Genomic DNA, 118,842 nt, shown 5'->3' on the forward strand with positions numbered 1-118,842 from the left:
TCCCATCTACCTGAAACTCCATTAGACACCCCAGTCAGTGCCATCCATCTATCAACAGCAGACAGGAGGTGCCAGCTAGCATATCTCTTAAACTTCCCATCCCGTTTCGTATCCCTATACGTAGCCATCTTGTTTGCACTTCGTGCTTTTGCATTCAAATTGCGTTTATTCAAATAGAACCAGAGCCGCAGTACATATTTTCAATTATTTTATGCTGATTTGCAGGCATCGCAGATGCTCTAGAAGAAGAAGCTCTAAAAAACTTTCACAAAATTTAATTATGCTAAATTTCTTTCTTTTGATTGTATTTGATTGAATTCGCTGGGACTCTACACATTTATCTGTCATCCTCATAAAAAAAGCAGGGCGTTCGACTATGCTGACACTTGAATGTCACATGTGAGAAAGGACGCCTTCCCCACTGAGCTTCTCGGTCTCGCACTCAGACACGTCAAAAAGTTTGACATTTAGTGGTTGGCGAAAACGAAAACTGTCACGACGTATGTGCTGAACTTGATAATGATTGCTCGGTTAGGGCTCGGCTCAAAAAAGTTTCAAGCTGTAACTACAGTTGCGATGGGTAAGACAACGAATCAATCTTTTAAGACCTTAAAAATTACGTTTTGCAAATGATGATCGAGCTAATCTTCATTTTTCATGGTATTCTAGTCATAATGATTTAATGATGAAAGACGCATATCTTTGATAATTACTAGTTTCTGATTGACTTACCCCTGAATGTAAATTAAGTATGTAAATAAAATGAATAAAGATGACAAAATTTGACTAAATTTCTATTATTTTTGATGTGCGATACATGGCATTGCGATGTGGATAGGGTATTTCCACAACAGGGAACATCTTTTTATACCCGTACTCGAAGAGTAAAGTGGTATATTAGATTTGTGGTCGAAGTGAATCATTATTTGAGACAGAATGAAAAAATGAATTGCAGTGGTAAGAAGAGAGATGTAGAAGACAGATTTACCAAAAAATGTAAGCAGGTAAAATAAAAAAAAGCTCATAAATCGCACTCAGTTAGCTGCAGTGGCCGCAGCGTTTATTTTTAAATGTTCTGTTCGGCTAAGCGCCGGCCCATGGCAGCACAATGAGCAATGAGACCATATGTAACATCTCTTAAATTTAACGTCTCTCTTTATTACCGGTTTGTTTGCTTTGCTTATGCTCTATCTGGTGCTTTGCTCTCTGTCGGCGTCCGACAGCCGCTGTGGGGGAGGCTCGTCAGAGAAAGCAGAACACACTTCAGATTCGATCATCACCGTAGTTAAACGTTTTGCTGTCTGGCACAGTGACCTGCCTGCCACAGAGTTCTAAACTAAACCTTACATAAACCTAACAACTTCAACAGTCTTGAACCGGCCCCCGCGTCTTCAATCGACCCATCGTTAGCTCTCGTTATCAAAGCCGAACCCCTTTCGCTAGTTTTGGATAAAACATATATATTAACTTAAGTACAATAAACTGTGAATATATTAACTGAACAATCATCGTCTCTTAAATAATCTTGCAAAACAACGCTACTGAAGAAGCTCAGTAGCTTTCACTAAATTTTGGATACAATTTTTTCTCTAGCTTTTATTTGGTACACATATCTATAACATGCATTTGGTCAATTTGGTTAGTTATGAGGTAAAAACAATACTACACATATAGCAAAAAAAAACCCTGAAATTTTAATATGGTTCAACACTTTACGCAGTGACAATATTGCACCTATTTTTAGAGAAAACTAGAATAGTACAGTATAGGACTTTTCAGAGAATAATAGAAATAGCTTAACAAGAAACTGAAACCTTTCCATTCTTTGAGATTGGTTTTTCCTGAGATGCACCACCGCAAGACGTCGCGATGAGACGTTATCGAGTCTTTGCCTTTTCTTTGTTGTGTCCACGTTTTGTTGTCACTAGACAGAAAAAGTGGACGTGAGCATAACCACATGTGAATGCGTGAGAACTTTTCTCAAATAAATTTATGAGTTTTAAAATATTTACGGCCGTGGTATCCTTTGGTGTATTTAATGTCTGTCTTTTGTGGAAAAAATAATATGGCAAGCAAAATACCAGACAATTGTCTTTCCGATTGTGTGTTGTCCTGGCGCCAGGAAAAACCAACCCTCTTTGGCCTTATATAATTTATAACATAAATGAAAATAAAGTTAGTTTTAAATATAGCCGACGCTTTCACCCACTTTTCCAGGAGACTGACTTCTCATGTATTTTTAAGTACACTTATTCTACATACCCAAAAGGCTACCTCAGCCACAGCAAGGAGCCTGAGCTGCATCTCTGGAATCATAACAAAGGCGAGTTTCTCTGCTAAATTTGTATACCCTGGAAGAAAGCATTATGATTTTGGGCAAAGTCCAGTTTTAAAGATACGTATCTGACCGTTTATTTTTAGAGATCCTTTACGGGCTGCAGATAGGTATTTGCTTGACAGTAGTTGACAGTAGAAGGGAAAAAATAACTAATTCCTTAAAACTTTAGTTTCGCCTACAAGCTCAGCCAAATGAAAACAAAATCTGAGCAAATTCATTTTTGTATATCATATAGAGCGATCGATATTCAGGGTATTAAGTTTTTTCCACCACGAAACCTGGCATTCCTTTCTTGTTGTTAGGTAACTCTATCAAATATTAATTTTTATATGCTTGACTGCAAATCAGGCAGTTTTTGTAGTAGTGGAGTCTTCTTGTTCTGAAAATTGAAATGTGGAAGCTGCGCTTAATGCTCGTATGAAAAATGGAAAGAGGAAATTGCATTTTCTTGTTGAAGTGGAGTAGGTCAGAGTCAAGCCAGATCAGACGAGGTTATGCTCAAAAATAAATGAGTGCATTCAACTTTGAGGGACTTGTCCCAAAAGCAGAAAAACAGAATTGTCAAAACTCTCAACCAGAACTAAACCAAAAATATTTGACAAAGATGTAAATGTCCGGTCAGTAATTGTATAAAGTTCTAAGTCAAAGAAAATAATTTTCTAAATGCTTTGCAGAAGTACAGTAATTTCATCAAAAATAAATTTGTTCTTGTCGCACTTTGCTCTCAATCGGTGAAATGCAAATGGCAACTTAGACTTTTATTCACAGAATACCTTGCCATGTAAATGCAAAAGCTTATTTTTAAACGACTTTGGATTTCTATAATTTTCACAACTTCATTTAAACATACAAGCAATAGCTATGAAAAGTTTTGGTCTCTGTTTTCGTGCAAAGTTCCTGTCATACAAACGGCAATAGCTTTATGCTAATCTAATTGATAGCTAGGCGCCTCTTGGTGTCACCTCCAACCAACCTAAACGCCTCTTCTTACACCTTTAAACGGGTTGGGCGTGTTTGCACGCAAGTGTGCACTTAGTGCGGCAGCCACGGGAAAAACACACCTAAAACGAAACATAGAAACCAACATGAGCTAACAGTCCAGGCCAGTATCCAGCCAACAGCTGAAATGGGCTTAACAATAAGTTGGCGGTTTGTTGAAATCCTCTATTTACTCAAAAAAGAGTAAAGGAGGGGTATATTAGTTTTGTGGTAAAAGTGGATGAGTGCAACGCAGGGAAGGAAACGTTTCCGACCCCATAAAGTATATATATTCTTGATCAGCATCAATAGCCGAGTCGATAGAGCCATGTATGTCTGTCCGTCTGTCTGTCTGTCCGTCTTGTTGAGCGCCTAGATCTCAGAGACTATAAGAGCTAGGGAAACCAATTTTGGTTTCCAGACTCATGTGATATCACACTGCTACAAGTGTATTTCAAAATTTCGCCCCGCCCCCTTCCGCCCACGCAAAGAACGAAAATCTGTGGCAGGCACATTTTTCAAGATACGCAGCATCGTAGAGAATGTCCATATCTACCAGATTGCCGAATCTGAATCAGATCGGATCATAATTATAGCCAGAATGAAGAAATTCTTTTTCAGTTGATTTCCCCGCCTCACCAGCCCGAGACACGCTATTCATTCTCTTTCTCGCTCGCTCACTCTGCCTCGTTCAGTGCGCGAACAACCCCTAGCGGAGGAGATTTAGAATCTAAATGGTACATGTACAATCTACATGTTAGATGTAGAATGTATATTGTAGATGTAGATAACAGATGTAGCAAAAAAATGTAAAATGTAAATTTTTTTTTTAATTCTAAAATTCTAAAAAATCATAAGCTCAAAAATGTATATACTGACTGAGTACGGGTATAAGTAGAGTCGCGTCCCCAGAAGCGACTCACACGTTCCTTCTCGTTCTGACATATGATTGATATTTTTTTTCCAGCAGCTGCGAAAGTGCAACAGTAGGTATTCGTGCCAGCTATCAATGTTAATTTATAACTTCTAGCTTTTTTAGTTAATGCATTACTATGCGACGGACCTATCTGATAACCCTGCATGAGCTGTCACCGTAAAATGGTATAATATATAGGGTATAAAAAGAATAAAAACATACAAATAGTTATTTATATCAAATTCAAAAAACTAAAAAAATTTAAGAAAATACAAAAATATTTTTATTATTTTTTTCCGATTGAGAGCAAAGTGCGACAAGAACAAATTTATTTTTGATGAAATTACTGTACTTCTGCAAGCATTTAGAAAATTATTTTCTTCGATTTAGAACTTTATACAATTACTGACCGGACATTTACTTCTTTGTCAAATATTTTAGTTTTTTTAGTTCTGGTTGAGAGTTTTGACAATTCCGTTTTTCTGCTTTAATACCAGGGACCATAACTGCTATCATTTTTAAAATACAAATTGCAATCTAAGAACTATTTAAAAATGTATTATATAAAAGTTACGATAACACTTATTTCTAATTTTTTCAAGGAAAAGGAGAAGTAACGGTTATTATACCCGTACTCGAAGAGTTAAGGGGTATATATATTTTTTTTATTTATATATTTAAAATTACAAATAATAGTTTTTTTAAGGTTATTTTTAATCTATACTATAAATTTTGTAGAACAAAATCTGTGTGTAAGCGGCTATCTCCGCAACGCGTGCACCAAATTGCATGCTGTTTTTTTTTTTAATGATAGCCAGAGAATGGGTTGATCACAAGCAAATTTGTACCTTTTTATTATTTTTAAATAGGTTCCTTGCATTTAGCAAGCATTTGTTATTTTTTTTTTTTTTTTTTTTTTTTATTTTAAAAGTTTAAATGAGAGTTATTCTGTAACTTTTAGTTAAAAAATCTAAAATACAAGTTAAATTTATCATTCTTTGAACTAAGTGGTGTATTATCATACATTTATTCATATTCATGATCTATGACTTAATACCTTTCATGTGATACATGGCGATTTTCTCAGTTTCCATTTTCGTAAACCCTGGAATATTCTATATCAGATGCGTATATTTTAAAATTATTCAATGCGAATATTCAGAAAATTACCTCCGACTTGTCGGCTCAGGTCCCACTGTGCGTCGGCATAAAAAGTATGTCTTCTGGCTCGCCTCTAATGGACTCTGATACGGTGGTAGAAGGTGAAACCTGCACCACAAGGCAAAGAGTATGCAAATCCGGCTTTGACCTAAATTAGCACGAAAATTTGTTAGATTAGGGGCTTTTTGTTTCCCTCTTGAAACCGCCCTAAAAAATGTACAGCTAAAACTGTTCCCCTCAACCAATCCAATTTCGAATGGCGAAATGAGAACCATAAAAATTGCATGTCCTTTCTGTCGTATGCATGTTCAGAGCATGTTGCTGGACATAAATGGGAAATGGAACGTAACTGGGCTCTTTTCTAGTGCAACTCTTAGTATAGTATACAACTTCCGTTTGGCGTGTAGCGACTCTCAAAGAAATTCAAATTTCTGCACATATTTATATTCTCCGTAAGGATAAGACTTTGGAATTGTAGTCGAGACGCACGCATTCCATTCCATTAACTTTATCAATGTAAATCCCCGAAATGTGCTGGCTCTGGTTGGAAGTTTGAATTTCTATTCTTTTAGTGGCTTTTGTGGCTAAGCTCCATACATACATATGTATGTATATTATATAAAAAAGCAAAATGGAATGAGGCAGCCGTACAAAAAACACGTCTTGACGCAAACTTAATGATTTTGAAAACTCAGCTATACTCGGAAAACTTCTTGAGACGGTGGTAATCTATTCTGTGTTCTGGTTTAACTATTGGAGTATATATGAAGTTTAGATATACTCATCATCATGTTTATCCAATCGTTTATTCAAACGATTAGCCACAATACCAATGGCCTCCATCGCCGCTCTGCTACCATAGAATCTTCGCGGCATGATCTTTGCTAACCAGCAGCTGGATTATAATCAGTCCGATGTCTTCTTTTTCCTACGATAAAAGTCTCTATGATAATATAATAGGTATTCCCAATATAAATTTCCCTACAATGTCATAAGTAATGATATTAATAGATCTTAACAACCAAATAGCGCCCTTTTAAAATACACACAACAAGCTCACTCTCGACCAAATCATGTTTTTATTACTCTATTATTTCATTTCATTATCTCAATCAATTTCCAGCTTGAAAGCAGCTGAATATTCTTTTTATACCCGTACTCAAAAAAGAGTTAAGGGGTATATTAGATTTGTGGTAAAAGTGGATGTGTGTAACGCAGAGAAGGAAAAGTATATAAAGTATATATATTCTTGATCAGCATCAATAGCCGAGTCGATAGAGCCATGTCTGTCTGTCCGTCTGTCCGTCTTGTTTGACGCCTGGATCTCAGAGACTATAAAAGCTAGAGGAACCAAATTTTGTTTCCAGACTCATGTGATATCACACACTACAAGTGTATTTCAAAATTTCGCCCCGCCCCCTTCCGCCACGACAAAGGACGAACATCTGTGGCATGCACAATTTTAAAGATACGATAAAACTAAAAACGCAGTATCGTAGAGAATGCCCATATCTACCAGATTGCCGAATCTGAATCAGATCGGATTTTAATTATAGCTAGAATGAAGAAATTAATTTTCTGTTGCGTGCCCCTCCCCCTGCAGCAAGAAACCAACCACTCATTCTTTTTCTCGTTCGCACACTCTGCCGCGTTCAATGCGCGAACAACCCCTAGCGAAGGAGATGTAGAATATAAATGGTACATGTGCAATCTACATGTTAGATGTAAATAGACATTGTATATGTAGATGTAGATAACAGATGTAGCAAAAAAATTTAAAAATGTAAAATTTTTTTTTTAATTCTAAATTTCTAAAAAATCATATGCTCATAAATGTATATACTGACTGAGTACGGGTATAAGTAGAGTCGCGTCCCCAGAAGCGACTCACACGTTCCTTCTCGTTTTTTTTTTTGCTTATTAACAAAGTCCATATTACCATCCATTAATTACCAACAAAAAATGGAAATGTCATAATAAATCTTTTTCAAAAGAAACCGTCAAGGAAAAATGACAAATTATAAGCTGCTAGGCTTAGGGCGCAATAAATCATCAAATCATTCGTTTGATAGCGAGAGTTTTTCTGTCAGCAATTAGAAATCATTTAATTTTGGAAGTAATGTCATTAAAACTCATAATGTCTGGGTGAAATGGGGAGTTTACAAATAATCATAATACTCAAGTTAGATGCCCAGATAAATTTACATGACTTCCACATAAATTAATGAAGAATGAAGGAAGTCCGTGCATATAAGAGTAGAGCATTTATAGGTTAGTACATTTAATTTTAGAAATTGAGGAAAATGAATAAACAATAGTAGTTGCGAGATATCAGAATGTCATTTTCTAGATACATCAAAAAAGCTTTTTAGCTGATTTTTGACTGTGTCCTTTTTTTTTAACCTTCGTCCCTTTTATTTTTTTGCACATAGAGCCATATATCATTCGCTGTCTGTCAAATCGGAAAAGCTAGCAGACAGATCATACCAACAGTGGAACGGCCAAGAAGGGAAGGTAAATGCATTGGCACCCGTTCCACCATCCCAATTCAAACCACTTCTGTGTTCCTTCACAGCAAAAGTAATTTAACTCCGCATCAAAAATCCCAGGCAGTCACAGGAGGAATACGATGTGGAGGCAGGCGCTCGGTTGCTGTCACTGATTTTCCGCTTCACATTTTTATATCAACGAATGCCTCCAGAGAGACAAAAACAGCGGCAGATGGAGATGAAGTAGTGCGACGAAAAACTGTGGTTATTTTTATATGTATGTAGAATATATGAAAGTACATACAACTCATGTTATTTTTGCTCTTCCTTAGAATCTCAATCTTGTGTATGGCTGTCGTAGGGGGAAATTTTTTAAATAGACGAAAAATATCGAACAAGTCTCTTAAACTATTTGTTTTGTCTCAGGCAATATTTCTCACGCTTTCGCAGGCACTTTCAGGTGGAGTCCCATACTTAGTACAGACCATAAATAATCACTTTTTTAATTTGAATCATGTTTAGAATAATAACCATCCATTTATGGTTGTTAGAAAATTTGCCTGACTGAAATTTCTTATACCTTCTTGTGGACATAATAACGACAGATAGATAACAAAAAATTTGTACGTTTGGGTAATGTTATTACCTAACTACGATTAAGGAGAAAAAATTCACGTATGTACATTGAACACATAACAACAATATTGAGTTGGTTAGGTCGCTTGCGTCGTGACTGATTGTCTAACTTTCAAAGTTAGTTTTACTCTAAAATCTTTAAAATGGGTCATTTATTAAATATAACTCAAACTTATATTCTAAAATAAATATAAAATAACGCTAAATTACCAAGGAAATCATTAAATCTCGAAAAATTAAACCGCATATTTTGTTTCTAAAAATACTAATAGTAATACTTTTAGAATACGGCATATTCATTTATACATATTTTCTTTACGGAGAAACATTGAGGAGCCTCGTACTTATGTTAGATACGTTTTTGAAACAGACCTAAGGTCTGTACTCAAAAAATTAAGTCCGCGTTTTGTCCCCAGCAATTATTGATTGCGTACAGCTAGTCTCTCCTCGATTCTGACTCCCAGGTCATTAACACCAAAGTGCTAATCTCAAGTATTGTCAACTTGTTAATCAGTCGAGTTTTCTATTTCTACTGTCTATGCAAATCGCAATTTCCTTAGGAAATTGTTTGAAATAACGTTTGATTTTGTGCCAGAGAAGATAGAAATTGTTGGGTCAATTTCGTTGTTGGGTAATAAGAAGGGAGGGTAAGAATTTCGTATTTCCTCGTCTCGTCAATGGACAGCGGTCAGTTCTTATGAGCGGAACTCTGTGCTATCTCGGTCTCATTGGGATGTGCGGGTCCGGGTGCGGGTCCGGGTCCGGGCCAGTTGACCATCATAAAAACTGACCATCATTTGTGTTTTGTCATTAAGTGCGGACAAGGGGACGGGAGTGATTTTTCCTTGGGAATTAATGGCAATATTCGGCTGAAGCTCTCTTTAAACAGACCCTCTCCTAATTGGTTTTCAATTTGGTACTAATTTCTTAATTTTATGAAGTAAACCCATAAGTATGCTTTTCTATGTTGCTGCTTTAAGGGTCAGTTCTCACATGAATGCTGGTTACCACTGATTAAGTGATATTGTGGAGTGTGTATCTGAAAGTAGCTCGGAAGTTGCTAATAAAAGTTGCATTATGTTTTAACTTTAAATGGTTTGAGTACTGAGAGAGATTACAAATTAATTTAGATTCGTTTTTCCAATTACTTAAACTAATATGGTACCATGAACCAGTTGGACTGCGGAGAGGGTTTCCTACGATGAGCATGATGATTGTTGATGATGATTGATGATTGCGATGGTAGGTGAGTGACAGGCAATAATGGTACTGTTTCTGATACTGACTGATAAGCTATTAAGCCTTTTTAATAGCTGTTGAATGTTAAAGGCTGGTGTAAATAAACGGCCGAGATGATTCGATTTTAAATACACAATTTATTGATGGAAAGCAAAAGTAGGCGTATTTATGTAGGTAATTATGTTATGTAGATGACGATGAGCGCGAGACTAACTGAAACAACAAAGCGAAGACGGCGGTATAGACAGACGAAAGAACGGCAGCTGCCGTGCGACATCATATGCGAGAACAATGTTTATGTACTAATGCGAAATTAATATGCTATTACTCTGAGAAGTAATCGCATCGATAGCAGAAATCCCTGCAGTAGCGGTTATTGTTGGCTCAGCTCCAGTGCCTTGTCGCGTAGTATGATGTCTCCCGTTACGTGGGTCAACTTTATTTATTTGATAAGTGTATATTATGTTATATATATATAATTTCTGAATCTGAGCAAAAATATTGGTATATTGGCCAACTGACGAAATACATAATACTTAGTTTAATTACTTAGTTTGTATTAATTTGTATAAATACCAATAAAAACGGTATTCGGCGTGCGGGCAGATCATTAATAAAGAGTGTGAAAAGTAGGGGCCTAGACGGCTGTGGTACTCCAGAAGTAACCTTAAAAGGTGAAGAGAGGACCCTTTGAGACCTAGAACATAGAAGGGATTGGTTTACAGAGTCGAATGCTTTACTGAAATCAGTGTAAATAACATCCGTCTGCAAGTTACCTTGGAAGCCTTTAATGATAAAGGAGGTGAACTGTAATAAGTTTCAAATTGTTTTTAAGAAAAGAAATATAACACTTAAAAAAAGTATGTGAGCTATTTTTCCACAAAAACCATTAAATGTACTTCCCAAAATTCAAAAAAAAGAGTTAAGGGGTATATTAGATTTTTGGTAAAAGTGTATGTGTGTAACGCAGAGAAGGAAACGTTTCCGACACCATAAAGTATTTATATTCTTGATCAGCATCAATAGCCGAGCCGATAGAGCCATTTCTTTCTGCCCGTCTGCCCGTCTGCCCGTCTGTCCGTCTGACCGTCTGTCCGTCTTGTTTGTCGCCTGAATCTCAGAGACTATAAGAGCTAGGGTTTTGGTTTCCAGACTCATGTGATATCACACTGCTACAAGTGTATTTCAAAGTTTCCCCCCGCCCCCACAAAGGACGAAAATCTGTGGCAGCCACAACATACAAGATACGAAAAAACTGAAAACGCAGTATCGTAGAGAATCACCATATCTACCAGATTGCCGGATCTGAATCAGATCGGATCATAATTATAGCCAGAATGAAGAAATAATGAATGAAATGAAATAATTTTCAGTTGCTTCCCCGCCACCGCCTGCGCAAGAGACCCGATACTCATTCTCTTTCTCGCTCGCACACTCTGCCTCGTTATGTACGCGAGCGCCCTCTAGCAGAGGAGATGTAGAATCTAAATGGTAGATCTATCATCTACATGTTAGATGTAGAATATACATAGTAGATGTAGTATATAACAGATGTAGTAAATAACAGATGTAGCAAAAAAATGTCAAATTTTTTTTTTTTTTTAATTTTAAAATTCTAAAAAATCATAAGTAGAGTCGCGTTCCCAGAAGCGACTCACACGTTCCTTCTCGTTTATAGTAATTTCAGCGCTACTTCCGTATTGAACAACTTTCAGGATCTTTACATTTACTACGAGTATTGTACAAATCAGATATGCAACATATTTAATTAAAAGTCACAGACACACTTACGCTAAAGCCCAGTCTTTCCGAATCCGCAGCCATACCTCGATAAATTGGGACACATTGTCTGCACACGAATGCCAGGAGGCGAACAATACCAATCAAATGTAAAAATGGAAGTTACCGGACAATGAAACTAACGTGTGAAAGAATTAAGACTTTGATTTCGGGAACATTTCATAATTCTCTTAATATCTATCAGTCGTGTCGTATCTGTCATTCAAATGACTGAATTTAGTTTTTCCTTTTTATTTGTTACTTTGGGCTGTTGGCTGCCAACAGCTACAGTGATGGATGCTAACTGTGGCTCTACCTTTTTACTTCAACGAAAACTCTACTTTACTGCTTTTTTGTTTTTTTTTTTTTTTTTATTCGTTGTTGCAAATGCAATTCAATACAAAACAACCTTTGAAACTATAGAAAAGCAGAAGGTAATTGCTTTATAACAGTATTTCATTCATCTATCATGCTTAACGTTTGAATTAAGCGTGTGCAAAACATTTAAAAAAACAATGGAACGAGATTTCATTTGTTGGTGGCTTGGCTTGCATCGAAACAACAGCTATCAGCTATCACTTTGATTTTTTACGTGACACCAACGTTAAAAAAGGAACTACACAAAATCCAAAAGCGGGGCCGAAGAGAGGGCGCCAAAAAGTTTCAGCGCCAGTCCAAAATCAAAGTGCCAGTGCCAGAGAAAAATTTAAGTAAAATCACGGCTACCAAGCGATTGTGGAATCGTCTTTGTGTGTAATTGAATGGGCGTGGGTGGCGTGGCTAGCAACGAAACGTGCAGATTGTAAGAAATTCTATGACATAGAGGGTCGGTACTAAGGTGGTAAGAAAATTTACAAAAGATTCGATTGGGATAGGATAGAAAGAAATTCTAATAATTCATATAACAATAGTTAAATTAGATTTTCTGAACAATAATCTATCAAGAAATATTGTCTTTGAGTAAACTTAGCTCCTTGAAATTGTAACAACTTTGAAAGCATTAATTTCTTCGAAAATAATTTCAAGGTGAACCGAATTTTTTAATTCAAATTACGAGTAGTTATTATACCCGTACTCAAAAAAGAGTTAAGGGGTATATTAGATTTGTGGTAAAAGTGGATGTGTGTAAGGCAGAGAAGGAAACGTTTCCGACCCCATAAAGTATATATTCTTGATCAGCATCAATAGCCGAGTCGATGGAGCCATGTCTGTCTGTCCGTCTGTCCGTCTTGTTTGTCGGCTGGATCTCAGAGACTATAAGAGCTAGGGCAACCAAATTTAGTTTCCAGACTCATGTGATATCCCACTGCTACAAGTGTGTTTCAAAATTTCGCCCCGCCCCCTTTTACCCACACAAAGGACAAAAATCTGTGGAAGGCACATTTTTAAAGATGCGATAAAACTAAAAACGCAGTATCGTACAGAATGCCCATATCTACCAGACTGCCGAATCTAAATCAGATCGGATCATAATTATAGCCAGAGTGAACAAATTAATTTTCAGTTGCTTCCCCCGCCTCCTTCAGATAGAGACCCGCTAGCTATCTATTTCTCACTCGCACACTCTGCCTCGTTCAGTGCGCGAGCAAACCTTAGCGGAGGAGATGTAGAGTCTACATGTTAGATGTATAATATACATAGTAGATGTAGATGTAAATAACATATGTAGCAAAAAAATGTAATTCTAAAATTCAAACAAATTATAAGTTTAAAAATGTAAATACTGACTGAGTACGGGTATAAGTAGAGTCGCGTCCCCAGAAGCGACTCACACGTTCCTTCTCGTTGTAATTGATAATCTGTACTCAGAGGTTTGATTTTTTTATAAAGCTACCCTCGCTGGAAGAAAGTCACGCTTTTGCCAAATGTCCATCCTAGAACTACTATCCCATTTTGCTTTTTTTTGGTTCTCTTTTCCGCTCTGTCTGTCAGACCATTTCCTGCCGCCAATAATTAAAGTAATTGCTACACTTTCCTCTGCAGAAGGAAAAGATCCACTCTACACGTTTTCTTTTGCCAAAAAGGAAACTATTTTAAAAAAGAAAAACTACTTTTGCTTTAATTGCAACCAGGACGAACTCTCTCCATTCCTTTCCAATTGTCTAAATGTCTGACAACATTGGAGTTCTTACATCTTGGAATGGGTTAGATCCTGCACATAATGTTCTGGCTCGTTCCTGAAGGGCCAGAGCCTGCTACTGTTTGTATCCAATTTCGCTACTTAAATTCTTCCCCCAAGAAGGTGGAAATTTCCTAGAGCTCAGGCAATTTCAACTTAGCTCTGTGCGTGTTAATGATGGCTTTAGCGGCTATTTGTGGCCGGCTCTGCGTTGGCTTGGACACACAGGGGAAAATGTAAAAATCAATGTCACAGCGATGTTTGCTGTCTGTTTTCGGTTAACATTCTTTTGTTCCGATCCCATTTCGCTTTCTGGGAGCAGGTCTTTCCCCCCAAACGGTGTCTGTGGTTTCCCTGGTTGTAGATATGGCAGCCGCTGCAGTTTTCCTCTGCTATGCAGAAAAGTTTCGAGGAAAAACAAAAAACTTTTTCACTTAAACTTCGCCGCAATGCAACAGAGAAGAGTTTCACAAGCTCCTGTACAGTGAGTCTAGTGTAATGGGAATTATTACCTCTAAATTGTGTTGGTGGCGCACTGAGAAAGTAGAAAGAAATTTTGCTTTTGATGCGGTCTGCAATTACCTATGGAATTTTTTAATTGTAACTTGAAAGTCGTACAAACGTTTATGTGGAGTATAATCTAAAGATTATAGCGATTCTAAAAATATAAAAAAAATTGAAATTACTTTAATCCTATGATGAAACGAGACGGAACGTGTGAGTCGCTTCTGGGGTCGCGACTCTACTTATACCCGTACTCAGTCAGTATATACATTTTTGAGCTTATGATTTTTTAGAATTTTAGAAATTAAAAAAAATTTTAAATTTTGCAGGCTTCTTCATTCTGGCTATAATTATGATCCGATCTGATTTAGATTCGGCAGTCTGGTAGATATGGGCATTCTCTACGATACTGCGTTTTAAGTTTTAGCGTATCTTTAAAATTGTGGCTGCCACAGATTCGTCCTTTGTGGGGGCGGAAGGGGGCGGGGCGAATTTTTGAAATACACTTGTAGCAGTGTGATATCACATGAGTCTGGAAACCAAATTTGGTTACCCTAGCTCTTATAGTCTCTGAGATCTAGGCGCTCAACAAGACGGACAGACAGTCAGACGGACAGACAGACATGGCTATATCGACTCGGCTATTGATGCTGATCAAGAATATATATACTTTATGGGGTCGGAAACGTTCCCTTCTCTGCGTTACACACATCCACTTTTACCACAAATCTAATATACCCCTTAACTCTTTTTTGAGTACGGGTATAATAAGTCGATGGACGGACATCTCAATATGTAAAGCATCTGGTAATAATTGTCATAAACTCTGCTGTTGATTCAAAAATGACTAATATGTATCAGTATAGGCTAATACATTAAAATTTAATTTCAAGATTGTGGAATAAAATTGTTTTATAATGCTTTCACAAGTAGATACGAGGTTCACAGAAAGTAGTTTTATTTTATTATATTCACCATTTTCTCCCCCAAAATATATGATATAATTTTTGGGCATTGGTCTTACCAGCTGCTAATACTGCTCTGTTAAAGTGGGGTCAGTACCTAAAAGTGATTTAAACATAAGTGACTAATAATATTGAATGTGTGCGTGCCAACGGAAACTGAAATAGCAGATCCGAACAAAATTCACCTCACGCTCAACATTTGATAGATGAGTGGGAGCGTGCACCCCTATAATTAGTCTTTATAATTTTTTTCTATTTAATATCACTGCGCTTTAGAGAGCTGTCTGTCTCATGTTACCGTCTAATTTGAAATATGTCATGCCTCAGTCTCAGCCCCAGACCTCTGCCCGCATTAAAAGTTTGCTTTATAATTTTAAAAATTAAAGCAATAAGCTTAACGCTGATAATTATCATTATAATGTACGTTTCTCCTGTATGGCCCGATACTCTATTTCCAGCCGTTTCGGTCTGACCAGTGTTTTCCTAAATCAAATGTTTTAATGTTACGCAAGTTTAACTTACTTGTTATCGCTGCTTTTGCTTAATTTTATGACAACTTGACGGACACTGAATGATGCACTACAATGTTTTCGGCTTAAGCATAATGACAAGGCTGTGCCCCAAAACATAACGTCCCTAATGGACCACCATCTGACCATGGACGGGACTTGGAATTGTGCATAGGGAAACCATTTCAGGAAGGAATTTCTCTGGATGAAAATTCTTTGTTCTGGCAGAGCTTGGACGTTTTTGGTACTGCTCTAACCACACAGATCAAAATAAATTTAAGGTTAAAATCTAAAATCCTGAATAACTGGAGACTAAGCAGTCCTTTAGAACTAGCTGTCTAGCTCTATTAAAACACCACAGGCCAACATGAATGGCTACATGACTTACAAAAAGGGTGGCTGAAACCACAATTTAGATATGCCAATGCAGGCGTAGATCTGGTACAATATATATACATATATACTGATTTGAAGTGTATGTTCCCCTCTAAGGCTTAAGTAATTATTTTGAAGAAGAAATTAAGCTGTAATTTGTTTGTATTTAATCGAAAGCTTTGTATTATCTATGTAACCTCTGTATCTATATATTCCATTATTGTTATTCTTCTCTCACTCAATTAAAATTATGACTTATTATTCATGAATATGTCCGCCTAAGGTAATAATTATCTCCGTCAGTCGAGTACTTATGCTTAAAGACTAGGGACGATTACCACCACTGTTCTCTTATCAGAGAGTTAAGGGGTATATTAGATTTGTGGTAAAAGTGGATGTGTGTAACGCAGAGAAGGAAACGTTTCCGACCCCATAAAGTGTATATATTCTTGATCAGCATCAATAGCCGAGTCGATATAGCCATGTCTGTCTGTCCGTCTTGTTGAGCGCCTGGATCTCAGAGACTATAAGAGTTAGGGTAACCAAATTTGGTTTCCAGACTCATGTGATATCACACTGCACAAGTGTATTTCAAAATTTCGACCCGCCCGCTTCCGCCCCCACAAAAAACGAAAGTCTGTGGCAGGCACAATTTTAAAGATACGATAAAACTAAAAACGCAGTACCGTAGAGAATGCCCATATCTACCAGACTGCCAAATCTGAATCAGATCGGATCATAATTATAGCCAGAATGAAGAAATTAGTTTTCTGTTGCTTCCGCCGACCCCTCCTGCAAGAAATTCATTCTCTTTTTCATTCTCTTTCTCGCTCGCACACTCTGCTGCGTTCAGTGCCCGAGCAACCCCTAGCGGAGGAGATGTAGAATCTAAATGGAACATGTACAATCTACATGTTAGATGTAGAATATACGTATATATATATATGTAGATAACAGATTTAGCAAAAAAATGTAAAATTAAAATATTTTTTTTTAATTTTAAAATTCTAAAAAATTATAAGCTTAAAAATGTATATACTGACTGAGTACGGGTAATAGTAGAGTCGCGTCCTCAGAAGCGACTCACACGTTCCTTCTCGTTTTTTATTGTTATTAACGTATAGATTCCGTGTATGATTCTCGAAGCGCATTATATTGATTTGTGTCAGTAAAACTGTGTAGCTAGGGGAGAAAGAACCCCGACCAATCCGACGAGCTGGACCCGAGCACAGCAAGAATGCACGCCTTCGAACCTAGCTTCCTATTAGCATGGAGTCAGAAATACCATCCATGGCAATGGCTAGCTGACTAGACTCTGACTTTCAGTCATGGCCCAAACCTGAACACTACAATATATAATATGTTAATAATATAAAGAATAACATACATGTATAATACAATATCTGCTTTTAAGAGTATACATTTGCAGGCCCAATGAAGAGGAAGGAATTTGGTCATCAACAACGTGAAGTACCGACCCCCAGAGCATTACGAAGAAGCAGACTCCACGAATATGTACATATAATCAGAGAAACTAAAGCGAGGTCGTCTAACAAATAACCAAAAAAAAAAAAACAACACAAATAATAAGACGGAGGCAAAGAAGTTGCGTGTCTTAAATTTGCCATTAAAATGTCACACAAGTGAAGGGGAAACGTTGGGACCGAGGCCGAGACTGACGGACAGAGTGACAGAGCAGGACATGCGTGTCTTTTGTTTTTATGCTATATGGCCCACGCGCTGCCAAACCGCAGCTATTAATGGTGTACTGGGAACGCTTGAGGTTGGGTTCATTTACTCTAAATCTTTTAAATCCCTTTATTTAGACTAAAAGCGTTGGAGCAGACGTGCCACGATATGCCGCCATTGTTGAACACGTAGAACTCCTGCCAGAACGAAGCTTTGTCTGTTTCAGTTGAATATAAGATACGTTTATGTTTCCAGTAGGGACCAGGAACTCTTCTTCTTTCTGTTACGTTCCGTTTTTTCATTGAAGCTTTAATGTCTTATTCGCATGTCCTGATCTGGCGGAGGGTACGCCAGTTTTGTCCTTGCGTGTTGCCTTGGTGCGTGTAAATATTTTACTTTAGGGCTTCTAGAACTGCCGCCTTCGGCCAACAGAAATAGACTTGCCCGTTTGTATCTCTATTTTCTAAATAGTCGGGTCTTTCTACATACCAGCGGGCGTAAAGTAAACAGAATAAGACACAAATACACACGCCAAAGGACTTCCAATTTCCAAATCAATGCAGTCACCACCCATGTTTAAAGCATTTTTCTTATTTGCTGAGGACTTAAATTGACATTTTTTTGGGTGGTGCATTTTAAGTTACTATGACAAACCCAGTGTCGGAGACGGCTTGATGTTCTTTCGTTAATATATGGCCCTTTCAGCCAGTTCCTTACTTGTTATTAAGCAATAAAAGAGTTTTTTTAGGAGCTGCCATGGCTGCGGACTGGTGCGGTTACCTGAGGAAAACATAAGCCATTTTCAGTTTTTCATTTCATTTTCATTTCCAACAAACTTATGTGTCAGCTACAAACTCACTTAATACATCCTACTCTTGTTGCGCTCCATACACTAGACTGGAGTTCTCGTGCTCATTATTCACTTGCCGGGCGGGAAAAACATATGCAACCAACCTAACCATTCTGACCAAAATAATGCACATCTGCGTCCTTGTCCGAAAATTTTGCAATTACAGTTTACAAATTCTCCACACAACTCAGGGCACTCGGAACACCATCAATAAAATTATAACAGAATACTATTTCCAGCCACAAGGAAATTCTCGATTTACGAACAAGTCATTTATTAAAAATTCTTAACGTAAATCCCTCTTGTCTCTTACATTGATACAACATAATTTTGATTGAAAGTTCCACAAACATATCCATATCACTGCCGTATCACTGGACCGCAAAACATATGCTACTTCGACTGTGTCTACCTAAATAATTATTTTGTTTTATTACACAAAAGAAAACTGAACAATGTACGCAGTTCCAAAGTTGAGACTGATGCGTGGAAAAATCAAGTTAATTTTGTTCTATATTACGAAATGAAGGCGATTTTCGCTGAATTGACCATCGTCGAAGAAACCGCAGACGAATCCAAAGGTGAATCTTAGCCTCAGTTTAAGATTATGTCTCCCCACCGAAACCAACAAATTGATTAAATTTTACGCTTCATTTAAATTGAATTTATTACTCGAGCTACCGGGGCTTGAAGTAGCTCTTAGTTTCTCAGGTGGGCTCCATTAGGACCCTCTCCTCTGGCAGGCATAAAAATCATAATTAATAGACTTGAATTTATTTTAAAAGACGGAAACAAAAATTTACTAAAACAAACTTCCAGCTAAGAGCTTTTCTCTCCCACTCCCACGCCTTACAAATTTCCATGCTTATTTCACTTACCTCTCAGGGTGAACCTCCAGCATTTCTTTACACTTTATCATAGCCTGGCATTCTTTTGGATTATGTCAGTGGCAGAAGATATGTATGTGCTTCCATTTATCTAAACTTTACTACGTTCTTTCTGCGTTCCCATGCGTTTTCCAGACATCAACCTAAGGCTGGCCCTTTTTATATTTCATATTTTGTGAAGTTTTTACCAATATCTTTTAGGTGCTTCGTTTGTTTCACGATTTACCTTAGTAAAAAAAATTCCTGTGCTTTTGTTGTATTTTATTTCTGTTGTCAGAAGTTGGCGTTACAATGAGAAGAAAAGAAAATTTTTCGTTGTCGGATTTTACTTTTTGTGTGGGTTAATAGGTTGCAAGTGCAAAATAATGGTTTGGTCCTATAGTCCCCACTCTTCCGGCTGATCTAATGAGAACTGATTAAGTAATTATTATATAAAGAACATCAACACGCATCGAAGGCCATCGTCAATCAGAATATTACTCAGAATATTACTTGAATTGGCAATGGGGACTAAGACCAAGACTAAGACACCAACCACCAGTAAAATGGTAATGTATCAGCTAAAGAGAAGTCTTGGGCTTTTCGCAATTAATGTAAGTCAATGGCGTGAATAAATATATTTGTACATATACATACATATATGTATGTAAGTTATATTAAGTATATTATTAAGTATATGTCTCTATGTGTATAAGTTAACACTAAGCTTTTAAAATTACCTTATTTTTCTTTTTTTAGCACCAAAAACTTCTCACTTGGGACATCAACTTTATTCTATGTGCGGTTTGGCCTAATAGAAAAAATCAAATTATATTACGAGTCCCAAAACTAATTTGAAACTTAATCTCTTCATTGGCAGCCGACGAAAGCTCGAATTGCACCAGACAAAATAAATTCTGTATTGCGTGTTCAAATGTTATTTGTTCTGTTTCCTGTTTCCCTGCAACGCCAGTCATTCAGTCGGACAGACGATTCGGTAAAAGGTCCCCATGTCAGTCTGCGACTTATTCAGGGACACGTTTCTATGCGTCTCTAACTAAATACATTGACTACTTTCCCTTTGTTGTGTATTCCTTTTTCTACCTTTTTCTACTGAGTAGCTGGCTCTCAAGTTTCCTCTCACCAAGAATATAGGCCAAAGAGCCTATGTATAGTTAAAATGTTAATGTGACCTATTGTTGGATACGTGCCGCAGTATAATTACCTGATTCTGACCATACTTTGGGAACTATTATGGTATTATAATTATACAATTATAAAGGTAAGGATATATTCTGATTATTGCAATTTTGTATCTACAAGTAGGTCCTTTAAAAAAATGTTCACTCATGATTTTTAAAATGTTCAGCAAAAGCCAGAACATTGTTGACTGGTTTTTAACCCCTATCAAATTGTGTCGATTGGCTTAACTTTGCATCGTAAATTCTTTGTTACTTCGCCACCGTTATTGTGAATTGCTTTATGTCGTAAAAATCAATTTGAAGAGAAACACAATTGCTTTTTTACGATTTTTCAAATTAAACGAATTACACAAATAGCTGTTGGACTGTAAAATGCAAAGCAAAAATGATTATTTAAAATGATTGGCAGGAAAGTGGCACGCGTAAGTCGGATTTGAATTCAATTTAAGGCCCGCATGGCTCTGAATAGATTCATGTTGAGACCCATCATCTTTAATTTAGAAAAATTCCAATCGTTTGGCGTCGTTGATTTAAATGGTTTCAAAATATTAAGCATGATTTGTTGTCGGCTTGTAATACAGATCGCCCACTCTTCAACTGTCTCCTTGGTGCTCTTGATAAGCAAGAAAACGCAACTTACTGCAAAAAAATTAAACTAAATTACTTGCTGCATTTTTCTTAACAATTTTCGGTGACAAAAACTCTGCGCTCAATTTTTCAACTTTTCAGCGCCACATGTCGGCGATTCCACCGGACTTTGAACCAGACCTCACACGCCGACACGACCCAGCGGACTCGGTCTGGTTGACCTGAACTAACTGCCGCAGGGCATTTGAGTCTCGTTTGTTTGCCGTGTCAACCAAACTGTTATTAATGGCTTGTTTTTACTAAATTTATTGCTTGATATTTATTAATTTATTGACTTTTAATGCAATTAGATAAGAGAAAAGTGCACTTCGGTGACCATCTCAGTCGTTTATTGTTTCGTTAAGTTAATTTTGCTTGCTATATGACTTTCATTTGAAATATGCACAGCAATAACTCTATAAACAATTTTTGATATCCAATGTTTCGACAGCTCCAAGCTGTTTTCCCTAGTATTTCTATATTTATTCATTTTTTTGTTTATCAGCCAATTTGATAATATACATATCAGCCAATTTAATAATATACGTAAGTTCATTTATGAAATGTGGGATTTGTTTCGTTCTGATTCAGTTTGGTTTGTTCCTTTCCTGTTCTGCCTTTTCAATCAATAAAAATTTAGAAGCTGTTTCGACAACATGTGTTCCCTTGTCCAATTCCCCTCTCTTACTTCTCTTTTTTCCAAGCCGACCCCCACAGACATATCACAGCAATTACACTGCCATACAACAGCAACAAAAGCAAAAAATAACCAACTCCACATTTTGGGTGTTCGGGAAAGAATTGGGTTTAGGGATGGCGAAAGATGGCGAAACCCAACCCAACCCCCGCCCCAAATCGAACATTTTATGTCACATTTGTGTCGGAACACCCGAAAAATGCCAACGAAATAAGCTCAAAAAGCTAAGAGACAAAATATAAATAGCAGACAAAGTGAGATGCGACAAAACACCATAAAAATAAGACAGTAATTTTGAAATAGACGGCAGCAGCATATGTGGTTGGTTTGGGGGGTTGGGAAAAATCGTTACTTAAAAAAAAAATATTTATTCGGAGTAATAAATAGAGAAAGAGCGGAAAGGTTCATGAGCGAAAACCGAAAAACGGACTCAGGCCTAAAAAGGTTAAATGGGTGCCTAAAATATTTGTCAGGGAAGCCACCCTCTTAGCCATTTTACTTTAGGATCAGACATTCGTTTCCCGATAATGTGTTTTGAAATTAAAAATTTCTTGTTTCTCTTTGCTAACGATTTCTGTGGTTTCAACTGCAACTGACAGCTGCGGTCACCCAATGAATTTGTTCACAGAGGTTTTTATATAGATATGTATATATAGTAACATATACGGACATACATATGTAAATAAGCTTGTATACTATGTATATTTGCAAGCTTTATCGTTAAGCTTATTTCTGAATCAAGCTCCAAAAAATATGTAAAGCTAGTTACGAACGGCTGTACTTGCACGAGATAAAAATTAGATTGTAGTCCTTTATGAGTAGATCCATCCGTAGGTCCGTCTTGTTTGACGACCAGTTCTTACAGACTCTGTGAGTTGGTGTGAAAAGAGACAGAGAGACAGGTGTAGCAAAAAAATGGAAGAAGATAAAATATGGTATAAATGTGCATACATAAATATGTATTGTAAATTTCTGAGCTGGCTCACATTTATACTGACTGATTACCGGGTAAATAACGCGGCGGTCTCAGCGACTAAAAACATTCCCACTCGTATTTTATATGGATATGGAAATGTTTCCTTATACATATACACTATTACTTTAGCATGATATGATTGATTAAGAGTTACTATTTTGAATTAAAAAAAACGCTATTTGACTTTGTGCACTTTCATAATTATAAATAGGTAATTAACTAATAAAATATAAATGAGATAAATTATATAATTGGTTATTTTAGATGCTTAAGTACATAAAGGCCGTCCCTCTCTGGCCATAGTTAAGTTTATTATAAATAACCCATAAATATTTTGACTCTAATTACATAGAGTATTTGATTTTTAGGGGCTGAAGCTCTCTTAAAGAGAGCCAGGCACCCCATTAAGAAGAGGAACTTTGCTCGCTAATCATTTTATTGAATTGTTTCATCTCTAGTACTTTGTAGTGCACTGCTCTTCAGTACTCTGGCGCACGAGCAAACCGAGTGCGTAGGGGCTTTTCCCGTAGTATTTACATATAGTATGTATTAATATGTAAATAAATGTACTTTATATGTTGGGAATTGACCCTCTGCGTTGCAAACATCAGCTCAAAATCTTAATACTCTTCGCCAAGGTAGGCATTAGCCCCTAAATGAGACTTAAATGATTAAAGATTTGAAACGTAAACTTGGAGTAGAATTAACCCGCTGGTTTTTAATAGAGATGTATGCATATACAATTGTATATATATGCATATATATTTATATGTATAAATAAGGAAGGCTTTGATTTTGTTGTTATAATTTATCTCATTTCGACAGAGTAATTTGGAATGAAACATTTTGTATCAATTTTTAAATGTAAAGAGAAACGAGAAGGAACGTGTGAGTCGCTTCTGGGGACGCGACTCTACTTATACCCGTACTCAGTCAGTATATACATTTTTGAGCTTATGATTTTTTAGAATATTAGAAAAAAAAAAAATTTTACATTTTACATTTTTTTGCTACATTTGTTATCTACATCTCATCTACAATGTCTATTCTACATCTAACATGTAGATTGTACATGTACCATTTAGATTATACATCTCCTCCGCTAGGGGTTGCTTGCGCACTGAACGCGGCAGAGTGTGCGAGCGAGAAGGAAAATGATTTGCGTTGTCGTTGGCGGGAGGGGGAGGGGAAGCAACTGGAAATTAATTTCTTCATTCTGGCTATAATTATGATCCGATCTGATTCAGATTCGGCAATCTGGTAGATATGGGCATTTTCTACGATACGATGCGTTTTTAGTTTTATCGTATCTTTAAAAATGTGCCTGCCACAGATTTTCGTCCTTTGTGGGAGGGGAAGGGGGCGGGGCGAAATTTTGAAATACACTTGTAGCAGTGTGATATCACATGAGTCTGGAAACAAAATTTGGTTCCTCTAGCTTTTATAGTCTCTGAGATCCAGGCGTCAAACAAGACGGACAGACGGACAGACGGACAGACAGACATGGCTCTATCGACTCGGCTATTGATGCTGATCAAGAATATATATACTTTATGGGGTCGGAAAATTTTCCTTCTCTGCGTTACACACATCCACTTTTACCACAAATCTAATATACCCCTTAACTCTTTTTTGAGTACGGGTATAAAAATAGAAATGTTTATGTCTTTTTTTAATGGGATTTCATTCATTTCCCCAATCTCCAGCTATTCATCATGGTAGAGCCATTTTAACAAGCACGCCCTGTATATACTGACTATAAACAAACAATTAAAAAAGCATGAAAAACTAAAACTGAACACTTTCATTAAACACAGAATTGGGCAACAATAAAATATCTTATATGGCCACGAAAAGCTGTCATATCCAAGACATACCTCAAGATAGGGGAGATGAGATGGAATCAAAAATAAACAAAAACCCAAAAAGAAGAGTTGGCTGAGGCTTTTCCTACTCTTTCAAGTCAAAAATTATTTGTAGCCATGAAAGCATCCTAAGTTCTCTATTGTATAAACTAATTTTGTGTCGTAGCCCGATTTTTTTCTCATACATATAGAAGTGTAATTGTATTAGAAGAAGCTAGCACTACAGCAGTGACATTTGAGTAATGGCGCACGAGCAAACCGAGTGCGTAGGGGCTTGCCCCCTAGTATTTACATATTTTATGTATTAATAAGTAAATAAATGTACTTTATAGGGTGGGAATTGACCCTCTGCGTTGCAAACATCTGCTCAAAATCATAATACTCTTCGCCAAGGTAGGCATTAGCCCCTAAATGAGATTTAAATGATTAAAGCGTCCCAATACTGTCAAAATTATGTCGACGAGGGCGACGAATGATGATAAAGAGCTGTGAATAGCGGCTCGTCTTCGATGCTCTTATACTGAGCGAAGACATAAGTCCCACTGGTCTGAAAAAAAAACTGAAATAATTAAACGCATGAGACAGACAGATTTCAATGGCAGCCCTTTGTTTTAGATCCGCCTCTGCCTTACTGGCTATCGTTTGCAGTCTCGTAGTTTCACCATCTTTACATCAACGCCGCCGGGTGTGTCCGCAGGATCTCAGAGACTACTGTTTTTTAAACGTCCTTTTTTTTTTCAATTTAAAAAAAAAACCTGGTTTTTTTTACAGGTGTGATGGCTTTTATTGGCACAACTTTAGTGTACCAAACCGTTTTTTATACCCGTACTCAAAAAGAGTTAAGGGGTATATTGTATTTGTGGTAAAAGTAGATGTGTGTAACGCAGAGAAGGAAACGTTCCCGACCCCATAAAGTATATATATTCTTGATCAGCATCAATAGCCGAGTCGATATAGTCATGTCCGTCTTGTTTGACGCCTGGATCTCAGAGACTATAAAAGCTAGAGGAACCAAAGGAACCCCTTAACTCTTTTTTGAGTACGGGTATAAAAATTAATTTGTAAAATTTGAAATTCTACACAAATCATAAGTTCATAAATTTATATACTGACTGACTACGGGTATAAAAGTAGAGTTGAGTCCACAGAAGCGAATCACACGTTCCTTCTCGGTTTTATGTAAAGACACATTTAAAGGCCCTTTAATAAAAAGCCCAAGCACTGGGTTTCTTTCGCTTAGTTCTTTTTATTTTTGATGGAAATTAAATCACCTGAGGCGTTTTGTTCTTGTGGGCTGCACTTTAGTTTATTTGGTCACTGTTAGATTTTTTATGGAATGTGTTTCATCTTTAACAAATTTCAAGTAAAAGGAGGGTAAAAGTTGCTGCGGCAAACAAGGTTGAAATTTACTTAAGGCTAATGCGAGTAAATGAAGCCGCTTCAGTATAAAAATCGGTGTAAATTCCGGTTCCCGGTTGGAGTTCTGCCAGCAAATTATAGCGGGCTTTTAGTTGCCTCCTAATTAACAGAGCTCTACATCGTGTTCAGAGCCATTGTTTGGACTTTCCGGAGCCTGACCTCTGCGCCAGCAGTGACCAACTGAAGGTAGAGATGGAGGCGTGAGCGAGATTCCCTCACACAATAGCCACCAACCCATTGAGCTACTTCGGCTGTTTTCTTTTAGTTTTCCCGAGGGCATGAGCACTTAAATCGGATATGACCATACAAAGATCTTAACAGCGTCGAAAGTGAGATCCTGGACACATGCCTGTAGGGTGAGAGCAAACCAAAATATTTTCTAGTGTATAAAGAAATGTTAATTTTTCTGAGTACCGTAGAAAAAGAGGTTAAGCTATAGACAGTTATTGAGAGAATCCATTAAGATAAGTTAGCGGAAAATAACTTTAGGAAATTTGGAGATTGGATATTAAAAAATGGATTTATAGAACGGATTTAGATACTTTAATTGGGGATGGTATCATATTTTATTCAGTTGGTACTATTTATTTGCACTAAATCAAATATTTTCGGAATCTGGATAATACTATTGTTTGGTTACGCAGCCAAATAGTGGAAAAATGCATAGAGTATAGCCAGTGGTGCAACAGTAGAGTAAATCCTTATTATTGTTCGTTGTTTGCACTGCCCACTGTACTAAATTGTCATCTACCTACAAACTCATGCACGCATTCATGCTCCTCCCGCACGGCAGCAGCCTATGCAGCCGTTCTCTTTCGCCTCTTCATCTCGCGCCTTTCTTTCTTTCCTTTGCTTTGCTATCACTCTCTCGATCTGTCGCTCTCTCGCTCGCATTAGGGCACGGGCAATTCGGCCGCCTGCCCTTTGATTCAGTCTGGACCTAGCAACTACTGCACATCGTCTTGGAATCGAGCTATTCAATCCGACACCGTCTTGTACCGACCCCCGCGTCTACAATCTGACCCCGTCTTGAATCCAGCTAACTCTCCAACCGACTCGTCATCAACCTAACTCGAACCTTTCGCTATCCCTTTGACTCTGTATCGCCTTCTATACTGTTTACAACAATAAACCATATTTAAGCTGAACAACCATCATCTCGTTAATAAACATATCGCAAACCTACGCTATTGAAAAAGCTCAGTAGCTCAACAACTATTTTATTGTTTCTTCAAAATGTTTAATTATTTAATTATTTTTTTGTGTTTACACCCTCTGCCGCTTATCATATGGTCTACCAGATCCCTAGGCACATTTATCAACAAGATGAAATGCCTACCCTAATGATTCGGATTTCATAACAGAAAAATATCGTTTGTATCATGACTATTTGGAGTGCTGACAGCTCTGAAGCGATCTGCATCTATTTATATTCCACAGATGAAACTGCCAAAACCGCTGGTTGTTTACCCTCCCACGACCAGTCAAATAAAAATAAAGGGAAATATAGAAACGCATTATGTGCATGATTTATAATTTTGTAAGCGCTGGAACCTGCGATATCTGATGTTGCTCTGTTTACAAAGCCCACTAAAAGTGGCTGCCGTATGTATTTTTGTGTTGAGGTCGGTTTACTTAGAACGATTTGTACGTGCTAAAAAGTAAATATTTACTGTAGTTCGTTTTTCCTGGAGCAATTCACCCACCAACAACTAAAAACTCGAAAGGAAAATCAAACAGAGAGATGCAAAAGTTTTCTCGTCACTTCTCGTCAGCTAAGCACCGTCATATTGTTTTCTATGTTCGATGAAACCTTTTAAAGGGGGCAAAAGTATCTAAAGCCGGTTGTTTATTATGCTGTATGCATTTTATTGGAAAAATTCAGAAACCTCTAACATATTGTTATCTAGCTTATGACAGGCTGTGTAAAATTCTGCGCGCCAAAGGTGCTTACTTACTGTTATGCTGTGTATTCGGTACTGTGAGTGTTGGTTGTTGTTCAAGAGATTTCTTAATGCTTGTTTCTATAACAAATGTTTTTTTCGCTTCGAAATTACTAGCGAAGGTGGAAACAATTTTTTGATGTCAAACATAACATTCTCATTTCTGGAGTTCTACAATATTTGGTTTTTGAGAAAACTATCTAAAATTGAAAAGTCTGTCCAAGCTAATACATGGAAATTTCTGTATAAATTGTTTTCGATACAAGTCATACCCTCAAACAGGGTATACAAAAAGTATTAAGATGTTTCTAACTCACAGGAGAAAGCATCTCCGTCTCAATAAAGTATATGTATTGCTAACATAGTAAATGCACGCAGACTAATCGGCTCTTTGAAAGATTTATTGGAAGTCCAAACTCAAGGGTACGTACACTTCAGTGCTCCGGTGCTTAGCTTACTTGCTGGTTGGTTCCATTAAAATATTTGTGATTCTGAATGAAGTTTCTGAGAAGAACATTATACTTCTCTTGTGAAAACCAAAACAATACAATAGCCTGAGAAATCAACCCTATTTTCCATTCACTATCAAAATAGATGACTAATTACGTGATGGCCAGTTAGTTGTATTGGGGTCAGAAGTGATACGAGGCGGTCAAGGACACACAGTTAGAGGTGTGACAGTGCTTTATGAGGTGCGTCCATATAGATGTGAAAATTAATATGCACCTCACATTGAGGGAAATTGGACTGCCTGAACCTGGTATTCGAGTAAATACATGGGCTAAGTAGTCTCAAAGGGTTTAGGGGTTGCGGTACCATAGGAATAGAGACTCATGTTTGTTGTAATTGTTTCTATTGACATTTACGAAACGTAAATTAATATTTACATATGCTCGGGTCGTCGATGGTCCCATTCCCGCTACAGTCATTATTTGATTCGTTTATTTCCTCCTATCTATCCCGAAATGCATACAAAATTCGTTCTTTTGAGCTTTTTCGGCAAGCCCGTAGACGAAGCGGCATAAATAGAGAATTGTAGGGCAAAGGTCTAAAAACTCTCAATGTTCCCGTTGTTTGCCTTTATCCGGTGAGTTGTCAGTCGGGTTTACCCCTGGCTCGTGTAGTTGTCCTCCGCAATGCAGCTGTTTCATGCCCATTTAACACCATCAATCTGTTTTGGGTCTCGCTTGGACAGAACTGATTGGAACTAGAGAGGATGTCGTGATCATAACTTCGTGATTCTTCACAATTGGCTACTTACAGATGAACAAATTTAAATTGCATGAATCGTGAGATATATGTACATTTATGAATAAATTGGATATATGTATATAGAAGCTTTCTTGTTATTACATTGTTCCAACAATAGACAAGGATGATAACAAGGATGATCTAGTAGTAGGCTAGTACTAATTGAACTAAATTATCTCACTACTTTTCCTTTCATTTTCTCACCTCTTACAGCAACACACAACAAAAAATATTTAAAATTATATGTATGTAGTAGACATCGACATTTGGAAACATATTATCACCTGGAATACTCTTTGTGTCAGCGTGGCTCGGCATGTTTGCACGTCCTCCGCATACTCCCATACCCCTTCACAAGCATGGAAAGATTTATACACACATCGCATCTAACGAATGCAAAGGGCAATTGGTTTATTTTCCAATACGGTAGCCGTTCAAATGTACATATAACAGAGGGGGCTGGGACAGAGATTCGTAATTTGTGTAAACATTTTCAATGCTCTTCAAATGCTTTTTCGGCTTGTCTGGTTTTGCTTGTTGCTCGTTGCTTCTCCTTTGAATTTTATGATAAACAGCAAGAGTCGAAAGAATCTGTACACTGAGTTTAAAAGTTTTAAAGTTGAAATTTAAATTTAGTTTCTCTTTGTTACCCACTTCGTTGCTTTCGATTAATCCTGACTGCCCAAATTATTAAGCTGTAAATATGTTGCGCGATATGTTTTAAATTCATCAGGATGTTCCGTCTTACTATAATTTGGGTTAAACCGAAATCCCACAATTCAATTTAAAGTTTTTTTTGTTTTCTGTTTGGTTTTTGTTTTTGAAAAATCTTTCATTTATTTTTAATTTTTTGTTGTTTATTTTATTTTGAAACAAGACAGGTTTTTTCCCCAATAAAGAGCTTAATAATCAGCTTTATGGTATAGTTTTCCGATCTTGACCGTTTCGATATGCATGGAGCACGTTGCGGCCAGATAGCTTCATAAGACAGAACGCGACGGGAAAGGGAATTTGCATTTGTATGGCTATCTAAAACAGAAATTTGTTGGTCCTATTGACATATGACTGCGCTTTTATTATGATAGTCGTGGATAATATGTTAGAGTAATAACACACTGAAGAGCTAGTCAGATATCTAATTCCCCAGATTTGAAGGAGTTGTCGTTACGTGAGAACAACTGTACCAATTTGCGTTTCGGCAATAGATAGATCAGTTCAACCCTAATGGATGTTGCATTCCCTTGTATCTTACAAAGTTACCCTTATAATATTCTTTAATCAGTTGCTAGTCATGTAGAAGTAGAAAACGGGCATTTCCGTCACGCCTAATGAAATGTAGAGGCAGGTAAGCCTAACTAACCAAGCCGAATTTACAATTCATTTAATTCGAGCTATTATTATTTTTGTTAAGCTTGTACTGTTCTATCTATTATGGTCTATGGTTGCCCCAGAGTGGAAATCTATCTAAGGTTGACAACAGCGATAGCTACAGAGAAGCATGGTCCCTCTTGGTCTAACCATACATCAAAATTTACAGAAATGTCAGCTGCAGTTACAACTAGTAACTATTTTGAACAACGTGAAGGGCTCTCCTTGTTGTTTTCATACTTTCCTCTCCCTTTTATGTTTTTATAATTCGTGCTCATTCATCTTGCTCTGAGTTCACTGCTCGGACTGCGTCTGGCATATTTGGTATTAACTGTTGAGACCAGCTAGAGTAACGCTCCCTACAGATAATTATATTTGTGTCATATTTTTCTCATTAACGCTCTGTCCGACTTTCTATGTACATTCATGCTTCCGACATGTCGTCTGGCCCTCCTCTCCCATGCTGTGTCTGTGCCACGCCCGCTCTGGTGGCTGTATTTAAACACTCACCTCACCTACGGGTGCTCAGATCTGGTGTGGCTGCTTTTGTTAATTGGCTTTGCTTGACTACTTCTAAAGATGAACAACGTATTATTTACGACACAAATTGTTTTCCGTTCCATTTTTATTTTTTTTTGGTTCGGTTTCATATCATTTGGTGCCCCAATAAGAGTCTTAAATTTGGGGAGGAGCAGATGTGTTGTATCCGAGCTGAATTAGTAGAAGGCTTTTGGGGGAGAGAAAGATGGTACCTAATGAAATATTTTTGAATTAAAGATATAAATATGACATCTTAAGTACTTAAGATAACCATTTAACAATACAAATCGTGCTCTCATTTGTCCCCTGACAATTTTATGTTGAGTCATCCATTTAAGTTATAAAAAAAAACATTTTGGGCTGTCATCAAAATCATTTGAATGTTGTACCCCAAGGATGTACATATATTATTCTGATTGCTAACAATGGAAAGTCCATCGACAGCAGTTTGTAAAATTCAGTAAATAGTTAGAATCTTAATGATATTATTTTTACGGAAAAATACGCACAGTATCATCATTACTTATCTGTTTTAATTTAATTTAAATCGTGCAGTTATAACAAATTTCGAATCTCAGGACAACATTAGCAGTGTTTATTTGGGTTATACGGAGAACATGTCACACAGCTCTTCGCAAAAATGGATAAAGTTGTATCATTGGGCTCTTGATAGCTTAGATGTACGCAGGGCGTACTACGCAATAAGCAACATTAAAGTAAACAAAAAATGGAAGACATCTATTTCTATCCGATGTTCCAGCTCCATCTCCTTCTTTTGACAGTCTGTCACTGACAGACCACACTCAGTGTTGGCATTGTTGCCGCCTTGGTCGTTGTTGTCGTCGTCGGTATGCCACATGTGCAGAAGGCACCGGAACAAAAAAAAAACTTTACAATTTTATTGCTTTCTTGCATGTCAAGAACTACGAAGCTTAATGCCGTGTAGTCCAGGTTCCTGAAAATGCTACCGATGTAGCTATAGAAGATGCAGCAGCACCAGTGGCAGTGGCAGTGAAAGGAAGAATCAAGTCTTGAGCATAAGGCGGGTAAGAAGCGTTTCTAATGCAAACAAAAGTGTTGCAAGACCCTTAAAAATGAGCAATTACTTTGCAAAAATGTTGCAGAACTCACGTGAAGTGAACTGACGTTCACATTTGGCCTAGCCAAAAAACAGATCCGATCCACAGGACTACACGCACTCTGCAAAGGTCGTTTGTCTTGGAGTTAAAGTTGTTTGAATAAAAAGCTTACCTTAAAGTTTTCGCATATTATAATAGAATGCATATAAGATAGTCCGCTTAAAATCGTTGGAAGAGCTGAATCATCTGGAGGATTTTCAGCAAGTGACTGTCAAAATCGCTTATCGTCTACCATTGTCTGCTTATTAATGTTAATTAATTTTAATTTTCTGCTTAGTAGTTTTCACTTAAAAGAATAAGGCAGAAAAACTCGTAGATACATGTGTAAATTCATACATATCTCACCAAAACTAAAATAAAATGGGAAAGTTTCACAACGAAGTCTAAAAGTTTTATTCTTGAATGGTATTAGCTATTTCTGGCATTGTTAACAAACATTACTTACAGTAATGGCTGGACTTAAAGTTCAGCCCAAGGCTGTGTAGCGTAGGCCACTCATATGTTTTCGTTTACCTCAAACTTATCTATAGAACAGCTCTTGATTTTCATAGACATAATGTACAAATACATGTGTACGCTTTTCCCGTTTTCTCGCCCGTCGACTTCAGCCCCCACATGGCAATACACACATATGTACACAGATCCACGTGAAATATGTCGTCGACGTTTCCGAGACTAGCTCCCTCCTCCATCTTCGCCCGTAACTCATCTGGTCCCGACATGACGAGGAGATGATTTTGCCTATAGCTGCTGGTGGAGAGAATTTGTATAGTATGTGTCTGTGGCGGGTGTCAAATTTTGTTGCCACTGCTTCTAGCTTAGCACTTCTGCTTTTTCAGGCTTCTGGGGATCCAACTTTTGCTGTCCATTTAATGGCTTCATTTTGCTTTGACATTCTTCTTTGTGCCAAAGCTAGTTGTCTCTCTTTTTCTTTCTCTTTGACATGTTTGTTGGGATGTCAGTCTGTTCTGTCAGGGCTGCCTCTTTTTATAGCCTGTTCTTTTCGGCCTTTTAAACTAACTGCATTTCAGTGTGCGTCAGGAGCTGGAAAAGTGCAATAACTATTTAAATTATTACTTCTATGGACACATGTGGAGTGACGACTCACTATTCCCACGTTCGATGAATGCTTTTTAACTACTGTGGGAAATGCTACAAATTAGAGACATGAGATTTTGGTGGCAACAACATAACGATGGTGCTTAACATGAAAAGGGTATTTTTATCACCACAATTTCTTGTCTTCCCTAAACATGCACTAATATTTTTAATCAATCCTTAACTAACGAGAATAGTTTTCCATTTCCCATACTACACATACACTTGTCAACACTCCAATTAGACTGTGGCCCAAAATTTAGATTCTTATAGATTTCGCGGCTTACATTTTTTTAACGAATTATGGTTGTTTAGGCCTACAAGTAGGCAGCGAACAAGGAGCGCAAATTCACCACTCTTTGGCAACATCTTAGTTAAGGTTCTTTTGTAATAGTTGTAAGGAACATGAATTCAGTTGGAAAATATAAGTGAAGAAAGGAAGACGCCCCCGAGTTTTTATTCTACCCCTACGACTGGTGTTATTGCGGAACACCATAGCTTCAATCAGGAAAGCCAACCCACTACAAAACATTGGTCCTTCGAGTCGGATCTGCTCTCAACCAGATTACCAAGCTCGCCCCAGCACGCATCGTTGGATTTGCTAAACCAAAAGACCAGATAAGTTATATTGTTCCATACACATATTCATGCACATTGCCAAGTGGCAACTCCTGTGCAAATATATACTTACCGTACTGGTGCTTACCCCTCCGAACACTCCGTTCGATTATTAATGCCCACATCAGAGGCAAGTCCACCACTTATATTGCCATATAATCCCTTTTTTTCTACTGCGTCCGATCGGTATCCAGCCGCCATATCTGCACATTTGCATATAGATATATACGGGTCCGTATATAGCCTTGTACATAAGGCGCCATATTGGTGAAAATTTATACCTGAAAGACAAATATTTTCACAGGTCCCCACATAAAAGAAAATCAAGTTTATTGTTGTTCCTGAGGAAGCTTAATAATTTATTTATTGAATATATGTTCTCGCATATGTGTACTTTATGTGTACATGCATATGTGTGCCGGCAGTTTTTTTTCCCTTAACGCGATTTATGACCACTACATATCTACAAGCATATGCTGGCACTTGAGCGATGCTCGAGTGTACATACATACATACATAGATTCAATCAGGAAAGCCAACCCACTACAAAACAATGGTTTTTTTTATGGTGTAGTTTTTTTTAAAGAATTTTTTAAAATTTGGTATTTTTTTTGTTTTTTTTTCAGAGGTAGTGCTTCTTTTTTCACATAACTTAAGTAGCTAATATCTGCTAGCATAGAACTTTACAGTTCCGAAAAGCTGCAGTTATAAATCGTACCCAGACGTTTTGTATCTGCAGCTTACCGCCTGAAAGATATTAAGCTTTCAAATTCAAATTTCATAATTTTCTTCGGTATTTTTTTTTTTCAAAATTTTGACTTTAAAAACTCGGGAAAAGTCGAAAAAAAAAATAGTTCTTGGCCAACATTTTTGGTTTTAGATAGACGCATTAATAAGGCGTCGTTTCAGTTTCGTTAACCAAACCTCAAAAGTGAAAAAATAGACAAAAAATACTTGTTGGAAGGTTGCGGGCCCAACTGCCATTGGAAACAAAGCAAACAAAAAGGGGTTGAATTTTTGGTAAAATGTATTTTTACCATTTACATTTTACCAAAAATTCAACCCCTTTTCGGGTTTGGTTAACGAATTTTAGATCCACCGTTTCTCCATAGATTTTAATAAACAATACCTTAAACGACGCCTAATTAATGCTTCTATCTCAAACTAAAAATGCATGCCAAGAAATATTTTTTTTTCGACTTGTCCCGAGTTTTTAAATCTAAAATTTTGGGAAAAATACTGCAAAAAAATGATGAAATTTGAATTTGAAAGCTTAATATCTTCCAGACGCTAAGCTGCAGATACAAAGTGTCTGGGTATGATTTATAGTTGCATTGGGCACCTTTTCAGAACTGCAAAGTTATATGCAACCAGATGTAAGATACTTAAGTTATGTGAAAAAAAAAAGCATTTATTTCAGGTAAAATTATTTTTGAGTTATTTTGGTCAAACGGCTGCAAATTATCCATAGATTCTGATGAGATATAACTGAAACAACGCCTTATTACTGCATCTATCTAAAACTAAAAATGTTGGCCAAGAATTATTTTTTTTTCGACTTTTCCCGAGTTGTTAAAATCAAAATTTCGAAAAAAAATTCCGAAAAAAATTATGAAATTTGTCTGGGTACGATTTATAGCTGCATTTATCAGCTTTTCAGAACTACACATTTCTATGCAACCAGATATAAGATACTTAAGTTATGTGAAAAATAGAATCACTACCTCTGCAAAAAACCAAGAAAAAAAATAACTGATTTTAAAAATTCTTAAAAAAAAAATTACACCATAAAAAAAATAATTAAGTACTACAAAAATTTTTAAATCCCAAAATCTATCAGAAAAAGTAATTTTGGTTGACAGCCTAAATCAAAAGTTCAATATTGTCGAGTAGTGATATTATTGGCTGAGCCAAAATCCTACCTAGGTGAACTGTTTGTCATCAGTGTATACGAATCAAATAATATGTATGTACATACATATATATGAATGCTTTCAGTGGAAAGCGTGAAAAGTTTTCCAATCTTGGGGGGAGCATAGACATTGACCCAACGTCAATGAACTCCAAATTGCAGGGGCGTGACAGAAGCCACCCACTACTCGTCTTCCGCACTCCCAAGAAGCGTTCAGATAAGGCGGCCACAATACTTGGCAATCAATTAATCATAATCCATATAGCAAAAACATGTAACAACCGCAAACAAGGAGTCGGAATGGTAAGCCGATCGATAGCACAAAATATCCAAGCAAGAAAATTCTGCGTCACTTCTCCATGAACTGAGAGTGTGAAAAACCATAACATGTGCTTATCACATGCACAACCACGCACACAGTGACAGAGAGCAAATACAAATACGAGTACCAAGTCACATGTGCATCTGAAAAGCATGACAAATGTAAGCAACCCCTCCTGGAGAGCCACCCATCCACCTCGTCAATACTGAAAGTGCCGTATTGCGGAACAAACGATAATTACATTAAGCTAAAGCCAGCACGCAGGCCATCTCTATTTGTTGTTAATTGCGCGACTCTGGACATATGTAGATTTAAATTTTTCCCATGGATCCTAAAGAAACATGGCTTAAATGCAGTCGTAGCGGATATACTCTTGGCAATTGGAAATTTTTTTTTAAAAATGAATGAAAAATGGATTGCAAAATCTACAGAATTCTCAAGATCTGCGTGAGTTATATGTATCACAACGGAAAATGATTTAGTATTTTTGCAATTCGGCACATTTATCGCACATGTCGTAAGTCTCACATGATGTGCAAGATTCTTTTCTAATGGTCTGCTTACTACGCAGGTTATGTAGAACTAGAGCCCCAGCTAGGACTTTTTTACTTGTAATATAACTTTTCTTTCGCATCCGTAGCGATAAATGTGATAAATGAATGCGAAGGCTGACTATGTCTATATGATGGCTGGTCTGGCCGGGCTCCATCCAAAAGGGGGCAAAAAAAAGAGACGAGATAAATGGATTATGCAGATGAATGGCCAAAAGAATTATATCCATAGTTTTTGTCTTGGTAATAGTTGAAGACTAGAACGGTTATAAAATAAACTAGTGCCTCGACTTTCGGCATATAAAAATGGTGTAATCCATTTCCTGCAGTATATTTTCCATTGTAATTTCCAGTTCGCTCCTTATCAATTGATATCGCTTATCAATGGCAGTTGTACAATAAATTCCAACAGCAAGCAGTTGTCATAAATGTTTTGCTCTGTATTTATTTAAAAAGCATCGCTTGTTTTATTATATTTATTTTAATATTAAAATGCAAGCAAATGATAACAGCCACAGCAGCAGTGGTTGACAAATACTGCCACTGATGTATCGCACACAACATCGAATCATAGCGTTTAACCGAGTACTATATATGTATGTATGAGAATCATAAAGGAAAATATTTATAATGCCTGACACGTGCACAGAATTTTAAACTGAAGTATATGTAAATGTATGTAAACACAAGCCAGAAGATGGGCAGAAGGAGGGATGAAAAAACAGCACTTTAAAAGATTAACCACGGGCACGAAACTTCCAGGTACATTATATGTAAACATATGTATGTATATATATACATACATATATGTACATACATATACTGATACATATATACATTACATAAACAAAATTAGCAACAAATGGGAAGGGTGTATTTATATTTGAACATATGTATATAAATACATATGTATGTACATACATATACATACATATGTTCAAATTTAAATATATCCTGCCCATTTTTTGCTAATTTTGTTAATACTTATACATATATATATTTAGGCCCCGCAAAACCAACAACAACAACAAGATAACTCATTTATAATAGGTACTTCCGCTGCATTTATGTTTATTTTTTACAAATTTCTCTTAAAATGAGTCTGTACTTCTGATACATTTTTGTATTGGAACCATTTTCCAATTACCTCCTATTACTGAAATTCATACAAACATTTTAATAAATACTTGCAGAGTTTTAAAGAACCGGTAACCGTTTGACTTTTTTAATTCCTAATATCTTTTGTTTCTATATTTAAGCGATTTTTTGTTGCTACTTTAAGATATTTCCATCATTTGGTGAACTGTAAGTCTCCTATTATTTACATAGCGTAGCGGTAAATTGTTTGTTTTTTTTTTCTCAATATACACTTGAACTTCTTTTCGGTTAGATACTCGTAACTCAGAGTCAGAGTCTGAAACTTAGTGTCTTTCACCTTACGGTTTCTAATTATAAACTGCTCTGTCAGGAGTGCGCAGTGAAGTCGATCCGATCAGACCGAAAACCTTTACGAATTAATGCAAGTTCATGAACTTGTGTGTTGAACTTCTTAATTTATTCAAGCGGCAAACCAACTAGAACTTTACGATTGTGTCTTTTCAGTTCTTGGCGAGAATAAGAATTAATTGTGGTGCTGTTAATTGTTGTTAGCGCTTGTTATACCCGTACTCAAAAAGAGTTAAGGGCTATATTAGATTTGTGGTAAAAGTGGATGCGTGTAACGCAGAGAAGGAAACGTTTCCGACCCCATAAAGTATATATATTCTTGATCAGCATCAATAGCCGAGTCGATAGAGCCATGTCAGTCTGTCCATCTGACCGTCTGTCCGTCTTGTTTGTCGCCTAGATCTCAGAGACTATAAGAGCTAGAGAAACCAAATTTGGTTTTCAGACTCATGTGATATTACACTGCTACAAGTGTATTTCAAAATTTCGCCCCCCCTCTTCCACCTCCACAAAGGACGAAAATCTGTGGCAGGCACAATTTTAAAGATACGCAGTATCGTAGAGAATGACCATATCTACGAATCTGACGAATCTGAATCAGATCGGATCATAATTATAGCCAGAATGAAGAAATTAGTTTTCAGTTGCTTCCCCCGCCTCCTACAGCAAGAAACCTGCAACTCATTCTCTTTCTCGCTCGCACACTATGCCTCGTTATGTACGCGAGCGCCCTCTAGCGGAGGAGATGTAGAATCTGAATGGTACATGCATAATCTACATGTTAGATTTGGAATATACATATTAGATGTATATGTAGATAACAGATGTACCAACAAAATTTAATATGTAAATTTTTTTTTTTAATTCTAAAAAATCATAAGCCCAAAAATTTATATACTGACTGAGTACGGGTATAAGTAGGGTCGCGTCCCCAGAAGCGACTCACACGTTCCTTCTCGTTTTCATTACGGTGCAGTAGCCATATGTTTCTGCTTTTGCTACTGCAGAAGATTTTTAATTCTGTGTGCATTTTTCGTTTCTGATAAAGTCGAGTCCACGAGGTTCAGTTTCAGTTAACTTGGCCCAAGGGGTCGGGATCGAGGATGAGGTTCCACTGCAGTGCCACGTAATGTAGAGTGGAAGTTGTAACTTAGTTGCTTCAAACGACTTCTCGGCACAACATTATCATTATATGCTTTTAATTGGTGTTTTTTTTTGTTGCTTTCAATTTGACTTCAACCTTAATAACTATTTGATTTTCGTTTCCTTGAATTGTCTATCGTAAACGGGGCATTTTACTTAATGGTGGGTTGAAGTTCAAATGAGATAATGGTAATGGCATGCGTACATATGAATGCTGGGATCAGGAATAAGTGTTTAAACTTTATTTTGAACTATTATGGGTCAGAGAAGGGATGCATTAGAAGGGAAGTGATATAGAGGTCAAAAACAATAAAAGTAAAATAAATCTTTAAAATATGATTAAACAAAGAGTTGGCTTGAATGTAATAATTTATAGTATATTATTTTCAATATATTTGCCTATCACCATGTCAGCCTTTATATTGTATAAAATGGCTGACATGAACGTGAATAGCTCCCCACTGTCAACGTATTGCAAGGGTCCATCATGTGACCAAACCTCACTGTACCACAATCAGTTGGACACAACACACAGGAAGACCGAAAGTTGTCCGCAAACACAAAACACATCAGCACCAACAAAAGCTACAGTAAAAGTTGAAATTAATGAGAAAATTCTCGACTTGTTATTCAAAACCGCAAGATAGCACGACGAGACAGGACAGCAGAGGATAGAACAGGACGTAGACTGAGACAGAATATGCAAGAATGTAATCCAGAACGAGGTAGAGGCAGAAAACGGAGGGATGCGAAATCCTTTCAGAGAAGATAAAAATTACATTGCATCTAACAGCATTAAAAAAAAAACGAACAACGTGCCAAACAAAACGAGTAAAAGATTTAAAAAAACCTAATAACAAGATCTAACTTTTGCGGACCGAATGTGTTCTACCCTTGGTAACTACCACTATTAAAAGCCATTTGAAAGCCATAATTGTTTGCATTAGCTCATGGATAATGGCAAAATAATTCAAGCCTTCTGCACTCCCTTCAGGATTGAATACGTTCAGTATATACATTCTCTTAACGTTCCTTTTAGACATTCAGTCTTTTGATTTTTACCATATGATTGATTGATACCTAATGAAATTGTATAAGAAGTTGAAAAATAATACCAAGGTAGGGATGCACCCGGACTTCAGTGGGAAATGGGCTAGATCTTTATAGAGCACCGTAATGATAGAAGGTATGATAAAAGGTATGCTTAAGCAGAGTCATAGTGGCAGTCGGGAATCAAGTGGAACATATGCTGACAAGTGCATGGGACACGTGCCAGTGGCTAAAGGCCAGGCGGAAGTAGAGTAGAAGGGCAAACGTTTTTTGGACACGTGCGCCAACTTCTGTTTACAGCCATTTTCCGGGAAGTGGTGGACTGGCGGAGTCAAAGGGATGCCCTTTTCAATATTACTTTTGTCTTGGCATTGCTTATGGACCGTTCGCACCGGGGATACTAGCCATAGTTCGATATCTTGATAGTATTCTGAAACAAATTTAAAATGCTGTACAAAAATCAAGCCATAGTTAGGGGTGACTCAAATGCTTGTTAATTATTTTTTAAGTTCTTAGATAAATTCGAACTGAAAAGGATCGTTAAAGAACCGACTTATGTATAACTATCATAGTCGTATTTCTAATATAGAAAAAACCCATAAACGCCAAGGTTAAATGTATTCTGAGAGTCAAAGTGAGTAAACCAATGCATTTTATATAAAAATACGTATCTCTTGTTAGCTTTCCCAAAGCATGCCTTTCATCTTTCTTTGGGTCCCACTTCAACTGCCTATTGTTCTCGCACTAATACACGGCCTTTTTAATTAAAGCTTCGTCTGGGTCTGGCCTGGCCTGCCCCACAATCGGTCATAATTATGGAACAGCTTTTCTCTTTGAAGCGGTTATCGATTTATTGATGTGTTAACCAGCGTTACGGCAAGCTGTTGATATGCCTCGAAAATATATTTCCATCAAGCCCTCACTGCCCAGACACAGACCATATACACAGGCCTAGGCTCTTGCTACCCACCCAAGCCGTGCATATTCGTATTTATTGATTGACATCATGCGGTTTTTTTTTTCGTTGAACCACCCCCTTCACCGTTTGTTGATCTGGTGGGGCAACGTAACGCCCATACCATTCACTAATAATACGCTTCAACGCGCTTTGCATTGATTTTGCCTCGTTTGCATGTTATTTATTGCTGTATAGCCCACTGTTTTACTAAAAGTAAAGTCACCCATTCAACCATATTGATTTGGTAAAATGCACTTTCATGAAAACTTCGACTTCGTTTAAGAATATTATTTAATGGCGAATCTGCTTTGGGCTGTAAGAATTTATAATGTAAATTAATTAATATAATTCGGAAGACTACCATAAGAGCCTGCTACCGAAAAACCTTTTTCGAAAATTAAGTTAACAAAGAGAAAATAAATTTAAACGAAAAAAATGGCATTTCCCTTGACATTAATTAAGACAACAGAACCGACACCCAGCCCTGTTTTTCCGAGAGACCATTAGGTCTGAGGCATTCTAAGCACTTGCAAAACAATTAAAATAATTTGCCACATACTCCCGCCGTCCCTCGACGCAATGCTGTTTGGAGCAGGGGCAAAACAACCACATCCAACAACGACAAAGTTCTTTACAAAAGAGACCAAATTGCTAGCACTATACTTTCGTTTCCAGAGTCCAACTATACTTGTATGAAAGGAAATGGCAAAATTCGACAAATATTCCACAAACAGTTGAAAAATTAGCACTTTAATTTCACTTTAAGCGTATTTAATCGTAATGGTAAAGAGCTCATTTCAATGACAGAATGGAATTATTAATTTCTCTCAAGTTCAATTCAAAAAACATCATGCGCGCATTAATTACGTCGAACTGTTAGAGTTAACTCTAATTTTTGGGGATCGATTCCGAGAGAATTTCAAGCGACGCTTCGGTTTAACAATATGTTACAGCCATTTGTAGCATTTATCTTATCGCTTTTGCAGTGTTTAACAATAGTTACTTTACATACATTGCGAAACGATAGAACACTTCGTGGTCGAAACTTCCACAAAACGCTTAATATTACAAAATAAGATATTACAAAGTTTATTACAACAAGATTATGTGACACACCGCATTCTGCGCAATTTTTTGTTGGGTTTATATTTTCAAAGACAATATTAAAAACTAAAAATAAAATGCTTTAGAAATATTTAAAAATTTTAAAGTGGTTATGCAAGACTAAAATCAAGTACTGACCAAAAAATACCAAAGGAATACAGATAGCTTAATTTAATACAATAGTCGTGCTCCAACTATTTATTGTTGACTTAAATATTAGCAAATCGAGCTAAAATTTTCGGAGAGGGGATTCTTATTCTTATATTCTAAAACATAAACGAGAAGGAACATGTGAGTCGCTTTTGGGGACGCGACTCTACATATACCCGTACTCAGTCAAAATTAAAAAAAAAATTTACATTGTAAATTTTTTGCTACATTTGTTATCTACACCTACAATGTATATTCTACATATAACGTGTAGATTATACATGTACCATTTAGATTCTACATCTTCTCCGCTAGCGGGCACTCGCGCACGGAACGAGGAAGAGTGTGCGAGCGAGAAAGTGAATTAGTAACGGGTCTCTATCTGAAGGAGGCGGGGGAAGCAACTGAAAATTAATTTGTTCATTCTGGCTATAATTATGATCCGATCTGATTCAGATTCGGCAATCTTGTAGATATGGCCATTCTCCACGATACTGCGTTTTTAGTTTGTGCCTGCCACAGATTTTCGTCCTTTGTGGTTGATCTAGATTTTATAGTCTCTGAGATCTAGGCGCTCATCGAGATGGACAGACGGACATGGCCATATCGACTCGGCTATTGATGCTGATCAAGAATATATATGCTTTATGGGGTCGGAAACGTTTCCTTCCCTACGTTGCACACATCCACTTTTACCACAAAAACAATATACCCCTTAACTTTTTTTTGAGTATGGGTATAAAAAAACTCAATCCGATCACAGCGATATAAAGTATAGCGTCATGGTCCAAACATCGTATTTTTGAACTTAGGGCACCTCTAAACGTATTCCAATCGGGCTTAAACTTATTTCATTATTTTTATAATTTTTTGTTTCTATTATTTATTAATACTTTTTTTATTTATTTAATTTAATGAGTGCTCCTCTATGCAAACCATTTCTCTTTACTCTCGTTGCCCACTCTCCCATCTAGTTGTTAAAGGCGCAGTAGCTCGTGCAGCTATGACAGGAGGCGAGTGTTTTGGAATACAGCACAAGAGAGCTCCATTCTTGATTGGGGGGATGGTGATGTCTAGGCGGCCATCAATTGACATTTTGCATTTGACGAGAGCCAGAGATCCAATAATAGCCCATGCAACGAAACCTCAACCAGCTGTGAGCAATGCCTAGGCAAAAGAATAATGCTGAGGCAAAAAACACGTGTTTAACGCATAAGTGCGAACGTGCCGCTCAACTCATTTAAAGGATTACATTCAGCACACTGTTAGGTGTTGATGAGAGTGTGTGTCAAAGAGTGTGTGTGTGTATAAAAAAGATTAAGTTTAGTTGCAAGCATTGCGACGACAACGAACAAAAATAAAAGTAAACATGGTAAACCTGTTTTATACCCTTGAACTATACTGAAATTGCTTAATGAAATTAGTTGATAATGTAACGCACTGGCCTCAAATATTACTAATCAGGGTTACAGATGTAGATCTATACAGATCAATATCAGATTTATAGATAAACTATAAAGTGTAATTTTACAATTTTTACATGAGTTTTTTAGGTGGTTTCTTAAAGGTTAGGTCCTTTAGTCTATACATTTTTCCACCATCATTTAGCTTGCTGCTTTACACACCCACTTTGGTAACGCCACGTCATAAGGAGTTAGAGTCTATTTACACATACACTCATACGTACATTTTTTGTATTCCGGTTCTGTGTACTTGAAAAAAAGTAGGTTAAAAGCACTTTTGGACTTCAGAAAACCCTGCCATGCCCATCGGGTTTTTGGGGTGAATCGTTTTAGCTTCTAGTTGTTGGGCCTTTGTATTTGTTAATCCTTTTCGGGCGTTGTCTACTATCCTTAAATTAAAATTTGATTAACTGAAATCTAACGTTTTTCTATTATACTCTGGCGAGCTAGAGCATTTTATTTTTTTAGTAACTGTTAAAAAATTAACGATTGGTGAAAATTAAGAGGTTCAGCTGAGGTTGATATATTTAGTTAATTTAGTTAGTTATTTAGTTAGTTCGCAAATACTTGTGCATGTTTTTTACTGCCAATAACTGATTAATGACGATATGAATGTTATCAATATATATGCAACAGATTTCTCCAATTACACTACTCGACACGAGTTTTCCTCAAGGAACAAAACCAACTGTTTCTTAAAGACTTAGGGCTTAGAAATGGTTTAATGATATTTTTTTTTTTTCTCTGACACAAGTCTGGTATTTTTGTTAAAGCTATTTTCAGAGGTAGCGCTTCTTTTTTTCACGATACTCATCTTACGTCTGGTTGTAAAGAACTCTGATATTTTGAAAAGATAATTAAAACAGCTAGAAATTAAGCCCAAACACTTTGTGATTTCAGCTTACCGTCTGGGAAATATAAAGCATTGAAATGCAAAAATGATGATTTTTTTGCGGTATTTTTTACGAAATTTTGAATTTAAAAAGTCAGGAAAAGTAGAAAAAAATTATATTCTTTGTTCTCTATTTTTTTGTGTATAGGTGCATTAATTAGGCGTCGTTTTAGGTATTGCTCATTAAAATTTATGGGGACACTTTGGAGCTAAAATTCGTTAGCCAAACATAAAAAAAATGAACAAAAAATACCTTTTGAAAGGTCTTGAAAGGCCCAACTGCCAATTGGGAACAAAGCAACTCATTCAGCAACAATTTTTTTTTTTAAATTTTCTTGATTACAATTTTTTGTAGCAACCTCTAAAAAATAAAAATAAAAACATTTAAATTACTATTAAATCCAAGGTAACGAATCTAGGGGGTGTCCCGTTTGAATTTCGAAAAAAAAAGTTTGTTGGCCCAGCCTAATCTACATTGTAGATGTAGACGTAGATGACAGATGTAAAAAATGTAAATTTTAAAATATTTTAAAATTCTACATAAATCATAAGTTTACAAGTTTATATTCTGACTGAGTACGGTTATAAAATTAGAGTTGCGTCCACAGAAGCGACTCACACGTTCCTTCTCGTTCGGATTGTTGTTTTATACAATTAAATATCAAGTGTTTATCAAATTTTCTTCTGTGACTATTAGTCTCAAGTCAAGTCTTTTTGGCATTTCCATTTTATGGGAGCAAAGATTATGCTTATATTTTTGATAGATGTTAGAAAAATAAAATATATATATATTACTTATGCTGCTATACGAGTACAGGAATATTCTTTTTACTTATTTCCCTGATGACAGATTTTCCTCTAGCCAGTAAGGTATTGATGACCAATAATTATATTATAGCATATTCCTCCGCACGCAACACACATAAACATATATTATTTGGTTTTTTGGCAACTATATGATATAGTAAATCGTGGTAGTGTCTTTAACAAATCGTTAGTTATGTCGAATATTACATAGTTTTGTAGAAATAATTTGTGATAGTGATCGATTAGTTTTTACAAAAATCATCGCCCAAATTTACCTTCTTCAAGGGCATAACAATAACTACAAGGAAACTGACAGCACGTTTTAACAATTATGATCATTTTAATAATTACTGATGATCATTTTCATAATTACTAGCCACCACCCTGCGCAACCCTAAATTAAACATCTTCGATCCCTAAACAATTAATTAATAAACTCCAAAAACGAAAAGTTGTAGTCTTTATTTTTACCAAGTCTAATCCAACAGCAGCTAATGATAACACTGAAACTGCGGTTTGTCTAAACTTAATTTAATTATGCTAATTTTCATTTAAAGCGATCAATTTGGAGTGCACTGTCAACTCCTGGACCCTTCAGTCTCTTGTCTGGAGGAGTCTCTCTCGCTGGTGGCCAACTGAGCGTGAATAATGATTGGAAAGGGCGTGATAGATGAATAGAGTATCAGAAAAAGGGATCTATAAGGGTATGAAGTGACTGTCCACGGGAATTAACGGACGGTCGGACAGGAATTTTGAACAGGTGTGTGTGTGCAGCCTTGAATTCCCTTGCCAGGTTGTGCCATCGTCGTCTTTTGTTCACTGTTTAGAGAATCAAGATAAGCTTTTAATTTCTGACCAGCTCATAAAAATGTCCCATGTGGGAAGTAGCGGTTCTCGATCTCTTTAGCTACAGTCAGTTTTGTACAATTTATTTAAATTTAAACAGATCCAGTAACTGACGAGCGACTGCATGTAAGACTCCAACTGGCAGAAGGACCATAAGCCTCGAATTTTACGAGCGCCGTTTTTACTGTTTAATCGTGCTGTAGGTCTGAGTTTTAGCTGGATGTTGCTGATTCTACAAAAAGGGTTAATTTGCAAACCCAAGCCAGACCATATGCTCGTCGTGGGTCCTGCCGCTGAGTGAGTCCTTCGGCCCTTTTTTATTCACTTAGTCTGACCATCTGATAATTAGAAATTTATTAGGCTTAATTATGTGTTGGTTGAAGTACGCACATGGAATATTTCTTCTCCGAGTAGCTTGATTAAATGCAGACCCAGTCAGAAAAAAATGGTTCCTACATTTTTGGGGTGTTTGTTTTCGGCTTTAGGGTCTCTGAGTTCTCTGTGTGCCAAACGTTATACAAAGTTTCCTCGCTGCGGTCGCCTTTTATGAGTCATAATAAAAATAGTATTCATTTGATGTCTTTTCAAACGAACAATATGAAATATATATCTGAGCATTCCTTTTAGTGTTTGGTCAAAAATGAAATATTAAATATTTTGATTTTATAAATCCCAAGAAAGAATATTTTAATAATTTGCTGTTTCAAAGTTTCTTCATTCTAGTTTTTCTTTCTTTGAAGAACTTTACATATTTATATTTCAAACATACCAACATATTTTAAAATACATTTCAGGAAACTCCCAAAAATACTTTAATCCATTCACAAATATTTTCAAAAACATAAGCGTGTGTGTATTTTAAAATATGTTGGTATGGTTGATATTCTCCAATATGTACAAATAAATTTTAAACGGCCAATCTAAATACCATAAAAACAAACCAAAGCGGAAAGCTTACGCTTGGAAAAAATTTGTATTGGGGTCTCCCCTAGTGGCCGCTGATCGATGATTCGGTGCTCAGTGAAACTGTCAGACTTTGGCCTCGTTAAGAATCAAGAAAAGTCATACAAATATTAACCGAAATATATTTAGCGTGGTGCGGTATACGACGGCCGGGAAAAGCACAATGGAAAATTGGACTGACCGAGATCTGGTTGGAGAGACGAAATACAGACGAAACATATGTTGACGACGTCATCGCTACGTGAACAATGTACAATCCGTTGACTTATTTAAAGAAAACTTAAGGGGTTTTTGGCAGGAAATCCACTGATGTTAAATGAAGATAGACACGTCCAGACAGCCGCAGTTCGAATAAGGGACGCAGCTGGTAACTGGAGTCCGTCAAACGACTGACAGACTATACTTTTGAGGTTGAAATTATTTGCACGACAGAATTCACATCAGTCTCTGCAATTAAGAGCTGACACCTTAATTAATCCATTTTTACAAATTTTTATTAATAAATTTTAAATATTTAAAGAAAGTTCGAATGAAATTTTGATTCAATAAAAAAAGGAAAACATACTTAAATCCACTTAATTATTATTTTTCAAACTAGCTTAATTATGAAAATTTATATTGTAATCTATAATCACTGGGAGGTTTAGTAATATTTCAGCATTACTTAATTACTCGAATTACTGAAGAACGACCTTCAATTTTCAGCGAACAGTTTTAAAATTTAAATGTCATTCTTAATGTCACTAATAGTTTCTAAGTTGGTTCTTTCTTCTTTTATATACATAAATTTATTTTGCCGCGATTTAATTGACATCAAGCGGCGGTTATAGATGCACAGACCGAAGACTGGTCAATTGAATTGAGGTATAGATTGAGTTTGGATAACAAGAAAGCGGTATTCGTTGGCTTTTGCGATTTAATCGTTTTTATGGAATTTTAACACCTCCAACAAAGGAGTTGGGCAGACAAAAAGTTTCTTCTGGATGTCTTGGTATGTCCTGCTTTCTCTGGCTGTCTGTACCACACCACACATGCACCTGTCAATTTGGCTGTAATAAGATGCATACCTCGCACAAGGGATAGGGATAACACACAGATGGACAATGCACAGAAAATCTGCAATAATCTTTATATTCTTCTAAATAAAGTAACTCAACCAGAACACACCAACGGCTTAATATCAAATTTATGTAAACAGAGAAGAAACGAGCCTTCAGTCCGAGCAGTTTTAGTATTCCCTCTGGTGAAGGGTACAAAAGAAATGCAGTGACCAATAAAACTGCAAATAGGTGAATTTATAAAAATGTTAACTTTATTATACCAGTACTCAAAAAGAGTTAGGGGTATATTGTATTTGTGGTAAAAGTGGATGTGTGCAACGCAGAGAAGGAAACGATTCCAACCCCATAAAGTATATATATTCTTGATCAGCATCAATAGCCGAGTCGATATAACCATGTCCGTCCGTCTGTCCGTCTTGATGAGCGCCTAGATCTCAGAGACTATAAGAGCTAGGGCAACCAAATTTGGTTTCCAGACTCATGTGATATCCCACTGCTACAAGTGTATTTCAAAATTTCGAAAGAACGAAAATCTGTGGCAGGCACGTTTTTAAATATACGATAAAACTAAGAACGCATTATCGTAGAGATTGACCATGTCTACCAGATTGCCGAATCTGAATCAGATCGGATTATAATTATAGCCAAAATAAAGAAAATAATTTTTATTTTCTTCCCCCAGTGCTTCAGTCCTTTAAAACAACGTCATCGTCAGTTTGGACACTACTGAATATGTGGAAGGTGCAATATTTTAATCCAGTTTTCATTTAATTATCTATTTAAAAATAGCTGCAAACATGTTCCTTTCCCTCCTCTAAAGCTGTACACTTCTTTCTTCTTCTTTATTTACCAACTATTTAAAGCAACATTTTTATATTTTCAATAAGACAAAACCAAATACAGGCTGAGAAAAAAATTGCAACATACTTAGAGTCAGCAGTGTCGCACTAAACACACTTTTTCAACAAATTTTTTGTGTTTTTCTGGGTCAGCATTTTGTCAGCAAAAACCGTTAATCATAATATTCTATTTGCTGGGATGACAATTTTTAATTAAAAGCGTGAGCCAAATAAACACAAACTTCTGTATGCCAAGCTACCTCCCTAGTTTTCGAAGAAGATCTGGGGCTTAACATATAAATTTCGATGCTAATAACATCATTATCAACTGTTCCCCCTCTGGGAACCTCTTCCGTAAACGTCGTTGACAAAGATTCCTCGTCTCAGCTTTTAACGCCTTCTTGTGTCCTTGCCGTTGGCTGTTTGCCTGTTCTTCTTAGCCTTATGGGTTTGTGCTTTTTGCGTGGCATGCCTAATGTACAGGCGTCTTATCCTTATTACCATCTCATCTTAATTTTTGCTTGCTCAGCCAAGGCAGGAGCGGTCCTGCAAGTCCTGGTATCAAATTTATACTAAGCCACGAACAGAGTAGGTCGATCCCTTTGTGTTTTTTGAGGCACTGGCCATTTTGGCTATGGTTGATGTTGTAGTTTTTGTTGTTGTACTTATTGTGGGCTTTTCATATTACCGGAAATTGCAGTCACAGGAAGTGGGTATATTTTTTATGTTTTCAAGTTTGCAACAGAACTTTGGCACCTAACGGCTAGCAGCTATTGCTGCAACTTGAAACCGTTATAGAGTTCATTTTCTGTCGGTAATGTGGTAATCATTTGCTACAATTTTAAACAGTTAGTTTAAATATATCATTGTTATTATTTTTTGTATTACACGATTGGTTACATAACTAGACCAATAAAAACTGTTGCTGATCCGCTTAGATTAGCAAAGAAGAAGTCTAACGAATGTTAGTTAATTGTGTTTCTGAATACACAAGTACAACTATAATTATTTGCATGCTCTCTTCGAAAATTTCATTATTTCCACCCCAAATTCAAGCAGTCGCTTACGAGTTCTTATGCGATTTGGATAGTTACATTTTATTGGCTGTTGGTTGGTTGTTGGTTCCAGTTGCCAGTTGTGAAATTAAGGGCCAGAAGGCCGTCATTGGCATTGTCGACAAACTTGGTCGTCGTCATTTGGTGCACTTCAAGTGATTAAGCGAATTATTTGAAAAGTCGCAAAGTTTTCTAATTATATAAAACCAATTCGCTTAATAGTATTCCCTGGAGAGTTAGTTCTTGCTCAATATACATATTCGCCGATCAAGGCAAGGCTTGTGTCTTTCCGCTTATCTTTTTTATTAGAACGTTATTTTTACAGCCTTTACAATTTGTTATTTTAAATTTTCGTTTTATACCCTTACATTTGCGAAATGTTTGAAGTACAATAACCTGACAATATATTGATAAGGACGACAATCTGAGTGGACATAGCCATGTCAATTTTTATTTCATTTTATTTTTATTTTATTTATGTAGAGTAATATGGTATATATATAAGTAAGTAAGTATGTATAAATAAAAAATATAATTTACTTACTTAATATTTAATAATCAATTTTGTATGCAATCATAAGTTCGCATTTTATTAGTCACATAGTTTCCCTAAACATTTACACATATACAAGTATGCAACACTCTATATCAAAAAGAATTAAACTCGCGCCTTTTGAAATCTTAACTATACAGTTGTAAGTTTGCGGTGCCAATTGGGTCAATTATATTTCTTTTGACCCTTATATGCCAGTAACTATACGGGTGCGCATCCGTATGTCAACTAATCGAACAGGATAATACACAACCACCGCCCCTCACCTTGTCGGGTCTTAATGAAGCAACGCACGTAAACAATAAGCAAACTTTGAAGCGAAAATTTTGCGCAAATAACGGAAAACCACGATAGTGGGAAGGGCGAGGGTGTGAGAAGAGGATAGACACGGATACGGATACGTGCGGCGTGAGGCAGGAACTGGCACGAAGGTCGTAGGTCCTTTTCAAGTGTTCATTCTCCATCTTCTCCTGCCCATTCCGAACCTGATGTGCTGCAAAAGTTTTGCTGCTGTAACAAGTTGTTGGGAATTAGTTGCGAAAAGTGTGGCGATGCCTACGCTGCCAACGCTGCTCAGCTCATTAATTTTAAGGCACAAAGGCGGAAGCGTGCACCAGTTTCCGGATGCCACAGCCGGAGACAGCGGCACGACCATGTCGCGGCTCTGGCTCTTTGAATTTGTTTATATTTTTTGAGTCAGTCTTTGTTGCCACACTTAAATTATGGGAAATAAATTTGTTCTGAGCCTGTTTGTAATAAGCAGGCAAGAGGTAGCAAAAACTTTTGAGACATACGAGAGGGGAAGAGAAGGGTCATATACCATGTGGCATAGAGAAGGCATCAATGAATAGGAAAAAAATGTAGGTCGAAATAGCAAGGAATGCTCTTGAAATAGATTAATTAGCCTCGAACAGTGAAAATGGTTCCAGGTGCAACAGTTGCAAAAAGTCGTTGAGAAAAAATATATGTCGTAGAAATACAAATTAAATAAATTTGATTTTTCTTCATTTTTAAATCATCACATTATATGTCTTGAACCAAGATTCATGGAGTGAACTTAAGTAACATTCTAACGAGTCTCTAAGAATAGGTTAAGGTTTTCGTCACAGTCCACATCGGACGGTAGACAAGTACGGTGTTATAGTAATTTACTTAACACTCAGAACTATGGATTCTAAGGACGGATTTTTCTTAAAACATCTGCATGAGCTATTCAGCTGTTTGGCTAAAACATGCTGTGGTGCCAAAAAAAATAGTGGTTAATTTTGTGGCGTCTACTCTCTGTCTAGCTATAACCTAAAGCAGCATTGTCATGAGGATATTTCAACTGCAAATCCTTTTAGAACTGCTTCATGATAGCGGCCCGTCCCTTTGTTTAGTTGTACGAGTATGCAAGAATTATTGGGCCTGTACATTTGTTGTTCTTGTCACAATATGTAGCTCCCTAAAAAATGTGTCCTTTTTGTTGTGTTTCTCAACAGAGTCATGTTGGCAGTCCTTTTTGTGGTCTAGCCATGGGCTATCCGTTGTCTGAAGCGATGCCTGCATATGTTGTCAGCGCTAATCAAGCGCACATACTCGTACAATACTCACAATTCCAGTTAGCCCTGCAAAAACAAAAATAACAACAACTGCAGCACGACTTATGCAATGTTATTTGTTTGGGCAAGCAGCGACGTTGGCGACGGCTTATGACTGAATTTTCTTTGCCATTGTTTGCATTCCATTTCATTGCATCCTAAAGCTTCTGCGCGATTTCACAGTCATTTACATGCTTCTCATCAACCCAAAGATACTTTGTTACCTTTGATTGATTTATGTTAATCGTTGGCAATTATGCTATATAATGGAAATGAGTTCCATGTAGCTAAGGTAAAAAGGAAAATAAGATTTTGTAGCTGGGATTGAATAGAATCGAACCAACACAACATTTTGTTAAAGCTTATTCTCAGTATTTTTCTGAAAAACTCGTTTCTTTTCCCTTCTTCCACAGCTGTGGAAGGAACTCTTAGCAAAAATACATTCATAAAAGCCCAGTTTACTTATGCAGCATCAACTAGTCAGAAAACACATCTTTCATACGTTTTTTCCCGTCTAAACTGCTAACTAAAGTAACATTTTATTATGTCACTATGTCACACTCCTTCCATGCAACAACACCGTTATACTGCATACACACAAAGATATACCGCACACAGATACACAAACACGGCTGACGTGTTGACATGTTAAAGAGTATGTAAGTGAAGTCTGATAGAAGCTCAGTGAAACAAGATAAGATAAAAAAGATGGTTGAGGGAAAAGGGGAAACACAGTCTCCTTTTGATGCAGTCTATTTTCTTCGCTCCTTCTATCTAGCCTGGTTTATGGTTTACTTCTAGTTAGTTAGTAAAACAAAACACAAGTTTTACATTTTTCCCCAGCTATCTCACGTCATTGAAGTGAGGTGAGGTTTCAGGAGTTTTAACGATGGAGTTTTTAATGAATTTACTTTTATTTTGGTGCCATACAGCATCTGCATACATATGTACTTGTTGCCGTTCCGCATTAAGGTAGCAAATTTAGCAACGAGTATTTTGTACGAGTTTTCTTCGACGCATTCAAAACTTGTCTGTCTTCAGCTTCTGTTTCCTTGTCAGATGAAAATCATCCACGCTGTCCCTGGACTGTCTCTTAAATAAAGTATGCATCTTATAAGGGGCTCAAAATTTACGTTTTTTTTAAATTTAATTATGTGGACACAAGTGAATATTAACAGGTTATGGCTTAGAATCCACAGAATTTTTGCCTCCCAATCTCCACCAATACCATTCTATATTTATTTACTCTCGAAAGCATACAATTGGGAGCAGGTTATGTTTAATCTCCAAATTAGTCAAAAGCTAATTAACGATAAGCGACACCACCTGGGGCCACCACCACCAAAGTGCACTGCACTTCTTCGCAGAAGTTTACGCCGAGGCCTGGAAAAGTTCTTAATGCATTTATCTAGTGACTTTGGCCCAAAGTGCTTATTATCATTATCGGGTATCTATTGCAATTTCCTAAAGCAATTACAAGTCTGCCGAAACTAGTTGCTGGAAAACTACGTATGTATGTTTTCCTGATAGTTTACAAAACCCCTACCGTTTGGAGTTGGAACACACCCATTCTTCATAATTCGGCAATTGAACAAGAAAGGCGAATTCTCATTTCCAGCAGGTGTGGGAGTCGACGAAAGAGAGTGTAATTATGCTCTTTTAAAGAGAAAAGAGAGTGTAACTATGCTCTTTTATAGAGAAATTTTGCGATTGCGCATTAGCTCTTTGGCCTGCTTGAAGAGAAGAGCAAAGAGGGCTTAACCGGTTTTGAATGCGACATACGAGTATACATACATACATACATACATATGTATGTATGTATTTACATACCTCAAGCAAATTAGTTTATAGTCGTACGATTTTTCTATCGGTCGAAAAATGCTACATTGTTTGCCATTGCCTCAAACGTTTGTACACAAAAACTGCCCCTAAAACGAGAATTAGAGGTGATATTTTCTTAAGAAAGCATTGTATTCAAGGCATGACCAAGAGAACGGGCCCGTAAAAAGCAGATTCACAGAAAGTAGGAATGATTGAACGCGTATGGTTCTAACCAAAGATAAAGCACAGTTTCCAGCATCTCGGTTGAAAGAAAACGTAAAAGTAACATTAGACTTAATTAGTAAAATCCAACATTCAGATGATTGTATGCCCTTTTGTGAAATTGTCTCTTTTACCGATATACATTATGCATTATTTATATGCTTTATTTTTATCTTAATACGGTTTTGGAATATTCGAAATCATACAAAAACAGCCTAATCTAAAAAAATATTACCCGGTACACAGGCATTAATTTCTGAGGCTCCTTGAGTAGTCCAAACCTATAAAATTATGCCTTGTTTTCCCATCTATAAGAGAACGTAGCCAAGAGAACGTAGCCAAGAGAACGTAGCCAAGAGAACGAAGCCGATACAGATAGAGCGAGAGAGACTTCACCCTCAAAATATAAAAACACTTTCGACTGTGGATTTTTGTTTAATCTTTCTCGGGCCGCGGAAGAGGAAAGAACAGAATTCTGAATTCAGAAAAATTCCGTTAACATCCCACAAAATTTCAACGAGCGGTTGTTTCACATCGAAAAACAAATTTAAAACGTAGCAATGTACCATTAAACAACGAACCGCATTCGCGAGCGGGAGGCCACAACTTTGAAATATCCATGACTGTATATATTTAGCCAAACGATTTGTTTACGTACCGTGTCGCGTGTGAACTGTGTACGTGTGTCTGACCCAAAACCAAAGCGAAACAGAATTCCCCAACACCCAACACAAAAAGCAAAATGATTAGCACAACGGATTACCCTCTAGCAGACACAGCTACCGCGGCAGCAACAAGCGAGGAGCTGTACGCGGATTTCATCTCAGCCCCGGCGAGCAGCATGAGTCCCGAGGCCATTGCTGAGCACATGCAGCAGAACCAGATCACTTTCGAGATACCCAGCGCCCACGATCTGCGGCACATCGACTCCCTCAACTCGTTTAACGCCTTGCTTCAGCGGATCGGCAATGCCGCCGTCTCGCATGACGCCGCACCACCCTCCGGGTGGGCGCATGAAGGCAGCATCAGCACCGAGCAGCTCTCCAAGTCGGTGGTGCTGGACTTGGCCGACCTTCGGGACCGGGCCGAGGATAGCGGCGAACCGGCGGGTTGGTGGGGCCAGGTCTTCGGAGACGGCGATATGCATGTGATAATCAACTATCTGTGGATCGGCGTGGTCAGTTCACTGGTGGTCCTATCCCTGGTCTTCATCCTATTCAGTTGTTACTTCTACCGAAAATTTCGCACATGGAAGAAATGCAGTAAGTTGAGAATCCCTACCCCACATTTGCCCCACATTTGGCTTTTATGTCAAGACTTTAATCAAAATGTTTCGCAGAGCGTTGTCTTATGCCATTTATTCAGCTCGCTAAACAATATAAAATGCAGAAAATGGTCAGAGTCACAGGACCAGCCAGATAGACTCCTCCGCTGCCCGATCCCTTATTTCAGGTTCTTTCAGTCAGGGCCAACTGTTATGGCCAAATAACCATAAATTTATTTTGGAGGCCTCGAAAAATTGTGGCGCATGCATCGCTTCTGTTGTAATTTTAGATACACAAGTTTATTATGCCACAAAATATATGTGCCGCATATTTATAATATTAAATTGACTCGTTTCTGCCAAAGGCTTTGGCCTCTTTATGAGTGTGATAATGTATGGAGAGGGAGCAAAGTGTATTGGAGGGAAGAGGGAAGTGATAAAAGGGAATACTCATATATCAAAGTGATTCTATCTGTGTAGTTAAAGAAGTGACTGGAAATTGGAAGACAAAAAATATACAAAATAAGAGAGATCAAAAATAACAATATCTCTTGAGTAAGATTGCCCTGAATGTGTCACCTCTCCCATACTAATACCAAAATCAATCACAAACTCTTATCGGTATGCAACTAAAGCTTTAGTGGCTAGATTACCACATCTGAACCCATTTCTGTTCTAGCATTCGTTAATACTGGTGAAATTTACAAATGTAACATATCTTATCTGCTTGCTAACCTGTTGTACCAACCAGTAGCCGCTTTTCGTTACACATAAACAGGGCTACCCGCTCAAAATCCCAAAAATAAATCGTATGTTTAGACACTTCACACATCATTACTTAGACACACACGCACCTACCAAATAAGCAAAAACATAACACAAACCTAACCGAACCGAGCTGCGGCGAATGGAACAGAGCGGAACGGATAGAAAGAACAACCTACACAACTGACAAGTTCCCAACCCAACTGAAGTGTCAAACTTTTTGCAGACCAAATTAGCCAAATGATTTATTTAGGCCAGGGAAAAAGTGAATAGCTAGGGTAACTTTGACTGGCCAGAGTTGTCTTCATTCCTAATTCTAGTTCTGGTCAGGATCCGCCTCTTGGACCTGGACCTGCATCGGTCATGACTCTTGGACTAAAAGGCCGTGGCATTAAAGCATGGCCAACTCACTGTCAAACTGTCAATTTTGTGCTAACGAGCCTTAAAAACTTTTTCTTGCGATTACGACACGCGACTGAGCCAGAGGCAGAGGCAGAGATGGTTTTGGGGGGATACGTAAAATATCAATTTGAGCGATGTTGTTGGCTGCTTTTGGGCGCCCAATCCGGCAAATTAGTTTCATTAGTGTCATGGTATTTATCCCTTTCCATGGTCCACTGTCCTTATTACATTTTTATGAGCATATTACATACATCTACTAGGATACCTGTACTTAGAATAACCAAAGTAGATTCAGGGAGTACGTGTCATTTATAATTAAGCGAATGTTCCTAAGTTTGTCTTCTTTCCAAATTGTGTGCGCTTAATGTGCACTATGTTTCGTCTCACAGTGTTAACCTTATAAATAGTTAACAAGGCATGAGCACAAGAGTCTCTGGCCCAGTTACGAGATGGCAGTCGGCCTGGCTTACACTTTATTTATTAAGCTGTCGCACACGGACGCAGTCCCAGCCATTGGCAAGCCTGGGCTTGCAAATTTTCAATTAGTGAAAGGACCGTCTGAATTTATTAACAGAGTCTGCACAAAGAGCAAAACACAATTTTTACCTTACTTCAAACATTTACCTCAAACCCAGGAAAGAAAAAAAGCAGAGCAGACATCCAGTCTGCTTAGGAACATATTCTGTGGACTAGAAGTACAAAACTTCTTATTATTAAAGGTTTCACAGGGAATGGCGCGCAGAAACTAATACTTAGTCTCCAAAATTAATTTTTTTTTTTGTCTATCGAAATTGTTTTGAACCTCCACAAACTTCACCTGCAAGCTATTACAGTTCTGCCTGCTAAAATTTAACAGACATTTATGGCACACACACATATGGGAAAATATAAATAAACAGATACATTTTTCCATTTGCCGATCTCCAAACCTCTGCAGAGCCACAATCCACCATATCCTTTTGTCAGCTGCGGCTTATTGCAATGGATTTAAATAAGTGCATACATTTTGGACCATCAAAACTGACAACAAGAACTGGATGAGGTGCAAATGCAAAGAAAGAAGTTAAAAACTGCCAACACAGCGGAGCAACAAAAGGCAACAACAAATGACGTGCTAATTTTTTCCGCGTCATTCCGCGCCAAAAACTGCAGCGCATCGGTTCGGCCTCTTTTCTCACCTTTTACTACTTCGCTTTATTTTTTTTGGGTTTCTTTCTGGCCATCTGCAATGCTTAAAAGAACACGAAAGGAGCGGGCTGGGGGGCTTACACTTGCATAAAATATGAAGCCTGCAGAATGTGGATGTGTGTGCCATGCCTCTTGTCCAACCCTAACTGTCCATCAAGCGAAAATAAGCAAAAAGAAGTAACGTAAAAAAAAGAAGAGAGCCTGGTCCATGGTCGGTGCCGCTTTCAGTCCCGGTCCTGGACAAAAAGCATATACATATATGTAGAATGTATGTATGTACATGTACATATGTATCCTTTGCAGCTTCAACAATAAATCAACAACTGCTGCCAGCTACTGTAACTGCTGACTGGTACTTCTCCAGTACTGCCTTTTAATATTGTAATGCGCAAATTTTTCAACAGGCTTAAGCCCCAATACGTGCCCACTGTACAGACCCTGCCCACCTTTTGAGTGGAGCAGCCGCGATGCGCTTTAATTGAAAAACATACTGGGAACGGAACCAAATAAAAGAGAATGGTAAAAAGGGAGTTTGGAGAGGCAGAACTAAAAAATTGTCGAGTTTTAACAGCCCCGTGTTAAAATAAAATCAGAAAAAAGCGACTGGACAATCCGCCATTTATTTATGGAATGGAGCTTAAATTGCATTTAATAATCGTGGAAGCGTTTGCCCCCAACGAAGTGTTACATATGAAATACAGGCATACTCGTATAATTGCTTCATAAATGTTTAATCAAAAGCATAACTTCAAATGGCATTGAGCACTTACAATACATACATATGTATGTTGTTCAATTTTAATTTCAAATAACATTTTTGGAATGTTTCTGTTTGCAGTTTGGCTGTGGCTGCAAAAGGCGAATTTCTCAAACTTAATTTAATTTTGCTTAATTTTGAAATGCAATATTTCAACGCACACGCACTCATGTGCAGCAGCAGTTCGGGATTATAAAAATTAAATGATTTCTGCTGCATGCTTTCCGGGGCGAACGCCGAGCTTTTATTTCATTGCAGTCTGTGTATTTTATTTCATTCCATTGTGCCACGCGCGCACTTCCGGCATATTATTGCGCAGTGACGTTGATGTTGTTTTTTCTGTGGCTGTCAGTCTTTTCCGAAGGAACTTTGGCTGTCCTGGAATCCTCGCAGGCATTTCCGGTCAGCACAAACTTTTTTGTTTCCATTGCCTCTTTTTTATTCCTTTTTTCTCATTGGGAGCCCTTTCAAAATGTATTTGATGATCAAGCGTTTGCGCCTTTACGCTAAATTGAATTTAATGTCAGTCCTTCTATGAAAAGAGTCCTTTGACATGAACAAGCAAAGTAATGAGAGTCAGTGAAGACATGTTATCTCAGGGTCGAAATTTTGAAGCCTGATTGAGCCAGTGAATCTTTTCAAACCCCCAACAAAAAAAAACTTTCTTCTGACAAACTCAACTAAAGAATTCGTCTTCTTCTGCTCTGTCCATTTCAGATAAGGATATACGTGCACAGATTCATTCCGCCAACGATTCCTATTCCTCGCACGGAGCAGGGCCTCACCTGGTCAGCTGTGATGCCAGCCACCTGCTCCTCCACCAGTCGCAACGGCCATCAGCTGCGAACAGCAATGAAGCGGCGTTCTACCAAATCGAATCCCCACCTTGCTATACAATTGCCACCGGGCTGCCCAGCTACGATGAGGCTCTGCATCACCAGCCTCGTCACTTTGCCTACGGCATGAAGTTTGTGTACCCTAGTCTGGCAGCTGTGCATCATCATCACCATCAACCACGCACCGCCTGCACACCATTTTGTGAGAAGGACGAACTGCAGCAGCAGCAACTGAATAAGCTGCAAAAGTGCAAACTGTCAGCAGCAGCCGCGGAGGAGGACAAAGCCTGCATCTCCATCTCCGCCTCCGAACCGGCCACAGCCATGCCTGCTATTTGCATTAACATGCCGGATGAGCTGGTCCGTGAGGAGCAAGCTGAGCCGGAGCAGAGGGATCTGGTTGTGGTGCCGGCACAAAGTTTACTGCCGGCGGCTGCTGCTGACGATGATTGCGCCACATTGGTTGTTGTTGTTGTCGCGTGATTGCCCAGACAGTAGGCAGAGGAAGGGGAAGAGCGTGGACTGGGACCGTGGAAGGATCAGGGATAGCAGCCAATTGCTTAGTCAGTTGTAAATAGTTGCGTCGTCTGCTGCTAATGTTGTTTCCAAATTAGAGACTTATAGATACTTATCCTAATAACACAATTCTTAACCAAAATGTAATGTTTCGCAATCTATACTCGTATAGACACTCTCCCTACACCGCCCCAGTTCCCCTCAAACTGATTTGTTATATTATTGTATTATGCAAGACTGAGTATTATTTATTTTATATATTATTTTAAAATGTATTAAAACTAGTTATATATCCATTAAGCCTGACTGTTAAGAGCGAAAAAATACAACACTCAAATGAAAACACCTCGTGCTAACTAAATTACAATTTTCTTTTGATTTCTTTGTGAGCTATTCAGCTCTGAAACTGTTATTTTAAAGTTCTTTAAACAATCGTTGATCCGACACTGGCACTGTGAATCTGGCTGGCCTCCATAATTTTTAATCCATGGAATACGTGGCCAGAGCAAATATCCGATGACATTCGGGTAATTTTTTGTTTGTTTTCGAATTATGTACGTGACCTAAACGTGTCTGGCCGGTATTAGGTCAGATGGAATGAACTATAGCTGGGTGCAGTTAAGGTTGGAGAAACGTGCAAGGCTGAAGGGATTTCCCACTCAATTGAAATCGTCTGCAAGGAATTAAATATAAAGGGGAACATATGTGTTTTCTTCCAACCATGGAAGTTTTTACATTTTTGAACTGCCTTTATCCAGCCAAGTTTCCACCTATTAGGTTTATGTGCAACATATATTCCATACCCGTTCAAAGAAATAACGATTTCTTTAGCGCAGGCACTTTTTAATCAATCACCAAGGAACCAACACTGAAGCAGAAAATTATAAAGATTCATTACATAAAGTAATCCAATGCTAACTGAAAAATAATATAAATATTATCTTCTATGAGAACTGAAGAAAAGTGCCAGAAAATTACATGTGTATGCAAATATAACAAGAAATATCCTCAAACAAATCGCTTTATTTACAGTATTGGGAGATAAGAACAAGACCAATAACACTAATCGTTGTTTTCCTGTGGGCATATATAATTTAATACAAAATTTTAACAGGATTTTGCGTTTGTAATTTATCTATATTTAAATTTACGAGTGTTGCTGAGTGCGACGGGCTTGAGTTGCAGAAATTAGACAGCTGGACTAACGGACAGAGCAAAAAGATGATGTAATAAAAGGAACCGCGGAGATCGCGGTGGCAGGAACAAACACCGAACAGGGCCATAAATAAAAATATCGTCCATCGTGCACGTGTATCTGATTCAGGCTGAATAGCTCAAAAGAAGACACGGAGGCAATATAAAAGGAACTGGGAACTGATGAGTGGCACTGGCGTCGACATCAAGACCAGCAGCTGTTTCGCTCTGTGTGTCGTTGTCGTGCTTGGCTCTTTTGCCATTATTTCCAAAAATGTGCAAAATGTAAAAAAAAAGGGTGGAATGTAAAACGAAGAAAGCTGAGATTAATAACGAAGTTTATATGTTCTATTTAACGCATTAAGTCAATGATTAGAACAATTGTGAAATATGTATCACATTTGGCAATAAAACTGATTTGATTTCAAATCGCTACAAACCCTGGACCATCAGTGAAACTTATTACCTCAGATTTGAAAGATAATCCCAGAACTAAATGCTAAAGAAGTATTAAAGCTTTTAAAGACTATGGAAGACAGCCAACCCTGCAGATAAGCAATATGTTATCAGCATTCATACCCATACTCATTATAGTGCAGCGGGTTTTAATACTGTATTGCTCAATGTAAGTGAAGGGCAGCACCCTGTGTTGGCAGCAATTCGATAAATAAATTTATTACCTCTTGAATTGCTTTGGTTGAGTTCCTTCAGCAGGAAGTTTTGATCGACCCTGGTCTGGTGACATTTTCTTTTGTTTCCTTGATAAAAATAATTCGTTTAATTTAAAACAATGTTCAATAAACTTTTCTCAACCGCTTATATGCTGTGACTCAAGTAGGGACCATACGTTCTGTAGTGGTAAGAGTTTCAACAGAAATCTCTTTAACTTTATCAGTATAGCTTTCCTGATCGACTTCCATCTTGACCTTTAAATGTGTAATTTATCTTCTTTGCCTTTAGTAGGAATTTCATCATCTCTTTTTACAAAAGAAGGTAGATTTGGGGGAGATCTACTCGTGCGAAGCCGAGACCTTCCTAATCCCTCTTTATTTCTGAATGGATGGTCAGTTAAAAGTCGCTCTCTATTGGATTCAGATCCAATTCATTTTCGTATTTTTTTGATATACTCAGATACTCTTTAAGGTTCGAATAATTAAAATGTGAGGATGTGTGGTTGGGGATGTCAGTCTGCCACTGACCACTAACAGAATCTTTATGTGCATCTTCGAAGTTGTTTCTATATCTAACTTTATTGTGAGAATGCGCCTCATCACGATCATCATCGGTACCATTATTCTTTGGGAAACTTCGATAGCTGCCCAGACCGTTAATGGGTCGGTCCAGGTCATCATTTTGCCAATTTTTAGTTTAAAAAAAAGACCCATTGTGGTGTTCTCTATTTTTTGGATGCCGCTTGTCTTGGCGATAATGGGTGGGCATCTCCAAATCTTGTGGAAGTCTTTCTAATCTATTCCAACTTCTTTCTGCATGTCCACTTCCAATCGAGCTTCTGTCTGCATCTCTACCTCTATTCCCATTTTCATCACCACCTCCTTCCTTAGTCGAACTGCTGTCCCTTCCTCTGTGTCTTGGCTGCAAAGTGACTCTCTCTGATGGCTCCCACTTATTTTCTCTATTTTGAGGCCAAGCCGTGCCGTCCTTATCTCTGGCACCGTCGGATCCAGTGTCCCGAGACCTGTCTCTGTCTCTATCTTGATTTGTCCAGCTTCGATCATTTGTCCAAATGTCAGGAGAATCTTTATTGTCATGCCTGGATTGATGAGTCTTATGAACTACGAAATATCATTCAATAGGAATTCCTTTTATGAGACACATTTAAGCTTACCGTTACCATAATAGTAGCTGTCATCATTATAAATATTTAAGTTCCAGGCTCTTTCTGTAATTTCAGCAATTGGAACAATTAAGCTGCTAGCTATGTACTTTTCTGGGGTGATGGGCCTATAGTGGACTTGATAATAGAATGTCAACCAGTAAATGATGAGAAAGTCATGGAATAGTATCAAAGATCCAAGAATAAAATCATTTAAGCGCATTTCGGCAAAGCGGTTTCCATGGATAGTCTGGGCATGGTACATAACAAACTAGCAGACTCTTAATTAGTAGAGCACACGAGCTACAGGTGATCAACTTACCACTAGGATTGTGATGGTAATGGCCAGCTCCACAACCAAAAAGCTATATGGGAGTGTTCTCCATATTATTAGCTGGAACATAAGGAAGAAGACGGCGACAATCAGAAAGATAAATGCAAATATAAACAAGACGGCTATATCCAGAGTGAGATCCATCTATTAAGATTGGTAGCAGTTCAGAACAGAAAATTGAGTAAATATACAGACCTCTTACTTTCTTTGGAAGAATTGCTCCTATAACTAGGAAAAGCACAATTAGAAGAACGCACACAAAAAAGAATATCAGCATTTCCGCCCACCAAGTGCGAGTGATCAAAGTAAACAAGGACGCGACCTGCAGCTCCACCTGAGATGAAAGGAATGAGGGAGCCCTACCATTAAACATCACAGCTACTTACGATTACAAATGCTATAAAGTAGTTCAAGCAAATCGTAAAGCGAAGCTTCTCAAAGAATATGAACACCAAAAAAGCGCAAACGGACAGGGCAAAAGTCGCAAAGCTGATGTAGTAAAGATCCTGGAATATCCAGCGCAACTCTTTTCTGAGGAACATTGTATGAGATCGATAACACTGATGATTTTCACTTACAAAAGGCACAAAATTGTCCACTGGATAAGGGCCATGAATAACCAGACGCACAGCAAGAGATAGGTCTTCAGAGCAAACTTCCGTCGAGACTTCCGATAGCTGCGCAGATCGTTAGTGGAATACATAGCTGTCTATCCATGGGGCAGGAGTTTGTTCAGTCTGTTCCGGCGTCTCTTTGTCTAACCACGACTGCAAATTTATCCAAAACCATCAATGGATGTTAAGCAAACATATCAAAAGTCAGCAAATGGGGATTTTCATAAATATTATAAATACATAGTCAAAGCCAACATGATACTGATGAAGAACAAAACAAAAAACAAAGAAACTTCAAATTGAATTGCAATTTTTGTTTATTACCATTGATTTAAAGTTTCATTGAAAATATTGTACATAAAAATGTACTTATGTGTAGATGCATCCTCTTCGTAGCTACATACCATTCAAAGGAATCTTAGGAGATTTATCCGTACTATCTGTGATCGCATTTCCATTCTCTCGATGAGTACCAGTACCATTCCAGGCTTCTGCATCGCCAACGCGAGCTTCGATAACGGGTGCAAAAACTATGGTTCTCTCAGATGGGCCATTAGCATCGACATTGGCTTCACTGATTTCAGCAGGCGCAGGCTCATTATCAGCTATAATGAGATCCGTTACTGAAAATATTCATAATATTTAACCTGTTTATATGTTACTTTCATCTCCGTAATCAGCATAGTTTAGACGAATAGACTCTTGTTTACTACTCTCCGTGAGCAAAGAGTACTCTTCGGGCGTGAAGTAGGCATAGTTGATTTGCCAATAGAAAGTCAACGTGTAGACTATCAGAAACTCGTGAAACAATATCAATGAGGCCAGCAGAGTATCGCGGTTACTCATCTGGGCATAGCGATCGCCCTTGATAGTCTGGGCATGAAGCATAACAAACTAAAAATGATTTGGTTAGGATAAGGGGTTCAACTAGATTGGGAGGATAACTCACCAAGAATGCAACAACAGAGAGACTCATTTCAAAGAGTAGAAAGGCGTATGGTATCAATTCTGTTAAATGGAGATGCATTATTAAGAAATACACAGAGACAATCAAAAGAATGAAGGTCAGTATGAAAAGGTGGGCCACGTGCACGGTCAGATCCATCTGCGATGGAAAGACGATCAATTAGTGTCTCTGAGTTCCTGTATGCCTGCTTACAGAAAATGGCAGGTTGCAGCCAATGGTCAGGAACAAAATGAAGAAGCCCAAACAGATCAAGAAGTATCCAATTATTTCTGGCACCCAAGTACGGGCTACCAGAACGAACAACGAAATAATATGCAGCTCCACCTAGGTATAGTTGAGAGTATGACAGTGTGTAATGTAATGCAATTTTCGAGTAACTCACGATGACAAAGGCCAAAATATAGTTGACAATTTTGATGTGCCGGACTTGTTCGACCAATACAAACACGAGAAACAGTATAATGGCCAGGATGAAGTTAATAAAGCAAATTATTTCACTGTCACGAAAAGTGTCACGAGTATAATCTCTGAAAGCAAAATATGGTCATATGGTCGATCCATGATCCAACATGATAGAATTAGACAATTACTTACATCAAACAAACCACTAACCACTGCACTATAGCCAGAAGCAGATATGCCACCACAAATAGGTAAGTGCGGCGGGAAAACTTGATGCGCTGACGTAGGCCTACATCCATAACTGGCCATTGGGCCGGTGCCAAGCCCTTACTAAACGTTAATTTAATGCAAGTGGTCCTATTAAAACCATCAGTTCAATAATGATATATCAATTTTATAACAGTATATTACGAATTCCTGATCAAAGCTTGCCCTGATCAAAATGTTCGCAGTATAATGAAAATGTGCATCGCAAGTATACATTCACTCAGGGGGAGAGTGTCAGAGTTAATCTATTCTCATTGTAGACTAAACATTAATTTGAAGAAAATTATTTAGAGTTATGTAAAAAGATTGCAAAAATCATCTTCGCTTTCTTAAAGAAGAGAATGCGTTAAACTGAGATACAAGTTCACATACAACAGATGAACGAAAATTGCTACATCGTCTGCGGTGTGATAGGTAAGGCTTCGAAGCAGGGGACAGAGGAATAGAGAAAATAATTATTCGCAAAATGCTGAAACACACAATTATCAGAAGAAACGTAATTTGAATACTAAAACTCGTCGTCGTGCGCATATGGTGAGCTACAAAGAAAAAATTATTGAGCGACACATTTGGCATGTCAAAATAGTATAGGCCAACAATTTTGAAGCATGCGCCGTTCACAATCAGCGCGGTCTACACCATTGTCATTTATGACTTCACAAGAACCTACTTAAGAGTTCGTCGAGAACTCTGTGTCACTCCACTACTATCTGACTAGCATGCAAAATTAATTACGGGCAAACATTTATTTACGACGCTGACTTCGCGTAGTCTTCCTCGTGTCTACTATGCTCTGCGGCAGCCATAAAATTTTTACGCTTTAGCCGAATTTGCGGCAGCCCAGTAGGAGCCAAAAATCAGGAACCAGACTGCAGCTGAGTTATGCATGAATGTGCCATGTACATTCTCTCCTGCTTTGCGCATTACCCATAAAATCAAGGCGGAGGAAAAGCGGTGATGACGTTTTGCAGCCGCACTGCAGTGGATGTGTCGCTACTGCGGTTGCTGCTGGTGTAGTACATTTTACGAGCTTTTGCAAATCTAACTCTGCTCACAAGAGAAAGATTGGAGGGTGTGCGGAAAATCACACCACTTAAGTACGCGTAATGAAATTCTGAGCAGAATTCGCCCTGTTTATGTTTTCAACTGATAAAAAGATCCTTATTCCTAAAACTCAAACCAAGGTTACAAAATACTAAATTTTTGGTCTACTCTTTTTTATTTATTCTCTTCTTTGTAAGTAATGAATGCTCAATTAAGTTTTTGTGCAAGTTAGTTAAGTCTAAGGATCAGACTCTACGGTATCTTAAATGTTAAAAAAGGATATAAACAACGGATTAGCTGTAAAAAACTTTTGAATATTATATTTATTGTATGTAAAAATTACATAAAATTGGTCATTTTTGTACTAAAAATTATATAGCTTTAGATTTCAAAATTGGCACGACTACTAACGTGATAGCAGCATTTTTAAGTTCGGTTACTGTACAAAATGTTTAAAATTTTAAAAATTAAATTTAAAAAAAATTGGTATACAACATAGAACAATTAGGGAACAAAACCAACTTTTTCTTACAGATTTGGGGCTTAGAAATGGTTTGAAGATATTTTTTTTTCTATGGCAAAACTTTTTTTTGAAGAACTTTTGAAAACTGGTATTTTTTAAGCTTTTTTCAGAGATAGCGCCTTTTTTATCACAACTCTAGTATCTTACGTCTGGTTGTAAAGAACTTTGCTATTTTGAAAAGATAATTAAAACACTTTGTGATTTCAGCTTACCGTCTGGGAAATAAAGAGTATTGAAATGCAGAAATTATGATTTTTGTGCAGTATTTTGTAAAAAAAGTTTACTTTAAAAACTCAGGAAAAGTCGACAAAGTTTTCCGACAAACCTAGGCGACGTTAGTGATGAACACGGAGAGAGATTTCATCAACAATTAAAATCTATGGAACAACTTTATCAAGGTGTTTGGAATGAGAACATGATGTGCGACTATGTGTGGAATCTCATAAGAGAATGAAAAAGGACGAGAGCCAGAAAACTTAAATTATTTTAAAAATTGTTAACAAGTAACCAAATGTTTAAAAACTTGTAGCAACATAACATAAATAAAAAAAATTTGTATATCGTTAGAATTGACTGAAAAGACTAAAAATTACTGATTGTTGTATGGGTTAAGGAATGAAATCCCATATCTCAGGTATTTCCTTTGGTTTTATTGAAATATGATTAGGTAGACGCGACAAGATCTAATTTGTGTGGATCTGCGCTTGTGAGAATATAAAGGAAACATTTGACCGGAACAGGTGTCCTACCTGTTCCTGGGTATAACGAAAAAAATAACTGTCAGAAAAATTGCATACCAAGGGAACGCGATCAGGTATTAAATGTACAACCTTTTTTCGTTTGCTTTGCTTTGGAGTTGGGCCTGCAACCTACCAAAAGGTATTTTTTGTTAATTTTGTTTTCATTTTTTAGGTTTGATTGACGAGTTTGAGCTCCAAAGTGTCTCCATAGATTTTAATAAGCAATACCTTAAACGACGCCTTATTAATGCACCTGTACACAAAAAATAGAGGACACAGGACCTTTCGACCTTTCCTGAGTTTTTAAAGTCAAAATGTTGTAAAAAATACCGCACAAAAATCGTCATCTTTGCATTTCAATACTCTTTATTTCCCAGACGGTAAGCTTAAATCGCAAAGTGTATGGGCTTAAATTCTAGCTGTTTTAATTATCTTTTCGAAATAGCAAAGTTACAACCAGACGTAAGATACTCGAGTTATGTGAAAAAAAGAAGCGCTACCTCTGAAAAAAGCTTAAAAAAATATCAGTTTTAAAAAATTATTTTAAAAAAAGTTCTGCCATAGAAAAAAAACCATAATTCTTTAGAAAATTGTAAAGTCCCATATCTACCAGAAAAAGTCGGTTTGTATCCTTGAAAAAAAAATGTTTGATTTTGTCGGGTAGTGTTATTAAAGTAGTTAAGTAGTAGTAGTAGTCTTCAGAAGTTTTGAAAGATATTTAACAAATTTGTGTATTATCTTACCCAGTTACCCACCGGGATAGAGCCCAACGCTTATGGTTAAGGTAAATGTTATAAGGTAAATGTTCGTTTGTGACCGAACAGTCAATGGTAGGATCGTGATTACTTCCACATCATCGTATCGAAATTTATCTTATCATTATCGATTAGTGTAACCGTTTGTGACACGAAAATCGATTTTCTCTATTTAATATGGATATAGATATAGTCCAATGGACATACCGACATCCGTGGAAAGTCAAATATCCCTCTAAGATCTAGCCGGAAAAAAGACAAAATCTTAAAAATTCTTAAAAATGCCTTACTAACTAAGATCATGGGATTTTTTCAGATTAGTTAAGCTAAAAAATAACCAAGACCTGTTGATTTTCTAGATTAGCAACAAAAAAACCACTATCATAATAGGTCGTTGACCTGTAATTGCTGTAATAAAATTTAATCGAAACTAGAATGGAAAGATAACATCGGGGCCGCAGCCCTTAATACCCTAAATCAGAGTTTACTTTTTTCATACCTCTCCGTGATTATATTTAAACTAAGAAAGCAAACATTGAATCTGACAGAAAACATGTTTGAGAAAGCTAAATGCAAATATCCCGCAGACTCTTAGACTAACGCCGACCTATTAGAAGAAACACACGCGAGAGATAACGACCACACCGAGTCAGTCTGTGAATACATAGACGGCTGATAGGTTCCATATGGACCAAAGTGTATGTATGTCATCGCTTCATCAAACAAAATGAGCAGAAAATTGGAAACACCGATTACCAGGAACCTATTGCCGGGGAAGGTAAATGAAATACCTTCATTTCTACATCTACTTCCACTTTTCATTTGCTGCTTGCGTCATAGAATTCATGGCGCTGGCTGATAAGCTGGCTTCGGGCGAAATAGATGAGCTGGCCGGGGACTGTGAGTCATCTTTGCTGCCGCAGTTTCGAAAGTGACCTGGCACTAGAGTGACAGTCCCACAATCAAACCAGAGACAGGCTCCTTCGTCCAGCGCCTCTATCAATTTAACGACTTTCTCTTGCCTTGAGCCGAAGTCGGAGCCTTCTTTGAAGGGTATCTGTATCTGTGGACTACGACTTGCTGCAATTAGTTTTATTTTCCAATTCGTAGATTTGTGGTTCGCATAAGTAGCATTATCTGAGTTAATTAATATTTTATATAATTTATAGCTCAAACATGTTGTTCCACTTCGGTGTACGTTTCTTTCTTAGTTCTCAAGTTAAAATGTAAAAATACTTTGTGGCCGTTGTTTTGGCTTTTTCATCTTCAGTTTTATGGCTACTGGAAACCATAGGCATTAGGTATAGCTTACATATATTTGATTAGAGCATGTTGGAAACATTTCTGGGAAAAGGTGACTCGATTGGAAAGGAAGGCAAACATTAACTGAAGATGTGGGAGGTCAAAGATAGAGTCACGTTTAGGGTTTATACAGAAATAAGATAAGACTTATAAAATATATGAGAACTCTCTGGAAATAGCTGTTGGAAATATTATGAAAAGATGAATTTTAAAAGAACCGCACGGCAAGTCATCAGTTAGTCATCAGTTTCAATCAAAAATGCTGCTACAGGAACCCAAAAGGATACCTAAAACCTTTCCCATCAGCTGCCGCATGCTTAAAACAACCATGAGGAAGCAGAAAAACCCTTCGAGTGCTTCATCAAGAATATATCGAGAATTAACAATACCTAGCCCTTGATTTATGAATGGCAGGACATTTTTGTTATGGCATGACATCTCATATGTTGTTTCTGTGTTAGGACATATAAATAAATATAAATATAAATTTTTTCTTAAATGTAATCACGTTTCAAAGGAAATCGTTTCAGTGTTTGCCTTGTTAAATGGGCCATGAGTAAAAGAGCTAAGTATCGAAAGGTTAAAAATTAAAAAATGTTTGAAAGCTTTGGGAATTTGTATTATGTACTATATGTAAAATTTTTGTTGATTCACTCTGTATGACTATATGACTGTATGACAGGCACTATATATTATAGATAATATATATATTATTTTCCCAGTCCAACCCTGCATTATTACCCTACATTGCCACAGGAACAGCAGCCATACCCACTTCCCGAATTCCAAAAGGCGAACAGCAGGGCGGATTCTAGGTAAATCTCCAAGACAACTCTAACAGGAAGACATCAATTTGGGACTGCTCAGTTCTTGGAATAATTGAAACCCATAATTATGCTCACGCTTACTCTTGTTTCAAATCGCTGCACTGCAAAAACAAACAATGGATGAAAAAGGTAAGGGCTTAAGCAAAAGGCCAAAAATAAGGATGGATATAGAGGGAGTGGGAGTAACAATAACGAAGTACGCAGGGCAAGAGTACTTAGAGAGAAACAGAAGTGTTTATCCTTGGCAGAAAGATACTCGCACATTGTCAACGTCGCTTGTCTGTTGCTGAGTAATCACCAGAAATATAGGATTTGTCAATAGCCAAGGAATCGAAGAAGCAGGATGAGGTTTCGGTTCTTTCCCCTGATCGCTTGATTATTGAACAGAACATGTCAATTTGCGCCCGTAGATGTTGTACATTTCCTCTTCCTTCTTGACAAAATTGGAAAAAAATCTAAATTCCAGCTGTGACTTTGTCTCAGTGTTTCGCCTTCCAGTCGATTCATAAATTTGCACAAAAATCCAACAAAATCCGCAAAGCTGATTATGCTGTCAGATAAATCAATTTGTCGCCAGGAAAATAAATATTTTTATTATTGTACAAAAGTTTGGCTTATGCTGAAAATGTTATCGTGTAATTTAGATTGATGACCTAAAGATATGGTCAGACACCAAGAACGAGAAATTGAAAACGGCTTCAGCGTAATTCAACATGAAAGGTAGAATTTTATTTTTCGCAATCATTTGCCTTAGACTCTCTAGATGCTAGGCTATTTAAAGCCTTTAGGCTAATTTTATGACAAGTTCGTGACTGGAAAATATAGTGAGTCCCGGGACCCTGTCCCTGTTCCAGTCCCTCTCCCAGGACTAGCCTGTTTCGTGAATTCACAATTTATAGCTCGCGACCTCCCACGTGTTGCTCTTGAAAAGGTTGTGCAGCGAGGGCAAATACAATTTTTACGTGCCCACTCGTCCCAGTCGAAAATTTTACCAAAAACAATGCCAAATTTCGTTTCAACTCTGCTTATTTATTCAGAAAATTACCTTTAAAATGAATCATAAAATGATTTTCGCAGCACTTAGAAATTTTTGCTTTCCGCGTTTTATTGTTGTCGTTTACTACCTTTAGTCTGTGCCCATTTCCGATTCGTTTTTCTCCCATGCTGTGGCTGGTGCTCCGGAGTGTTAATGGACTTTGAGATCTTAAATAGCCCATCATCACATCAACAGCATCAACATTAGGACTTTGTTGTTTCCTCTCTCTCTTTTTACTTTGCCTATACAGGATCATCGCCAAAAAATAATCAATTTAGATTCATGTGTTCTTTTTGTCAGGGAAATTTTTGGGTGGTGAGTAAATATTAGTTTGACACTCTTAGCTTTTTGCTGTAGGATACCGACCGTAAACGACGGTAAACCGTACACTGTTTGCTGAGATTTAAAGCGCAAACGAATGCGACAAGTGGCAGACATTAGAGATGAAAAATTGAGATCTCTTTTTTCAGCCTTTACGCAATCGCCAAGATATGAACCATCTTAAATAAACATAATTAAATATCATTTACATTATCTTTATCTAGAATATTCACTCTCCAAAAATAAGACAATTGATGACATAAAGTCAACAACACATTTCGTCATCAAATGATAAGCCTATGCTGACAGAACTTTCTGAATCATAGCAGACATAAAATTAGTGGAAGTATCTATTTCCAAAAGAACTTAACTTTCCAAAGGAACTTAAAATGGTTGAGCGCTACTTCCTGAGCAACCAAACAATTTGTATGTTCTATACCTATTTTGTAACCTTAGTTCTCTCGTGTAATCCACCTCAGAATTTACTTAAGACTACCTACACTCTCATTAGCCTTAAGATAAGAGATATATGTATGTATAAGATGGAAATTTGAGCAATTTTCAGTTTACACAAAAGAACCTGGGCAACTAAATCCCTGTTCCTTTTCTTCCTTACACAATACGATGTCAACGGCCACTAAAAGATATCTGGTTTCTCAAATATAAGTACATATTTTCTGCCTTTGTCGTTGTACATTTGGAGTTTTTGAAAATCACTTAACTAAAGCATGTGTGGATTGTGGAATACCTCGCATTTTTTCCTGCTTTAGCAGACGTTTGCTCCAGTAAAATAACAGCAAGATTCTTTTCAAACCATATTGCCAAAACAATAAGAATTAAACGAACAGGGAAAACCAAATATTTTAGGCTGCGGTTGAGGCGTGAAGTATCAAGTGTCTGAGGAGAGAGCGACTGTCGAATCGTGTTCCAGTGCTTTTCCAATGCCTGTCAGTACAGGCATTCTATCCAGACTTTTTATAACAGGTTCTCGATATATATGTATATATTTGATGTGGAAGTAAATGTGTGTAACGCACAGAAGGAAACATTTCCGACCCTCTTTCCGTCTTATTTGTCGCCTAGTTCTAAGATATTATAAGAGCTAGATCAACCAAATTTTGCTTCCAGACTTTTATGATATCACACTGTCCTCTTCCAGCTTTACAAAGGACGAAAGTCTGTGGCATCCACAATTTTGAAGATAAGAGAAAACCAAGTATTGTAGAGAATGACCATATCTACCAGATTGCCGAATCAGATCAGATGGTTCAGATCGTATCATTATTATGGCCAGAATAAAGAAATTAATTTGTAATGACTAAGCTACCTCATTCCAGTGCTGCAGAGCTACTCATTTTCTCTGCAGTGTGCGATCTCTGACGGAAAACGAGCTAGAACGGCGTGTTGGTGTGAGAAGTTATGTAGATGACAGATGTAGCAGAAAAATGTAAACTTATAAAATATTTTATAATTCTACATAAATCATTAGCTCACAAAATTATATACTGACTGCGTACGGATATAAAAGTAGAGTCGCGTCCACAGAAGCGACTCACACGATCCTTCTCGTTTTAAATTTTAAAGTAGACGGCAGGTTGCAGAAACATGTCCAGGCCACGTGGCTGTGCCTTCGTCCATTTGAATATGCGCCTAATTCAATTTTTATGCCAGCTCGCAGCTCGCAATGCTTCTCCCACTCCTGGCCCAGGGCTCCAATTCACTTGCTATTTTAGTAGATGCAGTGTCGTTGTCAATAGCTTGATTGGATTTTGACCCGCTGCCTTTGGTATGGCTTTGTCTCTTGCTATTTCTGTGCCCGCTTCAAGCCGTGGCCTTGCTTCGCTGTAGCTAAAAAGCTAAAGTGCATTAAAAATTGATTCTGTTATTGTCCGAATTTTATTGTTGCAGATAGTGCAATACGCTTGCGGAAATCCACGTGTAAATTTCTTTGAAATGCAACATTTTAAAATTGGGAGAGAAATGAGACGAAGAGAGTGAGAAAAAACATAAAAAGATTTAATTTGAGTATCAGCAAATGATTCTAGCCCGTGAAAGCTCATTACAATTGCCAGTGATACTGTCATTCTTTTGTGATTCTTACTTCCCTCCAATTCCTCCAAATCTCCAGTAACCGAGTAATCGCTATGAGTGAGGAAAGATTGATTGAGAGAGGCCAACTACAATGAAACGAGAGTGGCACATTCAAGATTTGAAATCGTTAATCCGAAAAAGATTAAATTCAAATGAGTTGCAATGCCACTTTCGCCGGTCGGGGCCCTAGGCCCAACCCCAAAATGCTTTTCCCACGTGCCCACCTCCACCTCACACTTTTGTTTGCAACGTTGACGAGGCAAAGAGGAAAAGAAATGTCAACACGACAAACCAACCCATAGAATCAAGCAGTTTGAGGTCTGATTGACACCAAGCACAGCGGTAATAGGAATTTTTTGTAGCACTCGAAAATTAATGTGCTTATCAGTGAATTGATGAGATGTGGAAGGAGGTCCCAATGAATGCAGGTGATTGTTGTTTGTGTGGAAATAAAAAACATGTAGGTATATTTTCAATTTTGTTAGCACCACTGCATATTTATAACCAAAACGAAAGATAATATAAATGAATAAAATAAGGTTACAATCCAAAACATATGTCATGACAATAATGAGAGGGGAAAATTTCACAGACGAGGACACAGACACAGACGAGGAGACATAGAAAGTGCATCGATGAAATACCACAGCCACAGATCAATTAAGTAAACACCTTGCACATCATATATAACATACCGTGCCTGATAAGAGTTTTCTGATAAGCAGAAATCGAAGTTTCCCAACCCTTTCGGGGCTATCATGACTAATTTGTTTATTTATCGATGATTGAAAGCTCAAAAAACCGATTGAGGCCAGTGGAATTAAAAACAAGAGTGAAAATCGGCTGAGATCCAAGTACGAGAATACGAAAATTTAGACGATGTTCGAGGTCTCTGCGTTGATTAATACCTCTCTATGTCTGCCCAAGCTGTACTTATTACTAATACTTTGGGGGTATACAATTTTTCTCGATTGTTGCACAAGTTATGCTAATGTAAATAACTTTTTGACACGTGCTCACTTAGGTTCAACGACTGGCAGTGCATGTACATTAGCAGTAGTGCTTCATCACTCAGAGTTCGTTTACTTTCAGAAGTAATAGAACTGTGCATGGGATATACGATTAGTCTTGTTTTTTTAGATCCATATACATACTACATACAATTTCCCATTTAGTTACTTAACTCCCAGTCTCTTGAATATATAAAATCCCTCCTGCGATAAATGTACATATGTATGTACATAAATAAGTATATGGTATTTAGAATGTAATGTCCATATAGTATTATTGTTGCTCGGCCATTTCATTAGTCGCAATACCAGATCAAGGGTTCAGCTTTATAATTAATATCACATCTCGAGTGGAACAACTTTTTGTTTGCAACGTAAGTTATCAATACCAGCTAATTAATATGTGTTATATGGAATATGTGTTGGGAATGTCGAACAAATATATGCTTGAATGCTAATAATGTTCAATCAATTGTTGTAGAGAACCTTTGAAGCGATAAACCAAAAAAAAAAAATCTGACAGCCACGGATGAGAAAAGGGTACGAAGACAACGTTGATGACATAAAATAAATAACATCATACGTTAGCTATAGATTTTTATTGGTCGGGAAGGCAGATGCAGTCTACCAGGAAGCCGCCCGGCCAAGCGCAACGAACTTGACGTTAAAACGCGCCCAAGATAATCAGACAGAAAAACCATAAACAAATAAAGTAAAATCCAAGTAACGACAACGGCGGAAGGTGGACAACTTTGGAGTGCTCCGTGAACCGAGCTCTTCATATGATTGTGTGTATCTGTGTATGGAGTGATGGGCACATAAACATTACAGCTGCGGTTCATTGACATTGAATTGGTGGGTCTGGAAGTGGAATGCAGTTGAGAGTTGTAGGATAACTGGAGAAAGGTTTAGCTTGGCTTAACTTGAGAGCAAAAGTTCTGGGCCCGCTTAAGTCTCGGTTTTTCTAGCTTTATGCATAACTGCGTTTTTAATTGTGCATGGAATAAAAGACGCACTCAACGATGCACTTAATGTTTGGTAGAAAGACGAAGACGGACAGAGTCATCATAAGGCAGACATAACAGGACAGAGCTACTTTCCTTTACATAAGAAATTTCTACTAGTTCACATAAAACAAAAGGGCCAAAGACAATGCTTTGCAGCGGAGTCAGAGGCGAAGTTGCTGGCAATGTTGTGTAGGCCTACCCGGAACCTTGAGGGTTGCATGACCTATATCACAGATTAGAGAACTGCGAAGGCAGTACAACTCCAACATGAAGAACCTCTTACTTTCCCATGGCATCGGCACGTCTACGACTCCTGCGCTGTTTCGCTGTCGGTCTCAGTTTCGGTCCATTTGACAAATGTTTCACATCACTACCCCCCAACAACTGCAGCAATTACCTGGCCCTGCAGTTTTTGTTCCCGTGTTGCTTTTGACGGTTGGCCCCTTAGTCCTTGGCTGCCTCACAGTTGGTTATCATTGCGCCTTGCTGAGCTTCAAAAACGAAGAGAATATGAGCCGAGCCCCGGCTGTGCGAGAGAAGAACAAGTGCTTCTTGTTTCCTGGCAGGATGTCATGATTTTAAACCCCACGGGTGGCTCTAAGATGCGATTCCATATGTATTCTAGGAATCGAATAGCCAGACTGATGATTCTGATGCTGCTGCTGATTACTCACTTAGATCAATATGTGAAAGCCATTATTTTCATATGGAAATGGTTTGACAGTGTGAACAAATGCAGCTCAAAATGTTTTCTACACAATTAAAGGGCTGAATTTAGAACCGACAGTTTTATAACTATGATAAAGTAAGCATGTCTGAGATGGTAAGCGATTTAACTCATATATGGAGAAGTATTTTTCTAGCCCCATTGGGTATTTGCTCCTTGACATATTTTCTTTTATAATTACAACTCGATACATTAAATCTTTATAAAATCAAAGCTAATTTCGGACAGATAAAAGCTTACTTCAAGCTTCTGGCAAATGTCAGTTGGGATGGGAAATAAAATACTATGCTTAAGACTAAACACAATCCGATTAATTACGGTGAGAACGTTGACAATGGTAAGCAAAGCGAATGCCTCATTAATTTAACTTTTGATGATGTTGTTGATGTTGATGACGCAGATTAAGAAAAACAGAAGGAGCGAGCGAACGAACAAACGTCATTACGGCCAAATGCATCAATAAGTGTAGATATTTAATCTCCAACAAGTCGACGCTTACACTCTGGTAGGAAAGTGATACAAAGACAAGCATACAATTATGAACAGGATAAGTTTATACTACTCACTGCCCAGATTGACACGGTATTAGAAACCCTTCCACTACCACAACCCTACCACTATTCGTGGTATTATTGCAAGCGAGCGGCATACATGGAGTAAAATAATATCGAAATTCCATGTATGGGTATAGAATAGAATACTTCACACATGGAGGTTAGCAGCAATGGCCGAAGAAGACTGAACACAGTTTTTTTATCCAATAAATTAATTGTAAATAATTTATCAAATACATCTGCTAATAATGATTAGCAAAATGAAGAAAGAGAAAGCTACGTCAGGCATTTTCTAATATCTTTTGAATCCCTCTCATTTTGTGATTTTTCTGACAAGCCTCGATAGAAGTCTCCACTATAGTTTCTGCTGATTCATTTCCCCAGGCAGATTAGCTGAGCATGATAAGGAATGTTCTTTCTAGGATCTTCTTTATCTTTGAGCTCATGAACGACTCAAACACTGATGAAGAGACAAGACAACCCTTTATAAATTGAAATTAAATTTTTTATTTATTTATATCTTATCTGAAATATCTTAATTTTATATAGGCTCCTAATATACTTATGTATGTATATTTTGGTCGATTAATTTACTAAGTACTGTTGTTATAGCCAGCGAGCAAAAGGAAAATTAAATCATAGATTTAGGATTTACTTTTACCTAAAATTCTACCCATTTCTACACCCACAGGTATTACAATCTTTGATCTATCCCCATACGAACATTGCAAAAAGAAAGATCTACCTATACAGGTGATCTGATCATCGTGTCGCACACAAATATGCTGCCTGAATAAGATATCTGCACGTAACTGTAATTTAAAACCATACCACGACGAAAGAAAGAAAAAAAAGGAAAAAGAAGAACAAGAACAAGAGAATCGGTTTGGCATGGCTGGGTCCGCCCAATGGACCCTTCGGGCAGGGTACAACCAAACAAAAACAAAGCAACAAAACACATTATCCCCCAACACTAATTTTTCTTCCCCCACCCCGACGAACAATACAAGAAGAACTGTAAAGGGAGATATGTCATTTGACGGGCTGCAAGACGGAACGAAACGAAGCCCAAAAAGAAATAAAGATCTGTTCGGGCCTCTCCATCCGTCCCTACCCTCTGTTCCTGGGCAACATGTGCGCCGCCGCTTTGTAACGCCAATTATGGGACCATAATTCGAAGGCTTTGTCTGTGGGCACAAAAGACTAACGCATGGCGATTTCTCTCAGAGAGAATAACGAAGATCGTTCTCCGGCAGTTCAGAGTGCCTCTTTCCCAGTGGTGCGTAAAACCCACAGAGAGAGCGGAATGGAATTGGAAACCAACCGCTCTCAACTTCTCTCTTGACTGGAATTCCAGCGAGCGATAGCTTGGCCGGCACTCTCTGTTTGATCGGCACACGAATCAGTTTTTTTTTCGACCCAGTGCTTGCCGGACGTGAGCGTGCGGTAGAGCAAGATTCAGAACGATTATTCTCGTACCAGCAAGAAGATACTGATACAGTGAAAGTGTGCCGAACCGCCGGAGACACAATACACTCTACCGCTTTCTTGGATAATTCTTGTAGTATAAAAGTAGAGCATGGAGGGCCTGCCACGCGCATTAAACTACGAACTTTCGCATGATTTACATTTCGACCACTATGCTGGTGCGACGGCTCAGCAGATTCTGAACAGCGGCAAACACTCGTCCGGTGGCGAGGACTCAACACCCACGATCACCACTCTGGACACCCTAGCCAATAGTGATTTTCTGAAGCAGATTGGAGCTACGATTCTTAACTCAATCCAGCTAAAGCATCATCACCAGTTTAGCGAATTCGCTGCCTCCCCGAGAAACTCGAGTGCGGCGATTATGGATTTTGACTTGGCCAACCATGTGATCCTGGACGGAAGCAGTGTGGATCAGTTGCAGCAGCAGCTTGAATATGACAAGTTCATGAACGAGGTGTGGATTGGTATCGTTTTCGCACTGATCCTCATATCGTTGGTTTTTTGCGTCTGCTCGTGCTTTCTTTACCATCAGTTTCGGACTTGGAAACGCAACTGTAAGTATTCCGCATTGGGATCATAATTCCGCTTTGTTGTGTTGACGCTCTCTTGTAGAACTTCTATGCTGATAGAGATTCAATTCTTATCGACCCAAATTGTGTGATTTCTGATTAGTTATTTCCGGACAAAGTAAAGAAAAATAGTCAACATTTATAATCGTATTTAGATTTGCCTGTGTGACAAATGAAAGTAGACAAAATGTTTCTAGTGAAGTCATAAAATATTTAATTGAAGAAACCGTATTACTTAAAATGAGGCCTGACTTTAACACTTAGAAAATAAATATTCCATTAGAATCAATTGTAATAGAGTTTTGATGATTTTTTTGAGTGGATTTTTAATTACGCACTTTATAATATGTATCTCATTATAAAGATGCAGGTTTAGCAAACTTTTGAATTTTCAACACTCTACAGACTCCCTCTTCAACATTGCTAATTGTTTGACCAGAAAGAATGCACAGAAATTAGCCAAAAATAATGTGCTGCGGCTGGCTAAAAAAATCCAACCACGGGCTTGATTTAAATTTTGTCTCTTTTTTCTTAGTTCAAGAAATAATTCAGCATAGCAGTCAAATTATTTAAGAAACTAGGTCGAGCTATACAAAAATCCACTCCCATTTCTATACAAACCTAATAAAACATTTTTTCTATAATTTCTAGATCGCAGTAATGCGAGTAATTCCACACAGTGCACAATTGTTGATATTGAAGCACTGAAGCTGCATCCTGATGCAGATGATCCTGTGCCGGAATATACCTTGGTATCGGGCTTACCCAGCTACGAAGCGGCTCTGGAGCTATTGCACAAAGCACCCAAATCATCATGCCTGATTGTCTATCCAAGCGTTTTTAATGTATTCAATAAGCACGAAAGAGCTAGCTCTGTCTCAAAAGCAGCATCCGCAGCAGTACCAATCCAACAAACAGTAAGAACTGAAAACGGAGCAGCTGAAAATTTTGCAACGCCACAAACACCACCGTTAAGTGAGGTAACAATGCCCCTGCTACCACCCATCACCACTCCAACAGCAACACCATTGGAAAAATCACAAATAGCACCGGGTTTAGCCACGCCCACATATGAATCGATTAAGACGAACCTTGTAATGATGCCGGTTGTGCCCAGCTATGCTGAGTTATTTGGCAGCTCCTGCAACACCAAGGATGAGAAAAATAAATTTAAAACAAAAGACAGCCTGTGTAAAGACTTGAAGCGATGAACGCGGATGGATTGATTCAAAATCGTTCTTATGGATATCAAATTAACTGAGCTCTGTGATATTTTAATTCATTCTATTGATATCGATGGGCCTCACCAAACACCTATGTAGGTACATAAGTTTTGACAAAACGCTGTGATTATAAAAAAGACGTTACTACAAAATCTACTTGCTACCAATATTAGCCAGTCAGTTAGTTTAATGAAAATTGTGCTTAAAGAGTTTTTATTTTCGTACTTAAAATCCTTTAAAGAAAACGTATGTACATATATATTTATAATGTTCTTAGATTTAGGTAGGCTCAAACTAATTTTTTATTAATAAATAATACGCAAATTATATACAACTTTAAAGTGTATGTATATTCAACAGAAATTACTGCGAGAAAACGGAACCATTCTTCTATCTTTATCTTTCAATGGACTCAACTATACATTATTATTTTTCCATCAATCAATTGACATTCGAATTGATTCATTGATGCTGCAGAAAATGATTTGATTGTCGCTAAGATCAGATGGCACACAAATCCCAAAATCTATGGAAAGGGGTTCTTATAATTTTTATACCCGTACTCGAAGAGTTAAGGGGTATATTAGATTTGTGGTAAAAGTGGATGTGTGTAACGTTTCGGACCCCATAAAGTATATATAGTATATTCTTGATCAGCATCAATAGCCGAGTCGACATAGCCATGTCTCTCTGCCCGTCTTGATGAGCGACTAAATCTCAGAGACTATAAAAGCTAGAGCAACCAACCAACATTTTTTTCCGGACTGATAAAATATTTTAAAGTTCCATATAAATCAGAAGCTCACATACATATATAGTAAATATTATATACTGACTGAGTTTGGTTATAAAAGTAAAGTCGCCGCCACAGCACCGACTCACAACGTTCCTTCTCGTTGAGCTTTATAAATAGCTTCCAGCTTTAGTTCGTAGACTTAAAGCAGAGCAGAACCAAAAAAAGTAGATTGGGATAGTTGCTATAGATAGATAGACAGATAGACACAGCTTGGGTTTGACATTGAGCTAAGGACGCGATAGCTTGTTCTGACTACGACCGTGTTGATTTCTGTTCCCTGTACGGCATCTACTCGTACAATAGCAACTGCGACTGCAATTGTTGTGTACAATGAATTTGTGCAATTGTAATTTCGTATTGATAAGCTAGTAAATACAACTATAGGTATGCAAATCGCCTTTTATTTCCCCCAGCACAGACAATAGACATAATAAATGATCTCAAACACTGATTCTCTAGCATGGATGTTGTCGTTTTTTGCCTGTATACGTGACTCTCAGTTCAGCCACCAGTCAGTCACCAGCCAGAAAACGTGGCCATGTCTGAAGGCAATATGGATTGTGGTAGGTCTTGAGTTAAGAAATCAATAAATCTCTCTAAATACGAGCACAGATTGCCCGAATATGTAAAATATTCTTCATCCACAGCCTGAATATGTCTATCTAACCGCTTTAACTAAATTATTCCTTCAATTCAGTTAACTTAGCGCACTGCAATTGGCATTAACAAATGGAAGGAATTCTATGGAAATGTGGTTTCCATTGTATTGAACTAGTCTCTCTTTCGTGATTTGTAATTTTTCATTACTATTATTATTATTGTATTTTTAGATTGCTGCTTGCACTTGCAGTTTCAGTTTCCGTGCTCACCGATGCAGTCAGTTTCTTTATTGTTATTATCTCTTGAATGGGTCAACAAATGCCCGACAACTAACTAAAAAAACCACATGAAATGTCAGTAGGTGAGAGCACGAATACAGTTTATTATGCGAGCGTAATAAATATTATTCATCCAATGCCATCGAATGATCGCAGGTCGCTGATCAGCGGTGTGAAATGGGTGCAGACAGAACCGGGATTCTGGCTCCATTCTGGGAAGAACCTCTTTCCGTGTCTAGCCGTAAGGCATTTGCATATTGGTGGGAATAGTCGCCATATTATTATTATTAATTACAAATTCAATTGTAATTTATGACGGTTTAAAGTTTATTTGACAGTTTATGACATATACCCTTATGAGCCGTTCAACTAACTTAGACTCATCTCTATTATCTATAAATATTCCATTATTACTACATTTGGCACACTATCAACCTACAGTACGATATGATGTATGGATTTTATGGATGAAGCGGGCTGTCCCTCACAATTTAAATGCCAACATACGCCTACCAATTCGGGGAGACACAACAATGTATGCAAATTGTTTCATTAAGCGACTCCGATCCATGAAAACATGCCAAAAATATCTAACAGCGCGTGGCCAACAGTCTCGTAGTCCACTCACGCTCTGAACCTAATCGAAAGCTTCCTCTGGGTAAAGTCAGCCGTGACTGTACGGCTCTGTTAGCTAACAGGGCTCTGTTGTGGATTGATCAACACAGCTCTACTCATTCTAAACACCTTGTAACACCATTCCCTAACTAACATTGAAAATAAAAGCAAATATTTTCTAATGGGTTTCAATATCGTTTTAAAGGTTATGTGGTTTGGGTTAAATCCCCAGTTGCATATTAACAGTGGAATACTCTTTCACATTGATGGTCTATGGAAATTTACACTTGAATATCGGGCAGTATTTACGTCACATTATTATGCAACTTCAGCAACATAACTTGCCATCAATGCAAATTCGAGCCCGTCCGGGAAAGCACATTTCCAAGAGACAATTTATCAAAAACTCAACTCAACTCAAACTCAAGATGCATCCGTCCGGTGAAAGTTTGATGCTGCCACAGGGCATCGAAACCTCACCCTGAAACACCACATCTGAATCTAATGAAACCAAAAATCTATAAATAAAATGCACATTAGCCCACGTTTATGGCTGAGCTTACAAAGCGGAAAGCTTACTTGGTGGAATTTTCAATTAGGCGCCAAATTCATTCGGCGGACTAAGCTGATGCTGGGGCTGAAAGAGACACCAAGTTCAGACGCCGTGCCGCCGAAGCTTGAAAGTGAAACCGGTTGGTCAACAGCAACAAATTGCGGCACAGACACGGCAACGACAACGACATACGCAACTTTTGACCTACTTTTTGATACAAAAAGGCACAACAAAATACCCACAAAAATTGAGAATTGGCAAGCCGGTCTTTCCAAACGGTTCGAACTTCGAAAGCGGTCATCATTTCAATAACTATTTTTGTAGGGTCTATGAAGCTAGATGAATGACAAAAAGCAATAAATAATTAAAATTAAAAACATATCTTATCTTCAGTCTCTCTTCAGTCTCTCTTCAGTTCTTGAAAATCGTATGTCTTCACATATTGAAAATTTGTTGACTCAAAACTCTCTGATGTGCCAAAAGCAGTCGGGGTTTCGAAAAAAACGAAGTTGTATAAGTGTTATAACGGATATTGTGAAAGATATACGACAGCAACTTGACAAGAACTGGGTAACGTTCTTAAAACTTCTTGACCATAGTAAGTCATTTGAATCCGTCAACCATAACATACTCTGCACAAAATTGACGAACTTATTCAAGTTATGCAGTCAACTTTGTTAAGTCTTATCTTACAAATCGATTGCAGGCAGTAGTCTCAGGTACGAAAGTTTCCACTTTTATGAAACTTACGCGTGGAGTAACTCAGGCCCTTTATTGTTTTCAATATATGTTAATGATCTACCTAGTGTCTTGTCCGAATGTGAAGTACATCTACATGCTAATGACGTCCAAATTTATATTAGCAATCCCGTTAACGAAATAAATGCTTGTGTCAGTACGTGTAACAAAATGCTTTCCATAATAGAGAAATAAGCAATAGAGAATGGCTTGGAAATAAATCCTAAAAAATCAAAATGTTTGGTAATTGCTAAAAAATTATTAATACAAACAATCTGGAGAAACTACATATTGAAAATACACCCATTTCCTACGAAGACCATGCAGTTAACCTGGGTATAACATTTAGTAGCACACTGTCATGGAGTAAACATATATCAAAGGCAACAGGACGTACCTGTCTGTTGCGCCAATTGTCAGCGTATGACACATTTTTGCCAGAAGAAATAAGACTTCTGATTTCTTAAGTCATTCTCATCCCCACTCTATTTAATGGACACTCTAATTTGGACATAGTGACGCTCGCGACATGCGCATTAGTAATAGCCTTTAATTCAATAGTACGATATGTGTTTAATTTAAGACGTTTCGACCATGTATCACACCTGACTAATAAAATATTTTACCTTAACTTGACCACTTGGATAGATTTTAGAACATTAGAATACTTTCATAAAATTGTGACGACCCAAGAACCGATTTACCTTTACTGCAAACTTAACCCTGCTACATCGCAACAAACTAACAACTATTTATGCGCTCGAACTCAAACGCTTTGCTCGAAGAGACAGTTCTTTGTCAATGGAATCCGCTTATGCAACAGTCTTCCTCATCACCTTAAATCTATTAGGCGCGCAACTCAATTTCAAAATAAAATCAAAGAATATTAAGGAAACCATTAAAAATAAGCAAAATAAATAAATTAATAATAAACATAAAAATAAATGTAGAAAATAAACAATTTAAAACAAAACAAAATGTTAAGGATTTAAGTACATAATTCTTGTCAAAATTGCAATGTATAAGTATTATATTTAAGTAGATAACATCAAAAATGAACTATATATACTAGTGACTAGCGCAATAAAAATAAGTTCATACATCTAGCGTTAGGATAAAGCATGAACTAAATAAAAAAATAATAAGGAATAATTTTAGTTTTATCGTTTCTTTAAAATTGTGGCTGCCACACGATTTTCGTCCTGGGGGTGTGGCGAAATTTTGAAATACAAGTGTAACACATAGGCCTGGAAACAAAATTTGGGTGCTCTAGCTCTTATAGTCTCTGAGAACTAGGCGCTCATCAAGACGAACAGACGGACGGACAGACAGACTCGGCTATTGATGCTCATCAAGAATATATATATACTATATGGGGTCGAAAACGTTTCCTTTTGTGCGTTACACACATCCACTTTTACCACAAATACAATATACCCCTTAACTCTTTTTGAGTACGTGTATAAAAACGTATTAAAGGCTAAAAATAAAATTTAAAATTAAACACCAAGATAAGCGAAAGCATTACATAAAGAAATATTAGTAGTTTCCGCCAAACCAAAGATTTTGCAATCTGATGTGTTTGCCATTGTAATATAGCAAGCGAGTATGCGGCGCTTGCTCAAATATTTGCCCAAAACATCTTACAAATACTCGTATGTACATTAGGCTGGGCCAAAATTTGACGAAAAAATTATTTTTTTCTTTTTTCAAGATAATTAAAACAGCTAGAAGTTAAGCTCAAATACTTTGTGATTTCAGCTTACCGTCTGGGAAATATAAAGCATTGAAATGCAAAAATGATGATTTTTGTGCGGTATTTTTTATGAAATTTTGACTTTAAAAACTCAGGAAAAGTCGAAAAAAAATTATACCTTTTTTTTTTATTTTTTTATTTTTTTTTTTAGTTACTTTTAAAAAATTAACGATTGCTGAAAATCAAGAAGTTCAGCTGGGGTTGATATATTTAGTTAAATAGTTCGCAAAAACTTGTGCAGGGTTTTTACTGCCAAATAAATTTCGCTAGCAACTTCTAAAAAATAAAAAAAAAATAAAAACATGTTAATTACACTGGTCAACACGATTTTTCCTCAAGGAACAAAACCAACTTTTTATTAAAGATTTGGGGCTTAGAAATGGTTTGATGATATTTTTTTTTTTCTATGGCAGAACTTTTTTTTAAAATTTTTGAAAACTGGTATTTTTTTTAAGCTTTTTTCAGAGGTAGCGATAGTTTTTTTCACATAACTTTAGTATCTTACGTCTGGTTGTAAAGAACTTTGCTATTATGAAAAGATAATTAAAACAGCTAGAAGTTAAGCCCAAATACTTTGTGATTTCAGCTTACCGTCTGGGAATTATAAAGCATTAAAATGCAAAAATGATGATTTTTGTGCGGTATTTTTTACGAAATTTTGACTTTAAAAACTCAGGAAAAGTCGAAAAAAAATGATATCCTCATTTTTGCATTTCAATGCTTCTTCTAGCTGTTTTAATTATCTTTTCAAAATAGCAAAGTTCTTTACAACCAGACGTAAGATACTAGAGTTATGTGAAAAAAACAAGCGCTACCTCTGAAAAAAGCTTTAAAAAAAATACCAGACTTCAAAAATTCTTCAAAAAAAAGTTTTTCGACTTTTCCTGAGTTTTTAAAGTCAAAATTTCGTAAAAAATACCGCACAAAAATCATCATTTTTGCATTTCAATGCTTTATATTTCCCAGACGGTAAGCTGAAATCACAAAGTATTTGGGCTTAACTTCTAGCTGTTTTAATTACCTTTTCAAAATAGCAAAGTTCTTAACAACCAAATGAAATATACTAGAGTTATGTGAAAAAAACAAGCGCTACCTCTGAAAAAAGCTTAAAAAAAAATACCAGACTTCAAAAATTCTTCAAAAAAAAGTTCTGCCATAGAAAAAAAACCATAATTCTTTAAAAAGTTTTAAAGCCCCATATCTATCAGAAAAAGTCGGTTTGGATCCTTGAGGAAAAAAAAAGTTCAGTTTTGTCGAGTAGTGTTACTATTAAATGCAAGGTAAATGTCCCGTTTGAATTTCGAAAAAAAAAATTTTTTGGTCCAGCCTAATGTACATATAACGTGCAAACCGAGCTTTTTCAGCTATTAATGAATCAAAGATAACGTTACACTAAAAGCTTTTTTAGGAAAATATTCTCTATCAAAGTTCTGCGAACCTCGTTTTCCTCATTTTTGCATTTCAATGCTTCTTCTAGCTGTTTTAATTATCTTTTCAAAATAGCAAAGTTCTTTACAACCAGACGTAAGATACTAGAGTTATGTGAAAAAAACAAGCGCTACCTCTGAAAAAAGCTTTAAAAAAAATACCAGACTTCAAAAATTCTTCAAAAAAAAGTTTTTCGACTTTTCCTGAGTTTTTAAAGTCAAAATTTCGTAAAAAATACCGCACAAAAATCATCATTTTTGCATTTCAATGCTTTATATTTCCCAGACGGTAAGCTGAAATCACAAAGTATTTGGGCTTAACTACTAGCTGTTTTAATTACCTTTTCAAAATAGCAAAGTTCTTAACAACCAGATGAAAGATACTAGAGTTATGTGAAAAAAACAAGCGCTACCTCTGAAAAAAGCTTTAAAAAAAATACCAGACTTCAAAAATTCTTCAAAAAAAAGTTTTTCGACTTTTCCTGAGTTTTTAAAGTCAAAATTTCGTAAAAAATACCGCACAAAAATCATCATTTTTGCATTTCAATGCTTTATATTTCCCAGACGGTAAGCTGAAATCACAAAGTATTTGGGCTTAACTTCTAGCTGTTTTAATTACCTTTTCAAAATAGCAAAGTTCTTAACAACCAGATGAAAGATACTAGAGTTATGTGAAAAAAACAAGCGCTACCTCTGAAAAAAGCTTAAAAAAAAATACCAGACTTCAAAAATTCTTCAAAAAAAGTTCTGCCATAGAAAAAAAACCATAATTCTTTAAAAAGTTTTAAAGCCCCATATCTATCAGAAAAAGTCGGTTTGGATCCTTGAGGAAAAAAAAAAGTTCAGTTTTGTCGAGTAGTGTTACTATTAAATGCAAGGTAAATGTCCCGTTTGAATTTCGAAAAAAAAAAATTTTTTGGTCCAGCCTAATGTACATATAACGTGCAAACCGAGCTTTTTCAGCTATTAATGAATCAAAGATAACGTTACACTAAAAGCTTTTTTAGGAAAATATTCTCTATCAAAGTTCTGCGAACCTCGTTTTCCTCGTCTGTTTAATTTGAAATAATCGGCTAATATAAACTTTGAAAACAATTTTCAAATTCTTCATTCCAATTATATGCAGTCTTCGGAATATAGCGCGGACAAAATCCAATGAAGTTTCTCTTTTTAAAAAGCCAAGCCAAAAAGGTGAAGGACTGAAAAGTATGCCCATGCTGTAAGGCACTGTAAGCTTCTGAAAAACTATAGGGCAGCAAACGGTTTACTGTTCCTATCTTCGGAGCTGTCATTATATGAATATCAATGGGGAATCGGAATATGAATATGCATTTCTTGCCGCCTAGAGATGCAGATGGATATGCAGACATATACAGACACAACTCATGGCGAAAGATTATCCAAGGAATCCATAAATCCCTTAGCCTCTTAACAATATGTTTATTTTTCTTTTTACCATTATTATTTCTTCTGTGTATTTGGCTGTGGTTTTATGATTATGATATATGATGGGCCAACAAGAGTATATAAACTTCGGGGTGCTGAAGTTTGCTTTCTAATGGCTTGAAATTGTCTTACAGTGTACATAAAAGTTTGATAAATTTCTTATCTTCTTTTAAGAATGATTTGTTCCATGCTCGCTCTTTCAAAACCATTTCAGTTAAGTTACTCACAATGAGTGCGCATAGACGCGTCTACTATGCGGTCTACTTGGTGTTGATCCTGCTGATCCTGGCCGTGCTTTCTTACAATTTCACTGGGAATCTCTGCGGTTCCAAAGAGAAATCCCCAAATAAAAGCATTTCTAAAGCTGAGGTAGATTCACTGTACGATGACATCAGAATACTCTGCATGATACCATACAACTACAACAATCCCAGCACTGCAAAATATGTAAAGCGAACGTGGGGAAAACACTGCAATGTCTTGCTCTTTGTCAGCGGAAACGTCGATGATGAACTTGAGCCGTATGTGCCAGGAATCAATACTACAGACAATTGGACTCTGGTGCATCGAGGCTTGATACATACCTTTGAGGTCTACAAAGACGAGGCCGAATGGTTTCTTAAAGTAGAAGACTCTAGGTAAGGAACCTTTTTTCTTTTTCTTGATCATAGAAAATTGGAATAAGTCCGAATGGCAGTAATTTAAGTGTACTCAAGTGTACTCCTTGTTTGTGTGTTTATTGCGCGCTAATTGTTGGCACTCAATACATTACATTTCTCCTTGTTCCTCTCTGTCATTATAGCTGCTCCGTATATGTATTTTCGTAGAGCTTTTATACTTTTACTTTTACGTTGATAAAGTTATCAGCCTTCAACAGCGCTTATTTCTCGTTCCCTTTCCAGTTCGTATTCTGTATTTTTTTATTCCCGTACTCGAAGAGTTTAGGGGTATATCAGATTTGTGGTAAAAGTGGATGTGTTCAACGCACAGAAGGAAACGTTTCCGACCCCATAAAGTATATATATTCTTGATCAACATCAATAACCGAGTCGAGATAGCCATGTCTGTCTGTCCGTCCATCCGTCTGTTCGTCTTGATGAGCGCCTAGTTCTCAGAGACTATAAGAGCTAGATCAACCAAATTTTGTTTCCAGACTCATTTGATATCACACTGATATAAGTGTGTTTCAAAATTTGGCCCCGCCCACTTCCGCCCCCACAAAAAAGGAAAATCTGTGGCAGCCACAATTTTAAAGATACGATAAAAACGAAGTATCATATAGAAAAACCATATCTACCAGATTGCCGAATCTGAATCAGATCGGATCATTTTTATAGTCAGAATAAGGAAATTAATTTTCAGTTGCTAACACCCTTCCTTACAGTGCTGCGCGCTCCTCGTTTTCTTAATGGCTCACAGGCTCTGATACGACCTCTGGCGAAGGAGATGTAGAATCTACATTAAAGATGTACAATAGACATTGTAGATGTAGAAATAAACTGATCAAATATTTTAAAGTTCCAAATAAATCAAAAGCTCACGTACATATATACCGTAGTTTTGTACGGGTACAAAAGTAGAGTCGCGGCCACAACAGCGACTCACAGCGTTCCCTCTCGTTTTTGGCATAGCTTCGATTAGATAATGCTGATTGTAGTAACTAATTATTACACAATTTAATCTAGTCTATACATTTTTATGTAAGTTTGGCATTAATATGCAAACGAATTCAATTCAAATGAATGGCAAAACAATTGTCAAATATTCCAATTACTATCTCAATCAAAAGTAATCTTAAATGTTTTAATTTAAGACCCATGCTCACAAGCCTTATCGACAGTGTTTTGGAGAGATGGGCAAGAATATGTGGCAGGTCAAATATGTGTGTTGAAGGGCTATCAATGAAATATAATTGAGGATTTATTAGCTGTGATGTCAACATCAGAAATAGAATATTAAAATGTTAATTAAATTCGAATTGAAAGACTTTTCTTTAATCGCTGATGTTTTCTTTTTTTTTTGTAATAGTCTTTGCGGATACACGGAATGGTCATTGACTTAAGTGTGTAGAAACCAGTCTTTAAAGTTAGATGAGTGACCTAAATTTGAGAAAGTAAATCAGCTTATTCTCTTATGACAGCTCATAGCTATACTTATTCTCTTTTCTAATTAAACTTTAAAATCAACCAAACGTTAACCGAACCAAACTACAAACATTCTAAGCTGAAATTTTATGCTCTCTCTACGTACTTATGAACCTATTGTAGAGTTGGTTTGAAGCGAGTTTGATTATGCTCTTCTATATTTTATAACTAGTATCTAGTTTTAACCCCGCCTTGCTTATGTCGCACGTTTGAGAGACACATCTGAGACCCAATCTCTATAAATGTGGACTTTTTTGCTGTTCGCCTCACGCTTATTAAAATCGTTTATGATGTTCAATTTTGCAAGGTGAATTGGCATTTTTGGTAAAGCAAAAATAAATTTTCGCATGACGAATAAAATATTTTCTACCTATAGCTTTGTAGTTCTGGAGAACCTCCGCTTTATAATACACAGTAAGAAATTTGTATCTACTGCGCCGATCTACTTCGGCCATGAACTGGAAAATATATACGCACATAAGGTGATTGAAAGCCTCTGAAATTTATAATGTACTATAGTTTTTTCTGCTTTAAAGCCATTTGTCTTCTCCAAAAGTGGCTATGTGATTAGCCATGAGGCACTAAAACGCTATGTGGACCTAGGCAGGAATCCAAACAACAACCACTGCCAACACTTGGAGGGCTTTACGGAGGAGCTGGAGTTGAGTCGGTGTCTAGGTCATGTGGGTGTCACCGCTGTAGACAGCCGTGATGAGGACGGAAATGAGACCTTCATGCCCGTTCATATGGATCACCATTTTTTGGAGGGCTATGATTACATAAACTGGCTAAAGAACATGGCATACCATAAGGTGGACAGAGTGAGTATATATTAATATTTAAAGGATCTGCGCGATTAATATTTATCCTCTTTTCAGGCAGCAGTCCCTTTGTCTAAACGCGCCATAACTTTTCGTGTTGAATATCCACCTGAAATATACGTTTATTATTATTTTGTTTACCGAGTGCAATTGTTCGGCCTTCCTATGCAAAGCTTTCCTAAATCTTCTAATTAATAAAAGAGTGTCTTTATTAGCTGGGCTTCTAGGTTAAATGACACAACCACAGAAAGTATGTTTTACTTTCTAGAAGATCATGTAAGTTGCAATATTTTTAATATTATTCCTTCTAAAAACCAGATGCAAACCCACACGCATTGAAGGACAGAGACATACGTGTTTATCAATGAATCTATCGTTTGGGCCTGGAGTTTAAACTCTCAAATTGCCATTTTGCCTGCCGGTGGCCTGTTTTGCTCAAAAAAAGGACTTCCGTTTTCTCGGCTTAACTGCTGTGTGCTTAACTGCTAAGTGTTATTGTTGCATCACGTTTGATATAATAGAGTATCCAAAGAAAAGGAAAAATGTATACAATACAAAAAACGAAATTTGGCACTGTTTCCTGTTGCACTAGGCCCCCGTCAACCTTATTTATGTGTTGGCATCTTTTGCTGCTTCACGTTTACCTGTGAGACGAGACAACTCCATAATCTGGTAATTTGAGCACGTAAAGTGAGACACTAATATCCAAAATAATACCCATACATGGTTTTCCATATGATTTTATAAAGTTCTTATAATATGAGTATATTTTCGAGTCTTTAGTTTTGACAATAATCGATGGAAATATGAATTCTTTCCTTGCCGGTATATGGCAGTTATTTGTGATAATTTTGGTTAGGCAAGACAAAAATAGATACGATATGTATTTTATGCAAATCTGGGAACGTGTTTTAATGGGATTCAAAGCTTTTTCATACATATGTTTATATTCGAATTGTGATATGTGTCACACTGTATTATATACATATATACATATGTATACATACATATATATTTAATTCCACTACATCAGTATCTCACTCTCTTCTCACACCAACATGCCTTTATAGCTCGTTCTCCTCCGCCAGAGGACGCGCACTGCACAAGGCAGAGTGTGTGAGCCAGAGATAGAATGAGTAACTTAGCCACTGCAAATTGAATTCATCATTCTGGCCATAATAATGATCCGACCTAACCCATCTGATAAGATTCGGCAATCTGGTAGATATGGTCATTCTTTAAACTACTCGGTTTTCTCGTATTTTCAAATTGTGGATGCCACAGTCTTTCGTGCTTTGTGAAGTCGGCAGAGGACGGAGAAAAATTTAGAAATACACTTGTAACAGTGTGATATCACAGAAGTCTGGCTACAAAATTGAGTTGCTCTGGCTCTTATAGTCTCTGAGAACTAGGCGACAAACAAGACGGACAGATGGACAGACAGACAGATGGACGGACGCACAGACATGTCTTCGACTCTGCTATTGATGCTCACCAAAAATATATATACTTTATGGCGTCGGAAACGTTTTCTTTTGTGCGTTACATAAATGAATTAACATTTATCAATGAACCGAAACTTGGAATTGTTTAATAACATTTTTATACCCGTACTCGAAGAGTTAAGGGGTATATTAGATTTTTAGTAAAATTTGATATGCGTAACGCAGAGAAGGAAACTTTTCCGACCCCATAAAGTATATATAGTATATTCTTGATCAGCATCAATATCCGTGTCGATATAGCCATATCTGTCTGTCTGTCTATAGTGACTGAGTACGGGTATAAAAGTAGAGTCGCATTAATAGAAGCGACTCACGCGTTCCTTCTTGTTTTTCAATGTATTTCCTCCAATTCCTTACAATTCTATTGGGCTGCACTTATCAATCCTCAATTTAAACTAAAAAAGAATTCTTAAAAAACAAAAAAACGATCTCCAGTTAAGTTCATTGTGAGTTAATAATTCTAATTGAAAATTGCAATTTCTATGAAGCGGCTCTAATCAAACGACAGCAAAGACAGCATAACCTATCTCATACAGAAAACGTCACTTAATATAATTAAACTCTAAATGGAACACCCGAACCACAACAGAACCACCCTGACTACCATTCAATTGAAAATGGTGCGACATTTCAGTACACGGCGGCTTTTCCTTGGTGGCAAGAACAAGTGTGGCGTTTTTAATAGCTGGCTACTGCTTGGAGTCATAATTTTTCTACTTATTCTGTTGTATCAAAGGGATGAAACCAGTTCAGACAATTTGGTGACATTGCCAACTCGTCCGCGCATCTTCTGTGTAATTGTCACCTATGCATTCCGTCACGAGCATGCTGCTATCCATATTCAAAAGACCTGGGCTAGGCACTGCGATCGGTATTTGTTCGTCAGCGACGATGTGCATATGGTTTTGGAACCCGCAGTGTTTAAGAATATTGGGGATAAATGGCAGCGGATACGGGCACATCTGGAGTACATCTACAAATATCATTTCCATCAAGGAGACTGGTTCCTCTATGCCAACGATGATAAGTAGGAATTTATGAAAACAGCTTCGAAAATAAAAAAGGCATTTAAGTTTACTTTTTAAGTTTTGTGGTCGTGGAGAACCTTCGTCATATGCTGCAGTCCTATAGCCCCGAAGAGCTCATCTACTTTGGCTGCAAGATGAGAAGCAATCAAGAGGGTCTGGTGAGTAAGTATTAAGCATTGATCATCCACACTCAGCCTCTATCTATTTAGATTTATATGTTTGATGGATCTGGAATTGTGTTAAGTGCTGCCAGTCTTAAGCGATTCGTGCTCGAGGCATTAATCAATGAAAACCTGTGCAGCTCTCAGAATAGAGGAAGAGAGGCTGCGGAGGAACTGGGTCGATGCCTAAGCAATGTTAATGTAATAGCCGGCGACAGCCGAGACGAATGGAGAAAACATCGATTCCTGCCCTTCGAAGTGGACATACACTTGGGTGGTCACATGAATGACTCCATTGAGCTGCACAAATACTTTCTGGAGCGTTCCTACTATCCGGTTATTGATGCAAGTCGAACATTTTTATTTTTTATTTAGTGAAAAACATTTTTAACTTAACAGATGAACCTGCCTGTCTCATTGAGATCGATATGCTTTCATTTAATGCTGATTCCTATAGCATATGATTTATATTATTTCACTCAAAATGTTCACATCTTTGGAGCACCACAGAAATGGGACTCAGAAAATTGGGAGCTCGAGAATAAGAATTCGTAAGAATGACACATGTAAAATAAAAAAAGAGTAATTTTTCATAAAATAAAAGAGCTAACATACACGAAAAATAAAAGATATTTAATCCAAATATAATCCAATCCAATCATCTATTGAAACCATATTTTCCAGAAGTTGTAAAGCCTTTGGAAATTCTGATATTCAAAATGTTATATTTACCTTCTTCGTCTATGATACGACGAAAAAAATGATGATTTTTGTGCGGTATTTTTTACGAAATTTTGACTTTAAAAACTCAGGAAAAGTCGAAAAAAAATTATATCCTCATTTTTGCATTTCAATGCTTCTTCTAGCTGTTTTAATTATCTTTTCAAAATAGCAAAGTTCTTTACAACCAGACGTAAGATACTAGAGTTATGTGAAAAAACAAGCGCTACCTCTGAAAAAAGCTTTAAAAAAAAATACCAGACTTCAAAAATTCTTCAAAAAAAAGTTCTGCAATAGAAAAAAAAACCATAATTCTTTAAAAAATTTTAAAGCCTCATATCTATCAGAAAAAGTCGGTTTGGATCCTTGAGGAAAAAAAAAGTTCGATTTTGTCGAGTAGTGTTATCAGTCGAGTCTTTGATTCGTTGAATCAGAATTGATGCCCACCTGAAGATGACATTGATAACGAACATTTTATTGCACACATGTAGGCAATAAAAATTGTTTCGCAGTCACTACAGTCCAAAAATGCTCTTCGTTTGGATATCCGAGATACTTCTCAGTATTTTCGATTCGATCCCGGCAGATTTTTGAATTTTTCTGCGGATACAAAATAAACAGAGCACCTTTAAAAGAATCACATTTTACAAATACCGTTTTATCGTTTTACCCAGATTTAAGATACGTAAGTTATGTACAAACAGCACCATCTAACAAAAACATAAAAAGATATTAAAATTCTAAAAAAATTAAGAAACAAAAGTTATATTTATTATTAAATTTAAAAAATGTAATTCCCCAAATCCATCATAAAAATTCGATTTGGTTCGTTGAGTAAAAATGCTGTTGCATAGTATTATCTGATAAATTCTCGGGAAGTAAAATTAGTAATTTCACAATTATTTTTTTGTTTATTCTATATTAATTTCTGGTCAAGATACTCGTACATTTAAGTCGAAATGTTCGGTGTCGTTCTCCCTGTACTTTCTTTCAACTACAACACATTCCTCTGATCTCATTCCACACCTGTCACATACGTGCGCATTATGCATCCATCATTACTCATGCTATAAACAGAATCCACTTAATCTCCCAACGAAACATCCAAACATTTATTAAAGACATCTCAAAGCGAGGGTTGTCGGACCCCTGCAACAAAAGGTTCAATTTATAGTTCAGCACCCTTGGAGGATAATGCCAACCCCCAATTCGTTGGGGGACGCATGGCAAGGACACTGGGCGGGTGGCGAAAAAGTAATTCCTGCCGCCCCAAAATTTGGCAAAGACCTTGAAAAAAGCGTAGCATACGGTAGGGGAGCTGGAATGAAAGTCGAGGTGAGTGATAGAACTTTAAGCTCAAACACCCGGCCGTATGCAATGAATATTTACGAGTGGGTCCTTTGAGGATTACAATGCTCCGGAAGGGAATGGAGCTGGGGGTTTCCGTTTGTCGGGCTTTATGCAATTGCGCAAGAAAAAAATCTAATTCATCCGCCTGCCACCCCTAGTATTGTTTGACAATTGCCTGAAATTATGCCAATGCATTGGAATGAGAGGGATCTGACGGCACGTACTCGCCAGTACCGGGTTTTAAGGGAATTCCCCCACAAAATCAGGCTGAAGAAATCGCTTTGCTTACACCGTACGGGGCATATCAATGCACTGTTAAAGCCCACCCTTTGGTCTGTCGAAGTCTAAGGACTTGGGGTGGCTTCATCTTTATCCCAGTGGGTGGCGGTGGTGGGTGGCTGCTGGGTGGTGGTTGGCTTGGTTTGCCTTTGGTGGTCTCCAACCTCATCATAACACCACATGTTCTGAAATTCAATGTCGATTCGTCATCTACTTCATGTAGATTTCTATCTATTCTATTGTCTGACTTTGCCGCTTGATGCGGCGCAAAGTAGTGGAATTTATTGCGTACGGCATACAATTTAAGTGGATTCTACGTAAATTAATAAGTTTGAGTTTGGTCCTCCCGGTGACTTGACTGCAACCTAAGCGAATAAAAAACGAGAAGGAACGTGTGAGTCGCTTCTGTGGACGCGACTCTACTCTTATCCCCGTACTCAGTCAGTATATAAATTTGTAAGCTTATGATTTATGTAGAATTTGAAAACATTTTACATTTTGTTGTTACATCTTTAATCTACATCTACACTTACCATGTCAATTCCACATCTCAAATATATATTATACATACACAAATTTATAAATACACTTGTACAAGTGTGATATCACGAGTCTGCTTGCTCTAGCTCTTATAGTCTCTGAGATCTAGGCGCTCATCAAGACAGACGGACGGACGGACAGAAATGGCCATATCGACTCGGCTGTTGATGCTGATCCAGAATATATATACTTTATGGTGTCGGAAACGTTTCCTTCTCTGCGTTGCACACATCCACTTTTACCACAAGTACAATATACCACTTAACTCTTTTTGAGTACGGGTATAAAAATAGCAGTTTCTTGTCGCTATGCGAGTTCCGTACAAAATTTAGAGCAGAGCAGCCATCAGTTGGACATTCTTCTGTCTGCGACACACCGAGCAGTCACAATAAATTTCACTTATCAAAGTTTTCGGTCGACGTTGGCGAAAAAAATCAAACATAGAAGCATCGCTCAGAATAGAATCTACGACTAACTTTATTGCGCAGATAGTTGTACTTCAAGCAGAGACGTGCCAGGCAGAAACACACTAAGGGCAAATTAAATGTCTTTTGTCAACAGACGTTGCGGAAAGAACAGAGAAGAATTGGTAGTAGGGAGTAGGGATTTGTAGACAACGGACAATGACGCACTTTTCGGTCAGAAGTTTGCCTCTCCGATATGCATTAAAAGCGAATCGAAAGGCGATGCCAATGGCGGAGTCCGGGCAAACTCCAATGGAGCACAGAGCAATCTCACTGTGCAAACTGGCATTATAATGGGCCACTTATCATGGCAATCACTCAGCAGTCAGCAGTGGGCCCAGGGCGGACTCGTAGTCTGCCACTGGCGTACGGCATAGTCATACATTGCATCTGCATCCTTATGGGTCTCCCACTGGGAATGGCCACCCCATCTCGTGGCCCATTCCTGGTCCCTCGTTCCTCGCTTTGCTTTACTACTCTTCGATACTCAGTCGTCGTTTGCCTTTTAATACTTTGCGCAAACATATTAAATGGAAATTTCGTAAAAGACGGCAGTGGTGAAGACACCGACCACTATCCATGCTATCGCTGAAGAAATGGATGCTACCCCACTATCTACCCACCCCGCATGGCTTTAAAGGAGTGCCATAATTTTTGCCAAAGACGCAAACGCACTTTTATATGACACTTGCAAATAATTAAAACAGACGTTCACTCGACTGTACCATATATTTTTTCCCCATCTATTCTACCCATTTTCTGTAATGCAAAAACCTTGCATAAACATGCCCAAATAATACTGTTTTTTGACATTTTGCTCGTTTACAGTGTTTTATAAACCAAACTTCTACATCTCTCACCCACTTTTTTGCAGTTCAAACAAAAAATGTCTGTATTTACTTCGAAAATTGCTCGGATTTTTGAGTGTCAACCCCTAAGAACGTATAAAGTTAAATGATTGGAGAATTAATTTTATATTCATAGCTTAAATGATTAAAATATTGACGATAAGTTCTCAGTAATCGAGAAACATCATCAAAATCATCAGCGGACGGCTATCTTTGTAACGGAAGTCCTATGTTTTCACAAAGTCATTTGTTTTTATACCATATTTGGCTTTACTATTCAGCAATATGTGCATGAAAATGCTTTTTATGCTGTGGTCGGATTATACGATTATACTATAAGAATCTTAGCAAAGAAAGGCAAGGATTTTTTGCCAATTATTCCAATTGCAGTTCTATAAGAAAGCTAATCTAATTTGCGGTGCGGACTTACCGATAACAACCATAAGGGGCTTGAGCAAAGTTAAACTCACCAATATTAAAAACAAGGGTTTGTTTGAATAATAGCAGGTAGACGCACAAAGAGACGAACGTGGCTACATCGATGCTGTTGATGCTACTCAACAATATATGTATATACGCTTTCTTTGTGGGGTCGTATGTGCTGATTATAATCATAATATATGTACGTACATATAGGAAAGACAAAGAAGAAAAGAAATACTTTCGTATGTTTATCTGTCAGCATGAATCTAATTAACTCCAAACATTGCTCGATAGATGACCTTAATAAATGTCAACTAAATGAGCTGCATGTACGAGCATGTAATACAGCCATGCGAGACGGATATCTCCCTAAATAGATGCTGACGATGCAGACTCCACTCTGCTTAGTGACGGAGCCAATGCCTCATGTTCCAATCGTCGCTGAAAACAAATTAAAACTATTTTAAGCCAATTGTCTGCCGAGGACCAAGCAGGTGTGACTGGGACGCCGCGCCGTTCCATCTCCTTTGCCTCCTTCGTTATGTGTATGCATCTCTTCCTTGCTCCGTTTTAAATTAGATCCATTTATATTGATGTGCGTGCATAAATTACATCTCAAACCCGTACTCCACCCGTCTCTGGTTTGCTTGGCTTTTTGGGTTGGCTTTAGCATGGTCTGGGGAACAGGAACTGCCTGTGAGCAAGTTTAAATTAAATGTTTCACATTCAATCAGGGACGGTGGCATCTACTGCGCGTGTCTGTGGCTGCAGCTGAAATGCAATGGTACACTTCTTATTTATTAGATTTGAGATACGAGCTATACTCATTGGACTTTGTAGGTCGCTCATCCCATCTCTTATCTCTTTCACACTTTGACTTGTGATATTCTTAAAATGCATTTTTATCCAACTAATTTTATGCACCACTAAGGGCTACACAGATGATTTGATTGGCCGAGGGCTGGCAAACCCCAGCAGACATACAAATTTTACTTTCAATAAAAGCTCCTCTTACCTTGCCTCCAAAGCGGGTTTGATGTGGTACTGACTTTTAAAACTAGGTTTATGTTTATTTGCAATGGAGTTGGAAGTTGACCGGCATAAGGGGAACATGATTTAAGCATTCGCTTGGTATTAAATTCTATTTGAACATTCTACAGACATTTTTGTGTTGGCTAAGGGAAAGACGTAACAGAAAGTAGAAGCAATAGAACATTTCAGAACCACTTTCATTACACAAATGCATATGTACTCATGTATGCAGTCTTGAAAATATATTGCACCCCAAAGGCATTTGTCACAAGTGGAGTTGAGGTGCTAGAGTCAAAATCAAAATTAGAGATTTACTTGACATGGATGGGAGTGATTTTCTGCATTACAATTTTTAATATACCGATGTACGAATACTACCTTCACATCTTCACATCTCAAATGCGGCGCACTTATTTGATGGGATGCACTAACGACCCCATGCAACAAATTTCCTGGACGGTTTCAGTCTTAGCTTGCATGTTGGACTCTAAGAAATGTGGCTCAGCAGATTAATTAAGGTCAGCAGGGAGTTCAGGCATGAAAGAGTTCCGTCTAAGATGTGTAAAGTGGCCCAGTCTCGTCCAGAACGCCATACACACATCTCCGTTAAAGATCCGTTTCGACTTCAAGACATCTTGATGCATGTCCAATGCAGTGTAATGAGCGGGGGGTTGCCAAACATATGTGGTCTCCCGTTCCCCGAAAGAATTCTTCTGTGAAATCGGCTTCCGAAGTCATCAAAAATCATCAATTTAATCAATGGTCAGCTCGCCGGGGCGTCCTGCATGAGGGTCAGTGCGAGTTGCCGTACTGGCCTTCCAAATGCCAAGTCAAACAGAACGAACGTTCTGCGGTGATGGGGCAAGATGGAGTCTTAGGGTGGTTCGAGGCTCTTACAAGTAATTAAGGGTGGCAGTTTTAATACAAATTCTTAGGGTAAGGTGTTGCCGGGAGGTGTTCGATGGATTCGTATGGATTGGAAATGTAATTGGGGTATTTTGAGACGAGTGGCGAATGCTTCTGTCGCAGTGAAGTACGTGATAAGGGCATTAATGATGGCTAAGCCGCCACCTTCGTACAACCAAACTTGATGAGTTTCAATTATTCTCTAGGCCGTGGTTGGGGGGCTGATGAGAAGCCGAATTGACTCAATAAAGAGGGTGAGAAGATGAAATTTATTTGGAACTTCTCGTTTTTTTTTATTTCTGATAAAGTCATTACAGAAATTACAAAATATTTCTGAAAAAATAAATATGAGATTAAATGCAATTCGAATTTAAGGAATTGGAATTAAAATAATCTAAAGCTGTATAATAGTAAAAAAGTGCATTAAGACGCAAAGTTGTCAAAGTTCAAAAATGGCAATTAAGTAAATATAATAAATGTAGTAAAAACGCGGCATACCTGGGAATCATAAAATAAAGCTCTGCATTTAGGTACATTCATGAACAATAACTAAAAAAAAGTAATTTAATATAATATAAATCATTCCATAAATTTAAACTTTACCTAGTAACTGGAATATAGGTATTTTCAAAACACGATGTGTTACAGCCTAAGCATCCTAACCACTTCTAACTTTAGGATCATACACATATCAAATGGCACCTACTGAATTCCAGGCAGGAAACAAATTTGCTAACAATCTGCGCGAATACCTGTAAATAAAAAATGCAAATAAACATTGAAACTGAATCCGAAATTTTTTGAAATGCTTTTTACAGTAAAGAAATCATTAATTTTACACGCAATTGTGGGATCCGAGTGCTAAAGTTCACTGCTGGAAAAGGAGACCCAAACTCGGACCAAACTGAAACAACCAAGCTGCAAAAACACAAAACTGTAAATCAGTGCAATTAAATGCGAGTTTTCAACAACATTTACCGAAAATTTATGATAACAAACGATACTAATTACAAGGAGGCCACAAATCACAAACTAAAATTCAAAGAAACGAAAAGCTGTTGATGAAGCCCAAGATACGACAACGATGACAATGCCGACAACATTGAAAGATACTCATACAACAAATTGAGGGCAATAAAATGCTTTATACCATAGGGGCAAAATTAAAACCATAAAATAGAGCAGAACTTACATTAATCAAAGGTTTAACGAGAGGGGACTTACCTATACCATTGAGAAGTACGAGTATTTACTCTGAGAGAAGCTATCTTGCTGGTCAACAGACGTACTTTATCGCCAGCTCAGCATCAATAATTAAGCCAGCAATTCATCAAACTCAAAGTATCCCAGAGAGTTGAGGCACAGCCCACTTAACTAAAATGGCAGTTCAGCTGCTACAATTTAGTCGATTAACGTCAGATCAGCAGACGATCCAGACTTTTGGCATCCCAAGATCAGCATGTTGCCATCGTTCTTAGTCCGGTAACCTGTCGTCATCAATTTTCTGTTTTTTTTTTCGGAAGGCCAGGCCCGAAAAAGTGGCAGCTGCTTGTCTGGTCAGCAGCAAACAACGGCCAAAAGAAAGGAGAAAAATCACTAAGTGCTCCTGGCTGGCTCAGGTAGCTGACAGACGGCAACAGGAGGTACGATGATCGCCAGGCCAAAGGTAAGCTGAGATCGAGCAGGTGACTTCTTATCTGCGGCCTTTCCGTCAGTTTGAATTACGAAATTACGCATCAAAAAGTTAATACCCGAAAGATGTGGATTCTTTTATTCAATCCACCCAGAGACTACCCTTATATAACATTATGTATAAGATCCCTACCACCAGTATGCAAACAATTAAAAAGTATATATAATTAAGCATTGTTCAAATGTCTGGTACTACTATTATTCTTTTAGAATGGATCACTAAGGCTTTCATGGAATGGAATTTCAGGCTTGTGAGTTTAACATGTTGAGCGAGAACTTGGGACTATGAATGTCGATGATCATTTAATATGCTGGAATTAATGGTCAGTATCAAGATTCCATATGTTGGAAACAGCCCTCTATGGTATACGATTTTTCTGAACACGGCGGAATGCGTGTCTGCATTTAGTTTAATTACATGATGTCGAATAGCGGTTGTTAGGATGCGCTAAATGCCCCATTCTTCTCCTACGAGCAGAACGAGAAGAGTTGTAGTCCAAGAACCTGTCATCTGTTGGAGATATTTAACACAATGCTTCAGCTGACAACTCTCGTAGACAAAAGAACCCTGAACCTTAGCCTTAATGGAAATTATGTGCTAACAAGGGCGTACCTTAAATGTTTATTAATGTAGGTTCCCGGAATTAAAAAAAATTTTTGATAAATTTAAGTAATAAACGTTTTTAATATCCCTCGGATATTCTTAAAATATCAGACTCAGGCAACTCACTCATTAAATATGAAAGTACATATATATGGTATATACACTTTTCATTAACAACTTTTGGCTCTCCAATCTAATTCTGTTTCGACAAAATATTTACGCCTCTCTACAGTTTGGGGGCACATATCATCCATCAACCCAAGTATATGGAAGCGAAAATCCACATGCGGAAGGGTGTCACCTGCATGTAATGTAATGCAATGTAATTCAATAATGAAAATTTTGACAAAATCCACTTTTACATATTAAAAACAACCACAATACTGACAGTGCTCTTCAATTAATCGGAAGCATAACATTTTCACATTAAATGGAGCGACGCAAAAAATTTTCATTTCAGAAAGATTCATGTTGTAAAACCAAATAATTTCGGTTTATGGGGGTTGCTTTGGTAAAATGTAAGTCAAATGTTGAGAGGCTGTCTCTGGTAAAACAGTTACAAACAATTTGTAACACTCGTGTGTGGTTCAGAGGAGCAAACAACCCTCAAGCAGTGCACTTGCCACTGTCGGCCTAGTGATTGGGGGAGCTATTGCAATCAAAATGAAATCATTTTTGTGTTATATTCAACCTCCTTCCAAATCCTGCGACCCTTCAAGCTATTCTCTGATATATGAGATGTAATTAAAGTCCAGACCTCGAAATCAGTTTTGGCTTAGTGCAATAGTTTTGTGGCAGAGTGTGCTCTGATAGAATTGGAGAAAGAGGTGGTTTGTGGGGCGTATCGCTTGATTGCAAATTGGTCCGTCCATGGGCTGTTGGTGACGTTCCTTTGATTATGCCGCAAGTCGCCTGCTTCGTTGGCGTTGTCATCGTTTCCCTGGTCGAGATTGCCGTGGTCCTTGTTCTGGCCTGTTGTTTGTTTTTAATATAAATGCAAATTTCACCAGCGACATTCTCCATGCGTGTATGAGAGAGACTGTTCCAGAGATCTGTCATAATTAATAATTTGAAGCTCTGACTATGGCAATGCGTGCTCTGTCTATCTCGTCCTGCCCAGTTGCAGGTCGCATATTAAACAGGACATGGAGCACACACATCTATGCCGACAGCCTTCTAGACGTTTTAATGCAATCCAAAGTTTTTGACAGTCCCGCACTTATCTGTAAGCTATGCCAAAAAGATTAGAGACCCGGCTCCAGTGCTCTATGTACTGTCCCCATACTACTAGGACCAGTACCCAAGGTCCTGTGCCCGGCATGTGTGAGAGTTTAATTTATGACTTGCAATTAGCAGTTGGCAAATGTGTAATTTTCATAGATCCAACGGGTCTCTAGAGTTGATATATAACGATTGGTCATGCTTCCACAGGACACTCTGGCTAATCGGGACTAGAGGATGTACCTACCAAAAGGCAAACACTTTAAACAAGCTTAATGGAATTCTCTTTAAGCTTTCAAGTCGATTATTTAGCGTCCGACTTTACTCAGCCTGTAGTTTACAAATTGTGAACAATAATGGAGATCATGAACGCCGGAAGTTTTCCAAAAGAAAAGAAGTTGTTTAAAGCTCATCTCACAGAAACTACGTTTTATCTATAGCAAAAATAGAGTTATTTAATCCATTAATACCAACAAATGAAATACAGATTTCTTCGCCTTAAAAAGCGTTTGCTCCGTTCCTGGCTCAGAAATTTGCTCTTAATAAGCCGAAAGGCAAGCACAAATAATTAGAATGCTGTCCAATACTGGGATGACCACAACTAGCAGAAGCAACCACAACTGAACGGGGTATGAAATTGACATGCAGCACGGAAAACCCAGATAGGAACAGGAATTGAATTTCGAATATCTTTCGTGGACACGTGAAGGCATTTAAATTGTATTTTAGCGTTTGTAGAACGCACGCTCAAAATACATTTTAACATACATATATATGCACATATATCAAATTTCAGGAAAAACAAAATCTTAAAATTACAGAAACCTCAAATTTCTACAGATATCATAGAAGCAATTTATAAGGGAACACGCCCCGAAAACTTTAGAAGAACGCCGTTTAACTGCCAAACGCCCAGCCATCAGCCAGTCGAGGGCGTGGCCGGAGCAACCAGACCTTTGAAGAATATAAAGTGAAGCGAAAGTAAACAAAAGGACGATGCAGCACAACAACACATGCGGAAGGGATAATAATTCACCGGACGACCAAAGGCAATGGGAACAATGGAAACATTATTCGGGATGAACTACAAGATAGAAAATATAAAGGTGCAACTGACCGAAGCGGGTCCGCGTCGGATCGATGGTAATTCTAAGGACAGGCGCACAGCTGGAGATGTCCCTTGCCCGGCGTTTCATGTAAGGCGCGCGATAAATCGACATTAAATGTGGAACGCTCCGCTCACCGCTCATATAGTCTCGAAGGCAAATAAACTTCTATGTAATCACATAAATACTAGTGGCCAGGACTAGGACCTAGCCCATGAAACACCTTTTCCCATCACGTAAAGCACTTGACCATATCCAGGCCCAGACCGAGTGCCAGTTTACATTGTCTACAACTTGTTGTCTGGTCGATTGTGGTTTTCGATTAGCTCGCATACTTATTAAAATTGGATATTAATTGTTTTCAAGTTCGTGGCATGTCAACAACTCACGTCGCACGGTTCACTGAGGTCGATTTTAGCTCAATCTATCTGTCTAGCCAGCGACTGTTTATGGATTTGTTTTTTTGCTTACACAGAGATTTAAAAAATTTAAAAATGATCTATCTCGAAATCGAAGTGATAATGAATCTCTGAGGTTGAAGCTTGTTTTGATAGGATTATATCTTAGAAAACACTCTGTAAAAATAAGTACTGTGGTAAGCTACTAACTTGTGTGACTAGTGTGACTAACGTTCTAAACGCCCTTCTGCACCTTGACTTCTGTACGACCAAGTTGTGGTCACATTCCAGGCAATGAGCAGCAGCTGTTGCATACATTCAGCCAGTGTACAATAACCACAATAACCCACCACAAAGTCCACCCGCGAAACAACCAACAAACAGTTTTCAGAAAAAACAAACTTCCCTGTTACATTCCTCATACCCATGTATAGGATAGCATTGTAGGAACATTATAGAAATAACAATGAAAGATTTTGAGAATTCGTTACGAAATTTCACGCCACCGTATGTCTGTGACGAAATTTTCTATAGACAGAGAGCCCCTGACAAGTGCAGCATTCAGATGAGTCAGCCTCAGTCCCTTTCGATGGCAAGGTGGAAAAGGTTGCAATATGAAACCCAAAAACACGTTCCCACCCCGAATTCAGAGTTGCCACTTTTAATCAGCATGAAAAAGACCCCGTCATCTCTTAGACCGGGTGTTCAGCTATTTAAAGGGTACGGGTACCCAGGAGAGATTCTCGAAATTAAAATTCGTCCAAAATGAAATTTCTTTACTATGTAAGTTTTTTTTGTTGAACAAAATAAATTAATACATGAATTCCAAAGCAATTTTGATGTTGACATTGAGTAATGTTGGTTTCGTTCAACGAACAACGTTTGGATTCGGATTCGGTTTAGAATTCGAGACAAAGTTTGACTCTAACAGGGGTTCTCGGTGAGCTTCCTTTAGTGGGTGGTTGTTTGGGTTGGTATTTTCATACCATTTTCGAATATTACATGCGGATTAGCATTTCCTCATTGGGATTGCAACAAAACGTGCGCCCATCATTGGGTTGACTTGTGTGTTTTATGTCGCAGGAGAAGCTACCAAATGGGGGTGGCTTGATGCATTACGAGGTGGGGTGGTTTTAGGCTTTGGGAGTTTGTTTCAGATTACAATCATAAGGAATTTTTAGAGTACTGCCTTCCACAGAATTTTGTAAAAGAATTTAACTTGATCAAAAATTCTATTAAAGATGAGTAGTTTTACAAAATTTGGTACATTTGAAAGGGCATAAGTACTGATTAATATTAATATCAATTTTTTTTCTTGTTTCAATTTTTGTAGACTAAGTTCCTTATATACTCCCTGACAAATGTAGCAATCTGACTGACTATGCACAGTCGTATTGCCTGTTTATATATATTTCGCGAGTTGTGGAATTTTTCAAGTGCAGAATACTACAAGTGTGCCTATGTTGAAATGACTTAGTCAGATGGCTAGATAAAAAAAAATGTTAAGCCCTTTTTTGATCAAAAGTTAGCATCTTTACTAATCAATTGCCTTTTTAATCATTAGGTAACTATTATAATTCTGTTTAAATAGGAAAACTACATGTGGCAGAGGCGGCAATGACAAACAGATTACTGACGATAGATAAATATTAAGCAACTTTATATTGGGGCTTTTCCAGGAATCCATCATCTCCGTCGATCCATATAATTTCAGGAAAACACAAACCATGCATCTCAATGAATCATCGTTCATTTTAACATAGTCTCGTCTGGCAGTCCATAAAATATCTGTCTCGCCCCAAATATCTTATATTTGTGATATTTTCAAAAACGTATTTTGGAAACAAAATTATTTTAAAATTTATTTATTACAACTAATGCTCACTATCCGGGCTTATAGCGACCCTGCTATAAGCGTCGTGCACGCTTGAGTCATAAGCCGCCACTACCTTGGTCCGCCCAAATACGTCTTATAACTCCTACTACAACACTTCCGAACAGGAATTTACTGAGTTGCCGTAAATGAGGAAAAATTGGAAGCTATCTATACAAAATTCAGATTAGGCGATGGCTTAAACAGTTATATACATATATTATGTACATATGTATGTATTTATTCCGGTATATACCAAATTATCTGGTTAAAACAAACGTATGTGAATGATGTTTAATAAATAATATAAAGCATTGTATTTCAATTCGCTTTCAATCGTGTGAAGTAATTTTTAAATACTTGTAGCGGCTTAAGCTTTTATCCTTACCAGCCACTCAACAGGGCTACCTCCAACATCAACACGAGACCCACTTCAGCTCACGTCATGAACACGATTATGGACTTTATAAATGTGTAGCAAAGCGAATGGGATTGGAAACTATTCACCTAAACTCTACGAAGTTTAGATACGCTAAGAAAGTTGTCCAAAGAATAGACTCTAAAGTAGAATGTACTCAAAATTAAAAAAAAACTTTAATTTTAGATTTTGTGTAAAGAGAATTGGTATAGAAAATTATACTAAATGTGTTTCATTGATTTGAATAGTGTGTATACCCGTCGGTATAAAAGAAAAATTATCATAATATTTACGGCCAGCTGGTGTTAACCGCTTACATAATATATGAAAATGGAAAATCTCTTTGAGTTGCACTTGAAAAGTGCTTGGACCATGCCATGATGATGAACTTTGTAAAACTCTTGACCACACTTGCCGCACCCGTTCCAGCAGACTCACACCACTGCTCTAGACCCTAGTACTTTCTTCTAACTGCTTTCGACTTTGGAAATGTCCAGCCAGATGACGTCCCAAAGATTTCTGATACCATGGCGATTAGAGGAAAATGGGAATGTGAAAGGAGCTTGGACTGGGTTTGAAATTGGAGCTGTAGAAAGAGGGGACAGAGAATGCATTACACTTGACTTGAGCGCCACTTGTTAGTGTATTTTTTATACATACATATGAATACATCCTATATATACACATCCAGTTATAACCATGCCCTTTGTTTGTGTGCGTCAAGTGCTGGGATTTTGACGTTCACACTTTGACTTTTATTTTGGCTGACTTTTAATCGTGTCGTTGACAACTAAGCTGCTATAATCGCTTTTGAATTGAATTAAGCACGTAAAATTTCAACGCAGAAAAGTTGAGATCCAAAAATTAAAAAAATTAAAGTGGAGTGGAGATTTAAGAACTTGCCATCAGAGAAAGAGCGTGGACTTGACTTCACTAGTCTCTCACATTGCTATCTACAGCTGCGGTCAAAATAATACATAATAATAATAATATATCCTCAATAAAAGGACTTACGAGCACTTTCCCAAAATAATTTTAGTTTTTTTAGAGACTAACTTAAGTCCAGATTGTAAAAATAGAAAATAATAGTAGTGTATTATTTCGAATACAAATTCGAAGCTAGTTTTAAGATTTAGTTGAGTAGCCTATATTAGCTCTACCGCCTGCACGACGCTTTGGCATGGAGCTTACTAAATTTTGGCATCTATCTATAGAAATCGTCCTCCAGGACCTTTGTAAAACGTCCCAAAAGTTGAATGTGTTATTTATGAGACTTTTCCCCTCACATAATATCATAAATTCCCTATTAGATTGAGATCGGGTGATCGATCCGACCATTCCAATGAATTTACTCTATTGGCACCGAACCACTCTCTGGCAACTTTGCGGTTGTCGTTCGGATCTTTGTCCTTGCATAACCTCTGATGCATAAGGTAGAATCATTTCGGTCGATATTTGAATGTATAAATGAAGGTCCAATATGTTTTTACCACATATAATGGTCAAAGTCCGTAGCTGGAAAATCAGGCCGAAACCATTGTTTACGGTGCCGCAGTTTTTACGCATTTTGAAGTATGTATATTTTGAAGAAAATCTAGATAGCCGTGGTCGTCTTAGATACTAACGAGATACCAGGCAACAAAAAGAACAATTTTAAACTCGTTAAAAAAAAAATATTCCTCCACTTTTACAATGGTCAATTTGAGTATTCCCTAGCAAACTTCAACATTGGAACTGCATGTTTTTTTTGCCAGTAAACATTTTTTTCCTTAGGCTTCGTTTCATTAAATTTGAATCTTTAACGCTTCTTTTAATAGTTTCAATACTAGTTTCAAAATTAAATTAAAATTGCAGCAGGAGCAAAATGGTGTCATCTCGCCTATCGTGATTGTTCATGTACTGATATTTAGCCGAAAAACTTCCTTGATCGCGTGTTTCGCTTTATGGTTCTTATCTAATATCATTTTTTATCACAATAGCTAAACAACCTATAATATTTTGCACCTCGACATATTACTTTCATTCTGAAACAAGCCCGTGAAGCATAAACGCTTTTCCGCCCTAGAGTTTCTGCCACTTCAACAATCGAATATGTTTTATTTTGACCGCAACTGTATATTTTGCGTGTATTACAGTGACTTTATAAAAAAAAATTTTCTTCGGAGGTCCGTTTCGCAGTTTTCTGTGCCTTCCAATTTGCAACCCCAAGTCTTATGAAACACGTCTCGTTATTGTACATACAGTTGTTTTCAATGAAATTTTTTTGCGATATTTCTAGTCTTTCAAGTTGAACAAGGTATCACCTTTACGGAAAGCCTGGAATGTAAGCATTAGAAAATCAAAGAAACAACGCTAAATTTGCATTCCATCTTCTTTTTTTTTCAAGTACTTCCCATGATATATGCTGTTCAATCAAATGGTAGTGCTGGGTTAAATTAATTTTTTTAAATAAAACGAGAAGGAACGTGTGAGTCGCTTCTAGCGACGCGACTCTACTTATACCCGTACTCAGTCAGCATATACATTTTTGAGCTTATGATTTTTTAGAATTTTAGCATTAAAAAACGAGAAGGAACGTGTGAGTCGCTTCTGGGGACGCGACTCTACTTATACCCGTACTCAGTCAGTATATACATTTTTGAGCTTATGATTTTAAAGAATTTTAGAAAAAAAAAAAAATTTTACATTTTACATATTTACATATGCTATTATTCTACATCTACATCTAACATGTAGATTGTACATGTTCCAATTAGATTCTACATCTCCTCCGCTAGGGGTTGCTCGCGCACTGAACGCGGCAGAATGTGCGAGCGAGAAGGAAAATGAGATGCGTTCTCGCAGGCGGGATGGGGAGGGGAAGCAACTGAAAATTAATTTCTTCATTCTGGCTATCTTTAAAACTGTGCCTGCCACAGATTTTCGTACTTTGTGTGGGCGGAAGGGGGCGGGGCGAAATTTTGAAATACACTTGTAGCAGTGTGATATCACATGAGTCTGGAAACCAAATTTGGTTTCTCTAGCTCTTATAGTCTCTGAGATCCAGGCGCTCATCAAGACGGACGGACGGACAGACGGACGGACAGACGGACATGGCTATATAGACTCGGCTATTGATGCTGATCAAGAATATATATACTTTATGGGGTCGGAAACGTTTCCTTCTCTGCGTTGCACACATCCACTTTTACCACAAATCTAATATACCCCTTAACTCTTTTTTGAGTACGGGTATAACAAATTTTACTTTTTACGTTTTTTTGCCACATCTGTTATCTACATCTACAATGTATATTTTACATCTAACATGTAGATTATAGATGTACCATTCATATTCTACATCTCCTCCGCTAGGGGTTGCTCGCGCACTGAACGCGGCAGAGTGTGCGAGCGAGAAGGAAAATGAGTTGCGTTGCCTCGGGCGGGATGGGCAGGGGAAGCAACTGAAAATTAGTTTCGTCATTCTGGCTATAATTATTATCCGATCTGATTCAGATTCAGCAGTCTGGTAGATATGAGCATTCTCTACGATACTGTGTTTTAAGTTTTATCGTATCTTTAAAATTGTGCCTGCCACAGATTTTCGCTTTTTGTGAGGGCGGAAGGGGGCGGGGCGAAAATTTGAAATACACTTGTAGCAGTGTGATATCACATGAGTCTGGAAATTAAATTTGATTGCTCTAGCTTTTATAGTCTCTGAGATCCAGGTGCTCATCAAGGCGGACGGACGGACAGACGGACGGACAGACGGACATCGCTATATCGACTCGGCTATTGATGCTGATCAAGAATATATATACTTTATGGGGTCGGAAACGTTTCCTTCTCTGCGTTGCACACATCCACTTTTACCACAAATCTAATATACCCCTTAACTCTTTTTTGAGTACGGGTATAAAAACAAAGCAATTTAATTCTTTTTCTTTTCTCAAAAAAGAGTTAAGGGGTTTATTAGATTTGTGGTAAAAGTGGATGTGTGTAGCGCACATACCCCATAGAGTATGTATATTCTTGATCAGCATCAATAGCCGAGTCTATGTCTGTCTGTCTGTCCGTCTGTCCTTTCTGATGAGCGCCTATATCTCAGAGACTATAAGAGCTAGAGAAACCAAATTTGGATTCCAGACTCATGTGATATCACACTGCTACAAGTGTATTTCAAAATTTCGTCCTGCCCCTTCCGCCACACAAAGGACGAAAAAAACTATAAACTCAGTATCGTAGAGAATGACTGTATCTACAAGATTGCCGAATCTGAATCAGATCGGATCATAATTATAGCCAGAATGAAGAAATTAACTTGCAGTTGCTTCCCCCACCTCCTCCAGCAAGTACCACGCTACTCATTCACTTCTCGCTCGCACTGCCTCGTTCAGTGCGCGAGTGCCCGCTAGCGGAGATGTATACTAAACATCGTAGATGTATATAACAGATGTAGCAAAAAAATGTAAAATGTAAAATTGTTTTTTTTAATTCTAAAATTATAAAAAATCAACTCGAAATCAAAGATGTATATACTGACTGAGTACGGGTATAAGTAGAGTCGCGTCCCCAGAAGCGACTCGCACACTGGCGTAGGAGTCACGCCATTTGGCGCAATATCTCTGTGAGTTGGCTGAAGCTACGTATCAATGTAAGTTCACCAAGAATAGTCAGGCGTATATTTTTAATGTTACTGGTTAGGAATTTATCAATCGATGTATTTTATTACCAGTGACCATAGTGCTATGCAGGACACTTTCCTGTCAAAATTTGAGAAGTGCTCTTCAATCTGGCCCAACAAAACGTACCCCAAATCCGCGCAACCCCCTCCACGCGTACACCTCGCCCTTCGCGAACTCCTCCCACACCGCGAACGCAAACTCCCCGCCCAACGTGTACTCCAACTACCCGCACGCCACGCCCTACGCATACTCCTCCTACATCACGAATTCCAACTCCCCGCTCGCCCACGCACCACTCACAGGACCCTTCCTCCCACAGTCTCAAATGAATAAAATAATCACGGACACGATAGATATCTCTATAGATAAAACACTCCAATGCTCTCTATTACTACTACATACTTTAATTTGAGTTCTTCCAGAACAAATACATATTCCCAGATAAGGGTTAACAAGAGGCTCTTGAAATATTTTTGTTTTCTTACGAAACATGCCGAAAATGATTTTGGTGGGCTTACCAAACATATGAGGATTTGCAAGTTATACGCTACTTATTAAAAGTTCCATTAAACCAGGGGAAACGTTTGAGTCGAGACACACGTGCCTGTCGGGAGGGCAATGGCAAAAATTTAAAACAAGCTTCATCTGCGTGTGCATCCTAAAAGTATGCAGCTAAAAGTGCGCTCGTATGCACTATGGGAACTTTGACCACTTTTTCTGGCCATAACTCATTTTTCGAAAGTAGTTAAAATAATATATTTGTTGACCTGATATATCCGAATAACATTGATCTTTAATGTTATGCAAAAAAAAAGTTAACAGCGCGCGCTACTGTTAAATTAACAGCTGTTAAAGTCAGCTGTTTGCTATCGATAGGCCAATGTTGGTGGAAAAATTTGTTTTTTCGTCTTATAAAAAGTGCTAAAAAGTTATAAATTCATTAATTTAATTGATTTCTTTACAATGGGTTCGATTCAGACAGGTTTGTAATATATGTTTATGTGTTTGAACTGTTAAAATTGTGCTCATAATAATATCACAATATTAACTTTTAGACAAAAACATAGGACTGCAGCAACATTTGAAACGGTTAAATGTGATTTTTGGAGGGTTGGTCAACCAATTTTAGTTGAGTCATTTCTCGATCGATTTTTATGAACAATGCTTTGATCGACGCTTAATTGATGCATCTACACACAAAAAATATAAGAGCAAAGGATACGATTTGTTTTCGACTTTTCTTGCGTTTTTAAAGTCAAAATTTTGAAAAAAGTTCTGAGCAAAACCGATCAATTTTGCATTGGAAAACTTAATATTTTCCAGACGGTAAGCTGAAGCTACAAGGTGCTCAGGTCTGCTTTATAGATGCATTTATCAGCTTTTCAGAATGTCAAAGTTCATTGCAACCATATGTAAGATACTTAAGTAATGTGCAAAATAAAAGAAAAAAGCATCACAAAAAATACCAAGAAAAGTTCGATTTTGTCGAGTAGTGATATTGACCGATATCCCTGGTTGTCAATGACTGCTACAGTGCTCAAAATCTAAGTGAATTCAAGCGATATAAAAGAAAACAAGATTCTACCTGTGGGATATTTTGCAGAAGAGAGTGCCAAGTTTCGAAATAAAATTTATAAAATTTTAGATTTAAAATGAGGCCGAAAAGAAAATTTCACGGACGTGTTCCACACTTCCGATACTATTATCTCATCGATTAACCTTGAAAGGAGCATAAAAAAGCAAAAATAATCTCATTCCAACTGAGGTGTTCGGTCTTTTACAAAGCGAGTTCATTCGTTCAGGCAGAGATCCACTGGAGCAGATTAGTTTCGATGAGCTGGCTGAAGATCAATTCGAATTCTCGTGGATGATGGGGCTCAAAAACAAACTCCATGAGGATTAACAAAAGGTGTGAAAGGAAACCTATTATTTACAATAAATTTGTGTTTCTTTCATATTTCAGGTCTTCTGATTAAAATTTTTGTGAAAAAGATACCAGAAATAATAATTTTCATTTTTTTTTAATTGTTTTTAAGGCGTGCCACGCCCTCTTGAATAAAATAAGATGTTCTCAACATGTTCCCAAAATTTTTGTTTTTTTACTTTTTGAGCAAAAAATAAAAATGAGATTTCTTTATAAAAAAAGGAGTTGCCACGCCCCAAAATACCTTCATTTTTCTATTATAAACTCATATCAAAAAACTAAACCAAAAAATATTGTTTCGTTTGGAAGTTATTAATTATTGCCACAAAAAGTGGTCAAAGTTCCCATAGTGGTATGACACGGCTATTGATTCTGATCAAGAATAAATGTGCATATGGGCATATGTATCTACATATACATATGTACTTCCTTCTGGCTGAATAAACTTTCAAGATCGCCCCCAAATTAATACATATGTATGTATATGTATATGTATATCATCTTAACTCTGCAATCAAGTCTTTATGAAAAAATTGTTGTAGAGTCATTCCTTTTCTCGTTAATCATTTGTATATGCATCCAATCTGAAAGTTTTTGAGCATGTTTGAATAGACGTATTTTGCACGAAAAAGAGCATTCCAGAATGATTTCACACAATCACTACAAATTACACTAGTCAACACGACATTTACGCTGTGGCCCAAAATTACTTTATCTGATAGATTTCAGGGCTTACAATTTTTTAACGAATTATGAGCCAGCTATAAATCCGAACCAGGCAATTTGTAGCTGGAAGATATTAAGCTTTTAAATTCGATTTTTTTCCCGAAATTTTTACGTTAAAAACTCAGGGAATGTCGAAAAAACAAATATTTCTTGGCATGTATTTTTTTTAGTTTTAGATAGACGCATTAATTAGGCGTCGTTTAAGGTTCATTAAAATCTATGAGAGACGGTGGAGCTAAAATTCGTTAGCCAAACCTAAAACATGAAAAAATTGACAAAAAATACTTTTTGGAAGGTTGCAGGCCATACTGCCAATTGGGAACAAAGCAAACGAAAAGAGGTTGAATTTTTGGTACCTGAACGTGGTCCTTTGGCATTGGACCAGCAACGTACCGTACGGTATTTTTCAGGTAAATGAGTTTTGAGTCGTTTTGGTCAAGCCGCCGTTTGACTTGGCCGTTTATCCATCGATTTGTACAAATGATACCTTTTCAGAACTTCAAAGCTCTATGCAACCAGACATAAGATACTTAAGTTATGTAAAAAATAGAAGCACTACCTCACTACCAGATTTGAAAAATTCTTAAAAAAAAACTAAACCATAAAAAAAAACATAGTACTATACAAATTTGTAAACCCCGAAATCTATCAGAACGAGAAGGAACGTGTGAGTCGCTTCTGAGGACGCGACTCTACTTATACCCGTACTCAGTCAGAATATACATTTTTGAGCATATAATTATTTAGATTCTACATCTCCTCCGCTAGGGGTTGCTCGTGCACTGAACGCGGCAGAGTGTGCGAGCGAGAAGGAAAATGAGTTGCGTTGTTGTTTGCCGGAGGGAAGGAGGGGAAGCATCTGAAAATTAATTTCTTCATTCTGGCTATAATTATGATCCGATCTGATTCAGATTCGGCGGTCTGGTAGATATGGAAATTCTCTACGATACTGCGTTTTTAGTTTTATCGTATCTTTAAAATTGTGCCTGCCACAGATTTTCGTCCTTTGTGGACGAAATACACTTGTAGCAGTGTGATATCACATAAGTCTGGAAACCAAATTTGGTTTCTCTAGACAGACGGACGGACAGACGGGCGGACAGTAGAGGTGGAAAAACATCGATGTTTGGAGACATCGATGTTTTCGATGTTTTAGTGAAAAACATCGATGAAACATCGATGTTTTGCAACATAAAAAAAATATCAAAAATACATAGTAAACTGCAAAGAAAATAATTAAAATTATACATAATAACAGTTTTATTTCATTTGAGATCAAGAGTTCCGAAATCCATTCACAAAAATATGTATATATAAAATAAGTACATTTACCAGATTATATCTTAAAATAAGTCTTGATTCTTGTTGAGAAATAATAGTTGGTACACCACTTCCGGCTTAAGGCGGCTACGACGATCAGAAATAATTAGCCCACCCTTGCTGAACATCCTCTCTGACTCGTAGGATGGGCATAGCGACATACCTCAGGGTGACATATCTCCTGGCAGACCCTAACGACATATCTCCGCACGGAGATTTTGAAACGACATACATATCTCCTCGCGGAGATTGGCGTCATATCTCCGCCCAGAATTTAGCGACATATCTCCTGCTAGAAAAAGTAATGGCAGGATATACATATGTCGCCCGGAGATATGTCGTTACCCCGTAGGATGTTGCCGGGACGCACAAATATTTTTGGGCTTCAGCTTTAAATGGCATCATGCCGTCTGTATTGATCTAAAAATGTAACCATTTGAGCTTTATCTTCTTCTCTCTTTAGGTTTTTCTTTCATAGACGACAAAAACATAAAAGCAAAACATCGATGTTTCGCCAAAAAACATCGATGCTTATAAAAATTTTAAAAACATCGATGCATCGATAGTAGCATCGATGTTTTTCCACCTCTAGCGGACAGACGGACATGGCTATATAGACTCGGCTATTGATGCTGATCAAGAATATATATACTTTATGGGGTCGGAAACGTTTCCTTCTCTGCGTTGCACACATCCACTTTTACCACAAATCTAATATACCCCTTAACTCTTTTTTGAGTACGGGTATAAAAATATATACATTTTATATTTATATTTGTGTATTTATATATTCAACCAGAAACTTCTTTTAAATTGTTTGTTTAAAATGTACCTGTAAGAATCGATAGAAAATTAATCTGTATATGACAAAAATTATATTGTCACAAGGGTTGCTTAACCATATCAATTATACTATTATATATTTATTTTATCGTGCTTAATCAGATTAATCAGAGGAAGACGATGGTGCATATTCATTTGGCTTATAATACCCTTTTAAACCATTCTTTCT

The 118,842-nt window shown here is 37.4% G+C and overlaps 6 protein-coding genes and 1 long non-coding RNA gene across 17 annotated transcripts; 4 read left to right on the forward strand and 3 right to left on the reverse strand.

The window, feature by feature from the left end:
- The first annotated feature begins 55,320 nt into the window (after positions 1–55,320).
- On the forward strand, positions 55,321–60,723 carry LOC111078123 (protein commissureless 1). 2 transcript variants are annotated; one of them, XM_022372660.2, is made up of 2 exons: positions 55,321–56,156; positions 59,988–60,723. In XM_022372660.2, the coding sequence occupies exons 1-2, from the start codon at positions 55,637–55,639 to the stop codon at positions 60,587–60,589; spliced, it is 1,122 nt and encodes a 373-aa protein (XP_022228352.2). In that variant the 5' UTR covers positions 55,321–55,636; the 3' UTR covers positions 60,590–60,723. The 2 variants fall into 2 exon arrangements, with proteins under 2 accessions (XP_022228352.2, XP_022228353.2); XM_022372661.2 differs by lacking the exon at positions 59,988–60,723 and adding an exon at positions 56,234–56,331.
- Positions 60,724–62,667: 1,944 nt separating this feature from the next.
- Positions 62,668–64,687, reverse strand: LOC111078121. Of its 7 annotated transcripts, none has more exons than XM_022372653.2 (6): positions 64,563–64,687; positions 64,371–64,515; positions 64,187–64,318; positions 63,973–64,128; positions 63,669–63,921; positions 62,668–63,609 (listed from the first exon to the last, which is right to left on the reverse strand). In XM_022372653.2, exons 1-6 carry the CDS (start codon positions 64,685–64,687, stop codon positions 63,185–63,187), a joined length of 1,236 nt encoding a protein of 411 aa, XP_022228345.2. In that variant the 3' UTR covers positions 62,668–63,184. The 7 variants fall into 7 exon arrangements, with proteins under 7 accessions (XP_022228345.2, XP_022228344.2, XP_022228347.2 ...); XM_022372652.2 differs by having other exon boundaries at positions 63,663–63,921; XM_022372658.2 differs by lacking the exons at positions 62,668–63,609; positions 63,669–63,921 and having other exon boundaries at positions 64,026–64,044; positions 64,180–64,212; positions 64,272–64,318.
- LOC111078124 lies at positions 64,563–66,390 on the reverse strand. 2 transcript variants are annotated; one of them, XM_022372662.2, is made up of 7 exons: positions 66,160–66,390; positions 65,948–66,092; positions 65,758–65,889; positions 65,548–65,703; positions 65,261–65,492; positions 65,003–65,203; positions 64,563–64,751 (listed from the first exon to the last, which is right to left on the reverse strand). In XM_022372662.2, exons 1-7 carry the CDS (start codon positions 66,264–66,266, stop codon positions 64,717–64,719), a joined length of 1,008 nt encoding a protein of 335 aa, XP_022228354.2. In that variant the 5' UTR covers positions 66,267–66,390; the 3' UTR covers positions 64,563–64,716. The 2 variants fall into 2 exon arrangements, with proteins under 2 accessions (XP_022228354.2, XP_022228355.1); XM_022372663.2 differs by lacking the exons at positions 65,948–66,092; positions 66,160–66,390 and having other exon boundaries at positions 65,548–65,606; positions 65,750–65,817.
- Positions 66,391–79,582: 13,192 nt separating this feature from the next.
- LOC111078117 (protein commissureless 2) lies at positions 79,583–81,768 on the forward strand. The gene is made up of 2 exons (XM_022372647.2): positions 79,583–80,216; positions 80,883–81,768. Exons 1-2 carry the CDS (start codon positions 79,751–79,753, stop codon positions 81,440–81,442), a joined length of 1,026 nt encoding a protein of 341 aa, XP_022228339.2. The 5' UTR covers positions 79,583–79,750; the 3' UTR covers positions 81,443–81,768.
- Positions 81,769–89,890: 8,122 nt separating this feature from the next.
- On the forward strand, positions 89,891–92,919 carry LOC111078119 (glycoprotein-N-acetylgalactosamine 3-beta-galactosyltransferase 1). Of its 2 annotated transcripts, XM_022372651.2 has the most exons (5): positions 90,213–90,301; positions 91,980–92,114; positions 92,184–92,289; positions 92,344–92,628; positions 92,686–92,919. In XM_022372651.2, the coding sequence occupies exons 2-5, from the start codon at positions 92,050–92,052 to the stop codon at positions 92,821–92,823; spliced, it is 594 nt and encodes a 197-aa protein (XP_022228343.2). In that variant the 5' UTR covers positions 90,213–90,301; positions 91,980–92,049; the 3' UTR covers positions 92,824–92,919. The 2 variants fall into 2 exon arrangements, with proteins under 2 accessions (XP_022228342.2, XP_022228343.2); XM_022372650.2 differs by lacking the exon at positions 91,980–92,114 and having other exon boundaries at positions 89,891–90,301; positions 92,686–92,913.
- A 1,810-nt stretch (positions 92,920–94,729) lies between these two features.
- Positions 94,730–95,952, forward strand: LOC111078118 (glycoprotein-N-acetylgalactosamine 3-beta-galactosyltransferase 1). Of its 2 annotated transcripts, none has more exons than XM_022372649.2 (4): positions 94,730–95,160; positions 95,220–95,310; positions 95,371–95,667; positions 95,722–95,952. In XM_022372649.2, exons 1-4 carry the CDS (start codon positions 94,751–94,753, stop codon positions 95,875–95,877), a joined length of 954 nt encoding a protein of 317 aa, XP_022228341.2. In that variant the 5' UTR covers positions 94,730–94,750; the 3' UTR covers positions 95,878–95,952. The 2 variants fall into 2 exon arrangements, with proteins under 2 accessions (XP_022228341.2, XP_022228340.2); XM_022372648.2 differs by having other exon boundaries at positions 94,731–95,160; positions 95,220–95,319; positions 95,722–95,951.
- A 13,403-nt stretch (positions 95,953–109,355) lies between these two features.
- Positions 109,356–110,300, reverse strand: LOC111078120. Its single transcript, XR_002608221.1, has 3 exons — positions 110,211–110,300; positions 109,857–110,155; positions 109,356–109,782 (listed from the first exon to the last, which is right to left on the reverse strand). It is a non-coding gene; the product is annotated as an uncharacterized LOC111078120 (long non-coding RNA).
- Positions 110,301–118,842: the final 8,542 nt, after the last annotated feature.

This window comes from Drosophila obscura, unplaced genomic scaffold (genome assembly GCF_018151105.1).
Source record: "Drosophila obscura isolate BZ-5 IFL unplaced genomic scaffold, ASM1815110v1 contig_189, whole genome shotgun sequence".
NCBI classification, from domain to species: Eukaryota; Metazoa; Arthropoda; class Insecta; order Diptera; family Drosophilidae; genus Drosophila; species Drosophila obscura.

Coding starts and splice junctions, on each gene's coding strand:
- LOC111078123 (XM_022372660.2), top strand. CDS start 55,637: ATGATTAGCACAACGGATTACCCTCTAGCAGACACAGCTACCGCGGCA. Junction 56,157..59,987: donor TCGCACATGGAAGAAATGCA/GTAAGTTGAGAA, acceptor TGTCCATTTCAG/ATAAGGATATACGTGCACAG.
- LOC111078121 (XM_022372652.2), bottom strand. CDS start 64,687: ATGTATTCCACTAACGATCTGCGCAGCTATCGGAAGTCTCGACGGAAG. Junction 64,516..64,562: donor TGGACAATTTTGTGCCTTTT/GTAAGTGAAAAT, acceptor AATGTTCCTCAG/AAAAGAGTTGCGCTGGATAT. Junction 64,319..64,370: donor ACTTTATAGCATTTGTAATC/GTAAGTAGCTGT, acceptor CTTTCATCTCAG/GTGGAGCTGCAGGTCGCGTC.
- LOC111078124 (XM_022372662.2), bottom strand. CDS start 66,266: ATGGATGTAGGCCTACGTCAGCGCATCAAGTTTTCCCGCCGCACTTAC. Junction 65,493..65,547: donor TCTCTGTTGTTGCATTCTTG/GTGAGTTATCCT, acceptor AATCATTTTTAG/TTTGTTATGCTTCATGCCCA. Junction 64,752..65,002: donor TCCTAAGATTCCTTTGAATG/GTATGTAGCTAC, acceptor ATAAATTTGCAG/TCGTGGTTAGACAAAGAGAC.
- LOC111078117 (XM_022372647.2), top strand. CDS start 79,751: ATGGAGGGCCTGCCACGCGCATTAAACTACGAACTTTCGCATGATTTA. Junction 80,217..80,882: donor TCGGACTTGGAAACGCAACT/GTAAGTATTCCG, acceptor TATAATTTCTAG/ATCGCAGTAATGCGAGTAAT.
- LOC111078119 (XM_022372650.2), top strand. CDS start 89,892: ATGAGTGCGCATAGACGCGTCTACTATGCGGTCTACTTGGTGTTGATC. Junction 90,302..92,183: donor CTTAAAGTAGAAGACTCTAG/GTAAGGAACCTT, acceptor TTCTACCTATAG/CTTTGTAGTTCTGGAGAACC. Junction 92,629..92,685: donor CATACCATAAGGTGGACAGA/GTGAGTATATAT, acceptor TCCTCTTTTCAG/GCAGCAGTCCCTTTGTCTAA.
- LOC111078118 (XM_022372648.2), top strand. CDS start 94,751: ATGGTGCGACATTTCAGTACACGGCGGCTTTTCCTTGGTGGCAAGAAC. Junction 95,161..95,219: donor CTCTATGCCAACGATGATAA/GTAGGAATTTAT, acceptor TTACTTTTTAAG/TTTTGTGGTCGTGGAGAACC. Junction 95,320..95,370: donor GAAGCAATCAAGAGGGTCTG/GTGAGTAAGTAT, acceptor CTATCTATTTAG/ATTTATATGTTTGATGGATC.